Source organism: Rattus rattus, chromosome 2 (genome assembly GCF_011064425.1).
Source record: "Rattus rattus isolate New Zealand chromosome 2, Rrattus_CSIRO_v1, whole genome shotgun sequence".
Classification (NCBI taxonomy): Eukaryota; Metazoa; Chordata; class Mammalia; order Rodentia; family Muridae; genus Rattus; species Rattus rattus.
Window position 1 is genome coordinate 173,697,223 of NC_046155.1, and position 144,179 is coordinate 173,841,401.

Here is a 144,179-nt window from a genome sequence, read left to right on the forward strand (position 1 = left end):
AAGCCTCCCTGTGCTCCTAACCACCACCACCAAGCCTGCAGCCTGCCACTGCCTTCAAGCCAAGGGCTCTCCTAGTGAGACCAGCAGCAGCTGCTTGTTTTCCCCCTCAGCCCCAGGCTAGATCCAGCCCTGTGGGCCCCCACTCTGTTAGGGGAAATGAGAGGAACAAGGTCAAATTATATCATACGATAGAATAAAAATCTTTATGGCTTTTCAGTACAGTGCTCAATGAATATATACCAATATAATAAAGTACCAGCAAGATGGCTCTGTGGATCAGGGTGCTTGTTGTCAAGCCTAATGACCTAGGTTCATTCCCTGAGACCCAAATGGTAGAAAGCAAGAACTAACTCCCTCAAATTGTCCTCTGATTTCCTCATGTATGCTATGTCATACATACAAATAAACGAATACAGTGAAAATGAATTTTCTGCTTTCCAATGGGGAATAAACGAATAAAAAAACAAAACTTAAACTTAGGGCAGAACATTGAAGTACTGCTTTCAAAGAATTGCTTTAAAAGCTATCCCAACTCAGTTAGTGTTGACCTAGCAACAATGACTTTCTAAAAGCTGGATAATGGCAGAGTATAATGACACATACCTGTCATCCCAACACAGGGTATGTGAGACAGAAGAGTCATGAGTTAAGAGGACAACATGGGCTACACAGCAAGCCCAACGAAACAAAACAAAACCAGGCAATGGGCCAGCATCTTGTCAGTACACACCTAAAAGTCTACTAGCCAGTAATACTGCGGGGACCCCATTTCTTCCAGACTCCAGGAAGCTTCTGAAACACAGGTTGGAGGCAGCAAGAATGAAGACACTAACCACCAGCTGTTATTCAAGCAAGTATCCCCAATAGCTCAAGCCACCTTTATTTACACAAGTTCTAAAGCATTCAAGCATGAATAGTTTCAATTTGTTTCTTTTTAATCATTTTCCAAAAATCACAATACGTACCCATTTTAGTTTCTCTTCCCCACTCTCACCATTGACCTTTACCCATATCTAAGTATTAACCATTATCTCATATCTAAGCATGAAATTTATATTGCAAGCCAAAATGATTATTAGCCAGGCACATCTAAGTCATACTGTATCCAAGCTAACAGACACAAACCCTAAGGTTAATCTTTATTAACATTATGCCATTATATTTTTGGACTCAGCAGACAGTAAGATACTATACCTAGAATATTTTCCAGATGTAAGTCTAATAATTTCTAAATGGTTTACATACCACTTTTACGTTAGCAGTAGTTTTTTGATATAGTTCTGATCTTTTTTTATACATTCCCAGAATGGTAATGATTGATGCCTTATTTTAACTGTTGGGATCAAGTTACTTTTCTTCCTGGTAGTTTCTACTTTCACTATTATCTCCAAAGGGACTGGGAGATTTAGAATCCTTTATTAATTTTTTTGGCACCGAAGAGATATTTCCCACCCTTCAATTTTTCATTATGTGTTCCCATAATTTTTTAATACCATCTCTTAAGAAACCATCTCCTCGATCTCCACCTATGCCTTCAGACCCAAAACCTGCCCACAGAGAGCTAGTCTTTCAGGAGCACTCCCACTCCTAAGCCTACACATATGGGACCACACTTTCTCTCCATTGCTTATTCAAAGAGAAACCCATCAGGAGCCTGCAGGACATGGGAGCTACAGGTGAGCCTGCTATAGGACACGTTAGGTCTCCATCTGCACCCAGACATAAGGCTGTCGCACAGCGCTGCAGACCCAAAACCTGCCCTGAGAGAGCTGGTCTCCCAGGAGTGCTCTCACACCTAAGATCACAGGCTCACAGGCTACAGGCCCAAAGGAGGGACAAGATCCAGTCAGAGACAGCAAGACCAACTAACATCAAAGATAAACAGATATAGAGAGACAAGCACAAGAACCTCAGCAACAGAAACCAAGACTACTTGGCATCATCAAAACATAGTTCTCCCACCACAGCAAATACTGGTTATCCCAAAACACCAGAAAAGAAATATTTGGATCTGAAATCATATCTCATGCTGATGGCAGAGGACTTTTAAAAGGACATAAATAACTCCCTTAAAGAAATACAGTAGCTTCTGGTTTCTGCCTAGGCGCACAACTGACCTGATCCTACAGCTCTCTGTACCCAAATCCCATGTGGGAGAGAGCTGGACTCTGAAAAGTACAATCCTGAGAGGTCAGGCAAGAACACCACTTCTGCTTACATTCCTGTCCCAAGAGAAATGCACCTAGAGCCCCCTGGACTCAGAAACCTAGGTGCAGTCAGAAACAGGATCCTTCCAGTCTCTGCCTGTGCCCAGAGCTGAAAGACAACCAACAGGAGTGCTGACACACCTGACAGTAGAGAAAAGACCACCACTTCTACTCCCAGGGAACCACCTGGAGCCCTCAGGACACAGGAACACAGGAGCATTCTGGGACAGGACACTTCCAGTTTCTGCCTGTGATGACCCAGTCCCACAGCTCTCTGTACCTAGATCCCACTGGGAGAATCCCATTATTCAGGAGGTTTTACACAAGCTTACAGAAGGGTCAAGCCACTGTCAGAGGCAGCTAGAAAATGTAACACCAGAGAAACCAGATGGTGAGAGGCAAGCCCAAGAACCTCAGCAACAGAAACCAAGACTACTTGGCATCATCAGAACCTAGTTTTCCCACTAAAGCAAATACTGGATATCCCAACATACTGTAAAAGCAAGATTTGAATTTAAAAATCACATCTCATGATGATGATAGAGGCATTTAAGAAGGACATAAGAAACTCCCTTAAAGAAATAGATGACAACACAGGTAAACAAGTAGAAGCACTTAAAGAGGAAACACAAAAATCCCTGAAAGAATTACAGGAAAACACAACCAAACAGGTGAAGGAAGTGGACAAAACCATCCAGGATCTAAAAATGGAAACAGAAACAAAAAGAAATCACAAAGGGAGATAACCCTGAAAATAGAAACCCTAGGAAAGGGATCAGGAGTCATCAACACAAGCACTACCAACAGATTACAAGAGAATAGAAGAAAGAATATCAGGGGCAGAAGAAAACATAGAAAACATTGACACAAAATGTAAAACGCAACAAGGTCCTAGTCCAAAACATCCAGGAAATCCAGGACACAATGAAAAGAGCAAACCTAAGAATAATAGGTATAAAAGAAAACAAAGATTCCCAACTTAAAGGGCCAGAAAATATCTTCAAAAAAATTATAGAAGAAAACATTCCTAACATGGAGATAGAGATGCCCATAAACATACGAGAAGCCTACAGAACTCCAAATAGATTGGACCAGAAATTGTTCTGGTAACATAATAGTCAAAACACCAAATGAACAAAACAAAGAAAGAATATTGAAAGCAGTAAGGCAAAAAGGTCAAGTAACATATAAAGGCAGACCTATTAGAATTACACCAGACTTCTCAACAGAGACTATGAAAACTAGAAGACCCTGTGCAGATGTCATACAGACCCTAAGAGAACACAAATGCCAGCCCAGGTTACTGTATCCAGCAAAACTCTCAATTAACATAGATGGAGAAACCAAGACATTCCATGACAAAACCAAATTTACACAAAATCTTTCCACAAAATCAGCCCAACGAAGGATGATAGATGGAAATTCCAACACAAGGAGGGAAACTACACCCTAAAAAAGGCAAGAAAGTAATCTAATTGCAACAAACCCAAAAGAAGATAGCCAAACAAATATAATTCCATCTCTAAGAACAACAACAACAACAACAAAAAGAAAACAGGAAACAACAATCACTATTGCTTAATGTTTCATAACATCAATGGATTCAACTCCCCAATAAAAAGACATAGACTAACAGACTGGATACATAAAGAGGACCCAGCATTTTGCTGCATACAGGAAACACATCTCAGTGACAAAGACAGACAACACCTCAGAATAAAAGGCTGCAAAACAATTTTCCAAGCAAATGGTGTGAAGAAACAAGCTGAAGTAGCCATTCTATTAATAGCAAATAAAAGCAACGTACATCCAAAAGTAATCAAACAGACATGGTGGGACACTTCATATTCATGAAAGGAAAAAATCCACCAAGATGAACTCTCAGTCCTAGATATCTATGCTCAAATACAAGGGCACCTACATTCACATAAGAATCCTTCTTATTGCTCAAAGAACACATGGTACCTCACACAATAAGAGTGGGAAACTTCAACACACCTCTCTCATCAATGGACAGATCATGGAAACAGAAACTAAACAGAGACATAGAGAAACTAACAGAAGTATGAACCAAATAGATTTAACAGATATTTATAGAACATTTCATCCTAAAACAAAAGAATATACCTTCTTCTTAGCACCTCATGGTACCTTCTCCATAACTGACCATATAATCAGTCACAAAACAGGCTTCAACAGATAAAAGAAGATTCAAATAATCCCATGTGTCCTATTAGATCAACACAGACTAAGGCTGGTCTTCAATAACAAAATAATAATAATAATAATAATAATAATAATAATAATAATAATAATAACAACAACAGAAAGCCCACATACACATAGAAGTTTAACATTGTTCTACTCAATGATAACTTGTTAAGGAAGAAATAAAGAAAGAAATTAAAGACTTTTTAGAATTTAATGACAATGAAGGCACAACATAAAACTAAACTTATGGGACACAATGAAAGCAGTACTAAGAAGAAAACTTATACCTCCAAGTGCCTCCAAAAAGAAACTGGAGAGAGCATACACTAGCAGCTTGACAGCACACGTCAAACTTCTAGAACAAAAGGAAGCAAATATACCCAAGAGACTCCTTGAAACAAGAGACAAGAGAAAATAATCAAACTCAGGTATGAAATCAACCAAGCAGAAACAAAAAGAACTATACAAAGAATCAACAAAACCAGGAGATGGTTCTTTGAGAAAAATGACAAGATAGATAAACCCTTAGCCAGACTAACCACAGAGCACAGAGAGAGTATCCAAATTAACAAAATCAGAAATAAAAAGGGAGACATAACTACAAAAACAGAGGAAATTCAAAATATCAACTACTAGTACAAAAGCCTATATTCAACAAAACTGGAAAATCTGAAGGAAATGGACAATTTTCTAGATAGATATGAGATACCAAAGTTAAATCAGGATCAGAAAAACCACCTAAACAGTCCCATAACTCCTAAGAAGAGAGAAACAGTTATTAAAAGTCTCCCAAACAAAAAAGCCCAGGACCAGATGGCTTTAGCACAGAATTCTCTTAGACCTTCATGAAAGACCTACTACCAGAACTGTACAAACTATTTCACAAATAAAAACAGAATGAACACTACCCAATTCCTTCTATAAAGCCACAATTATACTTAAACCTAAAACACACAAAGACCCAACAGAGAAAGAGAACTTCAGACCAATTTCCCTTATGAATATTGATGTGAAAATATTCAATATAATTCTCTCAAACCAAACCCAAGAAGATTTCAAAATGATCATCCATCATGATCAAATAGGCTTCATCCCAGAAATGCAGGGATGGTTCAATATACAGAAATCTATCAATATATTCCACTATATAAACAAACTCAAAGAAAAAAAACACATGATCATCTCATTGGATGCTGAGAAAGTATTTGACAAAATTCAACATGCCTTCACGTTAAAAGTCTTAGAGAGATCAGGAATTCAAGGCCCATATCTAAATATACTAAAAGAAATATACAGCAAGCCAGTAGTCAACATCAAACTAAAGAGAGAAAAACTTGAAGCAATCCCACTAAAATCAAGGACAAGGCTGCTCACTCTTTCCCTACTTATTCAATATAGTACTTGAAGTCCTAGCCAGAGCAATAAAACAACAAAATGAGGTCAAACAAATACAAATTGAAAAGTAAGAAGTCAAAATATCACTATTTGCAAATATGATAGTATATTTTAGTGAACTCAAAAGTTCAACCAAAGAACTACTAAGCCTGATAAACAACTTCAGCAAAGTGGGAAGTTATAAAATTAACTCAAATTGATAGCCTTTATCTACTCAAAGAATTAAGAGGCTGAGAAAGAAATTAGGGAAACAATACCATTCACAAGAGTCACAAATAACATAAAATATGTCAGTGTGACTCTAACTAAGCAAGGGAAAGATCTATATAAAAAGAACTTCAAGTCTTTGAAGAAGATCTCAGAAGATGGAAAGATCTCACATGCTCATGAATTGGCAGGGTTAATAAAAATATACCCCCTAGTTTTTCTGAAATAAAAACTTACACTAAAAGTGGAAATGTTATCTTGCATGCAGAACTGAAACTATATTTTTATTAATTAAATTTATTCTTACACATGACAGAGAAACTACACCTATGAATCCTCCATGTAATAATGGTTTTCCAACAAAGATCTACATGAGAAAATCTCTGGTTGAAATGAAAATGTAGATGGGAGAAATTTCATATGACTTAACCCCTAGGCAAGCTACAGCCAATTCACTGGTAGTGAGAGAAGGAGAGTCAGTTTTCTCAAAGGATGAACCAAGTACATTATTAAATCCCAAGTGGTCAGCCCTATGAACATGTACATATAAGCATCTGCTCCCATCAGCTTCTAGATGAAGACTCTTGGATTATGATTGAGATAGGGACCAATCTATGACTATTGTAGAAATATTTTGAATCATTTCATTGACTTTTATTCCCTCACCGTGTTTAGTTCTGCCATAGGTCTCTAGAATAGATCCTTTCCCCTTTGGTCTTCTTAATGCCTTGCTCCTCACAGCCGTTCACTTGGGAGCACTCTATCTGCGCTTTTCCTCTTTTTGTCCTTCTTTCTCTAATCGTTTTTCTGTAGTCAGCAGAACCCCTGAGGAAAAACGAGGCCAGAGACCAACTGTTGGCCCAGTGACCCAGAGGTCAACCAACACAGCCCCTGCCTTTTAGGATTTATACAAAATGTTGGCCACTTTTTAAGAGAGACTGTGACAGTTTTAGGTACAGGACCTAACTTGAGGATGAGACCACCAGAGTAGGCCTTTCCACATTAGGGCCAGCATCCTCTTAATCTAGCTCTATGTTCATGGGACAATTAGTGAACTGCACAGTCAATTCCCACCCACTATGAGAGGGTCCCAGTCCCAAGCCTTCCCTACCAGGATGGGTTTATATCCTTAAACAATGGTTCAAAGGAAGTCCTCTCCTCAAGTTGAATGTGTAAGGTGTTCTGTCACAGCTATGTGAAATACAGTCTTGAGTTCAGATCCCCACCTGAAGTAGTGAAAGTAAATGTGATGTTCAATGGCAAATGTGAGCCTGCCCTAGACTCAGCCTCACACTAAACTTGCTTCTCATCCCATTGCGCCAATCTCTCCTGTTCACTTCCTCTCCTGTATTCTCTCCTTCCCTCCTCCTTAGTCAAACACACAGCCCCTATATAGGTGAGTTGTAATGTCTTGTGTTACTCTTTGTTAATTTCTCAGGAAAAAAATATTTACTTAACTCACCAGTGTCACGGCCCATCACCTATAAACAAGAACTTTACTCTGTCAGGTTCTACAGAAAAGGAACGTGCCATGGCAGAAAACAAACTTCCCCAGGTCTCAAATAGAATGGGTATTATGTTACTTCCTGCTAATTTCTCCAGAAAATACTTAACTAGCCAAGGTCTCAAGGCTAACATCTGCAAATTGCAGATAAAGCATCTGACTCATGGCATACTTACATTGTAAAGGGATGCAATCACTAACAACCTACCTTATACTCAGCAAGCAACACCTTGGTGTAAATCATTAGCCTTATTAGTTATTATCAGGTGGTAATAAAAGTCAAACTCAATAAGGAATTGATATGAAGTCTTCCTTCTATTCTATTGGCTTAGTTTTTGTTGTTGTTGTTGTTGTTATTGTTGTTGTTGTTTTGGTTTTGTTGTTGTTTTGTTTTGTTTTGTTTTTTGTTTTCTGAGATAAGGTTTCTCTATATAGTCCTGGCTATCCTGGAACTCTACTGTAGACCCGATCAGGCTGGCTTCAAACTCAGGTCCATCTGTTTTTGTCTCCCAAGTACTGGGGATTAAAGTCATGTACCACAACCACATGGGCTCTCTCCTATTTTTAAAGAATCTACATTTTCTCAACCTTCAGTGTTTCATATACTTCCAGAATAAACAATTACAAATAGTCAATGTACCCAGTATATACATATACAATAATATACATACATATATATTACACAGACAAATGTATACACATTACATATACACTCCATAGGCACACACTATATACACATTTACTCACTACATATACAGTATACACACGAAGCATACACATACCATACACACTACATAAACATATTACATATATACTCATACAAACGATAAACATGCACACACTATAAATACTAGTATATTATTTACATATATACTACATACATACATGCCATATACACATGTATACACATAAGTATAAATGTTATATATATATACATATAACTGTATATTTACAACAACATTAATGGACATATAACCTATCTACTCAAATTATTTATATATATACTATATGTACACACATATACTAGACATTTACATGTATCTAAAATCCACACATCTGCATGCAATATATATCAGTACATGCACTCTGCATAGTGATATATGTGTACACACACCTATAACATATATACTACATACCTAAATATATACATACATATCACATATATGTTAGGTGGTGTTCTAGTATACATTTACCACCTATCTTTCTGCAGTGGGAAGCCATTACCTAACTTGACTTTTGGGAATTAATACATACCATGAGCCCCAGTTTGATAGCAGAGACCCTGACTTGCAGCACCTAGTAGTTCCTGTGGTAAACCACAGGTGATTTCAAGCTACGCAAGGGGGCCAGGCAAAGAAGAGGAAGGAGATCAGCAGGTCAAGTAGAGAAACAGGGGTGAGAGTGTGGGAGTTAGGACAGAAGGGAGCAACAAAAAACTTTGAATAGAAACGTCACAATGAAACATACTTCTTTGAATGCCAAATTTAAAAATTAAGTTTTAAAAAGATAAACAGCTTCATTTTCAATAGCTGAGTACTATGCCATTGCGTAAATGAATCACATTTTCTATATCCATTCTTCAGCTGAGGGACATCTAGGCTGTTTCCAGCTTCCGTCTATAACAAAGAAGGCTGCTATGAACATAGTGCAGCATGTGTCCTGTGGTATGGTAGAGCATCTTTTGGGTATATGCCCGGGATTGGTACAGCTGGGTCTTCAGGTAGAACTATTTCCAATTTTCTTAAGAACCTCCAGATTCATTTCCAGAGTAGTTGGATGGAACTAGAAAATATCATCCTAAGTAAGGTAACCCAGACTCAAAAGAACACACATGGTATACACTCACTGATAAGTGGATATTAGACAAAAAGTTCAGAATATCTATGATACAATTCACAGACCATATGAAGTTTAACAAGAAGGAAGGCCCAACTGTGTCTACTTCAATCCCACTTAGAAGGGAGAACAAAATAATCACTAGAGGCAAAGAGCAAAGGGACGGAGGGACCAGGATGGGAAGAGGGGATGGGGAGGGAAAAAGAGAGGCAGGGAAATATATGGGGTAGGGGAGAGAAGCCCAAGCAGGCAAGAGAATGAATAAAAAAGTGCAGCATGTAGCGTTGGGGTGGTGGGAAGCTCGAGAAAGTCCCAGACACCAGGGATGTAAGAGGCTCCCAGGACCCAATGGGAATGACCTTAGCTGAAACGCCAACAGTGGGAAGATGGAACCTAAAGAGACCACCTTCAGTAGATATGGACCCCATTTGTGACATGGGACCACCCACCCATCTTCAAAATGCTTGACACAAAGTTATTCCTGTCTAGAGGAAATACTATACATAGAATATTTAGCAGATGTAAACCTAATAATTTCTAAATGGTTTATATACCACTTTTATATTAGTAGCAGTTTTTTGATAGGTCCTGTTCTTTTTTTATACATTCCCAGAATGGTAATGACTAATGCCTCATTCTTAATTGTTGGGATCGAGTTTCTTTTCTTCATGGCAGTTTCTACTTTCACTATTATCTCCAAGGAACTGAGCGATTTAAAATCCTTTGTTAATTTCTTTGGCACTGAAGAGATCTTTACTACCGTTCAATTTTTCATTATGTGTTCCCATACTTTTTAATACAATCTCTTAAAAAACCATTTCGTCGGGCTGACACACTGGCTTACAAGACGATCTAGTCACTGTCAGAGATAGCAAGACCACCTAACACCAGAGATAAGCAGATGGGGAGGGGCAAGGGCAAAAACCTAAGCAACAGAACCCATGACTACTGGGCATCATCACAACACAATTCACCCACCACAGCAAGCCCTCAAAACCCCAACACAGCAGAAAAGGATTTTTTTTTTCAAAACACAACTCATGATGATGTTAGAGGACTTTAAGAAGATCATAAATGACTCCCTTAAAGAAATACAGGACAAGACAGGTGAACATGTTCCCTTAAAGAGGAAAAATCTCTTAAAGAATTACAGGAAAACAAAACCAAACAGGTGAAGGAATTGAACAAAACCATCGAAGAATCTAAAAATGGAAACAGAAACAGTAAAGAAATCACAAAGGGAGACACAACCCTGGAGATAGGAAACCTAGGAATAAGATCAGGAGTCATAGAAGCAAGCATTACTAACAGAATACAAGAGATAGAAGAGAGAATCTCAGGGGCAGAAGATACCATAGACAACATTGACAAAACCATGTTAGAAAATGCAAAAGGCAAGAAGCTTCTAACCCAAAACATCCAGGAAATCCAGGACACAAGGGGAAGACCAAACCTAAGGATAATAGGTATAGAAGAAAACAAAGATTCCCAACTTAAAGGACCAGTAAATATCTTCATCAAAATTATAGATAAGAAAATGTCCCTAACATAAAGGAAAGGATGTCCCAAAACATACAAGAAGCCTACAGAACTGCAAAAATATTGAACCCGAAAAGAATATAATAGTCGAGACTCCAAATGCAGAAAACAAAGAATATTAAAAGCATTAAAAAAAAAAAAGGTCAAGTAATATATAAAGGCAGACCAATGAGAATTATACCAGATTTCTCAACAGAGACTACTGAAAACCAGAAGGTCCTGGGCAGATGTCATACAGACCCTAAGAGAACACAAATGCCAGCCCAGGATACTATATCCAGCAAAACTCTCAATTAACATAGATGCAGAAACCTAGATATTCCATGACAGAACCAAATTTACACAATATCTTTCTACAAATCCTGCCAAACACAAGGACATTTTACACGCTAGAGAAAACAAGAAAGTAATCTTGCAACAAAACCAAAGAACAGAAGCACACAAACATAATCCCACCTCTAACTATGAAAGTAACAGGAAACAACAATCACTATTCCTTAATATCTCTCAATATCAATGGACTCAATTCCCCAATAAAAAGACACAGAATAACAGACTGGATATGTAGAGAGGACCCAATATTTTGCAGCATACAGAAACACACTTCTGAGAAAAAGACAGACATTACCTCAGAGTAAAAGGCTGGAAAACCACTTTCAAATCAAATGGTCCAAAGAAGCAAGCTGAGTAGCCATTCTAATATGGAATAAATCAACTTTCAACCAAAAGTCATCCAAAAAGATAAGGAAGGACTTCACATTCATCAAAGGAAAAATCCACCAATGTGAACTTTAAATCCTAAATATCTATGCTCCAAATACAAGGGCACCTACATACATAAAAGAACCCTTGCTAAAGCTCAAAGCACACATTGCACTTCACACAATAATAGTAGGAGATTTCAACACCCCACTCTCATCAGTGGACAGATCATGGAAACAGAAATTAAACAGAGACATAAAGAAACTAATAGAAGTTAAAAACCAAATGGACTTAAGGGATATTTATAGAAAATTCTATCCTGAAATAAAAGGATATACCTTCTTCTCACCACCTCCTGATACCTTCTCCAAAACTGACCATAAAATCGGTCACAAAACAGGCATCAACAGATACAGAAAGACAGAAATAATTCCATGCATCCTATCAGGTCACCACGGACTAAGACTGGTCTTCAATAACAACAATAAGGACAAAACGCCGACATATAAATAAAACTTGAGGGGTTGGGGATTTGGCTCAGTGGTAGAGCGCTTGCCTAGCAAGTGCAAGGCCCTGGGTTCGGTCCCAGGCTCCGAAAAAAAAGAAAAGAAAAAAAAAAAAAAAAGAAAGAAAAGAAAACTTGAACAATGCTCTACACAATGATAACTTGGTGAAGGAAGAAATAAAGAAATTAAAGACTTCTTAGAATTTAATGAAAATGAAGGTACAACATACCCAAACTTATGGGACACAATGAAAGCTGTGCTAAGAGGAAAGCTCATAGCTCTGAGTGCCTGCAGAAATGAACAGGAAAGAGCATATGTCACCAGCTTGACAGCACACCTAAAAGCTCTAAAAAAAAAAAAAAAAAGCAAATACACCAAAGAGGAGTAGAAGGCAAGAAATAATCAAACTCAGGGCTGAAATCAACCAAGTAGAAAACCAAAAAGAACTATAGAAAGAATCAACTGAACCAAAGGCTGGTTCTTTCAGAAAAAAACCAACAAGATAGATAAACCCTTAGCCAGATTAAGCAGAGGCAAAGAGAGTATGTCCAAATTAACAAAATCAGAAATGAAAAGGGAGACATAATAACAGAATCAAAGGAAATTCAAGGAGTCATCAGATCCTATTACAAAAACCTATGTTCAACAAAACTTGAAAATCTGCAGGAAATGGAAAATTTTCTAGACAAATAGCAGGTACCGAAGTTAAATCAGGAACAGATAAACCAGTTAAACAACCCCATAACTCCTAAGGAAATAGAAGCAGTCATTAAAGGTCTCCCAACCAAAAAGAGCCCAGGACCAGATGGGTTTAGTGCAGAATTTATCAGACCTTCATAGAAGACCTCATACCAATACTGTCCAAACTATTCCACAAAATAGAAACAGATGGAGCACTACCAAATTCCTTCTATGAAGCCACAATTACTCTTGTACCTAAATCACACAAAAACCCAACAAAGAAAGAGGACTTTAGACCAATTTCCCTTATGAATATTGACGTACAAACACTCAATAAAATTCTTACAAGCCAAATTCAAGAACACATCAAAATGATCATCCAACATGATCAAGTAGGCTTCATTCCAGGGATGCACGCGTGGTTCAATATAACCATCAATGTAATCCACCATATAAACAAACTCAAAGATAAAAACCGCATGATGATTTCATTAGATGCTGAGAAATCATTTGACAAAATTCAACACCCCTTCATGATAAAAGTCCTAAAAAGGTCAGGAATTCAAGGCACATACTGAAACATAGTAAAAGCCATATACAGCAAACCAGTAGCTAACATTAAACTAAATGGAGAGAAACTTGAAGCAATCCCACTAAAATCAGGGACTTCCCACTCTCTCCCTACTTATTCAATATAGTACTCGTAGTCCTAGCCAGAGGAATCAGACAACAAAAAGAGGTCAAAGGGATACAAATTGGAAAGGAAGAAGTCAAAATATCACTATTTGCAGATGATATCATAGTATACTTGTGACCCCAAAAGTTCCACCAGAGAACTACTAAGCCTGATAAACAACTTCAGCAAAGTGCTGGGTATAAAATTAACTCAAACAAATCAGTATTGTTCCTCTACACAAAAGATAAACAGGCTAAGAAAGAAATTAGGGAAAAAACACCCTTCAGAATAGTCCCAAATAATATAAAATACCTAGGTGTGACTTTAACGAAGCAAGTCAAAGATCTGTATGATAAGAACTTCAAGTCTCTGAACAAAGAAACTGAAGAAGACCTCAGAAAACAGAAAGATCTCCCATGCTCATGCATTGGCAGGATTAATATAGTAAAAATGGCCATTTTACCAAAAGCAATCTACAGATTCAATGCAATCCCCATCAAAATTTCCAATTCAATTCTTCATAGATTTAGAAAGACAATTTGCAAATTCATTTAGAATAACAAAACATCCAGGATAGCTAAAACTGTCCTCAACAATAAAAGGACTTCTGGGGGAATCACCATCCCTGACTTCAAGCAATATTACAGAGCAATAGTGATAAAAACTGTATGGTATTGGTACAGAGACAGGCAGATAAACCAGTGGAACAGAATTGAAGACCCAGAAATGAACCCGCACACCTATGATCACTTGATTTTTGACAAAGGAACCAAAACCATCCAACGGAAAAAAGATGTCATTTTTAACAAATGGTATTGGTTCAACTGGAGGTCAGTATGTAGAACAATGAAAATCGATCCATTCTTATTCCCTGTACAAAGCTTCAGTCCAAGTGGATCAAGGACCTCCACATCAAACCAGATAAATTCAAAACAGAAGAAAAAGTGGGGAAGAGTCGTGAATACATGGGCACTGGGGAAAATTTCCTGAACAGAACACCAATGGCTTATGCTGTAAGATCAAGAATCAACAATTGGGACCTCATAAAGCTGCAAAGCTTCTGTAAGGCAAAGGACACTGTCATTAGGACAAAACGGCAACCAACAGATTGGGAAAAGATCTTTACCAATCCTACATCCAATAGAGGGCTAATATCCAAACTTTACAAAGAATTTGTGAAGTTAGAATCTAGAGAGCTAAATAACCCTATTAAAAAATGGGGTACAACTACCTAAAGACTATACATGGATTGACCTTGGACTCTGACCTCATAGGTAGCAATGAATATCCTAGGAAGAGCACGAGGGGAAGGGGAAGCCCTGGGCCCTCCTAAGACGGAAACCCCAGGGAACTAGAGTGTTGAGGGGAGGGGGGGAAGGGGGGAAGGGTGGGGAGGGGAACACCCATAAGGGAGGGGAGGGGGGAGGGGGATATTTGCCTGGAAACCGGGAAAGGGAATAACACTCGAAATGTATATAAGAAATACTCAAGTTAATAAAAAAAAAAGAAAGAAAAAGAAAAAGAAAAAAAATGGGGTACAGAGCTAAATAAAGAATTCATAGCTGAGGAATATTGAATGGCTAAGAAGCACCTAAAAAAATGTTCAACATCCTTAGTCATCAGAACAATCCAAATCAAAACAACCCTCAGATTCCAACTCATACCAGTCAGAATGGCTAAGATCAAAAACTTAGGTAACAGCAGATGCTGGCGAGGATGTGGAAAAAGAGAAACACTCCTCCATTGTTGGTACAACACCTCTGGAAATCAGTCTAGAGGTTCCTCAGAATATAGACATTGCACTACCTAAGGTCCCAGCTATACCATTCCTGGGCATATACCCAAAAGATGCTCCAACATGCAACAAAGACATGTGCTCCACTATGTTCATAGCAGCCTTATTTATAATAGCCAGAAGCTAGAAAGATCCCAGATGCCCTTCAACAGAGGAATGGATTCAAAAAATGTGGTACATCTACACAATAGAGTACTACTCAGTTATCAAAAACAATGACTTCATGAAATTTATAGGCAATTTGATGGAACTAGAAAATATCATCCTGGGTAAGGTAACCCAATCACAGAAAAACACACACGTATGCACTCATTGATATGTGGATATTAACCCAAATGCTCAAATTACCCAATATGCAATGTACAGATCACATAAAACTCAAGAAGGATGACCAAAATGTGGATGCTTCACACCTTCTTTATAAGGGGAACAAAAATAACCATAGGAAGTGATATGGAGGCAAAGTTTAGAGTAGAGACTGAAGGAACCCCCATTCAGTGCCTGCCCCACATGTGGCCCATATATATACAGCCACCAAAACTAGATAAAATGCATGAAGCAGGCTGACAGGAATCGGATATATATCTCTCCGGAGAGACACAACCAGAACATGTCAAATACAGAGGAGAATGCTAGCAGCAAACCACTGAACTGAGAACAGGACCCCTGTTGGAGGAACTAGAGAAAGGACTGAAAGAACTGAATGGACTTGCGACCCCATTAGAACAACAATGCCAACCAACCAGAGCTTCCAGGGACTAAACCACTACCCAAAGACTCCAGGGACTGACCCTGGGCTCCAACTACATATGCAGCACTGATTAGCCTTGTTGGGGCACCAGTGGAAGGGGAAATACAGAAAATGTCGTGTATCTACACAATTGAGTACTACTCAGCTATTAAAAACAATGACTTCATGAAATTCATAGGCAAATAGATGGATCTAGAAAACATCACCCTGAGTGAGATAACCCAGTTACAGAAGAACACACATGGTATGCACTCACTGATAAATGGATATTAGTCCAAAAGCTTGGAATACCCAAGATAAAATTCACAGACCATATGAAACTCAAGAAGAAGGAAGACCAAAATGTGGATGCTTCCGTCCTTCTTAGAAGGGAAAACAAAATACTCACAGGAGGAAATACAGGGACAAAGAGTGGAGTAGTGAGTGAAGAAAAGGTCATCGTGAAACTGCCCCACCTGGGGATCCATCACACAGGCTGCCACCTAAACGAGTCACTATTGCTGATACTAAGAAGTGCTTGCTGACAGGAGCCTGATATGGATTTCTCCTGAGAGGCTCTGCCATATACTTACTGACACAGATGAGGATGCTTGCAGCTAATCATTGGACTGAGCATTGGGAACCCAAAGGAGGAGTTAGAGAAAAGACAGGAGCTGAAGGGGTTTGCAACAGCATAGGAAGAACAACAATATCAACCAACCAGACCCCACTACAGCTCCCAGGGACTAAACCATCAACCAATGAGTACACATGGAGAGACCCATAGCTCCAGCCACATATGTAGCAGAGGATGGCACTGTCCAGCATTAATAGGAGGAACAGCCTTTGGTCCTGTGAAGGCTTGTTTCCCCAATGTAGGTGATGCCAGTGCATTTATATGGGATTGGGTGGGTGGGAGTGAGAGCATCCTCATAGAAGCAGGTGGTGGGGAAGGATATGGGAGAGGGTGAAAAGGGGATAACATTTGCAATGTAAATACATAAAATAGCCAAGAAAAATAAAATTTAAAAAAATGCCAAAATCACCAAAAAAAAAAAAAATGTCATCTTCTAAATTCTAATCTCTTCTGTTAAACAGTTAAGTAAGCAAGAATAATTAACCTTAGTGACTTTCTCCAGCTTTAGAAACAGGCAGGAATAGTAGGAAGAACCAGTTTCTATGTTCCTGAATGAATGAATGAATGAATGAATGAATGAATGAATGAAAAGAAAAAATAGGCTCAATAAACCTCAAAAAAAATTTAATTCCTGCATAGAAACTTTTACAACGACTCTTCAGAGAAAGAGGCTTTTGTTCCTACTAAACTCAAATGCAATCATGACTGACAAAGGAAAGCTAAAAATTACCCTAAGAGTAAGCAGAGCCAAAGCTGGAGGGCCTGAGGCACAGGCATATTGATACCATTTCCAGGAGTCCTTGCCAAGTGGGCATGAATCTCCAAAGGTCTTGTTCTGAGGAGCTCCATTTGCAAAACAGGGTTACATCATGGCTTTTCACATTTCCACAACACTGTTAATCCCTAAGCTCTTGGCTTCCCTGAACCAAAATGAGATCAGTGCTATTAAGCTCACGGCGCCACTGCCTCTAAAGCTATATTTCCCCTTGCTGAATAGCCTGTTCCTCGGTTTCATAAGGTAGTTCTTCTTTCAGCTTCTGGTAAGTAAGTCTGGAAGCCAGGACTGTCTGCTGTCTGCCAGCCCTTAGGGAGGACATAGCTTGCTTGGGAGAAAACTGGCTAGAGAACAATCACCATATACCCCTAACTTGTCAAGAACTAGGTGTTCCTGGTAGCAACCTGTGCAGTGCCTTGATTTTGTTGCCCAGATGGCAAAGAACTTGCAAGCATGGCGGTGGGCAGTGTGCCCAGAACAACTGTCTCTTCATAACAAGCTGTGATAAGGGACAGTGAGGAACAAGCTCCAGATAATGGAATGGCACTCAGAAGCAGGTACTACTCCCAAAGACCAGTTTTGTTACCTCTTAGCCTCTTTGGCAGCTGGCACGCTCACTTTTATCATTAGAAGGCTGAGGGGTGGGTCCATGAAGAATGTAAGCTTAAAGAGAGAGGCCTCTTTATATCATAGTACATGTGCAGTTCAAAGAGTTTGAGGGCACAAGCCAAATCTATTCCACTACTTGCTAGATAAAATTTGTTGCAAGCAACAGCATACTGATAAGGGTTAAAGTTTTCTTTTCTTAAAAGACATAAACAATAATTGTACCAATAATTGTACTCTTCATGGGAAGAGTTGGATGAAGTCACACATAAGACATTTAAGGCTAAGTCTGGTTCATTACACCCACATGGGAAAATGTGGGGTGTGCCATTCAGTTAGATTAACAATGCCTTCCCAGCATAAAACACTTCCCAGCAAGCTTTGCTGCAGGTTATGGTCATGTGACTGAGATCTGGTCTTTTTGATTCACCATGAATTGGAACTGCTCCTTCCTATGTGCATTCAACCTCCCATGATGCCCTCACATATATACCTAGACAGACTTATGTCAACTTTTAAACTGAGCTGGATTACACCCTGGGGAAGATTCATACACCCACTGCTCACCTGACTTGACTTGTCTCTTCAATGTCTACATTCTCTAGCCAACAGCTTGATACCTTCAGCTGCAGACTTGATCATGGCAGGTTTCAAGATCTCATGGGTGCATAGGAGGCTCTCATGGCATACCTACTGTGAATATGTGGCCTAAAGCAGATAGCCAAGACCAAATCCTGTCTTGACCCTCACCCATCACCCAAATGATAGAGCACAGTGCCTCCCTGTTAAATGAAGATCATTAATAAACTCCAGGGGCTCATTGGTAAGAGTATGAAAGGGAATACAGGAAGTCAGAAAGCCACTTGGTTCAGGCTCAGGCTTGTACAACTGTATCCCATGAGGGCTACGCTGGCCAGGGACCATTCTAATACCTGTGTTTTAAGCTTTCTCTGTAGCTCACCTTATTAACTTTTATACCAGGCAGGATGTCAACTGCAGGCAACAGAATACCCAAAGGACACGTTTCTGTGTATATGTACATGTTCCTGTCGGTACATTCATGTAGGTATGCATAGGTATGCTCAGTGTCAAGTATCTTCCTTAATCATGCACTCACCATTATTTTTTTGAAGTAAGTCTGTCTGGTCTTTCACTTAATCTGGAGGCTATCAACTCAGCTAAACTGTCTTGCCAGTGAATCCCAGGGATCCTGCTGTCTCTACTGCCTCAACTATTATACCTGGATTGGGGTGGGGTAGGGGTTGGTGGGGCAGATTACACTTAGCTCTTCATACTTACAAAGCAAAACACTTTACTGAGCCGTCTCCCAGGCCCAGCACAACTGCTTTTAAAGGGGCTTTGTGGGAGCTGGTTTCTATGTCAACTTGGCACAAGGTTAGGATTCACCTGGGAAAACAGAACCATGATAACATGTTTCCATTAGGTTGCCTGTAGGGCATTTTCTTGATTGTGAGAAGGCCCAGCTCACTTTGGGCAGTGCCACTCTTGGGCTGGTAGTTCTGCATGTTATAAGAAAACAGGCCAAGCAAGCTTCTGTGGCCTCTGTATTAGTTCCTGCCTCCAGGTCCAACAATGACTTCCCTCAATGATAGTGATGTAGACCTCTAAGCAGAAATAAACCCTTTCCTCAAGTTGCTTTGGGTCATGGTGTTTTATCACGGCAATAGAAAACCTAACTAAGGCAGGCTTCAATGTGTCCCACAAGAATGGCTCTAGCTGTCCAGATCTGGGACTTTGCCTGGTTATCCACTCTACCCTCCTGGTTCATGTCTCCTCTAGCTGGTAGCCAGAAAGCTGCTTCAAATTCCTAGAAAGCTACCAGGGCCTGATTCTTTCAGGGACCATCTCAGGAAAGCAGGGCTTTCTATAAGATTCTCCCCATCATCCTACAAGCCTTTCTCTTACATCTGCTGAAGTTCTCCAACTTGTCTGTGTCTTCTCCAACCTTAGGTGACCTTCACAGGAGCAGACTGACTAGGGCTATCTGCACCCCCTGTGAAGACTGAAGCACACAAAAAGAAAGGAGATGCTAGGGTTAGACTAGCAGTTGATGCCTAGTCTCTGGTCATCATGTGCCTAAGGAGGCTAAAACTCAGCTAGTACTTTAGAGCACCTCCCACACACCAGACATTATGTTCAGGGCACAGTCATAAACAAAGCAGCTACTGTCACTTCCTCATCTTGTGGTGACTGAAATGCTATCCTGAAGATTGAGGTGATGTCTGGTAACAAGATAGTAGGTAGCACAAATGTTAACCACACACCTGGGTACTGCACCACTGTCTCCCAAGAGCATGGGGACCTTATTAGAAAGATGTGGGAGTGACTGCCAGCAGGGCTACTGGATTGGAGTACTAAGTGCTAATGCTCCTGGCAAGAGCATTAGCAGTTTATGTCCTCATCTATATCTGCAAAAGAGAGTTAACAATGTCGACCTGACAGAGTGCTGGGAGTTCAAAGAAGCTGAAACATGAAAGCTCTTGATTGTTGATATCCACGGACTAGCACTGACAACATGTGGCTATGTAAAATAAAATAAACTGTTCTAGTCGTAAGTGGCAATGGTCATGTGTTGAGAGTTCCACAGCACAAGTGGCTGGAGGCTGACAGACGGCAGGCAATTTGACCAATACCTGGCATGGTCATATGCTATACCTGTGTGAGCTCAGAGTGACACCATAGAGTTTAATGCAGACCTCCTCACCAAGTAGTCAAATGATAGTCATTTATTGAATAAAATGAAGCATCCCAGCCCCAGGATCTCATCCTGTAAGCACCTGCACGCCAGTCAACACAACCAGTCCAATAGTAACCATGTTCTCTCAATCTCCACCCCAGGTCCAGGAGAGCAGGAGGTTAATAATCTTCAACATCAGAGTCCAAGTCTGAGCTTTGCTGGTTCTGAATCTGACTCTGCTTCCGGTACAAAGAGGCCACCTGAGGAGAGTGGGGGAAGGAGGTATCAGCAGCTCCCCAATTACTCCCATCTCTATAGCTCCTAACCAGAAGCAACCCTTTACCTAGGGCCTCACCTGGTCACTGGTAGTGGCCTGCTCTGGCTGCTTATCTTCACGGACACGAATGAACCGAGGGAAACGAAGAGAGATCCCTTTCTCTTTGTCCACCTGTGGGAGAGAATAGTGGTAGGGGAGGGGCTCTGCTGGGCTGCAACTGCAGTAAGCTGACAAATTACTCCCTATTTGGTCTCTTCTTCTTTCATGACCTGGGCCTTAGATCAATGGGGCTGAGCAATGGGCCGTGAGGCTTAAAGAAGGTGTTTGAAGTCTTGGTACCTGATGTACTGTAATACTCAAAAAATGTAAGATCCTACAGTTACATATGTTGTTAGCATCCTAATAGCCTTGAGTGTTAAAAAGCAGTCAGGGATTTAACGTCATCTAGCAGTTCTCAGGGGCCAAGCAGCAGTTACCACAGCTCTCTGTGAAGCTATCTCTTTCTCACCTATGAACACAGGCGCACAATTGGCATTTCTGTGAGGATTACATGGGTGATATGCCAGTTATTAAACTATGGGTGAGTCATAGTAAAGTAGGACAAAGGTAGCTCCTTGCACTTGGTGCCAAGGGCCCTGGCTCTCTACTGTATAGTAAGTATATAAATAATAATAATAATAATAATAATAATAATAATAATAATAATAATAATAATGAGATATACCAAGCCTGGTAGAACTTGTTTGTAATCCCAGGTGCTTAGGAAGATGAGGCAGAAGAATCAAGTTCCAGGCTTATGTGGGTTAATAAGAACTTGTCTCTAAATATACAAAGGTAACAAAAATACACAAAACAAAAACACAGGAGAAAAAAGAGGGGTCTGGTGAAGCAACAATACCTCAGGGAAGGGACTTGGCTCAAAGGTAAAGCCCCTGCCTAGAATTCCCCAGTGAGGGGCTGGGGGCATGGCTCAGTGGTAGAGACACTGCCTAGAATTCTCCCACTGAGGCACTAAGGTCATAGTTTAGTGGTAGAACACCTGCTTAGACTCCCCCAGTGAGGGCCTAAGGGTATATATAGCTCAGTGGTAGAGCCCCTGCCTAGAATCCCCCAGTGAGGGCATTTAATAGTCAAGCAGTTATCCTAAGCACCAAGAAAACCCTAAAAACCAACAACAGCAAAAATCTAGGAGGTCCACTTTGCAAAATACAAGTCTGCTTCTACTCAGAAAGTACAAACCAGTCAAGCTTCAGAACAGCAATTAAGGTCAAAGAAGGAGCCCTTTAAGTTGAGTTGCACCGTCTCCTGGGTGCTGCTCACTGACGGCTACCACGTCTGCATCATTGATCTGCTCTCACATATGGACGTTAGCCATGGAATTACAAAACTTGGTACCAAGACAACTAATTCTGAGTGACTTCAGTAATGAAGGAAACACTGGTGAGGCATGCTGAACTTTCCTGTAAGTCTGGGTTCTCAAGTTACTTTGAAGATGAAGGTGAGATGCTACCAAAGGGAGTAATGGCACTGTCTTCTTTTATAGCTGAGAATGATATCTGACATCCAGATATATTGAAGGCTTTTTGATTAGTATAAGAACACCACATCCCAAGATCTTTCCCCATCAACTCTGCCTTCCTTCCCTCCAAGGGCCCTTCCCAGACCCCAGCACTCACCAGGCCCCGTGCAGCAGGGTAGATGGGAGACAGGGAGAGATCAGCACATTTCACCTCCCACACAACACTCGGGTCTAGCCAGTGGTCTGGGGCCACTGCCCCATCAATCCTCACATAGGGGCGTGGGGTAGGCAATACAAGGGCCTGCAGTAAGCAGAGAAAATAGAGATGAGTTTAAATCTCAAAGCAAGGGCCAAGAGCAAGGGATGGAGATTAGGAATGAGAAAAGGGGCCAGAAAAAAAAAAAAGGAATGAGAGAAGGAAAAAAGAAAATGGAGCAGTCCTTCAAGCTAAAAAGCTAAACAAGGAATATCAAAGGGAAATGGGGAAAAAAAGAATGGAGACACATTGAGACTGAGATGGATACTAAAAATAGAGGCAGAAGCCCAGAGACAGAGATAGAGACATAAGACAAAGACACAACACACAAGGGGAAGAGAAGTTTTTGAGAGGGGAAGCACAAGCCTGGGGAACAGCAGAAAGATACCCAAAAATGGGACAGAGATGGGGTCTAACCACCACATAGGGCAGAGCTTCACACCCTAAAATGTCTGAGCCCACGAAGAAAAATCATCCTTCTCTAGAGGCTCATGGCACTTTTCAGGAAAAACAATCAGAACCCAAGGGCCACATGTGTGCTGGGCTGGGACATGCAGTCCCTTGGACAGCATCACCAGGAAATTTCTGGTAGATCTGGGACTTGAACCTGGGTGTTCTGGGATCACATGCAGCCAGAGCTCTGCACAGAGTAAATGTGGTAAGAGGTACGGGGTGGTCACAGGGCCCACCTGCATGCTCTGATGATGTTCTTCCAGCTCCTCATCGCTGAATCCGGTTCCCAGCTGCAGGAGAAAATGGGAGATTAGAAGTTCAATTAGCCAGCACCTAACACCGTTCCTACCACCTGAGATGAAGTGGAATGATGCTACTGAGCTATCAGCCACAATTCTCTGCCCTGAAAGGCTGTGCTTTTCATCCCTTGTCATTTGTTTTCTAAAAAACAATCCACTCTCCTCTGTTGACTCTCTCCAATGTCTAGGCAAGATCTCTACCACTGAGTCATAGACCTAGCCCCTCATTGGGGGATTCCAGGTAAGGGCTCTACCACTGAGCCACACCCCAACCTTTCACTGGGGATTCTAGGCAAGGGCTCTACCACTGAGCCATGCCCCAGCCCCTCACTGGGAGATCCTATGCAGTAGCTGTACTGCTGAGCTACACTCCCAGCTTCATATATAGGATGGCACTGGCCTTGTGACTTCTTACCTCCCAAGTGGCTGGGATCACAAGTTTGCACCGCCACTTACCCCTCCTACTCTTAACATTACCAAGGCAATGCAAAAATGGTAGTAGTAATAGTCTGTGCTGGCGGCTACCTATAACTGCTTATGTAAGTTTCTAACTAGACAGGTGCTGTCTGTATTAATAGCCTTATTATTTCTTGCCTTCTAACATAACAAGTGTTTTTAAAACTCCATAAATATTGTAAAATAACATACTAGTATCCAAAATTATGACAAATTTCAAGCTACTTGATCACGTGGGTAAACATGCAAAATATCACTCATTTACTCCAAGTTGACTGAACCTGCATATGCATGATCCCAGGTACATCTCAGAGTAGAACTACATCCCTCCCAATTCTGTGACAGCACCCAGTCCCCAGGACCTTGCATATGGCCTGCAGCTCTTCACTCTCCTCATCGTAGGCAGCCAACAGGAAGCCCCCATACCGGCCAGCCCGCTTCCCCCGGCCCAGGTAGGCACCAATCACCACAAGGTCCAGAGTGTCGCCCACACCTTCAAGGTAGTCCTTCTTCAGCTGGGGGGAGAAGTAAGGGATGAGAGGAGCAGAAGAGCAGGTGGGAACTTGCTATTTGAAGTTTGTACTCGAGAGCTTTGAGGAAGAAAAGCAAGACTCATGGGAAGCTACAGGTAAAAGTGCTTTTCAGCTTGAAGCAAAGCAAATGAGCTAGAGGTATATGAGGGCAATCAATCATCTTTGATCTTCCCAGGCTGAGCTAGAATCTGGATCCTCCTGTCTCAGCCTCCAGAATGTTGGAGTTACAGTATGCACTACACACCCAGCTTGGGGGTCATCTTGTTTTCCTCTTTGCTTGCTTCAGTCCCCAAATAGTCAATGTTAATTCACTCAACTCATTCCTTCACACTTACCTACCCATTCAGGAAACACTTATGAAGCACCAGTTCAGAGTGTCATGCAGGCACTTAAGATTATGGAAACAAGAGTGAACTATTGCTAGCAGGGAAGGTTTGTCTACAATGACCTGATTCTAGACAGGAGAAACAGACCAAAACAAAGAAAAAAAAAAATGTACAGCAGGACTGGCTTGCATAGCTCCCAAGAGCCTCCATTTTGTGGCAGAAAATATTGCTGCATTCTCCAGATTTTTGCCCAATCCTACATCCACTGACTTATTCTCTAAAAAAAACAGCCAGAGGACACAGGATCACATGACTTTCACCAGGATCCTGCTGGCTTCCTTAAACTTTTAGAAAAGAACCTAGTTTCATCTCATAAGGTCCAAAGTGCTACAGTCTTACAGCCTGCTCCCTTGACCGCCCTTGCTCACTATGTCCTACAATACTGAGCCTACGCCACCTCTGGGCCATTGCAGCTACGGCTCTCCTACCCACTCTACTCACATAACCCATCCCTTCCTGCTGTCCACTGCTGGGCCTAGATGTCACTTGCAGAGAACTCTTCTAAATGACCCAATGCCCTCTGAAGACCCTCCCTAACCAAGCTGATTCTTTCCATGAGCTCTTCAGAGACAGGTTTCCCTGGACACAACCCAGAAACCTCTCCTTTGTACACCTCATGCAACAAGGACACAAGGAAAGGGGACATAAAGACCAGGCTTGACTTCCTCACAATGATATCCCTAAGGCTTAGGCTAGGAAGTTGACAGTGACTTCCTAGAAAAGCCATTAGCCACACTTTACTAAGGGAGGATATCTAACTGGGGTAGAATCATATAATGGTATCCCATGCTCAATTAAGGAATGGATGGAGACTCTGTGCACAATAGGGAAAGACATCCACACTGGGAACACCAAGAAGAGGCCAGAATCACCTTGAGCCAGTTGTGTGACCTCTTGGCGATCTCATAGGTAGCATCAACATCCAGGGTCTTCACCATCAGGCCCTCACAGGAGTCTGTAGGAAACATGGAAGCCTGACTATGGAAGCAGTGGCTCACAAGACATAAGCAGGCAGGATTTCAGGCAAATCTCAGGGTTTGAGAGATGGGAACATGGTCAGTACAAGTACAGCAAACTTCAAACCCTGGGAGAGAAAAGTTGTTATACTCACCCTTCACTGACTGCTCTAAGAACTCAGCAATCTGCTCGATGTCCTTGGTGTCCAAGGAGGTGGCAAAGACAAACTCACCCTCTGTCTCCACAAAGTTCTCACGGAGTAGCTGCCGGCGTCGAGACAGGGGCTGGCGGGCCAGGGACTATGAGGAAAGAAAGTGGACAACATAGAGGAAACGAAAACTACATGTCTGATCTTAACAGCATACACAAGGGTCATACATAATGATGTATTTATGAACGCCTTGGGGAAGGAGGAAGGAAGAGCCATCAGGACTGCTGTACTAGAGCTATAACTGTAACTGAAGGAATCAGAGAAAGGCAGACCCCACTAGCATGCTGAACTCAAAATTACCTAGTGGGGAACCATCTTCCTGGTAAAAGATAAATACTTTGTGGAGTTATAATTTATTTTTTACTTATTACTAGTTTATTTATGTAGGTATGGGTATGCTATGCCATGCATGCATATGGAATTCAGATGATAATTCTGTGGGGTCAGTTCTTTCCATTCATCTTCTATGTATTTCAGGGACTGAAGTCATGTCATGAAACTTGCCTGTCAAGCATGCTGAATAGTATCCCATAGGCCCCAATTCTTATGTTTTTAACCACACCCAACAAGGGTTAGGATAATGAAGTTCACATACATGTCCAAGAGGATCTTCCCTATGCTAATGAAGAATCGCCTTCTAAGTGAGAAACACATTAGTCAATGCAATGGTCCCTCAAAATCTATGGAAGCCCTGCCTCATAAACAAGGGTTCAGTAAGCTAGGCAGGGGTGGTGCCTGCTTACTAACTTAGGAGGCTGAGGCAGGATCACACACAGACACAAACTTTATACCTACAGACAAGACAGATATAATCTGAATGAGATGTCATCTACCCATGGGAAGGCTAGCCTCTGTTCACCTTACTTCTCTAAGGTAAACTCATCTGTCTGGTAGAAACAATCTTCATTCTGTGGCTCAGTTAGCCAGGACCATTATAGACTGTCAGTTTTCTTGATGGCCCAGTAACATAATCAGATCTGGACCAGTACAAAGATTTCACTGGCACTGGCCAGACAGAAGACATTAAGCAGAAAGAAGAGGCAGGAAAAGAATGAGAGATTTCACCACTCAGCCCAACCCTATAAGCACATAGGACAATTTCTCACCAGGCTGTGGTGAAAATGAGTTCTAGTATCCTCAGCGACCATTTTCAAACTTTTCTGTCTCAAGACCCTTAACAGTCTTTTTTCTTTTCTTTCCTTTCCCTTTCTTTTCTTTTCTTTTTTTAAAAGCAGATACTAGAAACTAGAGATATTTATGAGACACCAGGTCTCATAAATACAGGCACATACTTTACTTCTGAGCTCCATCCCCTCATTGGAGAATTCTAGGCAGGAACTTTACCATTGAGAAATACCCCCAGCTTGTTAAAACATACTTGAGGATTCTGTTTTAAGAGCTTCTATTTAGGGGATGTTAGCATTTTAAGCTCCACCCTCAACAGTTACCTAGCAACAGCCAGGTACGCCTGACATTATAAAAAGGGCTGCTTGTACCCCCTCACGCTCTTGCTCCCTCTTGCTCCTCTCTTGCTCTCTCGCTCTTACCCTCTTCTCCATTTGTCCCCTCTTCCCACTTCCCTCCCCACTTCTCTCCATGTGCACATGGCCACCCTCAACTCTTCTATTTCTCTACTCTTTCTCTTTCTCTATCCTACCACCCTCTTAACTCACCTCCCCATGTCATGAATAAAATTGATGGGGGAAGGTTTGTTTCAGCATGGGTCCCGCTGAGGCACCCCCTTTCCTCAGACCTCCATAGAACATAATCCCTCCTCCCTTTATCTTTTTAACAATGCAACATTGGTGCTGAAACCTGGGACATATCCTCTCTTTGTCTTTTTATAAACACATCAGGGGGAACAGAGAGGGGGTCATACTTGATATTTGTGACACAGAAATTTGAAATTTAAAGACTTGTTAATTCATTAAAAAACAGTGCATCCAATATACCCAAATAGCATTTATAGTTCCCTTTTTTGTATTCTACAAATGAAGCTTGTGACCTTGGGATCAAGCTAGACAAGTAGTCTACTCCTGTGCTACCCTACATATCTCCAAACTGCATGTTTCATAAAACACACCTCTATCTAAAACTGAATAGTGAGAAGAGGGGCTACAGCTGAATGTGCAGTGTGCAGATCATTTTGTTCAAGAGAATAGAAGCTGGTTTTTCCATAGTTTCCGCAGTCATGGGGACAAAAACCTACTTCATACAAATGTGATAGGAAGAAAAATCATAGAAATGTAAAACCACAAAAGAAGTCCTCAAAAACACCCTGCAAGGGAGTCTGGGAGCCTCTGTCCTCCAGAACCCACACTTATGAGAGCCACTGCCTGAGCATGACATCCCAACTCAATGCTGGGGTAGAATCAGAAACAGAAGCCAGAGAGACAGCTCCAAGCTCACTCCAACCTGCCACCCCACGGCCACCTGTCACAAAGTAGAACTCACCTCTCCGTTGAGGTAGATGAGGTCAAAAGCATACAGACACACTTGTACCTGTATCTCCGATGCATCAACCTCCTGGTTGGAGCAGAATAAAAGACCAGGCATGAGGGGAGGGGAGGTGGCATTCTGTGCCCTCTCTCATCATGCCTCAGGCTGATTCCTACCATTCCTCACTCCTACCCCTGGCTAAGGTCACACTGCCTAGAAGGCAGCATTGCTGCAGGTATATGCTCTAAATGAGGGTGGCTCTTGGGAAATCCTCACTTCATTCTCCTTCACAGGATTTGCTTTCCAGCCTCCCTTGTAGCTAATGATGATAAAATGCTACAATTCTAGAAATATAAATAAGTATAAATATAAAAGGAAATATAAAAGCAAAGTCATCTGAAGTACAATATATGTGACTTCCCCAATAGAGCTTTCATAGTGAAATTATAGATATAGGAAAAGGACTCTTTTATATTCCCTAACTGGGATGCTGGGATAAGAATGTGATAGCTTGGACAATGGCTTAGCCAAAGCTAAGAGATGCACATCCAGATTCATTCTGCCCCTTAGAGAACCAAGTAGGATGCCTAAGTCAGGACTGGGAGGAAAGAACAGAGTGTGCCACTGCTCCAGAACTGTATGGGTTGATGCTACCTTGCGCTTGCGTGTGGTGAGCACTTGGAATGGCTGGATCTGCTTCTTTTCCCGGTCCCAGGCCACAGCCTCAGTGTCCAGAATGAAAGATGTGACTGAGGGGTGTTTAATCTACGAAAGGAAGAGGTCAAAAGACAGAAGCAATCCAATGAATCCCTCTACCCTCCCATTGCTCTCACAATCCACAGCTGACCTCAGCAAGACACAAGAAGCTAAATCTTCCTGAGTTCTCACCAAGGTACACTAGCTTTCCTGATGATTTGCCACTTGGTACCAAAGACCAGATACAGCAGCAGCAGCAGCCAGAGAAACTTCCCTCTTCTCTTAACCACATTCAACTTTCTGTGAACCCAGTACTTCCACTCTGAGGTCTCTGACTAAGCCAGACTGTCCCCACCTCACCACACCCTGCTTCAACCACCCCAGCTGCTGGTCTCCCGTCCTGCACTAACCAAGACTGCAATAGTCTCTGGCCAGCAGCCAGGGTATCTGTCACAAACCCTGATTATTACTGCTGTACTTCATGATAAAAATGGTATGCCACTTCCCTGAGTTGTGGAGAACTCTTCTTCAGACCCTGATCCTCTCCTTGCCTGGTCCCCTCAGCCTCTCTTCACTTCAGTACAGGAACAGGTGGTCTGTGTCTCTAAGGGACAGGTGACTCACAGCACTGGGCCTTTGCACTGCTTGCCTTCCTCCCTAACCCTTTCCTGTGGTTTGCCTTCCCTGGAAATGGAAAGCCTTCTTTTCCCAGGTACACTGTCAGGAACAGTCTTTCACATTGTATCCCAGAGCTAGCTGTATGGTTTAACAGCTCTGCTTTCTTGACAATTCACAAGGTCCAATTCAAATCTACTTTTCCCTCACTCAGTGCTAGGGACTGAACATAGGGTCTTGGGTAGTAGATGCCAGGCAAGCATTCTACCACTGAGCCATGCTACCAATCCCTCACTGGTGTTTTCAAGGCAATGGCTCTATCACAGAGCCACGCCTTCAGCTCCTCACTGGTGCACTCAAGATATGTGCACTACTACTAAGCCAGACTTCCAGTTTCTCATTATTAAGACTCTACACTAGTGTTCTAACCACTGAGCAGTATCTCAGCCACAGTTATGGTTCTTATTCAGCCACAGACATAGGACCTTTTCTTCAGAGTCCACAATGCCATCTCTAATGAAGGTAGCAAGCCCTGGCTATGGTACCACAGGCCATGGCACACAGCATAATGTGCTAAATAAGAATGGGCATAGAAGACAACATACTGCATAAGGCCACTTCTGGGATACAGCAAAACTAAGATGCGCTCAGTGGTTAAGAGTGATATTCTTGCAGTGGATCTGAGTTCAATTCTCAATATCCACAAGGAGCAAAGAAACCCATGGCCTAAGACCCGGCCCTGCTTTGCCTCTGAGCTTGTAAAGCTCCAGATGCTCACAGGCCAGTATCTTTGAGGTCCTCTCAGCCTCATCACTGGACAAACTCAAGCCTGATCCAGGATTCTACTAAAGTCGTTCACAGGAACCTGTGTTAGACAGTATCCACAAGCTGAAGCTAGTGGGGGTGGTGGGCTGAGTGGGACATAAGCCTAAAACCCTTTTTCCCTTTGTTTCTGTCTGGAATGTGGTGGCTATGGGGAGACAAGAAATGGCATGAAAAGCTGGCCAACCAAAGATAGTGGAGTCAGAACAGCCTACACTACATCCATATTGAAGAAATAAGCAACATCTGCTTAGGCCACACGGAAGTCAAGTTTGTTATATGCAGATATCTATTTTCCAGACTTCCTAGTGAGCCCTACCCCCACTGCACCAGGATGGTCCAGAGGGGTCTGTACTACAGCCCAGGACGCAGATGGCTCACCTTGGGGATGCGGCTGATGATGTCAGGATACTTTCCTGTGTTGTCTTCCTGGTTCCTGCTGAAGATCTTCACTTCTCCACCTTCCAGAACGTGTATCTACCATCACAGGAGAAGGAAGAGGAAACCAAACAAGTCCTTCCTATATGACACTGTCTTCAGATCTCACCTTCACTGTCACCTTCAGGTTGGGAAGTTCAAAGAGCTGCTACACAGATCTGAGCAAATCACCTCAAATTTCCTGATACCTGTAACCTGTGTCTGACATCCACCATCTTTTCTTTTTTTTTTTTTTTTGCTGTGTTTGTGTGTGTGTGTGTGTGTGTGTGTGTGTGTGTGTGTGTGTGTGTGTGTGTGTGTGTGTGTGTGTGTGTGCTGTGTGTGCATGCTACTTAGGACCTATACTGAGTACCTTCCTCATACAGGAAGGGCTGTGCTTGCCCATACCTGTGCCCGCTGCCCATCGTATTTATACTCGCAGGTGAAGTCGACCTCCTCAAAGCGTTTCAGGACCTCACTGACACCCCGAGTGGGATGGGCCAGCATTGGTTTAAGAGGAACCCCTGGGAGGGAAGAAACCAAGTTAGGGGGGGTGGGGGGGCGGGGAAAGGGAACAGATAAAAAAAATTAGAGAAAGAGACATAAGCTACCAATATGCCTTTGGACCTACTACTCACTTCTCCTGACATCATATAAGGGAGAGGACCACCACATTTCAGATGAGAAACTTAGGTCCCCATACCAGCCTCCCTGGAAGCTATTAATGGCCATAAATGGACACAGAAGTAACAAGTAACAGAAGAACAAATAATATGGTCACATCAGTCACATCCTTTACAAGCAACATTACTCCCCCCTTTTCCCTGATCATCAGCCTTTAAAGTGAAAGGAAGCAGAGAGAAGGATAAGATAGAAGGAACCCAGGTCTCTAGATGAACACTGGAGCACAGCCATATGGTACCATGGCTGCCTGTCTTGCTTTGAATATGTATGTACATAACAAATTCTCTACAGCCAAGCCACTGCCTTCTGGACATTTTTTGCTGCTGCACCCTATGCCCTGCTCAGTTCATAAGGGAGACCTGAGGGGAAAAGATAAGGGCCTCACCAAAGGGAACAAGTACTCAAAAACTGTCTGGGGGTAGCTGTTTACACCTGCTCCATGGAAGATAGCTGCCCCAGCCTTGAGGGCCCATAGAGGGATACCTGGGCTCAGCTTGCAGTGCTCTGGGAGACTTTCCAAGCCATGTTCCAGCAGCACAGGGATGATGCGATCCAGATCAGGCACCTCACTAGGGATAGGTTGGAGAGAAGAGAGCAAGATGACAAGGTCTTTTGTTTTCTTCCATGGTGCTGGGAGAAGCGGTAGAACCTAGGCCTTGGGCATATGAAGAAAATGATCTGCTGCTGGACTATACCATACTCACAACCCAGATAGGACAGACCTAGGCAGGCAGTGGCAAGGTCCAGGAAGTGGATTCTAGGCAAGCATGCTCTTAGCCCCTCACTGGTGGATTCTAGGGAAGCAGTCAACTCCCTGATTTTATAAGACAGGATCTTGCAATATATCCCAAGTTGGCAGAGAACTAGATCCCAAGGGTATACTAGGATTTCATGGGTGTACCTCCACACCCAGCCCATGAAGAAAGGTTCTTTCTACAAACTCCTAACTTGAAAACTCTACTGTCTACAGACAAGTGCAAGTATAGAGCTCCCTTAGCCCATGCCAGACCTGGGCTCTACTTATCTCTGTGACCATGTCCCCACTCCTGCCACCAGGTGTTCTACTCTCAGTCATCACACATCATGCTGACTGCATCCTCCACTACCCCTTGCTCATATTCCAGTGACTGTGTCCCACTCAAGGATATTGCTGACTTATTCAGCTAATCTGAGACCAGGCAGAATGGATTGGACAGAGCTGGGCAGATGGTGGATACTCCAGAGGCTGAGCCACTGAAAGATGTGAGAAACTCATCACCCAGGGCAGTCAGGTGCAGATCAGGTGTGTTGGGGACATTTATGGAACTGCTCCCTGTCCTTCTTTCCTCTGGCACGGTCACCAGGTCAGTAATGATCCTAGGTCACCTGCTGGCCAAAGTCCCTCCATGTGGCTCACTATAAAGCCCTAATTCTCTCTGTGCTGGTAATATCTATTATGAGTACCTTAGGGCTTTGGCTAAAACTCTGAGCATCTTGTGCCTGCAGCCCTCAAATGCTATCTCCACCTTTCACTGCTCACAACCCAGAATCATCCTTGTCTAGACCACAATCCCTTGTTATTATGAGCCCTGTGTCAATCACTCACGTGTTGGTCATCATTCTGCCCAACCCTGCATCTCACCAGAAGGTTTGCTTCAAGATCATGCCTTGTTCTTCCAACCACATCTTTCTGGCCTCTGCTGTCTTGCCCTTCCCAGCATCCACCACGGCTGTGGGAAATTCTATGAAAAGACCCACCAGCAGCTTAGTAATGAGCAAGACCTCTTAGTTATTCAAGGGTCCAGGGTCACGGAGGGTGGTGTATGGCATGTGACAGGGAAAGGAATAAGGTAGGCTGTCTAAGTGCATTCTCAGAGGAGAATGGGGCAACAGATGGAAAAGAGAGGCCCCAGTAACAGGGTGGTGGGACGAAAATGGGCCAGGGCTACTCACCTTGGCCAGGGGGTGTGAGACTCACAGCCTGGGCAAGAGCAGCCAGCACTGACTGCTCAGCCAGCCCAAGGCGCAGCCGCCCACTTAGGGACCTGAGGATAGAGTAGCAGGTGTGAGCTGACTGGCCACTCTCATCTTGCCCTCCACACTTTGCCTGTTCCTGTCTCCCCAGCCTCCACCCTTTGTGGAACCTCTTCAATATTCAGACAGTCTTCAAAGCCTCAAAGGGACCCAAGATATCACACAACCCCTAAAAGATGAAGAAACCAGGGCTAGCCAGAGATGGTCATGACCGATGGTCAATGGGAGACAGAAGCAGGAATCTCACAGTCAAAGGGGTAGAGGCTTGAGAAGGGCAAGTCACAGGCCAAAGCTGAAATAGAACCTGACTTATGGGTGTGACAGTCAAAAACCTGACCCCGCCCATGCTGGCTATTTACACTGCCTCCACCTCCACCTCTGTCAGCTCCAGTGAGGATAATAGGATCTACTTCACAGAGTGGCTGGGAGACTAGATGGCATCAAACAGTAGATACAGGGCAGAACACCTAAAAAATTGCTTCAAGATATGCTTCAAGAGAGATCAGTAACTTTCCTCCCACTGTCATGATAGCTTTATGCTATACTCAGACCAAGGCAGACATCAGTAATCAACCACCAAAATTTACCCTTAGCTCCAGAATCCTTCTCTAGGCGGCATTACCAATGGAGGAGCGTTAACCCATGAAAGGTGGTAATTATGGTTTGATATGAAATGTTCCCCACAGACTCATACTTTAAATGGTTGTCTACAGCTTAGTGATATTTTGGGAGGCTGTAGAAACTTCAAGAAATGGGCCCTACCTAAAGACGCAGGTCACTAGGTCACTATGTAAGAGGTTATACAGACCTTGGTTCTGGTCTTACTCTGCTTCCTCATCTGCTGTGATGTGAGGAGCCTCCCACACACTCTGGTTGCCACAAACCCTACTGTGCCTTCCCCACCAAGATGGACCCAAACCGTCCATCCAAGTCATGAACTAAAATATTCCTTTCCTCCACTAAGTGCTCTAACCACAGTAATACAAAGGTAACTAAAATGGACTTCCAATGCAAAGTCAGAACAAATAAACTGGGTCATGTTGGTACTTTTCTCATGAGAAGGCAGTCAGGGTGTTAGCAATGTCTGCAGTTGCCAAATGCTCACCAACAGCCCCATATGCCTCCCCAGTCTCATGAGTCCCATGTTTACCTGGCAATAAACCGGGCTTCTGAGTAGCGGCAGGCAACAAAAAGGCCCTTGATAATGTCCATTTTCTTGGCCATGGACTGAACAAAGTAAAGAACAGGCAAGGAGTCATCAGAGAACACTTTTCAGCTTTAGAAAAGCTGCCACTGCCATAACCACCACCACCACCACCACCACCACCACCACCACCACCACCACCACCACCACCACCACCACCTGTTGTAATGTCTTAATCTGAGGCAATGACAATGAAGCTAGCGCTCTTTGCCTCTCTTCCTCTGTCCAACAAGCATTAACAAGTGTCCCGCCACCAGGAGACATGGCATTAGATGCTATGTTCTCCAGAGAAAATGGAAAGAGACATTGTAAACCACATAAGCACAAATGAACACTAAGGTCCCCACCATGCTTTGGGTCCTGGGATATCTGGGTTTTGGGATAGGCCACGCTGCTCTACTTACAGCACTGCCAGTGAGCCGGGCAATGTCACAGAATTTGGTAAAGACTCCAGAAACAGTAAGTGGAGGTGGAGGCAGCATGAGCCTCTGAGTGCTTCGGCTGTTCTCCGCCACTAGCCCCACATCCCCCTTCTCAGCTACCTCAGCCCGGATGGACTCCAGCTGACGACCTTGATAGAGGAGGCAGTGGGGAAGAAAGTAGGAGAGGACACTGTAGCAACCTGTCTCTCTTCACTGGCTATATGTCTCGCTAGTTATCTGGGTTTATAGGGCTTCCCCTTGTCTACAGATTGCTTCTTCCATGCAACTAGTTAAGTGCCTATCCCCATTAGGTCAGTGTAAAAAGCCTAAGCAACGGTCTATGACAAGCAGCTGGGTAAGCACACTCAGACTGGGAGTCATGTGTAGATGGAACTAAAACTTATGGGATGGGGCCAGTGGAGGTGGAGAGGGCTGCCTGTTCGATCCTCAGTTGGTCTCTAACAGTCTCCAGCCTGTTTATTGTGTTTCTACTGTTCTGCCTTTCAAAAAGTATGAGGTGTGCCTTGACCTTGCTTATGGTTGAAAACAGAGTCCTAATATGGCACACTTGAGGTAAGAGCAGGAGGCTGGCAAGATGGACAAGCAGGTAGTCAAGTCAACTGAATAGCTTTCATCACCCCTCCTCTCCATCCCACAGCTCCTCCCAACATAGGCTGTACATCCCCACCCTATACTGCCCAGACCTTGAAACTCTGGCCTTGTCAAGTACTCTTCCATTGGCCTCTTCCTTCATCCCCCAGTCCCAACTCTTTCACAAACTTCAAGTGCCACCTCTTGTTGGATCCCTCCTACCTGTGGCCTGGGCAACTGCCTTGAGGAGGACACCATCACCAACACCCAGTTCTAGACCTTGCTGAGGCGGCCCAAGGCGGTTGAGGCTGAGATAGAGAACAGGGAGCAGGTCTGTTGGGGACAGGGCCACCACGGAGCGCAGCAGGTTGCTCAGTGTCTCCACCATCTTAAGCCTGGAAGAAAGGGCCAGGGTGTGTCCGCCTATGTCAAGGTCAGTGGGATGTGGTGTCCCAGGAAGTTAGAAGGAAAAATAAAAAGAACAAGAGAAAGGAGAAAGATGAAGAGCCAAGGGAACAATGACAGCTTGTCTGTGGAAGGGTGGCAATGAAAATGGTGGTAATCACTGACAGAGAACAGCAGCCCATGCACAGACACTTCCTCAAGAAGGCATCGGTTTTAAACCCTTTCATCATTTAACTGATGGATTCATGCCCACTCTGAGAAAGGTGACATTATTATCCCCACTTTATAGGTCAGGAAACAGGCACAGAAAGACTTGCCCAAGGTCAGGAAGCTTAATCAGGCTGAAGTTCTGGCCAAGGCTGTCTACTCTGGGACACTCAAGCCACTGAAAATGATGGCCATGCCTCCTGTAAAATGCTAGTTGTGTAACTGTGACACAGATGGTAACTGTGTGCTTGCTGTCTGCCCAACTTACGTGGTGTAGCTAAAGAGCCATGTAAGCTGGGGATATGGTTAATTTGATGGAATGCTTGGACAGCACATACAAATCCCCACATAAACTGGGGTGTGAAGACCCACATGCAATCCTAGTACTCAAGAGGTGGAAGCAGAAAGAGCAGTTCAGGGCCAGCATGATCTACATGACACCTGTCTCCAATAATAATAATAATATACAAAATAAAGTGAGGCTGTGTTATTCTTAGAACAAGCCTAAAGAACAATTCTTTTAGAAAGGCAAGAGGAAAGAGAAACACAGCATCACCTTATCACCCCTGTGCAAAAACCACAAGAATGGATGGCTGATACAGAAAAAAAATCAACTGCTAGATGTTGGGATATACAGACACCTTCCTCCCCAAACCTATGTATGCTCAGCTCCAGAATGAGACATATCTGGAAGCAGGAACTTTGTAGCAAGCTGAATAAGGGTGAGCCCTAAACCCAGGGCCTCTCCGAAGAGAACATGGTAATGCGTATAAGCCTAGAAATGCCAAGGCTGGCTGGAGTCCCAAAAGCTGGAAGAAGTTGGGTCAAGTTCTCCCTCCAAGCCTCAAGAGGAGTTAACCTGCCTGCCAACAACCAAACTGTTACCACCATCTTAGCTTTAGACTTCAGGCTTCCTGCACTGTGGGGAAATAACTTTCTATTGTGTTAATTCACATAGTGGCAATCTGTTTCTGCTGTCCTGGGACAGCAACAGAAGTGAAACAAAGGTTAGGAAAGAAACAGGAAGACTCCACAAGGTTGCCAAGAGTGAGGCTGCACAGTGAAGCAGCCAGGCACTCAGCCTCGGGGCCGGGTGGATGATGGAGGACCAGACCAGCAACGTCGTATGCAGTGAGAAAACATTCCATCTGAAACATTCTGAGGAATCAGACTACAAATCCAAACTCAGAACCTCCAAAACCTTCAGTAGTAGCAAAGTCACAAAGAACACAGATAGACGGAAGGGATAGGCCAGCTAAACACCATGAGTAAAAATCCCAGACAAGAAACCAGGACAGAAAAGGGAAAGTGTCACAATGCAAATGAACGTGGGAATCCCTGTCACTAACAGCTGGTGTCAACTTCTTGATTCTGGTCATCTTCTGACCACATCTCTAAACCAGAATAAGATAACAACAACGCAAAGAAAGGCAGTCCAGAAACATGGGGACACTCTATTGTTTTGAAAGTTCTCTTTTAAAGAAAAAAATGCTTTTAAGAAAAATCTGTACCCCAAGATGTTGGATTATAGGTCAGACAGAACAGAACAGCCATCCTACAATTCCCTACAGGTAGAGAATGTATGAGATTCCCCAAAAGCTGTCTCTCCCTATGTTATTTAGATAAACTCAATCTTCATAAAAACAGAGATATATGTTCTTCCCTTTACTCATGGGGGAACTGAAGCTTAGAAAGGGAGGCCAAGCCACCTGCCACAGGCATACAACCAGCAAGCAGAGCAATGCTAACTGTCCCCTTGGCTGCCTCACCTAGCTGCTGCTATGAGCCACTTTCTGAGCTACATATCCTTGTACTGAAAGTCCTTCCCATGTCCTCCATCACCTCGCTTTGAGGTTATATCCCATGGGAAGTTCTTAAATATTCCCAAGGAAACATTTCTAAGGACAAAACACTGAGGGCAGCCTAAAGATGTATTAAAATGAAGGAATATTATAGGGATGTTTATGTATGGCAGGAAAGCTTAAACTAACATAGAGAACTAAAAAGATTGAGGCTGAATGAGGTATACCCCATAATACTTATATCATACTAGACACATAGAAGCCCTAGGTATAAGAGGCCAGGAAAGGAAAGGATTTGGGAGAGAGCAAAGGAGCCAGCATGGACAACTGATGCTGACACAGAGCATCACCAGGAGGAAAGGCTCGGATCTGCAAGAGAAATTCAGCAAGCAAGGTCATCCTCACTCTACCCAAGACTAGACTTCATTCATTTGAGATGGAGAAACAAGACTCAAGTCACTCTGTGTACTACATCCCCTATAATTCCTAGAATCTGTTTCATAACCTTGCAAACAGACCTAGCTGATCCTGTGTCTCGCCCAAGCATGCTCAACCTTTGACACTGACAAGGGAGGTCATTTGTAAAGTTTCAGAATGGCAGAATCAAGTTACAATCAAAAAAGACTTCTCACACTGCATTAAGTGTTAAGACATCTGTGTTCAGCTGCATTCATAACTATTTTGGCTGCATGCAGCCTCTGAGCACAGGCTGGACCCACTTAAACTAAGAGACTACACCATCAAAAATGATGCTGTAGCCAGGCCTAAGGGCCCAGACCTTTAACAGTAACACTTGGGAGGCAGATAAGGTGGATCTCTTTGAGTTCAAGGCCAGCCTGGCCAACATACTGAGTTCCAGGACAGCCAGTGTTACATAGAAAGACCCCATCTCAAAAGCCAAAAGAAAAGGAAAGAGATGCTAAGGATCTTCTCAGGCAGGGACTCAAAATTAGTCAGCCATTTTTGTGAATAAACAGTGACCATGATGAGAAGTGAGGAAAGACTGCAAAGCAGGATGCAGCACACAATGCCGTGCTGAGAACAGTCACAAAGAACCCGCCCCCATGAGACTGAGTAATTAATTACCGAGCAGACACCTCCTCAATCTTCTCAAATGTCCGGGCCACAGCAAGAAAAGGAACCCTGAGAAAGGAAAAGAGCTGTATTAGAAACACTTGAATAGGCCATAACACCCTGTATCAATCCTGCCCTTTACATCCTCCTGGGTGATAAATGGTGATAAATGCAGAGACAACTATCCACTATCCCTTCCCATAATTTTGTGTTCCCAAAACAGGGATGGGAGAAATGTACAGCTCTTCCAATAGAGGCCAAAACGACAGACTCTCATAGTCACAAGGACAGAACTTAATACAGCTTGGGAAGGTTAACTCCTTACTTTTGGCCATGTTTCCAGCAGGCATCTTCAATGGGATGGTAGTTACTCTTGGAAGGATTATAATTGGTTGGATCCGGGGCTCTATGGAGGCAAAGGGAAGTTAAAATTGGGTAACTCTGAGTCTAAGAAGTTACTTTTCAAAGAAATGTTTCTACTCTGTGTTGGGCCTGGCTCACAAAGTCAAAGGTTAACACATTCCTGTCTCTTCACTGGTAGATTCTAAGCAAGAATTCTAGCACTAAGCCATGCATCTACCCCCTCATTGAGGGATTCTAAGCAGGAACTCTACCACTGAACCACTCCCCCCATCCCATCACTTGGTGATTCTAGACAAGTCTACCACTGAGCCACAACTCTAGGACACATATGGTTTTCAATAAAGCATGGATAGGGTCTGATTCCATTATACTATAGGATGTGTATCCACCTATCCACCTGATTGTCCATTTAATAAATCTTGTGTTCATAACCAGTGGTATAAGAATGACCCAATCACAATAAAACCATCATTTAGCAGCCTATTCAGTCCCATGACTATAATCTACAATGGTTACCAGTAAAGAGAAGTGGCTCTTGATCCATACCCATTAGCCACCCAGTGCTGGCAGAGAGGCCCTCAGGAGATTCCAATGCAATGTCTGCTGCTTCCAGAGCATGCGCTCAACCTGGTAAGCTCAGGATGGGGGAATCAGTGTTCTAAAAACTGAGGGTAGAGTGCTGAATGGTACCAGTAGGCAAAGAGGCTTAAGATTTTGTCCTGGGAAGAATGCAGAACCACTCTAGGCAGGTAAGCAGGAGTGAGGGCAAGAATTACTACAATGATTACCTTGTTGTATGCCCTTAGCTCTTTGGGGCTCATACTGGAAGCTGGAGGTCAGACAAGACGCCAAGCAATCAGTGGGTAGTGGGTATGTAAACCCCCTAAACAGTTCTTACTCTGCCTGTATCCTAAGGCTTTGCAGTAGGGTCCAATAGTGTCTAAAACACTGACTAATGACAAGCCCCGCAAGAGGAAAAAACCCAAGCTAGGGCTGAGTAATGGACATGAAGAAGAGAATGTGCCAGGAGATGTTTCTCAGACCTGGGCACTGACTCACCCCTTGGTCTCTTCCTTCCTTGGAGTGTCTGACTCTTCTTGTTTGACTTCAGTTTTCACTGCTGGTTTTCGGGGTGCTGCATGGAAAGACAGGAAGTAGAGGGTCCCTACTCCTCATAGGCCCAAGTCCCGTGCCTTGTTCAGCCAGCACTGCCTAAACAGAGTCCCAACATCCGCTGCCTACACAACCCAGATGGATAAAGATGAGAAAGGTGCTCACTGAAGAAACTGCTCAGTGGCTTGGCACCCCTGGCAGGAGGCTTGCTCTGTTCTTCTTCCTGAGGCTTCTGTTTCACACCTGCCTTACACATTGGAATGTTCTCTGTCTTTGTGAGGGTTACTGACTCTGAAATGAGAAAGGGTAATGGTGATACGAACAGCAGTTGGGGTTAGTCAGTCTTGTGCACTGTGTATTCAGATGCTGAGTTCTGTGCCCCAAGATCAGGTTGCAGTCTGGACATGGGCACTGTACTGACTGATGTGCTGTGAAGAATGTTCCCCAATAATCCCTGATTGGTAAATAAAAACTTGAGCCTGTAACTGGGCAGCACAGAGAGGAAGGTGGGACTTTGGGTAGAGTGAGGTGATCTCAGGTAGGGACCATGAAGGAGAGTAGGAAAAGGGCGAGCAGAAAACAGTTGCCATAAGGCAAGATGGAAGATGAGGATGGATGACAAGCAAATAACCAAGAGAAGCTTGCCCTGAGGATACACATGAAAATAGCAATACTCAATTGGCAAGTAACAGGGTACTTATCTGGTTATTAATAGACTAATCAGGTTAGAATAGCTCAGAATCTGCTCAGCATAGTACCAGCAGTTTGTTAATAAAACCTGATGTCTCTGTATCATTTACTATGGATCAAAACAGAAACCCCCAGTAAAATTAACACTATAAAAAGTTTCTACCTCTAAACGTTAAGATCCCAAAGTTATTGCATCTTATGAGTATAAAACTGAGCAATTCTGACCTTTCATTCTGACCTTTCTCCATCTACTGTGTAAATGCAGGGACTCTCTGGCCTAATGTTCATTCCTCAGTACTAATGAAAGCACAGCTGACACTGGACTGAAAATGGAAAACTTAGGAATGGTAGTGAAAAGAAACCTCATCACCCAGCTGGGAGGCCATCAGCATGAAATACCAGCTACTCGGGACACAGACGTAGGGGAATTACAAAATTACAAAGCCACCATATACCTCATAGTAAGATCTTGTCTCAGACAAAAACAAAAGACAAACAAACAAACAAGAGCTGGGGTGTGACTCAGTGGTAGAGTACCTGCTTAGAATTCCCCAATGAGGCCTTAAAAACTGGTTCAGCATTTAGAGCACTGACTGCTCTTCCAGAGGTTCTGAATTCAATTCCCAACAACCATCTGTAATGAGATCTGATGCTCTCTTCTGGTGTGTCTAAAGATAGTAATAGTGTACTCATACACATAAAATAAATAAAAATTAAAAAAAAATATAATAATCCCCTAGTGAGGGGCTGGAGCCATAGCTCAGTAGCAGAGGACCTGCCTCTCCCACTAGTGAGAAGACTGAGGTGTGGCTCAGAATTAAACATTTGCCTAGCATATATCAGGCCCTGGGTTCCACCACCAGCATTACAAACAAACAAACAAAAAACAAAAAAACCTAAAAATCTCAGCAAGATTCAAACAGTACCATTTATTTGTCTCATAGAAAATAGATATGTGTGTATGCCTAAAATTGTCATTGCAAACATCACCTATGACACAGGGGTCTCAAAGACAGCAAGGAACTGAAGCTGCAAGAACACTCCCATTTCTGAATCCTGTAACTAAGCTTAGATAGTGCACTTAATAAACACCTACTCAGTTCGTTGTATCTGACTGACACCTATGATATCTAAAAGCATTTTATTTGAGGGCTCTTTCCTCTCTTCCCACATTCATGGGATAAAATAAGCAATAAATCCAATAATAAAAGCAAAACTTCTATTATCTTGGAGTTCACACTGAACCCAAGTTGGAGAGTCTGTCTTGTTTCAGTGAACCACTCTCCACAGACAAGTGATGCCCCAAGCAGGACCATGAAGCTGGAGAGTAAGCAACTCACCAGGGGACTCTGTGGGCTCAGGGGGTACTGTGGGCTGGTCCTCCACCTGTTCTTCCTTCTGTTTTACTTCTTCAGCCTCTCTGAGGCTTTCTGTTGGGGTCTGTGTATCTGATAACAGACAGAAAAGTTAAATGGAAATGAGGCCTAAAGGCACTGCCAAACAGTAGATAATCTGAAGCAGGAAGGTCACAAGTCCAAAGCCTGCCTGGACTACAGAGTAAATTCCATTTTTAGTTTGGGTAACTTTGTGAGAAACTGTTTCAAAAACAAGATACTGACATTTAACTCAGTAGTGGAGCACCTGCCTACCCTGCATATTTTTATTTATAAACATATTAAAAAGTCATGCTACCAGGGTAATTGTAAAATCACAGACACTAACCTGGAGGAAGTTTGCCTTAGAACAAAGATAATCCTTTTACTAGGAAATACTTAGAATTGCTAAAATCTCCAACTTACCATGAAACTTTTTTACTGACTACAAACTGCCAATTGGAAAACAAGCCTACACTAAATAACTAAAACCTGTCATGGGAAACTGAGCCATCTGAAGATTTTGATTCTTACCACATGAACAAGAACCTAGCTGGGTCAACAACTGCAACTGATGGAATGACACACAGTGCCCAAGATCAACAGATCCATCTCCAGGGCTGTTTCCCTGCATTGTTCCCAAGATAAAGGAACTCTCTCAAGAGTGTGACAGTCTACAGCCTCCACGGGAACACTGTGACACCTGCTGGACACTACATGAAAAGCTAGCTAAGGGAATTCTGTTAGTTTCTAGTTGTCTAGTTGTCTATCCTTAGATGAACTCACCACCAATGAAAAATAATTTCCATTAAATAAAACAAGATAAAAATGAAATTATACATAAATAACAATGAATTAAGACAAAAATGTTTCAAAAAACTTTCACAATGAGCTCCTATATACTGGGGTCTAGAAAATTTATTCATTTTACTATTTAATGAAAACTGTCTTACTACACAGACCAGGCTGACCTCAAACTACAGTGATCCTCCTGCCCAAGCTGCCCAAATGCTATCATTACAAGAATAGTCAATCATGTGTGGTCCCAAGTCTGAAATGTTGACTTACAGGACTGTATATCAGATTTTAAAGTCTAATCATAAGTGTCCTCTGGATACAGAAACAAAGGAGCAGTCAGTAGCAGGAACCTTCTGGTTTCTGCCTGTGCCCAGAACTGAACTCCCACAGCTCTCTCCACCCAAATCCCATGGGGGAAAGAGCTGGACTCTAAGAAGTACAGACAATCCTGAGAGCTCAGAAGAGACAACCACTCCCATTCACATTCCTGGCCGAGGAAGAACCTGTCTGGTGCCCTCTGGATACAGGAACCCAGGAGCAGTCAGGGGTAGGACCATTCCAGTTTCTGCCTGAGCCCAGAGCTGAAATCCAGTCGCCTGGAGGGCTGACACACCTGAGAGCAGAGGTAAGACCAAGTCTTCTGCTCCAAGCCACCAACCTGGAGGGTTCAGGACACATAAAAACACGAGCAGCTTTCTGTTCCCAGATCTGGCTGAAAACAAACAGGTCTGTAGGAGTGCTGACACACAGGCTTAAAGAAGGGTCAAGCCACTGTCAGAAACAGCAACACAAGCCAACACCAGAGACAATCTGATGGCAAGGCAAGCGCAGCAACCTAAGCAACAAAAACTAAAGACTACTTGGCATGATCAGAGCCCAGTACACCCAACAAAGCAAATACTCGATATCCAAACACACCAGAAAAGCAAGATTTGGATTTAAAATCATATCTCATGATGATGACAGAAGACTGTAAGAATGACATAAATAACTCCCTGAAAGAAATACAGAACACAGGAAAACAAGTAGAAGCCCTTAAAGAGGAAACACAAAAATCCCTTAAAGAATTACAGGAAAATATAACCAAACAGATGAAGGAATTGAACAAAACCGTTCAGGATTTAAAAATAGAAATAGAAGCAATAAAGAAATCACAAAGGGAGCAAACGGGAGATAAAAAACCTAGGCAAGAGATCAAGAGTCATAGATGCAAGCATCACCAACAGAATACAAGAAATAGAAGAGAGAATCGAAGGGGCAGAAATTACCATAGAAAACATTGATATAATAATAAAAAAAAAAATGTAAAACGCAAAAAGCTCCTAACACAAAACATCCAGAAAATCCAGGACACAATGAGATCAAACCTAAGGATAATAGGTGTAGAAGATAGCGAAGACTCCCAACTTAAAGGGCCAGTAAACATCTTCACCAAAATTATAGAAGAAAACTTCCCTAATCTAAAGAAAAAGATGCCCATAAACATACAAAAAGCCTACTGAGTTCCAAATAGATTGGACCAGAACAGAAATTCCTCCCATCACATAATAGTCAAAACAGCAAATGCACAAAACAAAGAAAGAATATTAAAAGAAGTAAGGTGAAAAGGTCAAGTAACATATAAAGGCAGACCTATCAAAATTATACCAGATTTCTCACCAGAGACTATGAAAGCCAGAAGATCCTAGACAGATGTCATACAGACCCTAAGAGAACACAAATGCCAGCCAAGGCTACCATATACAGAAATACTCTCAATTAACATAGTTGGAGAAACCAAGATATTCCATGACAAAACCAAATTTACACAGTATCTTTCCACAAATCCAGCCCTACAAAGGATAATAGACGGAAAACTCCAAGACAAGGAGAGAAACTACAGCCTAGAAAAAGCAAGAAAGTAATCTAATTGTAATTAACCCAAAAGAAGATAGCCACACAAACATAACAAAGAGAATCTGAGGAAATTCAAAAATCATCAGATACTACAAAAGCCTATATTCTACAAAACTGGAAAATCTGGATGAAATGGAAAAGTTTCTAGACAGATAGGTACCAAAGTTAAATCAGGATCAGATAAACCATCTAAACAGTCACAACTCCTAATGAAATAGAGGCAGTTATTAAAAATCTCCCAGCCAAAAAAGGCTCAAGACCAGATAGGTTTAGTGCAGAATTCTATCAGACCTTCATAGAAGACCTCATACCAATACTATCCAAACTATTCCACAAAATAGGAACAGAAGGAGGACTACCCAATTCCTTCTATGAAGCCACAATTATTATGTTCATACCTAAACCACACAAAGACTCAACAAAGAAAGAGAACTTCAGACCAATTTCCTTTATGAATATTGATGTAAAAATACTCAATAAAATTCTCGCAAACTGAATCCAAGAACACATCAAAATGACCATCCATCATGATCAAGTAGGCTTCATTCCAGGGATACTGGAATGGTTCAATATACAGAAATCCATGAACGTAATCCACTATGTAACCAAAGTCAAACAAAAAAACCACATGATGCTCTCATTTTTAATGCTGAGAAAGCATTCACAAAATTCAACACCCCTTCATGTTAAAAGTCTTGGCAAAAGCAGGAATTCAAGGCCCATACCTAAGCATTGTAAAAGCCATATACAGCAAACCAGTAGCCAACACCAAACGAAATGGAGAGAAACTTGAAGAACTCCTACTTTTAAAATCAGGGACTAGACAGGGCTGTTCACTCTCTCCCTACTTATTCAATATAGTTCTTGAAGTTCTAGCCAGAGCAATCAGACAACAAAAGGAGATCAAAGAGATACAGACTGGAAAAGAAGAAGTCAAAATGTCACTATTTGCAGATGATATGATTGTATACTTAAGTGACCCCAAAAGTTCCACCAGAGAACTACTAAGCCTAATAAACAACTTCAGCAAAGTGGCTGGATATAAAATTAACTCAAACAAACCAGCAGCCTTCCTCTACTCAAAGGATAATCAGGCTGAGAAAGAAATTAGGGAAATGACACCCTTCACAATAGTCCCAAATAACATAAAATATCTTGGAATAACTTTAACCAAGCAAGTGAAAGAAAGAGCTGCATGACAAGAAACTTTGAGCATCTGATGAAAGAAATTGAAGAAGATCTCTGAAGACGGAAAGACGTCCCATGCTGATAAACTGAAGTAAAAATGGCCATTTTGCCAAAAGCAATCTACAGATTCAATGCAATCCCCAGCGAACTTCCAACTCAATTCTTCATAGAGTTAGAAAGAACAATTTGCAAATTCATTTGGAATAACAAAATACCCAGGATAGTAAAAACTATACTCAACAATAAAAGAATTTCTAGGGGAATCACCATCCCTGACCTCAAGCTGTATTACAGAGCAATAGTGATATAAACTGTGTGGTACTGGTACAGAGACAGACAAGCAGATCAATGGAATAGAATTGAAAACCCCGAAATACACACACACACTTATGGTCACTTGATCTTTGACAAAGGAGCTAAAACCATCCATTGGAAAAAGGATAGCATTTTCAACAAGTGGTAGTGGTTCAACTAGAGGTCAGCATGTAGAAGAATGCAAATTGACTCATTCTTATTGCCCTGTACAAAGCTTAAGTCTAAATGGATCAAGGACTTCCACATTAAACCAGATACATTCAAACTAATAGAAGAAAAAGTGGAGGAGCTTCAAACACATGGACTCTGGGGAACTTTCCTGAACAAAACACCAATGGCTTATGCTCTAAAATCAAATGGGACCTCTTAAAATTGCAAAGCTTCTGTAAGGCAAAAGACACTGTCATTAGGAAAAAACGGCAACCAACAGATTGTGAAAAGATCTTTACCAATCTTCCATCTCATAGAGGGCTAATAGCCAAAATATACAAAAGAAACTCAAGAATTTAAGACTCCAGGGAGACAAATAACCCTATTTTTAAAAAAAAGAGGTACAGAGCTAAACAAAGAATTCTCAGTTGAGGAATATCAAATGGCTGAGAAATGCCTAAAGAAATGTTCAACATCCTTAGTCATCAGGAAAATGCAAATCAAAACAACCCTGAGATTTCACCTCACACCAGTCAGAATGGCTAAGATCAAAAACTCAGGTGACAACAGATGCTGCTGAGGATGTGGAGAAAGAGGAACACTCTTCCATTGTTGGTGAGAGTGCAAACTGGTATAACCACTCTGGAAATCAGTCTGGAGGTTCCTCAGAAAATTGGACATTGAACTGCCTGAGGGTCCAGCTATACCTCTTCTGGGCATATACCCAAAAGATGCTCCAACATACAACAAAGACACATGCTCCACTATGTTCATAGCGGCCTTATTTATAATAGCCAGAAGCTGGAAAGAACCCAAATGTCCTTCAACAGGTATGGATACAGAAAATGTAGTACATCTACACAATGGAGTACTACTCAGCTATTAAAAACAATGACATCATGAAATTCATAAGCAAATAGGTGGAACTAGAAAATATCATCCTAAGTGAGGTAATCCAATCACCAAAAAACACACATGATATGCACTCACTGGTATGTGGATATTAGCCCAAAAGCTTGAATTACCCAAGACACAATCCACAGACCACATGAAGCTCAAGAAGGACAACCAAAGTTCGGATGTTTCACTCCTTCTTAAAAGGAGGAAGAAAAATATTCAAAGGAGGGGATATGGAGACAAGGTTTGGAACAGAGACTGAAGGAATGGCCATTCAGAGCCTGCCTCACCTGGGGATCCAGCCCATATATATAAAGCTACCTAAGCTATACAATATTGATGAAGGCAATAAGTGCATGCTGACAAGAGCCTGATAATAGCTGTCTCCTGAAAGGTTCTGCCAGGGTATGACAAATACAGAAGCCAATGCTAGCAGCAAACCACTGAACTGAGAACGGGGTCCCTGTTGGAGGAGTTAGAGAAAGGACTGAAGGAGCTGAAGGGGCTTGCTACCCCATAAGAACAATACCAACCAACGAGAGCTCGTAGGAACTAAACCACTACCCAAAGACTACACATGGACTGACCCATGGCTCTAGCTGAATATGTAGCAAAGGATGGCCTTTTTGGGCACCAATGGAAGGAGAAGCCCTTGGTCCTGCCAAAGCTGGACCAGCCAGTGTAGGGGAATGTCAGGGTGGAGAGGCAGGAAGAAGGGTTGTTGCGGAGGGGGAACACCCTTATAGAAGAAGGAGAGGGGAATGGCACAGGGAGCTTATGGACAAGAAACCGGGAAAGGAAATAACATTTGAAATATAAATAAAAAAATGGAATTAAAACACAACAAAAAAAGAAATCTAATCATCTTGTACTACGCATACCTCCCCTCCCCTTACAGATTCCCGTTCGGTGTCCCTTGAAGCCATACGCACACAAACATGCCCCTCTTATCCTACTCCCTCACCTTCTTCTTTTTTCCTTTTCTTAGCTGCTTTGTCTTTGTCTTCATTGTGCTCCTCAAGAGTGTCTTGAATTGTCCGTTTTGGGAGCTGCTTCCGTGCTGGAAAGGTAAAGGGAGTTTGTCTGTGCCTGCCCCAGTGATCAGACATACTGCCTGGTGAAAGGGGCAACTCAGAAGGTTCTAGATCCCCTCTCTCTTCCTAAGCACCATAGCCACTACCCCAATGTACGCCTCATCTTTCCAGCTCAGATTCTGTAATCTTGGTTGAGTTATTTATTCTCTTTCTGTCCCTCCCTTTCTTGCATTTTGAAAACAGAAACAAGTTCCATTAAATATAACAGGATGTACTCAGCACCCTCAGCCTGGGGTCTGAGAACCCTGAGGATCCAGCCACTACACTCTTCTCTAGCTCTTGCCATACACTATCCTCAAGCTGCCTCTTCAATCTACATTGTATTCTCTAGAAACACCATAGTGTCAGAATTCCCACGTGTCCAGTTTTTCCTACCTCTCAGTCTTTGCACACATGACACCTATCTGGGAAAGCCTCCACTTGCCTTTTCTGAACCTTCCCTAGGCACCACGGACAACTGACTTCTGAGTTCCCAGAGCAGTCCTGTGACTAGTTCTGCCCCGTGGAAGCATTCAGGAAGCTATGTATGTGATACTAAACTTGAGCACTTAAAGGAGAGAAAAGCCAAACTGGAGAACCTAGTTTTAACAACACCTCATGATCTGAATACAATTTCAGTTCTAAATTATGAGCAGACATTTTTTAATGCTGATTGTGGGTTCATATTGATTGTAACTTGGACTTCATCTGGAATTCCTAGGAGATGCACCTGTGTCTGTGAGGGTGTTCCTATTGAGTTTTAACTGCAGAAGTTCACCCTGAATTTGGGTGACACCATACCATGGGCTGGGAACTGGGAATATATAAAAACCAAGAGGGAAAAGTCAGCTGAACACTAGTATTATTTGCTTCTGCTTCCTGACAGGATTCCGCTGCCATGCCCTCCCAATCATTATGGACTGCGCTGTCAAACTGTTAAACGAAATAAATGTTCCTATCTTTTACATGCTTCTAGAAGGTATGTATGCTTTTGTCACAGTGTGAGAAGGGGAACAAAAGAAAATAAATAAGTTTTACTACACTAAGTTTTCAAAATCTCACATGCTGTATTATGTACCAGTCAATTCACACATCATGTTTAGGGTTTTGAAAATAAACAGCGTTCTATAAGAATAGCAGATGCCCACACCCAAGTTGCTCAGGGGAGACTGGAAAGACTTCCCTTGCTGAGGCCTGCTGTGGTGGAGCACTCTGTATGAAATGCTTGGGTCCAGAGGTGTTGTAGAGTTTAGGATTTTCAATTTCAGTCTGTAGACTGCACTGGCTGAAGTGAACGAGTATTCTGATCTTACAGCATGCACCAGCTTCCCCATGTCCCCTAGTTAACACACTGAAACTTTACAAGTACCCATCTCAGTCACCACACTACAAACAGAGCAGGCTCAGCCCTCAGGTCACATATGGCCCTCACCTAAATCTTTCCCATACCAACTGTTCTTCTTCCATCTAGGCTTCCTGTCTCAGGCTGATTTTCTAGAATGTTCTCTAATCTCTCCATTCAGTAGTATCCCCTACATTCTGTGGTCTCTGTAACAGAATTCCAAACTTAAGTGAACCAGATGTTCCCAATTCACTCACACTACCTGGAATTCTCTTCCTTTCTCCTATCCCAGCTGGCTCCCTTTGCCTTTTAGGGCTCAACTTAGTTACCAGTTCTTCCAGAAATCTCCATATTTGCACTCTTGTGTTCCTACTCAGAATCTTGTACAGCAAGTATCACTCCCCATGACAATCACAATTTCCCACATATACCAAGCTCTGACTGTGGGCCAAGTCAGACCCATACACTTCACAGGAATCAGCTTTTAATCCTGGCACTTCTGGGCAGTTGGTACTGTACTTCAGACCACTTGTTCTACAAGTGAAGTAACCACACCTCTGCAAAAGTGAGGTGGTTTGCCACAGGTCACACAGCTCAGGGACAGTTAACCATGCTCACTACCACGGTTCTATCATCAGAGCCACTGAAAGGATGATCACCAGGGGTAGTATGGATGGAAGGGATGGAGCTGGCCTGTCCTTACCAGTTCGGCGCTTTGGGAATCCTGATGGGGAGATGTCCATGGAGGGGCTGCTGTTCTCAGGACAGGAGTCAGGGCTGGGAGGAGAGCTCTGTTTGGAGTCTGACACAGGCTTCTGAAAACAGACAGAAAGAACAGTTTTAGAATAAAGATGTATGCCACCACCTGGCAGCTTCAACTACCACATGCTTCAGAGTAGGACGGACTCAGCCTCTCACATCCAATGTCACTTCTGGTTCCTCAGTCCCATCCCCACCCAGACCACCTTCTCTCTCCTAGCTATCATTAGACCCATGAATACAACTTTTAGTGTCCCAGATTCACTCCATTATGAAACTCAATCTTCCTTTTTACACTTATACGTATGGTGGCCTAACTAAAGATCCCTTAGAGTTAATACAATCATGGGCCTGAGGACTCTATTTCTCTGCCTCCTTTGCAACTAGTATGGTCATAAGACTAAGGACCACATTTTCAGTCTCCCTTGTACTTCCAAGGTCCTAGGAGAGGACTAATTCTTGCACATTATCCTGTGATACCACACCACATGGCATGTGCTTGCATGTCACACACACAGTGACTCACACACAAGTTACAAAAAAAAAAAAATTAAGTAGAAGAAGAGTCACAAGGAAATGTGACCACAGAAATCACAGACAGAGAACATAAGACTGTCTCAGTTAATGGAAAAAACAGGCTTCTAGAAAAAAAGAAACGACATAAAAGTAATCTTTCCCTAGAAGTTCCAGAAACAAAAGGCCCTGCCCACACCCTAAGATAATCCACTCCAGGTACCTGACCTACCTAATTGCAGGATAACTGTGAAATAGCCAGCACCACAGGTATGTTCTCCATGAGGTACCTGAAGTATGATGATGTCAAGGGGCCAAATGAGCCCCACCTCCTAGAGAAGAGGTAGACTGGAACCCTGTGCCCTCCTGCTTCAAAGAACAATGGCAGAGATTGCCACTCTCCTAAACAAGTCCCCAGAGTCTTCCTGTACTGCCACTATACTCAGCTTCATGGGTGAGTAGGAAATTGGCAAGCTCGAGGTCTGAAAGGTGGCTCAATAGGTAAAGGTGCTTGCTGCACATGCCTAGAGACCAGAATTCAATTTCTAAAACTCATGTCAAAGTGGAAGAAGAGAATACCACAAATGTGTCCTCTGACCTCCATGAGCAGGGCAAGGATATACACACATACATACAAAAATCAATTTTTGAAAAGAAACCAGCAGGCAGCTGGAACCTACTTGGACTTGGGGGGTACCAGGGGCTTCATCTTCGTCCTCCCCTTCACTGCTCAGAACCTGGGCCACCTTCCTTCCTGGTCTCTTCACTGGAGAATCATTCTCAGGCACCGCTCGATTCCTCTCCTTCAATGCCACCCTGGAAGTCAGGAGGGAGATGGTGGAGCACGTGGCAGGCAGCATAAGGAAACCACCCACAAAACTCTGCATTCCCTTCTCTTCCATTTCAGTGAGCAGTGAGCATCTACTAGGTATCTCCATGGCATTCACTTTTTTTTATTTTCCCTTTTGAGATGGTCTCACGTAGCTAGGCCTAGCCTCAAACCCAGTAAGTAGCAAAGGCTGACTTTGAACTTCTGATCTCCTGCCTACACCTCACTAGCACAGGGAATGTGAGCTACATATCTGACTTCATTATATGTACTTAAGTATCCTTCCCTCCCTCCCTTTCTCTCTCCCATGCCTGAGGCATCTGTGAGGACTTGTCACGAAGACTAGGTGGATTTCTCAGCAGGGACCGGCTTCACACTAATATCCATTTGAAGACCTTCTCTCTTAAGTCACAAGAGTTTGAGCAGAAGACACTGTCACCCAGGCAACAGCATAATAGCCTGAAGTCTTACATGAGCAAAGGGATACATATTCTAAGTCAGTGTCCCCTTGATGCCAGCTCCAATCTCCCAGCTTATGAGGACACAGGCATGGTGTCATGCACGCTGGTGGCAGTCACTCAAGTGCTAAGTGTCCTCAGAAAGTTCACAGTCTGAACAGAGGCCATCATGAGTATCAGCAACTCCTTATTCCTTACTTATGTGACAGGCACTTATCCTACACAACTTCTTACAAAGAGGGAAGCAGGTTCGTGCTCAGCACCACAGAGTCCCACAAGCTTTATGGAGAGTAGAGGAATAGCAATCCATTTGGTTCACCTCAAAGCCCAGTGCCCTGAGCTATAGCTGACACATAGAAAATACTTGAGAGCTGTTTTCTAAGTAAATGTATATGTACAATACCATGAACATACCACCTATACAGGCGATTTACATATATAATAGTAGCCTCCCTTTTGTTATTTAAAAGTAAGCTAAAGGTGTTTATGAATGTGTATGGATTACATGTCAGGCATTGTGCCAGCCACTTGAGTTCTAACAGTGTCAAACAGGCAGACCCTGTGCTCTAGTATGATAGACACCCATCCCCAAGTATATTAAGCATCTAATGCATCAATAAATGTGTTTGCTAGAGCACTGCACACTGGTCGCAGTACTTCCTCTGGGAAGAATTTGTGGAAAGAGTTCAAGAAATCTCAAATTAAAATATATATATATCCATTTATTTTCATGTGTATGGGTGCTTTGCTTACATGTATTATCTATGTACCATATGAATGCCTAGTGCCTATAGAAGCCAGAAGGTATCAGATCCCCCTGAGTACTTGGAAATTGAACCCAGGTCCTCCAGAAGAGAAGCAAATGCTCTTAACTGCTGAGCCATCTCCAAAGCCCCTAGATTTATGACTATTATTGTTACTGTGCATGTCTATGTGCAAATAGGTGCGAATGGGCACAGGTGTTCCAAGAAGCCAGAGGCATCAGATACCCTGGAACTAGAGTTACAGGTAACTGTGAGCCACCTGACATGGGTGCTGAGAAGCAAATTGTCCTCTGCAAGAGCAGTTTGTACACTTAACTACTATACCATCTCTCTAGCCCCAAGGTCAAATTTCTCCTTAGTTATCTGAGTGAATGTTTTTATGATTACCATGTATAATTCCTCATATGGAGACCTATGTCAGACAAAAACACACACATATTACACTTACATATAATTAAAAATAAAAGCAAATCTATTAGTATAGAGCTGTAACACCTACAAAAAGGAAACAACCTAAACACTTGCCATAAATGAAACACTAAATAATTTCTTTAGGATAGCCATAGATGGGAACACAACATAAAAAGTAAAAGAACTGAGTTCCTGTGTTCCTTAAAGAAAAAAAAAAGCAAACTGATGAACAGTAACATATAACATACATAGCTTGACCTAAGTAAATCACAGAAAAGAAAGGTTCTTATGCATTTGCACAGAGCAATGTATATGACACAGTGACCTACTTCAACATTTATAGCTTGACTCCATATGCACAGAGTGCCTTTCTGCAGTAAGTAATGTTACAAATGGCACATCTGGTTGGGCAGTGGTGGCACAGGCCTTTAATCCCAGCATAGGGAGGCAAAGGCACGTGAATCTCTATGAGTTTGAGGCCAGCCTCTCTACAGATTGAGTTAAAAAACAGCCGGTTACACAAAGAAACCCTGTCTTAAAGAATGAAAACAAAAAGGCACATATATTTACTCACTGACCCCACACAGAAAAGCCCATCAGCTCTTAGGTACCTTTTTACTCCTGCTCAGCATCTCAATCTGGAGATTATGAACCACCCAGCATCTTTCCTGAGAATGTATGAATCAAAGTGTGGTCAACATCACTTCCCCGTGGAGAGAGAGTCTGGTCTAAAATGAATGCAAAGCATGTGCAAACAGAGCCCTAACAAGAATTCTGTTGGCTGTCAGCTACCTAAACTAAATTATCATTTTGAGGCCTGATATACATCTGAACTAGGTTTCTAACACATGCAGACAAAAGAATCTTGACTGGTAAAGGCATATGCTGTCCCAGCTCCTTACATACTTTGGAGGGGGTTCCTTCTCTCTGATGCTGCTGGGTATCTCCTTCTCTGGCTTCTTCGCTTTACCTTCTGTTGTGGGTTGGAAAAATGACCTGAAGGAGTACAAGGGGTGAGTCGTTAATAGTACTGATGCTCTGTATACCTGGACATCATCCCCAGCCATGCAGATTCCTCTACTTTTGTATAACTTTAAGGAGTGTTGGGGGATGTGAGAGAGGAACAACGGTAAGAATTTAATAGTACAATGGTAGAAGGCTTCCCTAGCATGGGCAAAGACCCTGGGTTTTATTCTACTCTGGACTCTTGGGGGAAGGGAGGGAGTGTAAAAGGCAAGAAAAGAACAAAAAGCATATAAACAAAGAGTTATTATCTCAGGACAGGCCATACCGGGTTTCCCATCACATGAGTGCCTGGGGATTTCCCAGGAATCCAGGGTGAATAATCAGTTCTGAGTCTACTAGTATCTGATACACCCTTCTACCTCTTATGAGTGACTAACACTTACATCTATAATACACGGACATATAACCCAGGCCTTAAAAATTAGTATAGTATACTACACACCTATAGCCACCATGATTGTCACAAGCCAAAATTTGACTATAAATAGCCCTGGGTCAGAAAGGAGAAAAGAGGATGATGAGGAACCAGAGGCTGGACAGCCCAGAGACTCAGGATTGAACCAAACATGACTGGCAGGGAGAAAAAAAGTCAATGAAATGATTCCTAATGATATTCTGCTATACTCACAGATTAGTGCCTAGGCCAACTGTCATCAGAGGGGCTTAATCCAATAGGATCAGATGCAGAGACCCACAGCCAAACACCACAGGGAACCCCACAGAAGGGGAATAGGAAGAATTGTAGGAACAACAAGGGTAAATGACACCAGAACACAGACCACAGAATCAACCAAGCAGAGCTCATAGGAGCTCACAGAGACTAAATCAGCCATCACAGACACTATATGGGTCTGAGCTAGGTCCTCTGTATATAGGTTATGGTTGTGTAGCTTGGTATTCTTGTGGGACTCCTATAAGTAGGAGGGGGTATCTCTCTTTTGCCTGCTCTTGGAACCCTTTTCCTCCTAGTGGGTTACTTCATCCAGTCTTGATATGAGTATTTGTGCCTAGACTTATTGTAAATTGTTATGCCAATTTGGCTAATGACCTGGGAGGCTTGCTCATTTTTTGAAGGGAAATGGAAGAGGAGTGAATTGGGGGGCGGGGTAGGAGGAGAAAATTGTCAGAATATAATATATGTGAGAATATGAGAGAAAAATATAAATAAATTAAAAATATAAAGAAGATTGCTGGGATTGCTAATCTTAGGAAAGTCAGCCTAAGAGTAACAGCAAAAGTAACAGAGCTGACCACAGAAAGATAAGACCATGACGATGTTTTGATAGTCTGCAACTGTGGAAACCAAGTGCAGGTTTCCTCTCTCATGTTCCTAAAGCTATCTTGCATTAATACACAGATTCTGAACTAGCACTGAGGCTGTCCTGTGCACTGAGGGAGGTTTAGTCCATGCCTAACTTTTGTCCACTAGCTATCAAAAGCAGATTGCAGACCCCCTAAACTGTCAGGACCAAAAATGTCTCTAGTCATTGCCACATGTTCCCAGGGAGCAAAACAGATGACTGAAAACTATTGCATTAGGGATCCATACCCTGAAACTAAAATTTAATGAATTAACTGAGTCATTACCCTTCTCCCATGTCCCACTTCCCATTTTCCAGACTACTGAACTCTAGGAAATTTCAACTTCAGGGCTCCCTCAAGGTCTTCTCAGAGAAGGCAGAGATGAAGCAGAAAGCCCAGAGTTTTAGAGAATGTATTATGTGGACACTCCCTCTTGCAAGGAGGAGGGAGCTCAAGAATCAGGAAGCACAAGACACTGAAGAGACTCAGAAAGTTACAAGACTCACTAGCCCCTCCCCAAGGGTAGTCCAGCAATTGCTGAGGGTGAGGGGACTCTTCAGTGGAGCTGCCTACAGGTTAAGCAGAGAGCTCCAGGGATGTAGCTTTCAGGAGCCATTGCCCATGCTCGAGTGGGCTTTGGAGTGATGAGGTTGCCTCTGAGGCATCAGTTTTCCTGTAAATAACACCATAACTCACTGTTTTACTAAGCTAAATTTGAGTAGAATCGTTTCTTTGGCTTGTGTCATCAGTGCCCTATCTGGGATGAATGTTAGTTCTCATTTTCCCAGGAAACATGACCACACAAAGAGCCTTGAGCATGGCAAGGACCTTACATAATACTTCTCTGCATGTTGGCAGAATTCTCTCCCTTCCTCTCTTGCTCTTTTTTTTTCATCAGTTGTACCTGAAAAAAGAAATCCAAAGACCAGCTAAGACTTGGGGAGGTGTAGGGGGGGGGGGTGGTGGGGGAGAACTCTTCTTAAGGAAATAAAAGAAGTATAATCAGGAGCTGCAGAGATGGCTCAGTGGGTGAGAGCACTTGCTGTAAAAGAAAGAGAACATAAATGTGAATCCCCAGCACCCAAGTTAAAAAAAAAAAAATTAATGTCAAGCATGGTCATAAATGCCTATATAAACCCAGCATTATGGGGTGGATACAGGTGGATAAAGGCAGATCCCAGAAGCTCACTGGCCGGTCAACCAAACTAGCCAGAACAATGACTAAGCTTCAAGGTCAGTGAAACCCTATTTGAAGACAATAAGGCAGAGAGTGGTATCTGCACACATGAACCTGTATTCCCACGTGCATTACCAAATACATTACACACACAATTCCTAGTGTACACACCCACACACAAATGGCTTTACAATCTGAAGCATGTGTTTTTTGTTCAGGAAAAACACCCAATTTTAAAAACCAATATGGAACTTTGATTTAAGATTTATTATTAAGGCATAAAATTTCCAGATCAGAAAGTGGAAAAACCTATCTTACTGCTTTCCACCTAATATAAAAATTTTACTGAGGACATGTAATTTTTGTACACATTTTTATTCTTTGAGAGTTGGCTCGTTATCTGCCCCCTCCCCCTTTATATTACTGAAGAGAGAAACCAGGCAGGGTTTGTTGCTGCTCGTCCAGCACTCTGTCACTACCTATATTTCAAGCTCTCCTTGGCTGCCAAATGCCAGCTTCCCTTTCCAAATGTCCGTCCTCACCCTGACAACTTCCTTCTGTTCTCCCTGTCTAAGTTTCTCTGCCTCCTCAACCACACACACAATAAGCAACAAGACCTGACCCTCCCTAAGTGTTTTCCGGCCTCACTTCCAGATGTCCAGTCTTATCCCACTCGTGCCCCTTCTGACAGCAGGCGTCCAGGGTTAAACAGGAAACTCACAAACCTTCCCTCCAGCCGCAGGTCGCCCCTCCTCTCCTGGCACCACCAATTCCGATGGCCACGCCCACCACCAGCCTTTCTCCCGAGACCCGCCCTTCCAGGCCTCCACCAGTCCTCCACAAACACTGAGGCTTCCAGCCTGCTGCGGCCTTCGTCAACCAGTCAGCCAGTGGCTCTCCCAGTACGCCTCTCCTTGCTGCCCTCTCTCCTGCGCCCTCGGCCGCCGCGACGTCCCCATGCCCAGTCTGCTGCCGGCACCCAGAACCAGCGAAGCTCACCAGCTACAAACGCTCGACACTCTCGCCGACCCCAGCCTCAGTCCCAGCCACATGCCCACGGCCCCACTTGCCTCTCCAAATCACTTTGCGGGACACCACACTCGCTCGCTCGGAGACGCAAACTCGAAAGCCCCAAATTCGCGCCACACAGATTTCGCGCGCAGACCTTGGCGGGATGAGACGGAGACGGACGAGGGCGGGGCCTGCGAGTAAAGCGCGCCGCAACTATCGCCCAGAGGCTGCTGGGAGTTGTAGTCTCTAGAGCGTGAGGCAGCCTGGAAATGGGACAGAGTAAGGAGAGGAGGGGCGCTGTCCCGCACAGCATGCTGGGAAGCGGCCCGGAGCCTATCCTCCCCGTGGATGAGCCGGTGAGGCTGCGAGGTCGTAAAGGTGACAGTCGGGGAGAGGAGAAGGGCTGGTGGAAAGCCACTTTGTCAGGCACTGGGGGAAGAAAGGCGGGATACCGCGCGGGGCATCCCGGGAGCAAGGGCCGGGCCGGGTTTGGGCGCGGGGCATTGTGGGAGGTGGACGCCGCTTTGGGTTGGGTAGGTGAGTTGAGGGGGGAGGGGGCCGGAAGGGTGCACAGCTTTGGGAGTGGAGAAGCACCGCTGTGTGGGATGGTCAGGCCGGGAGGAGCGGAGGAGAGACGGGTTGGGAGAGTCTCTAGAGGTGGGAACTGGATAAAAGGGGCTGTACAAGGGAAAAGAGGCTTAGCCGGACGTGGGGGATACAGGGAGAACATTAGAAGTGAAGAAGCCCATGTGAAGACAAGGGGCCATGTCCAGTACGAAGATACACATTGAAAATAATAGATAAGCTACTGCTGGGAAGAGGGGGCTGCAACTTGACCCAATAGGAGAGTAAGTCTTAGGAGAAGTGTGGACCAAAGATGACTATTGGTGACAACTTCTGAGTTGAATTTGCCACAAGTGGGCCACACCCCTGTAGGCGAAGGATCCATGACTGGAGTCACATCTGGAGATAAGAGCTTCTCTAGGAAGCATAAGCCACAGATCAAAGTAGCAACTCAAGGCGGTCATATCTGAGGAGCAACAGCTGCATATCTGACACACCTAGGGAGAAGAAAGCCAAGGTGTATGAGGATTATGCCTGGGATGAGAGATTCATGCCTAGCTAGAGAGTAGATATGAGTTACAGTCAAATGTAGGCTTGTGGAAAAGGGAGTTCCAGATGATAAGACCACTAGATGTTATCACCAGGCGTAGGAGACATATCTGGAAGGAGAAATCTTAGCCAGAACCTAAGATATCCACAGCTGAGCTGAAGGTAAAATATTTAGAAGAACTGATTGTACTTGTACCTAGAGGTCACATCGAAGGCAATTGGAACTAGAATTAAAATTAATTAAATGCCAACTGAACCATACAGGTGAACCATAAAAATGGGATGGAGATTCCTATCTGGAAAGCAAACAATAAAACCGCTTTGATTTGTATGGGATATACCTGAGGTACCAATAGCTGATAAGACAGTTCGTGATAAGGAAATTGGGGTAACCCAGGTGGAGATGGGTCTGATGTCCAGCTCTTCTCCCCACTTCCACTCAAGGTCCCAAGATGGAGCTGACAGAGCCCTCACCAAGCCCAGCAGTGAAGAAGGAGGAACAGGAATTGTTGGATCGAACCTTCTTCTCTTGGGCTGAGTTCAGCCGATTCTTCGACAAGTGGTGCCAGCAGCGGCTGGTAGTCTTCTCGGTGAAGAGCTCCACACGTGTGGCACGAAGCCCCTGGGCCAACACACCCCCACTCTACAGGCTTATCCACGTGCTCAAGTATAGCTACGTGCTGCTGGTGTGCAAGGATGTACGCATGCCCAACAAGTCCACAGCGTGGTGCGTGAGCCTGAGCTGTGACCCTGCAGGGGGAGGGGAGCAAGGGTGAAGCAGACAGAGCTTCCTACCCACAGATTCAATACCTGGGAGAGAAGCTCACTGACTCTGCCAAGTACAGAGAAGCCAGGCAGGACAGATTCAAGGAAGGACACTTACTGAGAGAGACAGAGAGACTGAGCCTGGAAATAAGTACTCTCACTACAAAACAACCCAGGCTTGATATATTTAGTAGAGGCCATTGTAATGAGTGAGAAGGAGGGAGGCCAAAAGAAAGGAGAGAATTGGTTTCCCCCAAAATACCAGAGGCAGCTAGAGAAGTAGGAGGGCAGATTTTTCACATCTACAAAAAGCAGTCTGGAAGACTGAACTGTGAGGAAAGCCACAAGACAGGAAAATATTTCCATTCAATGTAGAACCAGATCCTGTCCAGGGAGCTGGGGATATTTTAGACTAAAATCTACCCATCTGGAACTTTCCAACTGACCACAAATGGGTAGTGCCACCAAAGGGTTGGTAAATAGTCAAAGAAAGCCATTTGGGACTAGGGAAGTCTTCCCTGAATATAGGACAAAACAAAGCTATGCTTCTATATAGCAAATGGTCAGCTGATGAGATGGGCCTTTAAGAGTTCCTGTGTGCCCCTTATTCTACTTCTGTTTACTGCATCATGCTCAGAGCTGCCACCATTCTGTCCTGCCTCTCTGGTAGTCTCTGTGTGTATCTGAGAAGAGTTTGAGAATATTAGTTTGAAGCCATGGATAAGAGCAGAGTATTTAAGAATACAGGCTGTGCCTTTGGGCTGCCAGACTCCAGTCCTACCACTTACTGCAGTAAGGTACCATTGGGCAATGGGTTTCACACTTCCAAACCTCAGTTTTCACATCCCTGAAATGGGGCTGTCACATGTATACTTGCTTCTGAGGACCACTGTGAGGATATATGAGCATACATAAGAAGGCATTTTACCCATGTCTGTCATCCAAGGCAGCCAATTAAGTGATAGTTGTTACCAAAGTAGGGGTACAGACTCAGGACTGGTGTCTACCTATGATTATGGTCATGGAGGAGACAACTTCACCTTCTTGGGCCTCAGTTTGCTCATTTGGGAAACGAGGAACACAGAAGTGTCTGTGTCATAGGTTTTTAATAAATGAATCAATTATTTGGCAGGGCATCCCACGTGGAATAAGCACTCCACCACTGCTCTTACCTAAAATGTTTCAGCATTTGTTGTGGAAGTATGCTCTGGTTTGTTCTTTATTGTAGAAGTGGAGCTTCAGAGGTCTAACACCAGAGCAACAACTTCAAGCACGTGTCCTCACACAACTGTCTAGAGAGTGAGCACTTGCAGAAGAGACAGGCCTAGTCCAGAATTTGCCTTTGCTATCAGGACCCAATTCAACATTTAACAACCATTTATTGAGTGCCTCTTGTGTGCATTCGTGGTGTTTTGAGACCAAAGTTGATTATCCTAGCCCTTGAACCACTCAGAATCTAATCGAAAAGACAATGACTAAAAGAATGGAAGGAAGGGAGGAGAAAGCATAACACAAACAAAGGAAGAAAGAAATTTCAAACAGCCACCTATAGTAGTGAGAATCAAGTTGAGAGTGGAGATGGGAGGTGGAGTAAAGGGAAGTGGTCCACTCTACTTAAAATCTTTTTTTTTTTTTACATGTATTTACTTTGTGGAAAAAGAGTAGCATGCCACAGTCTAGGTGTGGAGGTCAGAGAACAACTCGAGGGAGTCCACTCTCTCCTTCCTCCATGTGGGTACCAGGGATCCACCTCAGACCCTTATGCTTGGCTTGACAGCAAGCATCTTTACCTACTGAGCTATCTTGTACTTGGAATCTTAGGAGTGGTTCTAGAAATGACCAGTAGACAGGTCCTTGGAAAGTTTTATTTTATATATTGGTGCATGTACAGTTTTGGGTTTTTTTTAACACATGGTGTTTACCTCTGTAGTTACTATCCCAGGTGTTCTACAAATGCCAGGAAGAGCCATTCGGTAGGGGGTCTGTGAAGGGAGAACAGTGCTGTAAATTTGAGTCTGATGACCCAGTGGACAGAAAAATTGGTTAGTTGGTAGAAATCTCTGTGGTAGTGGGGTTGGTGACTCATTTGGGGACAGTGACTTGAACTCATTATTTCTAATCTCTTGCACCTGCCCTACCCAGTTGCACAAAGCAGAGTCTCTCTGATGCCACAGTCCAGGGACAGGCCATGGCTTAAAGTCTGCAGCAGGGAATGTGTCAAAGCCAGGACCTGGCAAGGCTGAGTCCAAGGACTGGGTCTTCATCCTTGGATACTGCAGAGTTCCCAAAGGCCGTGAGCAGAGTCAGAGCAGAGTCAGGAAAGTCTCAACCATGCTGGCATGGTCTAGAGAACAGGATTGAGAGGCATGGAGGAAGCTGAGTATCTGGGGAGTATTTGAGTAACCCACTTTCCAGAGATTCAGTGGCCTCGAGTTGCTCTCCATACACCTCCAACTCTACAACACCAGTGTCATTTCCCCTAATATTTTTCTCTGTAGGACAGAATTCCTTAACCCTTCCCAATATACCCCAGCCTTCAAAAACACAAAGTCTTTAAAATCTGCAAGATGAAGAACAATTCTGTCAGGCCAGTGAAATGTCTGTGAGTAAACATGCTTGTCACCAAGCCTGACCGCCTAAGGGATCCAAAGGGTAGAAAGGAAAGAAATGAGTCACACAAATTGCCTTCTAAGTTCCACACCCACTCTAACACAATATTTTTATTTTTTAATTTAACAATAAACATGAAGGAAACACCAAACAGATGAAAACCACATCCTTTTAGAAGAACGTTTTGGGAATGTTGACTACTGTTTGTTAAATCTTTGCTCATCCCTCTAACCACTGTACATCATTTAACTCTGTTCATCAAACCTGGAAGAATAGCAGTATTTCAGCCCCAGTTTCCGGGTGAGAAAACCAAGGCATGGGTAGTTAAGCAACCCACATACAGAGTTGCCCAGCTGATGCAGGAAAGCCAAGACTTGAACCCCACAGTCTTGATTACAAAGATCATGCTTCTAATTTTTGATCTACCTTGTCCCACACATCTAAATTTAAGTCATGGGTTGTCAGTAGAAGAGTCAAGTGTTCAGGACCTGACAGTTCAAGGGATCAGCCCATTGGTCCAGTCAAGAAGGATGTCAAGTGTATGTCTTGAAATGGAATGGGAACCATAGGATACATGCAGGCATTCTTCACACTCTTACCTTAGTATGTGTTAGAATCTACCCTAGCCTGGAATTCATCAGAAAGGACTGTCTTACTTGAAGAAGGCGATGCTGGTGATATGGTCTAAAGGAAGAATAAGTCAAGTGAGTGTAAAAGAAAGACAAAAGATGTTTCATGACAGATGAAAGAATGGTGGTGGCTGTAAAGATGGAAAAAAACATGGATGGTCCTGAGACATTTCAAAAACATGACAGGCAAGGCATGGTGATGGATGGGTAGTTTTGATGAGATGAGAAGGGATGCTGAACATGTTGCCAGGTGTTTAGGTGGGATCCAATGATTCACTCAGTATACACTTATCTTTGCATTGATTCCAGAACACCAGAGTCTACAGGTACTCAAAGTATACAGCATTTGCATATAGCCCATAAATATCTTCCTTTGAAGTGTTTTAAGTACCTCTACCTGACTTGTAATACCTACTGCCTGCAAATGCTTAACCCTATTGTACTGCTGGAGAACATGACAAAGAGAGTGTGTACATAATGTAGTCAGTATAAATGGTTTGGGTTTTTGGTTGGTTGGTTGGTTGTTTTTGTTTTTCCTAAATAATTTTGGTTCCCGGTGGGATGATTTGCAGATAGAACCAGTGGGTATGGAGAACTACTGTATATTATTGTTGAGCCTCTTTGAGGGTCAGGTGCTGCTATAAGTAATGGGTAAAATGGATAATTCCTGTCCACACGGAGTTTGCATTTAAGGGTGCTGGCATTACCCACCTCTATGTGCAGGGAAGCAACTGCTAAAAATGACAGGACCCCACAGAGGACATGTGTTTTCTGACAAGATGGATGACTTCACAGACATGATGGCTTCCCTTGAATTAAGGTCTGACCTAGGGGCAGAAACCAACTAGTATCAAGGGACCAGATAAGACTCCAACAAATGACTATGATCTCTCCTTAGAAAATAGACTGTATGGAATTTCGGGAATGTGCCATTTTTGGTGGCTACATGTTGCTTTCACCTGATGGCCACTGTGGGCCTGCATATTTTTTACTTGTTACAATTTATATATGTAAGAATTTTCTGATCTAGCACTGAGTCAGGGAGATTATAAACTCAAGGCCAACCTGGGTTATAGTGCATGATTCTGTCTCAAACACCAAAATAGATTACTTTCCTATCTTTATTTTTTACTATTTTTAAATAAATTATTTAGATTTTTTTCTTTTTAATCTGTGGGGTTCTTGAGGGTGCATGTAGAAGAAAAGAGATATTTCATGGAAATTTTTCATCATGCTCTTTATCCTGAGACAATAACCTTTCTCAGGAGTGATTTGGAGACAGTAGAAGATCATTTGTGGGAGAACCCACTACTGACATTACTAGACCACTAAAGAATGAACCATGACTTCCTAACTACATAGTAGACTCTGTAGGTTTCAAACAAGGGCCATCAAGCTAAGAAGCTTTTGGACTCCATCCAACCTGAAATTTATTTTTATAATGTTTTATTGAAACATAGCTACACCATGCATTTGTATATACTTGTGAATATTTGCATATACCTGTTTGCAATATATCTATTTTCTCACCCTTAACAGAAAATGTTTGCTAACCACTATTCTATACGTAAAACTTCCTTTCCAGGGAAGAAGAAATGATGTTATCACACCACTCCATAGAGAAATACCACTAAACCCTATTTCAAGATATCGATTTAAATATTATTTTATGAAAATACTCATTTTTTTAAGATACTGGGATCAAACCTAAATACTGATTTGTATTTTCATCTCTCATTGATTCTTTACAATAATGATTATAACTCCTGAAATTGATTTCATGCAATGGGCTGTGCTCTGCAGTTTGGAACTCTATGTGAGTTCCAAACTCACTCACACAGGGTGTTATCTAAGAGAGGGCTGAGGTAAACAACAGGGAAATCACTTAATAGATGTCAGAGTCATGAGATGCAGCAATAACTAGAGAAAGGCCTGGGGAAAATTCTAACAATCTTCAAAGGAAGTACAGGGGTGCCCATTGTTATTGTCTCCTGTTTTGTAACCAACTACCTCAAAGATGGTAGCTTAAGCCTTTTTTTTTTTTTGAGACAGGGTCTCATGTAGACCAGAACAATTTTGAGGATGACCTTGAATTTCTGATCCTCCTGGAGGTACAGAAACAAGTATATTCTACCCTTTTAGCTTCTAGAGCCTACACAAGCCACACAAGTGCTTTGCTTCCTTCTCTGAATCTTTTACTTCTCTCCCATATAAAGATCCTGGTAATGATACCAGCCCCCTTGCCACCACTATAATGCAGAATTGTCCCATCTCAAGGTAATTAATTTAACCATATCTGAAAAGTCTGTTGAACAACTGTAAATGACACATATGACTAGGATGTGGATAGTTGCGAGGGCGCATCAATTTTCCTACTGTACAACCACTATAAAACAAAGGAGTATTTTTCCAGAGTATAACACACATAAAGAGAAATATATACACTATGCATGTTAAACATAATAATGTTGCCCAAAATAAAATACACGTGTAAAAAAACCTAAAACATAGCCTGGTCTAGAGAGAAAGTTCCAGGACAGCCAAGGCTACCCAGAGAAACCCTGCCTCAAAACACAAACAAAAACAAGTTCTCAACCCCACATCTTCCCTTCTAGAGTTAACCACTCCATGGCCACTACTATCTAGTTTAGTAGTAAAGGGGAACTTAGTCTACCATTGAACTTAATGTAGATAGGAATCCCACAATGGATTGCTCTTCTGTTTCTGGCTTTGTTCAGGTACATTGGAAATGGTAGTTGGTTCTTCGTGTTGTTTGCTGTCACATTTCTTTAGAGTATATCAAAGCCTGTTTTCTCAACCTGTGGCTTGGTTTCAGGTTCTGGCTGGTGCACAGTCCTGTTGTGTACATGCCAATCAGTGTCTTTCAGTACCCATGTACAGGCAGTCACATTGATGAGGTTCATATGGTATAGGGCTCCATTGGTAGGTACCACCCTGGTTCTCCAAAGTGCCTTTGACATATCCATGACAGGTACTACATATCCTGATGGGCATTATTCTCAGTCTCTATTCTTGGACTTTTTTTTTTCTTTTTTTGACTTAAGAAGTCTATCTGTGTTGCCCAGTCTAGTTTGGAATTCCGGGACTCAGGTGACCTTTCTATCTACCTCTAGCCAGAGTAGAGTATCTGGATATACAAAGTTTGGAAGCAGAAATATATTATCCATTGCTTGTGGTTTTGAAAATATACCAAGGCAAGATACATAATTACAGGTTGTGGTTGTCTCTGAGGGCAAAGGGAAGGGAGAAATCACTAAGACCTCATCTGTGGAGATGATATTGTGAAAAGCAGATACAAGACAATCTGAAGTGTTTATATGATTCTATTACATTTATTTACTTACTGCATTATGTCTGCATATGTGTGGGTGCTCACATGTATGTGTAGCAGTCAGAGAACAGTTTGCATTAGTCTTGTCCTCTCCTTCCAACATGTGGGTTCCAGGGATGCAACTCATGTTATCAGGCCTGGTGGCAAGTGTCTACTTTTTCACCCAAGCCACTTTTTCAGCCCCTGAAGTATTTTATTGCTAAATATTTCTGGCAATGATATAACAAGGTATGTGGTCGTTTGGGGATAGAGTTGGGTGTATGGGTGAAGACATTACCAATGTGTAGTGTTTGCTATGTTAGATGTTTCGGTCTTGAGGGTTTTAAGCATACCAATTCTTTTTCATCTTCACAAGGATCCTATGAGACAAGTTATTAATTCCCTTTGACCATATAGAGATGAAACGTACAAACTTGTACAAATTCATCCAGCTGGTGTATTCTTAAGCCTCTCCATTCCTCTATCCTTGAAACTTAATGAGAAGAGAGGGAGTGGGAAGGGAGAGAGAAAACAGAAAAAGAGATTACACAAAGGATTGTGACATAGGCGCTGGTGGTTCCCCTGCAGGCCTCCCCAGCCCAGCTGCCCGGCCTTCATCACTGTCAAGCTGAGCCCTTTGCGAGATCGACTTGTGGTGACTGAGTGCCAGCTGACCCACTCACACCCAGCCTGCCCACGCGAGTTTGCCTACCACTTCCGCCCAGGCCACTTGCTAGCCAATTCCTGCCTGCCGGTCCGCATCACCAACCAGATCTCCAAGCAGTTTGTGGCCCCTGCTGACGTGCACCGCCTGCTGACCCATTGCAAGGGCCCAGACCACGGGGTCCTAGATGCCCTGCAAGTGCTTGAGGGGCTCTTCCGCACAGATCCAGAGGCTAAGGTAGGGTCTCACAGGAGGTAGCATTGGGTGGGAGAACCACATTGATCGACTTCTTGGTTTATTCATTCATTCTTTTGCTACATTTATCATTCATTTATTTAGTAAGCACCTACTAGGGTGCTCAAGATGTAGCCACAGAACATCCTCTAGTGTGGACTAGAGTCCAACAGTAACTTTCTATCCTTTACAGACTCTTTGATTCTACACTGCATTGTATGGGAGCTCCCGACATGCATGGCTGATTAGCGCTTGAAATGTAATCGTTGCCATAAGAGTCTGAGTTTTAATGGACTGAAAGTTAAATAAGCACGAATGGCTGTTGGCTGCCTTGCAGAAGTTCTAGTGGCAGAAACAAAAACGCCCAGATAGTATGTCAGTTGAGTACTAGGAGAAAGAGGACCCAAGCCAGGGAAAATGAAATCTAATTTTTTTCAACTTGGATTATACAAACAGAAAGTACGTAAGTCCATTGTTCAGTGAATGTTCCCAGGATATGCCCCTGAACTCACCACATAGGAAACTGTGTTATATAATGTGATAGAGTGCAAAGTATTGTAAAGCAGAAGCTGGGGACATGCAGAGATTGTAATGTACTATTAACTATCTGTTGTTTATTTTTACACTCCAGGGGATAGAACTCAAGGCCTCCTACATGCTGGGCAAGGGAGCCATGCTCCCAACCCTCATTGGGGGACTCTATTCAGGTGTTCTCCCACTGAGCAATGTTCCCAGCCCCTTAATGAGGGATTCTAGTTCTGCTATCCAATATAGTGGCCATTTGCCTCATATACTCTTGATCATTTGAAATGACTAGCTAGGTTTTGTGGTTGGTTGGCTGTTTAGCTGGTTGATTGGTTTGGGGTTTTTGTTTGTTTTTATTATTGTTCTTTAGTTGTGGGAAATGAGGCACACATAGGCACCTGAGGTTGACCCTGATTACTTTCCAATGATTTTTAAATATATGTATTTATTTGTGGGGGATAGATCTGCAGGTATACCCATGCCACAGTTTGCATGCAGAGGTCAGAAGACAAATTGCAAATGTCAATTCTTTCCCTCTGCCATATAGGTCCTGAAGATTGAACTCTGGTCGATTGGCTTGGTTGTAAGCACTTTACCTTCTGAGGCACCTCACTGTCCCACCCCACCTTCCCTAATTTTTAAGACAAAGACTCTCACTGAACCTGAAGTTCATTAGTTTGACTAGGCTGGCTACCTGGCCAGTGAGCTTGAGGGATCTACCGGTCTCTGCCACCACCTTCCACTAGCTTTTTAAGTGGGTTCTAGGCATCTAAGCTTAGGTCCCTATACTTGCGTGACTGGCAGGTTCTTTACCAACTATGCCATTTCCCCAGCCCAGAGCTGGAGTTTTTAAGTAATTAAATTTAAACAGACATCATCACTAGTGTGGCTTTTGTATCAGGTAACACAAAGCTGTACATGAACAGGGTAGGTTTGCATTTCTGTATTTAAAATAAATGGTTTTTATATATCTAGTGCACAAAGCTATACATTCATGAAATTTCCATTCAAGTGTACTATGTACTTGAACCTTAGTCATCAACCTCCTCCCTCCTTCTCCTGCTATCTTCTACATCCTCTTTCCTAATAACCCTCCTTGACTTTCATTATGTATACTTGTTGGCTGTATGTATAAAAGAAAACTGCAGTAGTTTTCTATTTCAGTCTGACTTGCTTAATATGATCTCCAGGCCCATTCATGTCCCTGTAAATGACAAATGACCCAATATTCTTCTTCTTTATGACTGATTGAAATTCCGTTAACCATAACCTGACCCAGCGTGCACACACATGGATGAGTTTACTGTCGAATGTACATACACACACACACACACACACACACACACACACACACACACACACACACACCACTCAACAATGTTGTCTATTCTACACATCATTTGCATCTTCTTTTTGGTTGGTTGACTGGTTGAGATAAGGGCCCACTGTAGCCCAGGCTGGCCTGGAACTGGCTGTGTACCTAAGGATGACCTTGAACTCTTAGTCATTTAGTCTCTGCCTCCTGAATGCTTGCAGTAGTGTGCTACCATGCCTAGCACACAATAGTTTGTCTTACATTGCATGCTGAAGAATGTTAAATATCAACATCTTTCCTTCTTTCTCTGGGGCTTGGTCAGGTCCCCTGAGAAAAGTCTTCTCACTTCCTGATTGGGGGTGAAGGCCAGGCTGCCAGAGTCTAGCAGCCATGTGGGGAAGAAACTGGATCTGGCAGTCAGCATGATGCATGCCGACCCCTGCATGGAGCTTGGAATCTCCCTCCTTCATTCTCAGGTGGGCCCACTGTCCCCAAGGGCAGCAAATCTTTCCATTTACCCTGTTTACAGAATAAACCTCCAGCCACTTGGAAGAGTGACAGCCTAGAGGGAGAGGAGAATCACAGGGTTTCCATCAGCCCTAACCTGGTCTTATGAGAAAACCCTGTATTGCCTGGTCCTAATGGGGATTCTCCTATTGGTTATCAATCTGCGCACTTAGGTTTCACAGTTTTTGTGGGTGGGATAACCATCAGTTTCCACACCTGCTTTCCAGTTCCCAAGGTAAGTGTTGCACCTGTCATCCTTTCTCTCATCCCCATCTTTAGAGGTTGAAAAGAGAGTGGGATGCTCAGTTCATCCCCTTGTGTAGTCTCACCCAAGCTCTTTCACTTCTTTTGAAAGATTTCTATATTATAAAGCATATTAGAATCTGAAAGGGAGTTCTTTATTGTCATCCCAAGACTAGATAAACAGCATTCATATATTCCTTTCATATTGCAGCGGTTTTCTGAGGAAGGGTGTATTAGCTTTACATCACCATACTGAAATACCCAAGGCCATAAACTTTATAGAGTAAATAAGTTCATTTATTTCACAATTCTAAAGATTCAGGTCAAGAATCAGCAACCGCGTTGCTTTGGGCCTCTGGCATAATGGCATGTCATGTAGGGAACACATGTCAGAGCAAGCTGCTCAAAGCCCTGGCAAGACAAGAAGCACAGAAGCTTCAAGGACCAGTGGGAGTCATAGTCTTTCAGATGCATACCTAATGAACTAAAGACTTTCCATAAGGCTCTAAGGAGCACCACATGATCATGAGCCTGTAACACAATATACCATCGCAGGACACTACTGGGACTAAAAAGCATAGCAGAGATTTCTTTCAGAAAGCTTAGCACCTGGCCCATCTCTTTATATTTCATTGACCAAAGCAAGTCATGATGCTGCCCACTTGCAGAGCATATGAAGTACAAAATACTAAGTGCCCAGGATGGAGAAAACCCCAGTCACTTGTCATGTTTTGCATGTGAAATGTTTCTTACAGGCTCATGTGCTTGAACATGTGGTCTGTAGTTTGTGACACAATTTTGGAATGTTGTAGAGCCTTCACAAGTTGCTAGAGGAAGTAGATCACTGAAGGAGTGTCTGGAATCTTTACAGCTTGGCCCAACTTCCTGTCAGAGCTCTGCTTCCTAGCTGTAGCCACAGGTTACCAGCCACTTCACACTCCTCCGTACCCTCCACCCCTTCCATGACAGACTATTGACTCAAACTGTAAGCCAAAATAAACTCTCCTTACTTCAGTTGTTTCTTAGCAAATATTTGGTCACAGTGACTAGAGAAATAACCAGGACATTTGGCAAAGGATAAAATCAGAGTTCACATCATCAAGACCTTTCCTAAGTTTTCCCAGTGTTTATACCATGTCAGCCATCTTGGGGGTGAGGGTGAATATAGTCAAAGCTGGCAACTTGATTTATTACTATTGATATGTTCTTGAAGCTTCCCATATATTGTGACTGTGCTGTTTACTAGCTGTAGGACAATGAACACGTTATGAACAGGTAACTTAGGTTCTTGGAACCTCAGTTTGTTCATCTGTAAATGGGGATGATAATAACAGACACTACTTTGTAGGGTATCAGGGTTGTGGATTAAGTATCTGTGTCAGGGAACATGTGAACTTTTCCTCAGATGAACAAATTTCTGTTCACCGCAGATGGGGCATCAACAACTTACCCAACATGCAGTTCCATCCAAGTCTAGCTTGGTAAACTGATGGTTTTATTTAGGGTTACAGAAGCATGGGCAGTTTACAAGGAGCTACACTGCTAAAGAAAATGTCTTTGTCCTATCAACTAGTAACAGCCTACACATCCTTGGGGAGGGTTGAATCCTCATGAGCCACTCCCCACCATTACAGTGTAACTTAAATAGGCCCAATCTTGTACAGGTCTCAGACAGAGAGACAGAGAGACAGAGAACCTCTGCTAAAATCTCAAGAGAGCATCTATCATGTCATGCCTAGATGACAGTGTCCCACAACAGTGAAACAGGGACAGAAAGAAAAAGAATCCAGAAAGTAAGAAACCCTGTATATTTTAATTTAGCTATTGTTGTCCCTCCCTCATTTTTGCTCCTTCAGGACAAAGTGGTGAGTACTGTCACTCTGATGTGGAAGGGAAAGGACATACTTGCATATAGGGAGGTGTGAGTGGTAATGGAAAGTTCTGTGGTTGGTCTCTACCCACTACCTGCACACACCTGAAGCAATGCTCCTTAAACGTTTCCATCTCTGCAGATGCACCACTGTGCACAAAGCCAAAGCCTATGAGTCTGGCTTTGTGCCCAAGCTGCATGGACTCAAAGCCTTATTCTACCAGTTATCCCTGGATAAGCTGTGTCTGTTTTCCCCTATGAAGGGGGGTGGTGGTAATTACAGTGCATGCTTTGTGTGGTTATTAAAGAGTTTGGAGGAATGTCTTGTAGAGAAGCTGCTTTGTGCATGACTAATATTCCTCAGCACTCACCCAGAGTCACCAACTTGAGATGTATTTCTCTTTGATTTTCTGCCTGTTACACGTACACACCCCACAGTGCACCTTATTTACACTTTTCTATGCCTAGAGCAGTGGTCTGTATATCATGCTTGCTCCAAAACAATTTGGAAGAAAGCTAAACTTGTTTACATAAGAGCTCTACCTTCATCAGATGGCAGCACACCCATTGTCACCCACACTACCTTGCCTTCTGCCCCACCACTCCTAAAGGCGTAAGCCTTTTCTAGCCTGAAAACATGGGCAAGTCACTCCCCTGTTGCCATTAGAGACCTTTCTGGCCACTCTGGGGTTCAGTGATTCACTAGGAATCACAGAACACAGAAAACATGTTATTCTCACACTTAAGTTTATTACAACAATATGACACAGCTTAAATTGAACAGCTCCATGTGACTACCCTATTGGATACAGCAGATGTGGGTTGCACATCTTCTAAGTAAATTCAAATGACAGTGTAAATGATGGAGACCGGAGGGATGAATAAGAACTTAAAAGCACTGGCTGCTGGGAGATGCTGAGCTTGACTCCAGGGATATGCTGCAACTTTCTTTTTCTTTCTTTCTTTCTTCATTCATTCATTCCTTCATTCATTTGTCAAGCGAGCATTTCTCTGTATGGCCCTGGTTGTCATGGAATCCACTCTGTAGACCAGGCTTGCCTCAAACTCAGGGCTCTGCTACACATTTTCATAAAGACTGCCTGGTTACTTAAACAGCAGGTAGGGAATGGAACTTGTTTTGTGTTTGGTTTGGACAGGTTTGAGTACAGCCTACCTCTGCTACTAGCTCTGTGACTTCTAAAGCATGGCTCATCTCAGCCATTTTCCTCCTCGTAAATGAGATGTCACAGCATTGTCCTTAAGGGTTAATATACATAAAATGCTTTTGACAGCATCTCAGTTTTGTTTTTCTGTCATCCTTTTTTTTTTTTTCCAGAGCTGGGGACCGAACCCAGGGCCTTGCGCTTGCTAGGCAAGCGCTCTACCACTGAGCTAAATCCCCAACCCCTTTTTCTGTCATTCTTAAAGAGACCTTTAAAATGCTGGTCCATCTGTGATATAAAGCTTGAGAGTAACTTACCAGTCTCTGGACACAAGGCCTACTCCATGAACTAGAACCTATGGTGATTTGAATGAAAATGACCCCCAAAATTCATAGAGAGGGGTACTATGCAGAAGTGTGGCCTGTTGGAATAGGTCTGGCCTTGTTGAAGGAAATGTGTCACTGGGCACAAGTTTTAGGGTCTCAGTGTCTTACTCTGTCTTCCTCCTGCCTCTGGATCCAGATGTAGAATTCTTGGCTTCTTCTCCAATGCTGTGTCTGCCTATACTTCCCGCCATGATGATAATAGACTAAACATCTGAACCTGTAAGCCCCCAATTAAATGCTCTCTTTTATAAGAGTTGCCATGTTCGTGGTGACTCTTCAAAGCATAGAACTTTGACCAAGACAGAACCCATGCCTGACACGGCTCAGATGGATCAGAATCTGAGACGAGAGAGGACAGAAATTAGAGGAAACCCAAATACTGTTCTGCTAAAGGAATGTAGCAATAAAATGACTCCTAATGACATCCTGCTGCACTCACAGATCAACGTCTTGCTCAACCAGCATCAGAGAAGCTTCCTCCTGCAGTGGAGGAAAACAAAAGCAGGGACCCACAATGGGACAGTATGCAGAAAGTGAGATACCTTGGAACACTCAGCCCTAGTTGGAAGGTCTCCATCAATCCCTCCCCTCGGAGTTCAGAGACCCCAGTGAAAGGAAAGGTGGAAAGATTATAAGACATGGAGGACACCAACAAAACAAGGCCTTCCAAACACAAGAACTGATGTCCATATGAACTCTCAGAGACTGTGATAGCATGCACATAGCCTGTGTGGTGGTCTGAATATGCTTGACACAGGGAGTGGCACTATTGGCTTAGTTGGAAGAAGTGTGTCACTGTGCAGTGGGCTTTGAGACCCTCCTCCTAGCTCCTTGGAAGGCAGTCTTCTTCTGTTTGCCTTCAGAACAAGATGTAGAACTCTCAGCTCCTCCAGCACCATGCCTATCTGGGCGCTGCTATGCGTCCTGCTATGATGACGATGACTACACCTCCAAACCTATAGTCCAACCCCAATTAAATGTTTACATATAAGAGATGCTTTGGCCCTTGGTCCTGCCAAGACTGAACCCCAGTGAACATGATTGTTGGGGGAGAGCGGTAATGGGGAGGATGGGGAGGGGAACACCATTTAGAAGGGAAGGGGAGGGGCTAGGGGATGTTGGCCTGGAAACCGGAAAGGGAATAACAATCAAAATGTAAATAAGAAATACTCAAGTTAATAAAGATTTAAAAAAAAAAAAAAAAAAAAAGCACTGGCTGCTCTTCCAGAGAATTCATTCAGCATCCACATAGAGGCTCACAACTGTAACTCCAATTCCAGGGGATCCAGCATCCTCTTCTGGCCTCCGAGGACCTCAGCCATACACATGATATAAGATATGTATGCAGTGTCAAAAAACATACATGTAAAATAATATAAAATTAAGTAATATCTGAAAATGTTATAGAACTATAATTAACTCAACGATAAAACTTGTTTGCTTTCTTAAAACAATGAATTTCAGAACCCTTTTGGGTGCTAAGTGTATGATTTTAGGGTTAGGTAAGCAAAGCCTTTCTTCTCTTTGGACCCTACCAAACCTATTATTTAGCAAATATCTATGTATTTCAGTCACCTGAATGTGTGTGTGTGTGTGTGTGTGTGTGTGTGTGTGTGTGTGTGTGTGTTTTGCCTGTACCTGAACAAAATAATACATGTTCCATGAAGAAGTCAGAGCAGAATATCACTGTTATTGCCTTGATCTTCATGCTGAACTAAAAATTGCTATTTTCAGCTAGGCTGTCTGTCTCTAAACTCTCAGGATCTGGCTGTCTTTGCTTCCCAGTGATGGAGTTACAATCACACAGCTGTGGCCAATATTTTATGTGGGTGCTGTGGATTTGAATCAGGTCCTTGTGCTCACTCTGCCCATTGAGCCATCTGCTCAGTTTGTCCATAGACTATTTAGTAGATTTTGTGAAGGCTAGACATTATTCGGTGTTTCGTTTTTGCTTTCTTAAGTCTTGCAGGATGAGGTTGGATTATGGCAGAATGGCTGTGGAGAGGTCTCTGATTAAATGGGATTCAAACTCTGTTTCCACCACTATTAGTTATTTCTTACATAAACTGGCTCAAGGATCTCCAACCACTGGCCCAGTACTTAAAGAGATCTGGCTCAGTTGGTAGAGTGCTTGCTCAGTTGACTCCCTTTGTTCCATGCCCAGCACCTCATATAAGCCAAGTGGAGTGGCACATGCCTGTAGTCCCACAACTGAGAAGGTAGACAAAAAGGACCACAAGTTCAAGGTAATCCTTAGCTACATAGTTTGAGACCAATGTAGGTGACAGGAAACTGTCTTGGGGGAGGGGGAGTCTTTGAGCAAATAATGAATATGGTCATTATGAACCTGGACTCTTAAGAGAGTATGTGTATACCTTAATAATAAGGATGTTGCTTACATCAGGGAATGTACAAGACTGATTTATACATTTCATCTCTCTAGTCTCAGGACTTGCTGTTGCCGTTTTAGAGATGAGCTGGAGATGAGGCAAGCTGCCAGAAGCCACTTAGCCAGGAAGAAGTAGGTGTAAACCTCAGGTGATGCAGTCTGGTCTAGAAAGCTTTGTTTTTAACTGCTGTTCCCTCTCTCAGGACTGGGAGGAATGAACAGTCAGTTCCTAGAAGAGGAAACCGGCAGGAATGGAGGTTAAAGAGGAAACTGAGGCAGAAAGGTAAAATCAAGCCATGAGGCGGGTAGGGAGGCTCAAATCCAGACCATCTGATCTGCCTCCACAATCTGCTGCTTACCAGTGGCCCTCAAACTAAAGCAGTGGAGACCCTATTGGAAGCTTGTCTAAGTAAATTCACAGTCCCTGCTCCAGCAGGCACAGAGGAGCTCCAGATGGCTGCTTGTCTCTTGCAGTTCTTGCTGTCTGTTGTAGTCCACGGCCCTTGCATATACTGTTGCTGGGTGCAGGAAAGAGTAACAAATACCTGGCTTCCAGCAGCAGCAAATAGGACACATGCAAATGTCCAGTATTATCAGGTCAGATCAGGATGTCCTGGTCACAAACTGTGGAGAGCTACGTGGTTACAAGAACTCCTGATTTTGATTTTCTTATATGTCTCTTGCCAATCAAAAGAATCTGTGCAGATCCGTGAACGAATGGATTTGCTTCACACACACACACACACACACACACACACACACACACACACACACACACACACACACACACGGTGTGCCCTAACCTCTTTTCTTGACTTCCTGCCCCTGTCCGCAGGTGAAGCTGGTGTTCGTGGAGGACCAAGCAATGGTAGAGAGTGTGTTCCTTCTGACATCGCGCACCAGGGCACTGCTGCGACGCTTCCCGCGCATCCTATTGGTGGACCGGCTGCCTGGGTTGCAGGGCGCGCTGGACCTGATGGCAGTGCTGTGTGTGGACAGCGCTGGACGTGCACGCCAGGCTGCCTGTTGCGTGGCGCGTCCTGGCACCCCTAGCCTGCTGCGATTCATGCTGGTCTCCCTGCTGCAAAGTGCTCCTGACGTCAAAGGGCGAGTGCGCTGCCTCACAGCTGGACCAGAGGTGGCTGGACAACTGCGTGCAGTTCGGCAACTGTTGCCATGTGCTCGTGTTCAGATCTGTCGTGCTCAGGGTCTGGAGACGCTCTTCAGTAAGGCACAGGAGTTAGGTGGTGCCAGCCAGGAGGATCCGGACCTGTGGCCACTCCTCTGCCGCCTAGCAGATTCAAAATCCTATACAGCTTACAGTGAGGCACTGGCTGAGTTGCGTTCCCAGGCACCAACTGCCTTCATCAGATATTTTGAGCACAACTGGGCGCCCCGCCATGACATGTGGGTACGTTTCCGTGCCTACGAAGCAACCCGAGACCTTGATGCCTGTGCTCTAGTTCGAGGCCATCGCAGGCGACTCTTGCGACGCCTCAACCCCTCCCATAGTGTAGCTCAGTGCCTTCGTGACCTAGTGGCCATGCAATGGGCTGATGCAACTGGAGAGGCAGCTTCAGAAGGTGTTAATGGTGACAGAGTGTTGTTGGAAAGTGAACCCAGGAATAGGGCACAGATGGAGAAAGAGAAGGTGAGGGGCACAGAGACCAGCAACTGGGGAAGGCCTGATCGAGAGAGTGAGAAAGGGAGGAGATTGCACTTGAGAGATAGTCAAGGAGTCTGGTTAGAGAATCAGAAGGTGAGAGGGCCTGAAGGGACAGGAGCCCAGCTGGAAAAAGAGCATCTGAGAGAGCCAGAAGTCAGGAACTGGAAGGGAACCCAGACAGAGAATAGAAGGGTTAAGGTACTGGGGCCCACAGATCAGAGAGGCAACCAGGTTGAGTCTGAGAAGGCCAAGAGTCTTGAAGGAAGGCCCTGGAGGGAGGTACAATTACAGGGTGAGAGGGCACGTGCACTGAAACCTCAAGACTGGAAAGAGCCTCGTTTTGAAATAGAGAAAGGGATCGATGTTAGAAAGTGGAGAGAGGTCTATGTGGAGAAGCCCTTAGAGTTAGTCCCTGAGAATGGAGATCAGAGGGGACCACACTTGGGAGCTGATGGGCAGAAAGGGCCAGATATTGCAGAGAGAAGTGAAAGGTTTCTAGTCAAAAGGAGACGGGGCCTGGAGGACATTGTTGTTGTTCATTTAGAGGATGCGAGAGCTACAGGCATAGTGAATGGAAACGGCAGAGGACCCCAACCTGTAGGTTTCAAGAATGGAGGACAGCAGATAGAGTTTGGGGATCCTGGGGGGAGGCTTCCAGGAATAGGGAATGGTGTACCATGCAGTACCCCTGTGCAGACTGTGCTGAAGGGCAGTCCAGAATGGGCAGTGAACAGGGTTAAGTCCCTGGCTGCGGGGGATGCAGTTCAGGGAGGAGATGAAGAAGGCCCCAGGGAACCAAAGAGGCTCTGCCGCCCCTGTAGGGATGAGGGAGTGGACTGTGAGCCACTAGCCAAGTTCCGAGCAGCGTGTGGGCCAGAGTTGGCTGATCTAGTGGCAGAGGAGCTGGCCTTCGCCAGGCAGCACGGGACCCGAGGTTTCCACTGGACTGGAGCTGGCTTTGCCCTTAAGGACGGCATCTCAGACTTCTTCCTGGATGGGGCCCTGACACACTGTAGCTGCTCCATCTATGCTGCCAGACACCTGCCCTGCAGACACCTTTTTGCAGCACGTCTCCTCACAGGGGCAGCCTTGTTCCACGTGGACCTACTTAGAGATTGCTGGGGGAGATCTCAGGAACCCTGACCCTGTGTACTCCTGCCTACTGCCCTCCACATGGAGGGGAAGAACATATTCTTTGATCCCAAAGATAATAGGGCTCATGCCCAGTGGGCCACCCCAGCCCTTCTAATCACCTCCTGAGACATCTAAGGACCTCTCTACATCCTAGGGGATGCTGGCTATTATTTCTGAGATCCTGGAGCCACACCTATGAGTGTGCTAATGGCCAGGGCACATTGAAAGGACATTACCCTGGAGAAGAAATACATGAGAAGAGATCATGAGAGACAGGGTCAGCCAAGACAAGACAAGAAAGGGATAGAGCTGAGGCAGAGGGAGGCACAGTGGAGGCCATGGAAAGGAGCTAAGGTATAGGGACACTGACAGGAGTAAAGACCGAGAGCCCTAGGGACTATAAGGTTGAAATGGCAAAAGCCAGGAAGGATGAGCAAAACTGAAGAGGAGAAAATATAGGAAGGAGGCAAGAGATGGCTGGGGAAGTAAGCACGAAAGGAGAGAGGGTGATAAGGGGTAAGGATAGTTTTTAAAAGGAGATGACAAAGCATAGGAAGACAAAAGATGATAGGATGACCTGGGGAGTTGGCCATTTCTCAGGGTGGGGCAGAGGAGATGGCTCTCTGGTGGAACAACCTACGTACTGCCTCAGAGGAAAGGGAACTAAGTGAGCAGCTGTGCTTTGAGATTGAAATAAACAGCATTATTTTGTTCTCCAGGCTGAGTTTTTGGCTTCTGGGAGAGTGTAAGGGAAACAACCAGAGGGAAAGTGAAATTGTCAAAGAATTTCTTCTGGGGCCACATGAATGGAGGGTACACAGTTAATTCATTGCAAGGACAGCTGATGTCTCATCCTTCTTATGAACCATTTCAGAACCATGGCAATTTCCAGAGATCTGACCATGTTAAAATTGTCTCACCAATTAGTTTGAAAATGGGTTTTTGGCCAAATTCTGGCCGGTGGAGTCTTCTCAAGTGGAAACAGGACTCTTAGGAAAGATTGTCTTACTCCTAAGATGTTCCAAAATGAGATGATTGTAGGCCTGCTCACTGTCGACCACCTCAGGGCAGTGTGGGGATGAAACCTATACTGAGGAGCAGAGAACTGGGAGCTGAAGTACATATGCCAGACAGCTCAGCAGGTTGAAATTTCTAAATGGTTGCCTTGCAAACCTGATGATATGAATTCAAACCCCAGAACCCATGGTGGAAGGAAACAAGAGACTCCCAAAAATTGTTCTCTCACCTCCACATGCATATGTTCACACACAGAGAGACAAAAGGTAGGATCAAAAATGCCTAGATTCTTGCTGGATTCTGGATCCAGATCTTAGGCTTTGTTCTAGTGTGGTACTTTGAAGTAAAGGTTCTTAATGATAAAGCATGGATTGACTTTGAGGTTCTGTGTGCACAACTAATACAGGGGACCTAAGTAGTACCCTACAAAATCCAGCTTGAGGTCAATTTTGTTCAAACCAACCTCCATGTAGACATGAAAAGGGGAACTTGTTGAAGCACAGAATTGAATTTGACAGGTCTGGAGAAGGTTGGAACTTCTAGAAAGATGATGCTTTTGTTTCTAGTGGATTACAAGGCACACTTAGAAAAGCAATAGATTAATTTTAAGGCAGAAGACAACTCAGTGGCTTAGACAAGGAGTCAAAAGCTCTATACCTGAATGTTGGAATTCCAATGACAGGTTTCTCCTCTTTTATCTTGCTCTTTGTGTGATAGGACACACACATACACACCCACACAGCCCTCTTTTGTGGCAAAAAAAAAAAAAAAAAAAAAAAAACTGTTTGAAGTCCTAGTATCACATGTTCATATTTACATCCCAGAAGACCTTTGTATTCTCATCCATAAATCTCGTTTGACTGGACTTACTGAACGTCAACTGTCTGTGGCTACAGTGATGCTATGCTAACAACTGAAACACACCCTGGATATGCATCAATAAGCATCTACTTCTGATGTGTCCTGGGTCACCCAAGAGGACTGCCTATATACCCTTGCTTCCCACAATCCACAAAACAAAATTGATATGGGAGCACATAAGAAATAGGAATGCAAGGTGTTAGAGAGATGGCTTAGTGGTTAAAAACCACTTGCTGCTCTTGCAGAAGACCTAAGTACAATCCCCCCAGTATGACATGAGTAGACTTGCAACCATTTATAACTCTAACTCCAGGAAATCTGATGCCCTCTTCTGTCCTTCATGGATACACACATACACACAAACACATGCACACACACACACATGTGGGTAAGGCAAAAAATAAATTTAGAAACAAATAGAGCATAGAGATTTAGTGAAATGGGTATGGTTCTTCTTTTGAAGCACTTCACCTTGAAAGAAATGTTTGCCAAGACAAAACAAACAAGAAACAGGGTGATGTGTGTTTTTGGCACAGGGACAGTATATATGAAAAGATTTTGCTTCAGGGAAGGCAAAACAGAAACTCAAAATTAATTGCTCTCATAGTTTTTGTCAACTTGACAAATCTAACTTACCTGGGAAAAGGGATTATCAGCTTTTAAAAAAAAATGCCTCTGTCCTGGTTAGGTTAGAGTTTTGTTTTGTCTTGTCAGTTTGACACAAACTAGAGTCAAATATAAAGTGGAACCTCAATTGAGAAAATGCTATTAGACTGTGTGTAGGGACATTTTCTTGATTGCTCCCTGATACAGGTGGTGCCACCCCTCAGCAATGGTCCTGGGTAAAAACAAGCTGAACAAGTCATGCAGAGCACACCAGGATGCAGCAGTCATCCATGACTTCTGCTTCAGTTCCTGCCTCTAGCTTCCTGCCTTGAGTTCTTGGCTTGGCTTCCCTTAGTGGACTTTACATAAGCTGGGATATGTAAGTCAAATAAATCTTTCCTTCCCAAGTTGCTTTTGGTCATGCTGTTTTGTTGCAGTGACAGAAAGCAAATTAAGGTAGCCTCCGAGGTTGCCCTGTGGACATGTCTGAGAATCATTTTTCTTAGTTGCTAACTGATGTAGAGGGACCCAACCCACTGTACATAGTGCCATCTTTAGACAAGTTGGCCTGGGCTATTTAAGAAAGGTAACTAAGCAAGCCAGTAACAAGCATACCTCCATGTTCTCTGCTTCAGTTCCTGCTTCAGGTTCCTGTGCTGCCTGACCTGGATGAAGAACTGTTACCAGTAAAGCAAATAACTCTTTCTTTTTCTTCCCCAGATTGCTTTTGGTCATGGTGTTTATTACAACAACAAAAAGCAACCTAGGACGGTGACCCCCCTGGAGTACACTCCAAGTGCTCAAGTCATGAGTAAAATCAGTCCCTTTAGGCCAGTACAAAGCTCATCTCCTCCCGAAGACCAACCCTGAGTAGTTTCTCCACAATCACCTCATCTTGTCCTCCCACTTTCTCTGCCTCATTCCTTTGACACACACCGTCATCTGGAAGTCTATCACTCATTTTCCAGCTTAGCACTGCAGCTAATTTCTTTAAGTACAAAAACCCATTGCCTGTGCCTACATCCATGGCACCAGCCATGTAGCTTTCAGTTGGTTAAACTCTTTAGATGTTACATTTTTTGTTTATTAGTTAGTTTTGAGTAGAGGATAGAGTAGGACCTTGCTTCCATGTGTGTCCCTGGGATTCGATCCTGGTTGTCAGGGTAGGCAGCAACCTGGTGAGCCATCTTTCTAGCCCCTTTTATGTTATAGTTTGGGAATAATGATAGCGCTTACTTCATAGGACTCTGTGGGGATAAATGAGTATATGTACAAAGATTCTAACATTTCCTGAATTTCTTTATTCAAAGCATCCTATTTATCCATTAACATACTGTTTTCGGTCACTGACCCATATTTGTAGTTGTTATCAGTCTATGAGCAATACTCTACACTCACAAAAAAAAAAAAAAAAAAAAAAATCGAATTAATTCTCCATCCTATCCCGGATTCCTGGTGCAAAGTAAGCAGTAAGATGAAAAAGTAAGATGAAAAAGAACTGGCCAACTAGCCAGGACTCACTCTGTTGTTTCTGTGGCTGTGGCGACAATTCTGCCTACCCTTAAGATCCCAGTTTGAGAAACCTGTCCCCATCCAATTCACCCATTGGTCACCAGCTGTAGAACTTAGAAAACTACAACTTCCATGAGGCTGAGCGTCGCTCGGCTGCCTGAGCGCATGCTCTTTGTGGTAAGCTAGAGCTCGTGCCGAGTGCCCAAACCTTGTTGCTAAGAATTCAAGCCCATGTCCATTCTTAACTGGTGGAAAGTAGGAGCTTTTAGGCACCTAGTCAAAGGGAAAGTAGAGTGGGTCTTTTACTACCCAAACAATAGGGGATCCCCCATGGCTCTTACTCGGGTCAAGAGAATTCCTGGGCCCAGATCCTGGCTTGGGGTAGAGGAGAGATTCCATGGCAACAGGCACATCTCATTGTGATGGGGATCTCATTGTAATGGGAAAATCCAAAGGTTGCTGTTGCCATAGTGATCCTGGTGCAGAAGGGGGTGAGATAAAATAAGGGGGATTAGGAATGTCAGTGGGGGGACTCAATGACCAAAGCAAACTGGGATGAACATGAAGGAATGCAGTGTGATGGGAAGATTGACTGGAAACAAAAGGGATTGGGCTAATATTAGAAAAGCTGGGATGTTTCAAAAGAGTGGAAATGTGAATGTATTTGTAATAAGAAGATTGGAGGGGTTCTGAAGATACCGCTCAGTAGTTAAAAGCACTGACTGCTTTTGCAAAGGATCAGGTGGGACTCCTAGCATCCACATGACAATTCACAACCATCTGTAAGTTAAGTCCCAGAGGATCCAATGTCCTCCTCTGGCCCCTACAATACACTTACACACATGCAGGCAAAACATCCATACACATGAAATAAATAATATATTTTTTTAATAAAGAGATGTAGGGAGGTCCCTGAGAAACCAGGATGTGAGGAGATAGGCAGGGCTTTAGGGGAAGTGGGAGTGCCCTTGGGGAAATTCCAGTCAGTTATTATCAGTTATGTGTTGCTCTGGTCTATTATTCTGCACAGTTATTTATAGGGTCCCTAATAGCTCAGGCACTGACAACCATAAAGAATACCACAGTTAGCAGGGCAGAATGTGACTAGAGGAAGAAATTCAGGTCTTTGTGTGGTACAGATATAGGGTACTCTTGTCCCTGTGGGTGTGACTTGGGGGGCAACCTGAATGAATGAATGAATGAATGAATGAATGAATGAATGAATGAGGGAAACAGGAACCCAGTGCAGGAAGATGAGCATGAGTACTACTGAATAAACAGGTTCTTTTTGGGGTTCTCATAAATAAAAGCACTTGAGACTATTAATTTCATTAGTATTTGAGGGGATAAAAAAACACAAGACAGGGCAGGCAACCTGTAACCTATAGAGATGCTGGGATGATAAATTAGAATAAAAGAGAAAGCCTTCCTTTCTAGGTCAGGGTTCAAGAAAACTGGCATGTTCAGCAACTAAAGTCTGCAAGCATCTGCATGGCAGAAAAGGGATGGAATGGGGACTTCAGAAAAAGACCGAAAATTTCCAGACCACCAGGCAAAAAGTCAGTTCCTTAAGAAAGGAAAAACAAAGTGATTCATACCTTTAATCCCAGCGCTCACTTAGGAGTCAGGAACAGGTAGGTTGCTGTGGGTTCAAGGCTGACCTGGTGCACATTGTGAGTTCAGGGTCAGTCAGAGTTACATGCTGAGACCCTGTCTCAAAAGAAAGAACTGAAAGTGGGAACTACTTCCAAGAATAAGAGTGGGCTAGGGAGATGAAAGAAAAAGCCCCAAATGACCAGGTCATCAGGCATATGACCCCCTTATATGACATTTACACTTGCAGTATACCCCCCCAACACACACACACACACACACACACACACACACACACACACACACACACACACAGTTTGCAAAGCAAGGATTCTCTGTACCTTAGATGCAGTCCAGGTAATAACCTTCCAGTCCTCTTGTACACATTAGTGAATGTATGTTATTTCATGTATGACAATCAGGTTGGGAAGGGCTTCCAGTCTGAAACAGGCCTGTACATGCTCTCTTTGTTGTATGAAGCCTAGGCTGCATGGACTTTCAGTTTCTCTGGCAACTGGCTTCTTATGTTAATCTTGATGTGGCTATCTCCAGCCCAGGTTCCCACCATATTCCTTCATAACCTCCTGTAACAAATGAGGACAAATACAGAGACCCATAGCCAGACATGCAGAAATGAGAGACCTTGGAACACTCAGCCACAATGGGATATCTAGATCAAATCTTTCCCCTCAGGGCTAAGGGAACCTTGTGGAAGAAAAAAAAAAGCCAGTGAGGTGGAGGACACCAAGAAATCAAGGCTCTCTAAATGAACTCACAGAGACTGAGGCAGCATGCATGGAGCCTGCACAGTTCTGCACCAGCTGTTTCATATATGTTACGTTTTCCAGGTTACTGTTTTCATGGGATTCCTGAGTGTGTGAGCAAGTAAGCTTCTGTTTCTTGTGTTCCTCCTTGGGATCTTTTCCTTTTGTTTGTGAGTTGTATCCAATTCCAATTTGGTTTTGTTTTATCTAATTTTTTTATTAGAAGAAGAGAGAAACACAGTGAAGTAATTCAGTGCATGTGAACCAGATTCAAGTTCCAATTTTTATACACTAGGTGACCTTAGTCAAACAATTGACAATTACTGCCTATAATAACAACTTGACAACCTAGAGTCAATGAATGATTGACTAGATTAAGTACACATGTGTACTGTATACATGACTCTGGATATTTTCTTGATTCTTAACTGGTGTTAGAAGCCATAGACTATGGGCGGTACCATTCCCTAGGAAGGTGACATGGACTATATAAGTATAGTGAGAGTGATAAGCCAGGAGGAGGCATGTACACATTCATTTCTCTCAGCTCTCCATTGTGGAGGGCATGTGACTAGCTGATTTAAAGTCCTCCATAATAATGAGCTATAACCTGGAATTAAGAGCTAAGATAAAACCTATCTCCCTTGAGTTGCTTCTCTTCAGATATTTTATCACAGTAACAGAAATGAACCTATGACACTATACTTCTGTCTCATCTGTAAAATAGGAATAATGTTTTAGTTACAGTTCTATTGCTCTGATAAGATACCATGACCAACTTATAAAAGAAAATGTTTATTTGGGGCTCATTGCTTCAAAAGGTTAGAGTCCATGACCAGCATAGAAGGGAGCATGGCAGCAGATAGGCAGATATGGCATTGGAGCAGTAGCTGAGAACTTACTTCTCAATTCACAGCCATGACACAGAAAAAGACATCTAACTGGGAATGGTATGGTCTCTTGCAACTTCCAAGTACATGCATGTAGAAGTCCATGGTTGACATCAGGAATCATCTCCCATCCTTCTTCCACCTTTATCCATTGAGGGGAACTATCCATTCCAATCAGGCCCAGAACTCACTGACATATCTAGTCTTCCCAGCTAGATTCCTCTGGGGATCCCTGTCAGCATCTTCTGAGTCTGAAATAGGCAGGCCTCCACAGACACTTGGCATTTAATAGGCTCCAGGGTTCTGAGCTCTGGTCCTCATACTAGCATGGCAAGTGTTTTATCCACAGAACCATCTACTCAGCAAAGATATACTTTTTCTACATGCTAAATATGGTACACAGTCTTCTTATTCTGAATTATTTATTTGCTGTCACTAATAAAGTACCAGAACATTATGGGTATGATTAACAAATATATAAATAAAAATAGCTCAGGGAAGAATAATTTCATAAAAGATCAACCATACATGCAACAGTAAACTTTCTACTTGCTGTATTTTTCTTAGAATTAAAGTCACCTTTCTTTTACACCACAATAATCAATGATTAGGATGGAGAAGCACAAATTTAAGATGATGAAGATTGAGATGCCAACTTGCCTGAAGTTGCTGCTGATGGCAATTCAAAATGCTTGGAAGTAAAAGCCCATAAAATCCTTGGCAGACCTCAAGAGAAAAAACTCAAGACATTTGCACTGAGCAAATGGGAAAACCAAGGCAGGTCGTAGGTCACTTAGGGAAAAATGTGATTTTGTGCTATAAAATGACACCAGATTTCATTGCACTTAAAATTTAGGAGCATTATCTATTGGACACTCTATGTAATTATTAAAAGAGTTCACATGTACACATGTACATATAAAGTAAATTATAATACTATTTCATATTGGATTTGTTCAGTGTAAAAGTTAAACACGAAGTCATATAAAACTGTTAATTTCTTAATATATGTTTGTTCCTATGAAATCTTCCAAGTCTCATATTAAAAACATACCACCTCTTTAAAAATTAGATGGGTCAAGAAGAACAGGAGTCTAAGGTCATCTCCAGTACAAAATGACTTTTAGGCCAGCACAGCTTATGTGAAGCCCTGTCCTTTAAAAATGGAGTGGTTAGCCAGGATAATCCCAGCACTCCAAAGGCAAAGACAAGTAAATCTTTGAGTTTGAATCCAGCCTGGTCTATGAAGAGAATTCAAGGACAGCCAGAGCCACACAGAGAAATCTTGTCTCAAGCAACCAAAAACAAACAAACAAACAAACAAACAAACAAAGCAGTATCTGTCAATTCTTAACCATGGTTATTTTTGTCAGATTGATAAAGAATCTGCTAAGGAAGAAGTGAGTTTAGGATGTCAAATTAGCCATAGCATCCTCTTGTAGAAAAGATACATTCAGAGTTTGATAGGGAGAAAATGAATTTGGAAATAATTTTCCTATTGTTCATCAGAACATAAGGGCAGATGATTGGGTAGGCTGAAGATAAAACTCTAGTAATCATATCCAATAGTGGGCTGTTCTTAGGTCTATAAAACAAATAGAAGGTGACAAAAGTATTTGAGCAATAGAAAAATATGAAGAAACCCACAAGCAGAAGGATGCTGTGGGTGGCTTTCTTTTCAGAAGATGCATGGAGGGAGACACTGAAACTGTGGACATGCCGTGTTCTCCTGTTGTGTCTGAACAGGACACTCACCAGGTAGAGGCTGGACCACATCATGAGAAGCACAAACAGGATGTCTCTAATCATTAGTGAAGTGACAATTGACATGGTGGAGTGATAGCGAACCTGGCTACTTTGGCAGTATATCTGCGAATACCTAGAAGCCACAACAGTGAAGTTGATTTGTCCCTTTATGTTTTGAACCATGGGAAAATAGATAAATGTGTTGATGATCCAGATGAAGAGGAGTGATGGAAAAATGTATGACTCAAGCTTGGATTTAAGCCATGCCCACTTGGAATGGTTAGAACGAATAGTCATGGCTTGAAATAAACTCAGTAGAGAAGTAGTGCAAATGGAAAGGCCCCTAGTAACACTGTATGCATATAAAACTGCCTTACATGCAACGTCGTGGAAAGGGAGCCTGACTGCAAAGGAGGCCATGACATCTGGTATCAGCCTAAAGACAATGCTCAAAACATTGACAAGCATTAGATGTGTGAAGATCATATCTACGGGCTTCTTCATACGAGGCTGAATTAAGAAGATGTACATGTATAATATTAAAAGCAGCAAGTTACCCATGAGTCCAATGAAAGTTTCTAACAGGAGGAGGAACCCAGTAATTAGATCTCTTGGAATCATCTTAATGAAGTCTTCAGTAATCTTCTGCTAGGATAAGGCAAATCAAGAAAATATAAATGCATGGCGTAGTGATATTAAAATCAATGGAGGCACTCAAGCGGCAGGTCCCCTGCAGTCCAGACACCCTTCATAATAGTCCCAAATAATATATAATACCTCGGTGTGACTTTAACCAAGCAAGTGAAAGATCTGTATGATGAGAACTTCAAGCCTCTGAAGAAAGAAATTGAAGAAAATCTCAGAAGATGGAAAGATCTCCCATGCTCATGGATTGGCAGGATTAATATAGTAAAAATGGCCGTTTTACCAAAAGCGATCTACAGATTCAATGCAATCCTCATAAAAATATCAATCCAATACTTCAAAGAGTTAGACAGAACAATTTGCAAATTAGTCTGGAATAACAAAAAACCCAGGACAGCTAAAACTATCCTCAACAATAAAAGGACTTCTGGGGGAATCACTATCCCTGAACTGAAGCAGTAGTACAGAGCAATAGTGATAAAAACTACATGTTATTGGTACAGAGACAGACAGATAGACCAATGGAACAGAATTGAAGACCCAGAAATGAACCCACACACCTATGGTCACTTGATTTTTGACAAAGGAGCCAAAACCATCCAATGGAAAAAAGATAGCATTTTCAGCAAATGGTGCTGGTTCAACTGAAGGTCAACATGTAGAAGAATGCAGATCGATCCATGCTTATCACCCTGTACAAAGCTTAAGTCCAAGTGGATCAAGGACCTCCACATCAAACCAGATGCACGCAAACTAATAGAAGAAAAAGTGGGGAAGCATCTTGAACACATGGGCACTGGAGAAAATTTCCTGAACAAAACACGAATGGCTTACACTCTAAGATCAAGCATGGACAAATGGGATCTCATAAAACTGCAAAGCTTCTATAAGGCAAAGGACACTGTTGTTAGGACAAAACAGCAACCAACAGATTGGGAAAAGATCTTTGCCAATCCTACAACTGATAGCAGGCTTATATCCAACATATACGAAGAACTCAAGAAGTTAAACTGCAGGGAGACAAATAACCCTATTAAAATGGGGTTCAGAGCTAAACAAAGAATTCACAGCTGAGGAATGCCGAATGGCTGAGAAACACCTAAAGAAATGTTCAACATCTTTAGTCACAAGGGAAATGCAAATCAAAACAACCCTGAGATTTCACCTCACACCAGTGAAAATGGCTAAGATCAAAAATTCAGGTGACAGCAGATGCTGGCGAGGATGTGGAGAAAGAGGAACACTCCTCCATTGTTGGTGGGATTGCAGCCATTCTGGAAATCAGTCTGCAATTCAGGTTCCTCGGAAAATTGGACATTGAACTACCTGAGGACCCAGCTATACCTCTCCTGAGCATATACCCAAAAGATGCTCCAAAATACAACAAAGACACATGCTCAACTGTGTTCATATCAGCCTTATTTATAATACCCAGAAGCTGGAAATAACACAGATGCCCTTCAACAGAGGCATGGATACAGAAAATGTGGTACATCTACACAATGGTGTGCTACTCGGCAATCAAAAAAAATGATTTCAAGAAATTCATAGACAAGTGTATTGAACTAGAAAATATCATCCTGAGTGAGGTAACCCAATCACAGAAAAACACATGGTATACACTCACTGAAAGTGGATATTGGCCCAAAGGCTCAAATTACCCAAGATGCAGTCCCCAGACCACTGGAAGCTCAAGAAGAAGGACGCCCAAAATGTGCATGTTTCACTCCTTTTGAAAAGTCAGAACAACAATATCTATGAGTTTAGAGCAGAGACTGAAGAAATCCCATTCAGAGGATGCCGTACATGTGGCATACATGTATATATAGCAGCCACCAAAACTAGATAAGATTGATGAACCTAAGAAGTGCATGCTGACAGGAACTGGAAATAGATCTTTCCTGAGAGACACAGCTAGAGCATGTCAAATGCAGAGGTGAATGCTAGCAGCAAACCACTGAACTTACAACAGAACTCTTGATGGTGGAATTCAAGAAAGGATCACAAGGGCTGAAGGGGCTTTCAACCCCATAAGAACAACAATACCAATGAACCAGAGCTTTCTGGTACTAAACTGATACTCAAAGACATGGACAGACCTATGGCTCCAACTGCATATGTAGCAAAGAATGGCCTTGCTGGTCACCAATGGAACGAGAAGCCCTTGGTCCTCCCTAGGTTAGAATCCAAGTGCAAGGTAATGTCAGGGGGCAGTAAGGGGGTTTATAGAAGAAAGGGAGGGGGATCAGATAGGGTGCTTATGGACAGGAAATTGGGAAAGGAAATAACATTTGAAATGTAAATACAGAAATATCCAATTAAAAAAGCAAAAAAATTTGCTAAAGAATAAAATTTTAAAAAATGAAAAAAGAAAAGAAAAGAAAATTGGACATTGAACTACCTGAGGACCCAGCTATACCTCTCTTGGGCATATAACCAAAAGAAGCTCCAACACACAACAAAGACACATGCTCCACTATATTCATAGCAGCCTCATTTATAATAGCCAGAAGCTGGAAAGAACCCAGATGCCCTTCAACAGAGGAATGGATACAGAAAATGTGGTACATCTACAAAATGGAATACTACTCCGCTATCAAAAACAATGACTTTATGAAATTCATAGGCAAATGGATGGATCTGGAAAATATCATCCTGAGTGAGGTAATCCAATCACAGAAAAACACACATGGTATGCACTCATTGATAGGAGGATATTAGCCCAAATGCTCAAATTACCCTAGATGCACAGAACACATGAAAATCAAGAAGGATGACCAAAATTTGAATTTTTCACTCCTTCTTTAAAAGGGGAACAAGAATACCATTGTGAGGGAATAGGGAGGCAAAGTTTAGAACAGAGGCAGAAGGAACAACCATTCAGGCCCACATGTGGCCCATACATATACAGCCACCAAACTAGATAAGATGGATGAAGCAAAGAAACGCAGGCCGACAGGAACTGGATGTAGATCTCTCCTGAGAGACACAGCCAGAATACAGTAAATACATAGGCGAATGCCATCATTAAACCACTGAACTGAGAACGGGACACCCGTTGAAGGAATCTGAGAAAGGACTGAAAGAGCTTCAAGGGGCTCAAGACCCCATATGAACAACAATGCCAACCAACCAGAGCTTCCAGGGACTAAGCCACTACCCAAAGACTATACATGGACTGACCCTGGGCTCCAACCTCATAGGTAGCAATGAATAGCCTAGAAAGGGCACCAGTGGAAGGGGAAGCCCTTGGTCCTGCCAAGACTGAACCCCCAGTGAACATGATTGTTGAGGGGAGGGCAGTAATGGGGGCAGGGAGAGGAGGGGAACACCCATAGAGAACGGGAGGGGGAGGGGTCAGGAGGATGTTTGCCCGGAAACCGGGAAAGGGAATAACAATCGAAATGTAAATAAGAAATACCCAAGTTAATAAAGATGAAAAAAATAACATAAAATAAAATCAGCAGAGTAGGTAGATGAATATAGTGATTGACACATAAGCACAGGGAGAATGTAGTGAAATGTGCACTATGGATTAGGGGTGACTCTTCCAGGAATCAGATTCCATTATTTCTGAGAACCTGAGAGTAGAAAAGTCAGGGTTAAAGAACTCATATGGAAACATCTATCACGTTAGTATATGAACCAGGACATATTTGAAAAATATGTGAAAAATGGATTTCTATTGAACAGAAGTAAAATCCTGAACATCAGAAAAACAAATAATCAAAAGTTTTTAAGGTATAAAATTAAACAGAGAGTTCTCAAAAGACAAATACAAGACAAATGGCTGAGAAACACTTTTTTTTAAATGTCCAACATCATTAGTCATCAAGGAAATGCAAATTAAAAATATTTTGTGATTTCACCTTATCCAAATCAGAAAGGCCAAGATCAATAAAAGAAATGATAGCACATGCTGGGAAGGAAAAAGGAATATGGGTTTCCTCAAACAGCTGAAAATGGATCTACCACAAGATCCCTTACGACCAGAGGACTATACATCTCACTACAGAGACACTTGCTCATTCACGTTACTGCTGCTTTGTTCATAGTAGCCAGAAATTGGGAGCAGACTAGAGCGCGATCATCATCATCATCACCACCATCACCACCACCACCACCACCAGTTTAATGGATAATAAAATGTGAGATCACACACACACACACACACACACACACACACACACACACACACACACAGACAATTACCTATGTAAGCTATCTAGGTATAGACTTTGAGCTCCCTGCCTCTAAAACTATTGCATTCTGAGCCATAATGTCAGTGTATAATCATTCATGAAATCTGCAGGTGAATGGAGGGAGTTACAAACAACCATCCTGAGGGAAGTAACTCTGTCCCAGAAAGATAAATGCTGCATGATCTCTCCATGTGGATGCAGGCTTTGCTATTGTCCTTGTACTTCCTCTCTAAACAAATGTATTCTTAGTTATTTGACATTTCTATAGAACATTATAGCACACAACAAGCATGTATTAGCAGTTCTAACCTTGATTAGGATTCTATTACAAAACTCTGTTAGGATAAGCATCGTTTCAACAATCACCTATGTAAGCTATCCAGGTACAGACTTTGAGCTCCCTGCCTCTAACTTTAGTTTCTGAGCCAAATGTCAGTGTTTGGGATAATGAGGTTCCCACAACTTGTAAAGGTTCCTGAAATAAAGAGGGTAAAACTATACCTAACAATCCAACTGTACAAAACAAAATCTTAAAGAAAGAATTTTCTAGACAAACCAGCATTCATGGCATAATAGAGAAACAAAATCAGATCAGGAATTGAAGTGTCATGCCAAGTAATATAACATGGACATGCAAGGGTAATATTTGATATGCCTTTATGAAAGATCACTTTGGCATTCTCAAGCATAGTGCCAATGAAACTGATACATATTGGGGAGACACAGAGATGAAAATTTGCACTCATCCTGAGAGATAAAAGCATTGAGATGTGGTCACAGAGTGACACCTCTTTGCACACAAGAAGCAGCACTACAGACCTAGGTCTTGGCTGGGGACATTGAGCATCTCAGTGACTCTGTTCTAGTCCAGCTGAGCTATGTGCTGGAGCTAATCAAGGTCAGCCAGCATTCAAGTGCAACCTTAACCACCCTGGCTCAGTTACATGATCCTCATATGCAGGATGAAATCTACACCCTTAAGCAGATCCTTATTCCAAAGTCTAGCTTTTCAGATCAAGATCCTAAACAGGGACCAGGATGGACCCAAATATGTTGAAATGTCAGGCCACAAGACAGGCAAGATAGGTTGTTTGTACAAACCATGTCACATCGATGAGACCCAGGTCCACTGTCATTCAGCTATGAATGGGAAGGGAACTAACCCACCCAGAATACTTTCCTGAAAAGTTTAGAAAGCTGGAAATGGCCTTGGCCTCTTCTATGCACAGATCTCAACACAAGGCAATATATACAATTCATATTCAGGTAAACAGAAGGGAAACTGGGCAAGCTGCATGGATGTGCCTAGGGTCTGGATGCATCATAGGTGCAAATGTCGAAGCACCACAGGCTGTGGAGACAAAGTAGAAACGGAACCCCAAAGCCTGAGGTTGAGTCTCCATGAATCCCCTGAATAAACAGACTGAGAAGTAACTCCCTACCATCCACTGGCTGGGAATGTAGAGTCAAAGGAACATGAAACCTATGCCTTTAAGCTGGGTAAGCAGTCTGGATGAAAGGCTTGCTGAGACAAGGCTCTCTACTTCCAATGCCCCTGAACCTTACTGGGATCACAGGTGAAGCACAATTGTTCTGCTTCAGGTTAAGCTGGGCTGACTGTCAATTACTACTGTAGCTCTCCCTCCCCACCCCACACACTGGGATAGAAAACATAAATTCAGCTGAAGGCAACACACTGAACAGACATAATAAAAGAGGCAAAATGAACAGGGAAAATGAGAATTAAAAACTAGAGAGAAACATCCACCACAACAATGTGTGTGTGCATGTGTGTGTGTGTGTGTGTGTGTGTGTGTGTGTGTGTGTATTCATGCATGTGTGCATGAGAAAACATTCACTGCCATCACACCTTCAAATAGAACAATACAATAAAAAGAACCAGAATTAAGGAAAAGGGGGAGGGGTTAAAATTTCCAAAAACCATTTCAGATTCTTAATGTACAGAAAATCCACAGCCTTGTACAGGATGCAAATTGGTGAAAGAAGTGGGCGAATTGTTTCAGGCCCTAGATGAGAAAGTTGGCAGAGTGGATGAAAGGCCCAGCAATTGAGAGGGTAATTAAAGACACAAAAGAGAAACTTGGTAAGATAATTAGAACTCTGGGAGCAAACAGAAACTTGGCAGATGACAGAGACACTCAATCAAGTCAAAAGCATGTCTGAAATCTGAAATAGATGAGACCAAGCTGAGAAGAATTTCTAGGCTGGAGGATGCCATCAAGAACATCATACATTGAGGTGTATGTAAAGAAAGGAATGAGTGTGTCCAGATCTGCAGGATATACTCAACCAAACTAAGGTGAGGTAGAGCATGGTGAGAGAAAGTCTACAGGCACTGACAGATTAACCAATAGAACTAGAGTTGATGCTTTCCAAACTTACAAAAGAAATGAAAGTCCAAACCCACCATGAAGAGACACGACCAGAAAGGAGCCATATCATAGTCAAGATATATAAAGAGCATGAACCGAAGAACAAGTCTTACATGTTATAAGGGTAGATTGCTGACCCTCCCTTCCAACACATCCCTGTGAGAATGACATCAGTTCACAAGTCGGCAACTTCAAAAGCCAGGAGGACTTGAAATGACAGATTCAGAACTGTGACAGTAACTGGCCTTTCGACCACAACTGCTATGCCCAGCACAGTACTCTTCCATTTGATGGTGATGTAAGTGCCTATCAAGACAAGCATAGAGTAAGGCAGTCTGCAAGCTAAGGTGGCAGCTCAGAACTTACTTGCAACATCCTGACCACACTGGAAAGAGGATGCGCTTTAAGAGGGATGACTGGAGAAAGGAGCTTGAAAGTCGTCAGTACCTTGTGAAGAATAAGCCCCTGTGAGACTGTGCACTGCCCTGGGCAGGGGAGACTGTATCTGCAATTAAATGTAGATGGCAGATGGCCAATGCAAATACTTGTGAAAAGATGAGAAGATGGGGTCCTAGAGCAGCACATCTAGAACACGTGCTAGAACACATGCTAAGATAAAGAATAGAAAATGGTAAATGTGTGTGAAGGTAAAGAGATGTAGAGAAAATAAGAATAAGGAAATATTTTTCATAGGAGACATGAGACAAAATATCTGCTAAAATTATGGTCTGCACAAGTAGGCTGGGAAATGGGGACACTGACAGGGTGTTCATACCTCCCTCTGAGTCTCAGGCAAGGGTGTTTTGGCATCCTCACTTCAGCGACTCCAACCCACAGACCAATGTGCTGGGAAGGCTTCCTAAACACACCCACAGCTAAACTGCACACAGAATGGCAGCATGCCTACTTCCCAAGGGTGTGGCCCTCTATTGTACCTGAGGTGTTAATGGCCTCCTTTTAGTACATCCTTTTGGGGTACCCAGAGAATTAATATGTCAGTCTTCTTCCTTTAAAATGAGTCTCCTGGTGACCTTATTAAGTGGACTAAGACAGGTGCCTTTGAGGACATACCTTTCCCCAAGTTGAGCTACATCAGAGAGTCCACTCTGGGAGCTGGAAAGTCATTAAAAGTTAGTTCTTCTGTAGTGGTGGTTGTCACCACAGCCATTCAAACATCTGAGCACTGAACAGGCTCCAGAGAACACACTCTCTGTTCCACCTGAGACCATTGTCTCTTACTCCCACAATGTGCTTTGGACTCCTCCATGCTCCATATAAGGGCATGATGCCCAACCTTGAATTTTACTTTTACCCAACATACAGGGATTAGTCGTGGCTATAAGACATTTTGTTTCCCCTAGACTCTTATTTGAAATTCCTTCCTATGATAATAAGGTATTCCTCTAATTATTGTGTTAAATATTTCTGATAATCACTTGCTGCAACATGAAATTATACATATCCCATGTGGCAAGTAACTTTGTGTACACAAATATGTACTTATGTCAAAGTAACCCTTTCCTTTTTCCTGGAGCAACCATTGTTATCATTCCATATAGCCTTTGTTTTTAGGTTTAATGGCTCTAATTAAGAATTAAAAGCAAAAACTAAGCAGACATAGTGGCACACGTGGAAGGCAGAGATGACTGTATCTCCATGAATCCTATGCCAACCTGTTCTTCACAGTGAGTATCCAGACAGGTAGGGTTACATAACCTGGCCTGTGGCAAGCAAGCAAGCATACAAATAAATGAACAATAGTATACAATTTAGAAATTAGAGACTTTTATTCTAAGTGGATGTAATTGAAGTTCTATTTTTTAAGATATCACTTTGTGGTGGTAAGAACTTAGTTTTGAAGTTGTAGTTAACTCATTTTTGTTACTATGTTACGTTTAATTCCATAAAAGTATCAAATTTTTCTTCTGTGACTCAGTTTAAATATGAGACCATGGGATCCTATGTCAACAAACCTTGAAAATTTAATTGATTGAAGGTCCCACAGCTTAGCAAGCAGACAAACAAATTGTCTTTTAAAATAATCTTTATACCTATTTGGAATTTCATGCATCGCAATTTGATCAGATTTACCCCCCTCAGCTTCTCAGCTTCTCCTTAGCCTCATTAACCATACAACCCATTGTCATATTCTCTCTCTCTCATGTGTGTGTGTGTGTGTGTGTGTGTCTTTCTTTTTAGTTTCTCTTACTAGATATAATTTAAGACATCCGTTTATTCTTGTCTACACTCTGCCACATGAATGGTACCTGTACTCAGGTACCATGCATTTATCCGCTCACATCTTCCTCCTAAATGCCCTGCCTCATTCGATTCCCAGAATCTTTCCTGCCTCTTGGATGCCCCACCTCTATTTCCTGCCTAAGTCATAGGGTGTTAAATTGACAGGTGATGCATCCATAAAATACACAAGATATTTTCTCTACAATTCCCCATTTTAGTTCAAAGAGACTCGTATTCTTTTAAATATAAGTTGAATGCAATTATAATAATTAGGAAACCATTATGAAAACTATAAGGTGTGCTATACTTTTACAATGTCCAATCTAATGTATTTTGGAACTTTAGAACATAGTCTATAATCTACCGTATTTTGGTATATTCAAAGTTTTATTTTTAACACAATTTCAATCCTAATTTGCATTACCATTGTAAAACCAACTTCTTAGATCTAGAACATTTTTTCACATTTAAACTCACATATTATATATCAGATACTTATCTTTATATATGGTTAAAAAGTTGAGAAAACATAATGAAAAAATAAAAGAAATATATTTTAGAAAAAATGCTCTTAATCAGAATTGACCATGCATAATACTCTTATATATATCTTAAGCATCTGGTTCATGACAAAACAGAGTATACTATCCTAGGGACATCTGAATTTTCTATTTTAGTAGTGCATTTAAAAATTATCTTTTTTTCTCCATCTTTATTAACTTGGGTATTTCTTATTACATTTCAATTGTATTTCCCTTTCCCAGTTTCCGGGCCATCATCCCCATAACCCATCGCCCTCCCCTTCTACATGGGTGTTCCTCTCCCCATCCTCCCCCCCATTATTGCCTTGCCCCCAACAACCACGTTCACTGGGGGTTCAGTCTTGCCAGGACCAAAGGCTTCCCCTTCCACTGGTGCTTTTACTAGGCTATTCATTGCTACCTATGCAGTTGGTGCTCAGGGTAAGTTCATGTACATTCTTTGGGTAGTGGCTTAGTCCCTATAAGCTGTAGTTAGTTGGCATTATTGTTCATATGGGGTCTCAAGTCTCTTCAAGCTCTTTCAGTCCTTTCTCTGATTCCTTCAACGGGAGTCTCGTTCTCAGTTCAGTGGTTTGTTGCTGGCATTCGCCTGTGTATTTGCCATATTATGGCTGTGTCTCTCAGGAGAGATCTACATCCGCTTCCTGTCAGATTGCACTACTTTGCTTCATCCATCTTATCTAGTTTGGTGGCTGTCTATGTATGGGCCACATGTGGGGCAGGCTCTGAATGGGTGTTCCTTCTGTGTCTGTTTTAATCTTTGCCTCTCTATTCCCTGCAAAGGGTATTCTTGTTCCCCCTTTTAAAGAAGGAGTGATACATATACAGCCATCCAATTAGACAAGATGGATGAAGCAAAGAAGTGCAGGCCGACAGGAGCTGGATGTAGATCGCTCCTGAGAAACACAGCCAGAATACAGCAAATACAGAGGCGAATGCCAGCAGCAAACCACTGAACTGAGAATAGGATCCCCGTTGAAGGAATCAGAGAAAGAACTGAAGAGTTTGAAGGCCTGAGACCCCATATGTACAACAATGCCAAGCAACCTGAGCTTCCAGGGACTAAGCCACTACCTAAAGACTATACATGGACTGACCCTGGACTCTGACCTCATAGGTAGCAATGAATATCCTAGTAAGAGCACCAGTGGAAGGGGAAGCCCTGGGTCCTGCTAAGACTGAACCCCCAGTGAACTAGATTGTTGGGGTGAAGGCGGCAATGGGGGGAAGATGGGGAGCGGAACACCCATAAAGAAGGGGAGGGGGAGGGATTAGGGGGATGTTTGCCCTGAAACCGGGAAAGGGAATAACACTCGAAATGTATATAAGAAATACTCAAGTTAATAAAAAAAAATAAAGAAGGAGTGAAGCACTCACATTTTGATCATCCGTCTTGAGTTTCATTTGTTCTATGCATCTAGGGTAATTCAAGCATTTGGGCTAACAGCCACTTATCAATGAGTGCATACCATGTGTGTTTTTCTATGATTGGGTTACTTCATTCAGGATGATATTTTTCACTTCTGATCATTTGCCTACGAATTTCATAAAGTCATTGTTTTTGATAGCTGAGTAATATTCCATTGTGTAGATGTACCACATTTTCTGTATCCATTCCTCTGTTGAAGGGCATCTGGGTTCTTTCCAGCTTCTGGCTATTATAAATAAGGCTGCGATGAACATAGTGGAGCACGTGTCTTTTTTTATATGTTGGGGCATCTTTTGGGTATATGCCCAAGAGAGGTATACCTGGATCCTCAGGCAGTTCAATGTCCAATTTTCTGAGGAACCTCCAGACTGATTTCCAGAATGGTTGTACCAGTCTGCAACCCACCAACAATGGAGGAGTGTTCCTCTTTCTCCGCATCCTCGCCAGCATCTGCTGTCACCTGAGTTTTAGATCTTAGCCATTCTCACTGGTGTGAGGTGACACCTCACGATTGTTGTTTTTTTTTTCCACCCCTCAAGGTTGTTTTGATTTGCATTTCCCTTATGACTACAGATGTTGAACATTTCTTTTTTTATGTTCATAACAGTTTTATTTTTTTTATTTATTTATTTTTATTAATGATGATTCTTATATACATTTCCGGTGTTATTCCTTTCATTTCTCACCCTTCCTCCCCTTCTTTATGGGTGTTCCCCTCCCCCAAAGCCGCCCTCCCCAAACCAATCCATAGTTCACTGGGTTCAGTCTTTTTCACTGGTTCTTACTAGGATATTCATTGCTACCTTTACCTCAGTCCATGATAGTCTTTTAGGTCAAGTCCCTGGAAGCTGTTGATTGTTGTACATTCTCGAGCCCTTTCTTCAGGGTTTCTCTGATTCCTTCAATGGTTCTGGTTTTGCTGCTGGAGCAGCCATTCTTGTGTATATGTAGAGATTCTGGCAGTCTCTCCAATTTTCTCTCTTGTAGCTGTGGAGTGTTCCTTTTTGTTTATCTTGCCAAGGGTCTGTGTCACCTGAGTTTAGATTCAGGATGGTAACTCTGAACCCACATTTTTGAATTTAGCCTTGAGGGTTATTTTGTCTCTATTCCCTGCCAAAGATGATATTTTCTAACATTCTTGAGTTTGAGTTTTCATTTTTCTAGTCTATATTTTGGAATATAAGGCATACCATCTTATCTGTTTTTAGGATATGAGTAAAGATTGTTTTGATGTTTCCCAATCTGTTGGCTGGGTTCTTTTCCAGCTTTGTCCTAACCACGTGTCTTTTTTATATGTTGTCTTTTGGTATATGCCCAAAGAGGTATAGCTGGATCCTCAGCAGTTCAATGTCACAGGAACCTCCAGCCAGAATGGTTGTACCAATCTGTCCCACCAACAATGGAGGAGAGTGTTCCTCTTTCTCCATCCTTAGATCCCATTTTTTGATCAATTCTCACTGGTGTGGAGTCTTTGTTTTGATTACATTTACCTTATGACTAAAGATGTTGGAACATTTCTTTTTAGCCCATTGGTTCCTCAATATGTTTTGTTTAGCTCTGAACCCCATTTTTAATAGGGTTAAATTTTTTCCAGTGCCCATGTTGGTTGCCGTTGTCCAGATTTGCAGTTTATGAGATCCCATTTGTCAATTCTTGATCTTGGAGCATAAGCCATTGGTTTTTTCAGAAATTTTTTTCCAGTATTAGTTTGAGTTTGAGGCATCTGGTTTGATGTGGAGGGTCCTTGATCCACTTGGACTTAAGCTTTGTACAGGGTGATAAGCATGGATCAATCTGCATTCTTCTACATGTTGACCTCCAGTTGAACCAGCACCATTTGTTGAAAATGCTATCTTTTTTCCATTGGATGGCTTTGGCTCCTTTGTCAAAAATCAAGTACCCATAGATGTGTGGGTTCATTTCTGCGACTTCAATTCTGTTCCATTGGTCTATCTGTCTGTCTCTGTACCAATACCATGCAGTTTTTACCACTATTGCTCTGTAATACTGCTTGAGTTCAGAGATAGTGATTCCCCCTGAAGTCCTTTTATTGTTGAGGATAGTTTTAGCTATCCTGGGTTTTTTGTTATTCCAGATGAATTTGCAAATTGTTCTGTCTAACTCTTTGAAGAATTGGATTGGTATTTAGATGGGGATTGCATTGAATCTGTAGATCGCTTTTGGTAGAATGGCCATTTTACTATATTAATCCTGCCAATCCATGAGCATGGGAGATCTTTCCATCTTCTGGAGATCTTCTTCAATTTCTTTCTTCAGAGTCTTGAAGTTCTTATTGTACAGATCTTTTTTACTTGCTTGGTTAAAAGTCACACCGAAGTTACTTTATATTATTTGGATCTATTATGAAGGGTGTCATTTCCCTAATTTCTTTCTCGGCTTGTTTCTCTTTTGTGTAGAGGAAGGCTACTGATTTATTTGAGTTGATTTTATACCCACCCACTTTGCTGAAGTTGTTTATCAGCTTTAGTAGTTCTCTGGTGGAACTTTTGGGATCACTTAAATATACTATCATATCATCTGCAAATAGTGATATTTTGACTTCTTCTTTTCTGATCTGTATCCCCTTGACCTCCTTTTGTTGTCTCATTGCTCTGGCTAGAACTTCAAGAACTATATTGAATAAGTAGGGAGAGAGTGGGCAGCCTTGTCTAGTCCCTGATTTTAGTGGGATTGCTTCAAGTTTCTCTCCATTTAGTTTAATGTTAGCAACTGGTTTGCTGTATATGGCTTTTACTATGTTTAGGTATGGGCTTGAATTCCTATTCTTTCCAGGACTTTTTATCATGAAGGGGTGTTGAATTTTGTCAAATGCTTTCTCAGCATCTAATGAAATGATCATGTGGTTTTGTTCTTTCAGTTTGTTTATATAATGGATCACGTTGATGGTTTTCGATATTCAACCATCCCTGCATGCCTGGGATGAAGCGTTTACTTGATCATGGTGGATGATTGTTTTGATGTGCTCTTGGATTCCGCTTGACAGAATTTTGTTGAGTATTTTTGCGTCGATGTTCAGAAGGGAAATTGGTCTGAAGTTCTCTTTCTTTGTTGGGTCTTTGTGTGGTTTAGGTATAAGAGTAATTGTGGCTTCATACAAGGAATTCTGTAGTGCTCCATCTGTTTCAATTTTGTGGAATAGTTTGGATAATATTGGTATGAGGTCTTCTATGAAGGTCTGATAGAATTGTGCACTAAACCCGGCTGGACCTGGGCTCTTTTGGTTGGGAGACCTTTAATGACTGCTTCTATTTCCTTAGGAGTTATGGGGTTGTTTAACTGGTTTATCTGTTCCTGATTTAACTTGCGTACCTGGTATCTGTCTAGGAAATTGTCCATTTCCTGCAGATTTTCAAGTTTTGTTGAATATAGGCTTTTATAGTAAGATCTGATGATTTTTTGAATTTCTCTGTATCTGTAGTTATGTCTCCCTTTTCATTACTGATTTTGTTAATTTGGAAACACTCTCTGTGTCCTCTCATTAGTCTGGCTAAGGGTTTATCTATCTTGTTGATTTTCTCAAAGAACCAACTTTTGGTTCTGTTGATTCTTTCTATGGTCCTTTTTGTTTCTACTTGGTTGATTTCGGCTCTGAGTTTGATTATTTCCTGCCTTCTACTCCTCCTGGGTGTATTTGCTTCTTTTTGTTCTAGAGCTTTTAGGTGTGCTGTCAGGCTGCTGACATATGCTCTTTCCTGTTTCTTTCTGCAGGCACTCAGCACTATGAGTTTTCCTCTTAGCGTAGCTTTCATTGTGTCCCATAAGTTTGGGTATGTTGTACCTTCATTTTCATTAAATTCTAAAAAGTCTTTAATTTCTTTCTTTATTTCTTCCTTGACCAGGTTATCATTGAGTAGAGCATTGTTCAATTTCCACATATATGTGGGCATTCTTCCCTTATTGTTATTGAAGACCAGTTTTAGGCCGTGGTGGTCTGATAGCACGCGTGGGATTATTTCTATCTTTCTGTACCTGTTGAGGCCCGTTTTTTGACCAATTATATGGTCAATTTTGGAGAAAGTACCATGAGGAGCTGAGAAGAAGGTATATCCTTTTGCTTTAGGATAGAATGTTCTGTACATATCTGTTAAGTCCATTTGGCTCATGACTTCTCTTAGTCTGTCTACGTCTCTGTTTAATTTCTGTTTCCATGATCTGTCCATTGATGAGAGTGGGGTGTTGAAATCTCCTACTATTATTGTGTGAGGTGCAATGTGTGTTTTGAGCTTTAGTAAGGTTTCTTTTTACGTGCATGTAGGTGCCCTTGTATTTGGGGGCATAGATATTTAGGATTGAGAGTTCATCTTGGTGGATTTTTCCTTGATGAATATGAAGTGTCCTTCCTTACCTTTTTTGATGACTATTAGTTGAAAATTGATTTTATTTGATATTACAATGGCTACTCCAGCTTGCTTCTTCTGACCATTTGCTTGGAAAGTTGTTTTCCAGCCTTTCACTCTGAGGTAGTGTCTGTCTTTGTCTCTGAGGTCTGTTTCCTGTAGGCAGCAGAATGCAGGGTCCTCGTTGTGTGTCCAGTTTGTTAATCTATGTGTTTTTATTGGGGAGTTGAGGCCATTGATGTTGAGATGTATTAAGGAATAGTGATTATTGCTTCCTGTTATATTCATATTTGGATATGAGGTTATGTTTGTGTGCTTTTCTTCTCTTTGTTTTGTTGCCAAGACGATTAGTTTCTTGCTTCTTCTAGGGTATAGCTTGCCTCCTTATGTTGGGCTTTACCATTTATTATCCTTTGTAGTGCTGGATTTGTAGAAAGATATTGTGTAAATTTGGTTTTGTCATGGAATATCTTGGTTTCTCCATCTATGTTAATTGAGAGTTTTGCAGGATACAGTATCCTGGGCTGGCATTTGTGTTCTCTTAGGGTCTGTATGACAGCAGTCCAGGATCTTCTGGCCTTCATAGTTTCTGACGAAAAGTCTGGTGTGATTCTGATAGGTCTGCCTTTATATGTTACTTGACCTTTTTCCCTTACTGCTTTTAATATTCTTTCTTTATTTTGTGCATTTGGTGTTTTGACTATTATGTGACGGGAGGTGTTTCTTTTCTGGTCCATTCTATTTGGAGTTCTGTAGGCTTCTTGTATGCCTATGGGTATCTCTATTTTTAGGTTAGGGAAGTTTTCTTCTATGATTTTGTTGAAGATATTTACTGGTCCTTTGAGCTGGGAGTCTTCACTCTCTTCTATACCTATTATCCTTAGGTTTGGTCTTCTCATTGAATCCTGGATTTCCTGTATGTTTTGGACCAGTAGCTTTTTCTGCTTTACATTATCTTTGACAGTTGAGTCAATGATTTCTATGGAATCTTCTGCTCCTGAGATTCTCTCTTCCATCTCTTGTATTCTGTTGGTGAAGCTCGTATCTACAGTTCCTTGTCTCTTCTTTTGGTTTTCTATATCCAGGGTTGTTTCCATGTGTTCTTTCTTGATTGCTTCTATTTCCATTTTTTAATTCCTTCAACTGTTTGATTGTGTTTTCCTGGAATTCTTTCAGGGATTTTTGTGACTCCTCTCTATGGGCTTCTACTTGTTTATTTATGTTTTCCTGGAATTCTTTCAGGCATTTTTGTGATTACTCTCTGTAGGCTTCTACTTGTTTATTTACGTTTTCCTGTGTTTCTCTAAGGGAGTTCTTCATGTCTTTCTTGAAGTCCTCCAGCATCTTGATCAAATATGATTTTGAAACTAGATCTTGCTTTTCTGGTGTATTTGGATATTCAGTGTTTGCTTTGGTGGGAGAATTGGGCTCTGATGATGCTATGTAGTCTTGGTTTCTGTTGCTTAGGTTCCTGAGCTTGCCTCTCGCCATCAGATTATCTTTAGTGTTACTTTGTTCTGCTATTTCTGACAGTGGGTAGACTGTCCTATAAGCCTGTGTGTCAGGAGTGCTGTAGACCTGTTTTCCTGTTTTCTTTCAGCCAGTTATGGGGACAGAGTGTTCTGCTTTCGAGCTTGTAGTTTTTCCTATCTACATGTCTTCACCTGTTCCTGTGGGCCTGTGTCTTGAGTTCACCGGGCAGGTCCCTTGGAGCTGGAAGGTTTGTCTTACCTGTGGTCCCAAGCCTCAAGTTTGCTCGTGGGGTGTTGCTTATGAGCTCTCCGAGGCGGCAGCAACCAGGATGATCTGTGCCGCCCTTTCCGGGAGCTTCCGTGCCCAGGGTTCCAGATGGCGTTTGGTGTTTTCCTCTGGAGTCAGAGATGTGGGCAGAGTATAGTCTCTTCTGGTTTCCCAGGCATGTCTGCCTCTCTGAAGGTTTAGCTCTCCCTCCCACGGGATTTGGGTGCAGAGAACTGTTTATCAAGTCGGTCCCTTCAGGTTCTGGCGGTGTCTCAGTTGCAGCGGATTTCCTGCTCCTGTGCCCTTATCCAAGGGAACCCATAGGCGGTATACAGTTTCCTCTTGGGCCAGGGATGTGGGCAGGGGTGGGCAGTGTTGGTGGTCTCTTCCGCTCTGCAGTCTCAGGAGTGCCCACCTGTCTCGGCGGTGAGCTCTCTCTCCCACGGGGTTCGCTTCGGTCCTTCTTAAAATGGGGAACAAAATACTTATGCAAATAAATACAGGGACAGAGAGTGGAGCAGAGACTCAAGGAAAGGCCATACAGAGACTGCCCCACCTGGGGATCAATCCCACATGCAGCCACCAAACCCAGTAACTAGTGCTGATGCCAACTAGTGCTAACTGACAAGAGCCAGATATGTGTATCTCCTGAGAGGCTTTGCCAGAGCCCTACTGATACTGATGAGGAGGCCTGCAGCAAACCATTGGACTGAACAAGGGAAGCCCAATGGAGGAGTTAGAGAAAAGACTGAAGGAGCCAAAGGGGTTTGCAACCCCATAGGAAGAACAACAATATCAACCAACCATACCCCACCAGAGCTCCCAGGGCCTAAACTACAAACCAATGAGTACATAGAGGGACCCATGACTCCAGCCACATATGTAGCAAAGAATAACATTGTCCATCATCAATAAAAGAAAAAGCCCTTGGTCCTGTGAAGGCTAGTTTCCCCAATGTAGGTTAATGCCAGGGCACTGAGGTGGGAGTGGGTGGCAGGAGTGGGAGCATCCTCATAGAAGAAGGGGGTGGAGGGACTGGGTATGGGAGAGTGGGAAGGGTGATAACATTTGAAGTGTAAATACATAAAATATCCAAGAAAATAAAAGTATAAAAAAACATAAAGATGCAAACAGCAAAAAGAAAAGAAAGAAAATACCATCCTGAGTGAGGTAACCCAGTCACAAAAGAACACACATGATATGCAGTCACTGATAAGTGGATATTAGTCCCAAAGCTCAGAATTTCCAAGATACAATTTTCAGACCACATGAAGCTCAAGAAGAAGGAAAACAAAAGTGTGGATGCTTCAGTCCTTCTTAGAAGGGTGAACATATTACTCACAGGAAGAAACACGGAGACAAATTGTAGATCAGAGACTGAAGGAAAGGCCATCTAGAGCCTGCCCCACCTGGGGATCCATCCCACATATAGTCACCAAACCCAGAAACTATTGCAGATGTCAAGAAGTGCACACTGACAGGAGCCTTATGTAGCTGTCTTCTGAAGGCCTGACAAATACAGAGGTGGATACTAGCAGCCAATCACTTGAGTTGAGAACAAGGTCCCCAGTGGTGGAGTTAGAGAAAAGACTGAAGTAACTGAAGGAATTTGCAACCCCATAGGACGAAAAACAATATCAATGAACCAGAAACCTCCAGAGCTCCCAAGGAATAAACCACCATCCAAAGAGTACACATGGAGGAACCCATGGCTCCAGCTACATATGCAGCAGAGGATGGCCTTATCTAGCACCAATGGGAGGAGAGGCCCTTGGTCCTCTGAAGATTCGATGCCCCCATGTAGGGGGATGCCAGAGCAGGGAGGCAGGAGAGAGTGGATGTGTGGGTAGGGGACCTCCCTCATTGTAGCAAGGTAAGGGAAGACTGGGATACAGGTTTCCAGGGGGAAAATGGGGAAGTGGACAATATTTGAAATGTAAATAAAGAAAATATCCAATAAAAAATGCATTCTCAAAAGAGTTTTAAGTTTCATTTACATGGTGGCTAAGGAATGAATGGAAATCTGCAGCTACCAGGGGTAGGTGGAGTGGGGTGGAGTGGGTGGAATCTCTAAAAAGTCACAGAGACCAGGGATAGGGGAGGCTCCCAGGAATCACTGTGAGTGACCTTAGCCATGAAGCATAACAGTGGAGACATGGAACCTGAAGAGGTTATCACCTGAAGCCAGACAGGACCCCCAATGGAGGGATAAGGACATCAACCCACCAACAAAACTTTCCACCCAAAATTTGTCCTTTCTAAAAGAAAATGCAGTGACAAAGATAGAACAGAGACTGAAGGAATGATCAACCAATAAGTGGCCCAACATGAGACCCATCCCATGGGAAAGTACCAACCCCTTATACTATTAATGGTAACTCTGTTATGCTGCAGACAGGCGCCTATTATTACTGTCTCCTGAGAAGCTCTACCTAGCAACTGACTGAAACAGACACAGTTACCCACAGCCAAGCACTGGACAGAGTTTGGGGACTCGTAAGGAAAATTTGTGGGAAGGGTTGAAGGCCTTGGAGGGGATGGGAACCCTACCAGAGAATCTATAGTCAAATAACCTGGACCCCTTGGAGCTCTCTGAGAGTAAGCCACCAATGAAAGAACATGCAAATGGCTAAATTAGGCCCCTGGCACAAACATAGATGTGCAGTTTGTTCCCCAACAACTGGAGCAGATGCTCTCCCTACAACTGTAGCCCGACTATGATATTTGTTCACCAACAGGGCTGCCTTGTCTGAGCTGAGTGGTCAAGGGTGTGCTTAATTTGTCAGGGACCTGATGGGTGTGGGGACACCCACAGGGAGTACCCTCTCAAAGGGGAAGGGAGTGGGGGATAAGGGGAGAAACTCTGTGAGGTGAGGGACTAGAAGGATGGGCAGCCTTTGGAATATAAATTTTAAAAAGATTTCAAGAGCCGTTGCTAGTTGCAGTTAGCTCTCTCCTCCTTCTGCATGTGTTTAAAGATATAATGTGTAAGTTGTTGCTTGAAATCCACACCTACCTACCTGCTGCCATGTCTGGCTATGATAATCATGGATTCTAACCCTTTTAAATTGTAAGCCACAAAATAAATGCTTTCTTTTATAAGTTACATTGGTCATGGTGTTTTGTCATAGCAATAGAAAAGTAGTTAAGACAATACCTAAAGGACTCTGTATCCTACCACACAGACTCCTGCTCGCCCATATTGATTGCTGCTCTATTCACAGATACCTGGAAATGAAAACAATCTAGATGTCCATCAATTGTGAATAGCTAATAATGCTATAATATATATATATATATATATTTAAATTAAAATATATATACATGTTCTTCTTGCACATATATTTGTGTGTCTGTTCCTCCTGGAAGTCAGAAGAGGATGTGGGATCCCTAGAATTAGAGTTACAGATTGTTGAAGCCACAGTGTGGGTGTTGGGAACCTGACCTGGGTCATGTGGTAGAGCCAATGAGTGCTCTTAACTGCTGGGTCATCTCTCAAGTCCTGCTTATCCCTTTTTACAAAACTGGTCTAAGAATAACACACAAATAATGGCTTCTTTTCATTTAAAATGGCCAACATTTAATTTGGGAAAATTTATTTGTTGAATAGTTATAACACATTCTTTAGAAGAGGACAGTTCAAGTTGATAATGGGGCACACACCTTTTTTTCCCATCACTTGTGCAGAGGCAGGCAGATCTTTGTGATTTTCAGACTAACATGGTTTACATAGTAAGTTCCAGGACAACCATGTTTACACATTTTGGTTTTGAGATTCTTTCTCAAAACCAAAAATATTAAAAAATGAAAGTGCCCAGTTAAAAGAAATTTTATCGGATCCCACCCACAGCTCCCTGCTCCTAAACCCCATGAGAGAGAGAGCTGATCGCCCAGAAGTGTGGGCAATCCTCAGACTGCAGGGAAGGACCACCTTTGCCCACATCTTTGCCCAAGAGGAAACTGTATAGTGCCTCTGGGCACGGGGTGAGTGGCACAGTCAAGCTGCAAGAGCCCTGCAGTATAGACTGCGCCCGGCTCTGAAAGGACCCGATCAAACAGCTCCCTGCCCCCAAGTCCCATGGGAGGGAGAGCTAGACCTTCAGAGGGGCAGACACACCTGGGAAACCAGAGGAGACTACTCTCTGCCCACATTTCTAAATCTAGAGGAAAACACCTAGCGTAATCTGGGCCACCTGTCACAGGCACCTAGTAAAAGTAGGGGCAGCCCCTTCTGTTTCCTACCCCCAGGGACAGCTGAAAGCCAGTGGACAGGAATGACTACACCCTGAGGCAGAACACTCTGTTCCCAGAACTGGCTGAAAGGAAACCAGGTATACAGCACTCCCAACACACAGCACTATAGGAAGGTCAAGCCACTATCAGAAATAGCAAAACAAGGTACCACCAGGGACAACCTGATCGTGAGAGGCAAGCGCAGGAATTCAAGCAACAGAAACCAAGCCTACATGGCATCATTGGAGCCCAATTCTCCCACCAAAGCAAACACCGAATATCCAAACACACCAGAAAACTAAGATCTAGATTTAAAATCACATTTGATCAAGATGATGGAGGACTTTAAGAAAGACATACAGAACTCCCTTAGAAAAATACAGGAAAACACAAGTAAATAGGTGAAGGAATTGGAAATGGAAATACAAACAATAAAGAAAGCACAAAGGGTGACAACTTTGGATATAGAAAACAAAATGAAGAGACAAGGAACTGTAGAAACAAGCATCACCAACAGAATACAAGAGATAGAAGAGAGAATTTCAGGAAAAAAAGATTCGATAAAATCATCAACACAACAGTCAAAGATGATGTAAAACAGAAAAAGATACTGGTCCAAAACATACAGGAAATCCAGGACACAATGAGAAGATCAAACCTAAGGATAATAGGTATAGAAGAGAGTGAAGACTCCCAACTCAAAGACCATAAATATCTTCAACAAAATCATAGAAGAAAACTTCCCTAACCTAAAGAAAGAGATGCCCATAAACATACAAGAAGCCTACAAAACTCCAAATAGATTGGACCACAAAAGAAACTCCTCCTGTCACATAATAGTCAAAATGCCAAAGAAAGAATATTAAAAGAAGTAAGGGAAAAAGGTTAAGTAACATACAAACGCAGACCTATCACATTTACATCAGACTTCTCACCAAAGACTATGAAAGCCAGAAGATCCTGGAAAGATATCATACAGAACCTAAGAGAATGCAAATGCCAGCCCAGGTTACTGTATCCAGCAAAACACTCAATTAACATAGATAGAGAAACCAAGATATTCCATGACAAAACTTTTTCTACAAATCCTACATTACAAAGCATAATAAATGGTAAAGCCCAACACAAGGAAGCAATCTACACCCTAGAAAAAGGAAGAAATTAACCTTTTTGCAACATAACAAAGAGAAGCGCACAAACATAATCTGTCCTCCAAATATGAAAATAACATGAAGCTACAATCACTATTCATTAATATCTCTCAACATCAATGGACTCAATTCTCCAATAAAAAGACACAGATTAACAAACTGGATATACAATGAGGACCATGCATTCTGCTGCCTAGCGGCAAAGACAAACACTACCTCAGAGTGAAAGGCTGGAAAAGAACTTTCCAAGCAAACAGTCTAAAGAAGCAAGCTGGAGTAGCCAGTCTAATACCGAATAAAATCGATTTTCACCCAAAAGTCATCAAAAAGATAAAGAAGGTCACTTCATATTCATCAAAGGAAAGGAAGAATTCACTAAGATGAACTCTCAATCCTAAATACCTATGATCCAAATACAAGGGCACCTACATACATAAAAGCAACCTTACTAAAGCTCAAAGCACACATTGAACCTCGCACAATAATAGTAGGAGATTTCATCACCCCACTCTCATCAAAGGACAGATCATGGAAACAGAAATTAAACAGAGAAATAGACAGACTAAGAGAAGTCATGAGCCAAATGGACTTAACAGATATTTATACAACACTGTATCCTTAAAAAAAAGGATATGCCTTCTTCTCACCTCTTCACAGTACTTTCTCCAAAGCTGACCGTATAATGGGTCACAAAACAGGCCTCAACAGATACAGAAAGATAGAAATAATAATGTATGTCCTATCAGACCACCAACGGGCTGAAGCTGGTCTTCAATAACAATAAGGGAAGAATGCCAAAATATACATGGAGATAGAACAACGATCTCCTCAATGATAACCTGGTCAAGGAAGTAATAAAGAAACAAATTAAAGACTTCTTAAAATTTAAAAAAAATCAAGGTACAACATACCGAAACTTATGGGACACAATGAAAGCTGTCCTAAGAGGAAAACTCAAAGCTCTGAGTGCCTGCAGAAAGAAATAAGAGAAAGCATAAATCAGCAGCTTAAGAGCACACCTAAAAGCTCTTAAAAAGAAGGAAACACCCCCCAGGAGGAGTAGAAAGGAGGAAATAATCAAACTCAGAGCTGAAATCAACCAAGTAGAAACAAAAAAGACTATACAAAGAATCAACAGAACCAAAAGCTGGATCTTTGAGAAAATCAACAAGATAGATAAACCCTTAGCCAGACTAACGAGAGGACACAGAGAGTGTGTACAAATTAACAAAATCAGAAAAGGGAGACATAACTACAGAATCAGAGGAAATTCAAAATATCATCATATCCTACTACAAAAGCCTATATTCAACAAAACATAAAGATCTGGAAGAAATGGACAATTTCCTAGACAGGTACAAGGTACCCAAGTTAAATCAGGAACAGATAAACCTTTTAAACAAGCCCACATCTCCTAAAGAAATAAAAGAAGTCATTAAAAGTCTCCCAAATATGAAGAGCCAAGGTCCAGATGGGTTCAGTGCAGAATTCTATCAGATCTTCATAGAAGACCTCATACCAATACTATCCAAACTATTCCACAAAATTGAAACAGATGGAGCACTACTGGATTCCTTCTATGAAGCCATAATTACTCTTATACCTAAACCACACAAAGATCCAACAAAGAAAGAGAACTTCACACTAATTTCCCTTATGAATATTGACACAAAAATACTCGATAAAATTCTTGCAAACTGAATCCAAGAACATATCAAAACAATCATCAAACCATGATCAAGTAGGCTTCATCACAGGCATGCAGAGATGGTTGAATATACAAATATTCATTTCATTAGATGCTGAGAAAGCTCTTTCCAAATTCAACAGCCCATCATGATCAAAGTCCTGGAAAGAACAGGAATTCAAGGCCCATACCTAAACATAGTAAAAGCCATATACAGCAAACCAGTAGCTAATATTAAAATAAATCAAGAGATACTTGAAGCAATCTCACTAAAATCAGGGACTAGACAAGCCTGCCCACTCTCTCCCTACTTATTCAATATAGTTCTTAAAGTCCTAGCCAGAGCAATCAGACAAGAAAAGGAGATCAAAGGGATACAGATTAGAAAGGAAGAAGTCAAAATATCACTATTTGCAGAAGATATGATAGTATATTTACGTGACCCCAAAAGTACCACCACAGAACTATGGATAAACACCTGATAAACACTTCAGCAAAGGGGCTGGGTATAAAATTAACTCAAAAAATCAGTAGCCTTCTTCTACACAAAAGAGAAACAAGCTGAGAAAGAAATTAGGGAAACGACACCCTTCATAATAGTCCCAAATAGTATAAAATACCTCGGTGTGACTTTAACCAAGTAAGTGAAAGATCTGTATGATAAGAACTTCAAGCCTCTGAAGAAAGAAATTGAAGAAGATCTCAGGAGATGGAAAGATCTCCCATGCTCATGGATTGGCAGGATTAATATCGTAAAAATGGCCATTCTACCAAAAGCAATCTGCAGATTCAATGCAATCCACATTAAAATTCCAATCCAATTCTTCATAGAGTTAGACAGAACAATTTGCAAATTCATCTGGAATAACAAAAAACCCAGGATAGCTAAAACTATCCTCAACAATAAAAAGACTTCCGGGAAAAGCACTATCCCTGAACTCAAGCAGTATTACAGAGCAATAGTGATAAAAAACTGTATGGTATTGGTACAGGGACAGGCAGATGGACCAGTGGAAAAGAATTGAAGACTCAGAAATGAACCCACACACCTATAGTCACTTGATTTTTGACATGGGGCCAAAACCATCCAATGGAAAAAAGGTAGCATTTTCAGCAAATGGTGCTGGTTCAACTGGAGGTCAGCATGGAGAAGAATGCAGATCGATCCATGCTTATCACCCTGTACAAAGCTTAAATCCAAGTGGATCAAGAACCTCCACATTAAACCAGATACACTCAAACTAATACAGGAAAAAGTTGGGAAGCATCTGGAACACATGGGCACTGGAGAAAATTTCCTGAACAAAACACCAATGGCTTATGCTCTAAGATCAATAATCCACAAATGGGATCTCATAAAACTGCAAAGCTTCTTTAAGGCAAAGGACACTGTTGTTAGGACAAAAACGACAACCAACAGATTGGGAAAAGATCTTTACCAATTCTACAACAGATAGAGCGCTTATATCCAAAATATACAAAGAACTCAAGAAGTTAGACCTCAGGGAGACAAATAACCCTATTAAAATGGGTTTCAGAGCTAAACAAAGAATTCACAGCTGAGGAATATCGAATGACTGAGAAGCACCTAAAGAAATGTTCAACTTCTTTAGTCATTAGGGAAATACAAATCCAAACAACCCTGAGATTCCAACTCATACCAGTCAGAATGACTATAATCAAAACTCCGACGACAGCAGATGCTGGCGAGGATTTGGAGAAAGAGGAATACTCCGCCATTGTTGGTGGGATTGCAGACTTGTACAACCATTCTGGAAATCATTCTGGAGTTTCCTCAGAAAATTGGACATTCCACTACCTGAAGACCCAGCTGTACCTCTCTTGGGCATATACCCAAAAGATGCTCCAACATACAGCAAAGACACATGCTTCACTATGTTCCTAGCAGCCTTACTTATAATAGCCAGAAGCTGGAAAGAATCCAAATGCCCTTCAACAGAGGAATATATACAGGAAATATGGTACATCTACACAATGGATTACTACTCAGCTATCAAAAACAATGACTTTATGAAAATAATAGGCAAATGGATGGAACTGGAAACTATCTTCCTGAGTGAGGTAACCCAATCACAGAAAAACACACAGGTATGCACTCATAGATAAGTAGATATTAGCCCCAATGCTCGAGTTACCCAAGATGCACAGAACACATGAAACTCAAGAAGGATGACCAAACTGCCGATGCTTTACTCCTTTACAACTGGAACAAGAAGACCCTTTGGAGGGGATAGGCAGGCAAAGTTTAGAACAGAGACTGAAGGAACACCCATTCAGAGCCTGCCCCACATGTGACCCATACATAGACAGCCACCAAACTAGATAAGAGGGATGAAGCAAAGAGGTGCAGGCTGACAGGAACTGGATGTATATATCTCCTGAGAGACACAGCCAGAATATGGCAAATACATAGGTGAATGCCAGCAGCAAACCACTGAACTGAGAACGGGACCCCTGTTGAAGGAATCAGAGAAAGGACTGAAAGAGCTGAAGGTGCTTGAGACCCCATATGAACAACAATGCCAACCAACCAGAGCTTCCAGGGAATAAACCACTACCCAAAGTTTATACAAGGACTGACTCTGAGCTCCAAAACATAGGTAGCAATGAATAACCTAGTAGGGGCACCAGTGGAAAGGGAAGCCCTTGGCCCTGCCAAGGCTAGACCCCGAGTGATTGGGTTGTTATGGGGAGGGCAGTAATGGTAAGAGGATGGGGAGGGGAGTACCCACAAAGAAGGAGAGTCAGAGGGGTCATGTGGATATTGGCCTGGAAAATGGGAAAGGGAATAACATTTGAAATGTAAATAAGAAATACACAATTTAATAAAGATAAAAAAAGAGAGATCAAAAGATTTTTGTCTCTATTTAAAAGGTTCATCACTTACCTCATGTGGTATCTTTCATTCAGGACGTCTCTTCTAAATTCAAACTGCTCTAATAAAAACCTTTTATGTTTCAAAAAAAGAGAAATTTTATCAGAGACCCAAATAACTTTTTAAGTCTCCTAATTACCAATTTTAAGCAGAAAAAAGTCACAGAATAGAATGAAAACATTTCTAAAATAGTCTGCTGTAGTGGGGCATGACTTTATTCCCAGCTTTCAGGATGCAGAGGCACTAATATCTCTTGAGTTCAAGGCTATTGTGGTCTACATAATGAGTTCCAAGAAAAGCCTGGGCTATCTACAGAAATCCTGACTCAAAAAGCAAAACAAAAAAAAGCAAAATAAGACAAAAAATATATACGACTTTATTTTTTAAAAATAAAGACTTTTCAAAGTGTCAAAAAAAAAACTTTGAAAAAAATCTATCCTACATCTATTGTCTATTGATGTACCTAGCTACCTACCTATCTGCTTTATCTATTTATCTTTGTGTGTGTAAGTATATCTGTATGGTCATGTGTACAAAATGGGAGTGTGTTTATCATGGCACTTATGTGGAGATTAAGAAGACAAGTTTTTATTGTATAAACTCCAAAGTATTAAAATTTCAATAGACAATAAATATGAAATTGTGCAGATGCATTTTTATTGATCCAGAATATTAAAAACCTAAAACCTGAAAAATGTACAACTTGTGGGAATTCCAATTACGACCATAGCAAGGACTCAAGAGCCACACAGCTTCCAACATATCACAAAAATCCCTAGATAGACTTGTTTGATGATGAGAACACCTGGACTTCATATCAGTCACCAACTGCTCTTTGATAACAAGTAATTCTCAGTATTGGTAGGGAAGAAATATACTGTGAAATAATTTTATGAGTGTACATCAGTAAAAATGGGCAGAGAGTGGGGTACAATGATACCACAATGGCGATAAATGCCCCCAAACTTGGCGTTATTTCATGTGTACAAAACTTGTTATAAATGGTGGCAAAGTTGTTCAACAAATAAAAGAACACAAAACAGTTTACAAGCAACAGGATTGTGTGAGTGGCTTTGTGTTCAGGAGAAGATTGGGAGGAGAGGTTTGGGTTGCGGAGATGTTTGGCTCTCTTGTGGTGCCTGCAGAGGAGGGTCACCATGTAGAGGCTGGTCCATACCAGGATGGCCATAAAGAACAAATCTCTTATTATGATAACACTCAGGAATAATTCTACATTGGGATACTCACGTGGAACATTTCCACAGTAAACATGAGAATATGCATATTCAATCTCAGTGTAATTGATTTTCGCTATCACAGTCTCAATGAGGAGCACATATATGACCAGGTTGATGAACCAGGAAAACAGGAAGGAGTCAAATGTCCATATAGAGAGTTTAGGCTTAAGCCTTGCCCACTTAGAATTACTGGGAGTGATGGTGATGGCTTGGAATATGCTTAGAATAGAAGTGGTAGAGATGGACATAGCCCGGGTGACTCTGTAGGCATACACAATGGCCTTACAGCCACCATCATCCAGAAAATTGGGTACTCCAAAGGATGAAGTGATATATGGTATCAGAGCAAATATGATTGTCAACATATTGACTATCACCAGGTGCATGAAAATGGGATCGATTGGTCTGCTAATGTAAGCTTTGACCAAGAAGTTGTGCATATACAGCATGAAGAGCAATGAGTTCCCTATGACACCCACACAGAGCTCAGATATAAAGAAAACCCCCAAGAGGGTGTTGCTTGGAAATATCATCTCAGGCAGGCCTTCAGTGAAAACAGATCCAACTCAAGAATAAAGCTCATTACATACTGATGTTGTGGGGAAAATATACTGACTGACACATCGGGAGGAGGGAAGTTTAAGAAATGTCGAGCTCCCTGGTATTGCAGGTCTAGGTGTGGTACCTCTGGGAACTTCATTCCAGGGATTCTTGAGAACCTCAGAGGATAGAAAGGATTGAAGTAGGTGGGTTGAAAGTAAAAATCTTCTGACTGCAGTTATATTAAGAAGCAGAATGTTAATGACCTAAAAGGCAAATATGCATGTTATAAAGAGTTTTATTCAGTAGATCACACTGTATAATTTTTAAAGAAATATATTTTTCTTTTTTGTATATGAGTACACTGTAGCTGTCTTCAGACACACCAGAAGAGGGGATTAGATCCTATTGCAGATAGTTGTGACCCACCGAGTGGTTTCTGGGAATTGAACTTAGGACCTCTGGAAGAACAGCCAGTGCTCTTAACTGCTGAACCATCTCTCTAGCCCATACTGTATATTTTTAAAACTCCATTTGAAAGTTCTAATCTTACCCAAGTAGACAGTAGCATACATAGCTGAACACTTTTGGAGGTTCAGTTGTACTCTTAAACTATTCCAAGGTATTTATTAAGAGCAGCAGCTGCTTCTTCTAGAGAACCCAGATCAGAGTCCAGCACTTTACAACTTTAAATCCAGTTCCTAAGGATCTGAAAACTTCTTCCTGCCTCTGTGGCACCAGACATAAACAAACTTCACAAACATACATTCAAGAAAGAACTGTACATGTAAAAGAAAGAATAAATTAAAAGCAATTCTCAATGAAAGATATTTCATTTGTGATTTGTTTCTGAATCCAACCCTTGGGTCATTTTGGAGGCTCAAACACAGTGTAGAGCTTCTGTTAATCAGAACACAAAAAGACAGTTGCTAATACATGGCCCAGGGTTGCGTGCATTCTCAGAGAATTATATTTTTCTGTCACTGTTTTTGTTATTTGTAGGAAATTGAATAGAACTGCAGATCATTATATTATGTGAAATAAGGCAGTCTCACACAGATAAACATGACAGACATTCTCATATATGCAATCTGGTGAAGAAATTAAAAAACACAATGGGGAGACTCTTAGTCATATGTGAGAAATGGAAACTGTAGCATGATACAGTAGGAAATAATGGGCAAATGTCATGAAAATCATGCTTGCACATGTAATCAAATTCATAATACAATATACAAATATGATGTGTATCTGTCAATAAGACCTCATATGACTTCAATGAATCAACAACAACAAACCCCAAATTGGACTGAATATGATAAACATATAATGTTTTTATTATATTTATATTTAAAATCACTAAATATTACATTCCAATTCATAATCATCACTCTGCCCACATCCCTGGTTCAAAAATATTACATTCCAATTGGGATGAAAGAAACACACACACACACAGGTTATTCAAGCCAGGAGAGGGGGAGAGAGAGAGAGAGAGAGAGAGAGAGAGAGAGAGAGAGAGAGAGAGAGAGAGAGAGAGAGAGAATGGAGAGAGAGAGAGGAGATGGAGAGAGGAAGAATATACCCAAAGAGTGAGAGGTAAATAGATTCAGATTCACCACTTATATACCCAAGTTAAACCCTGGCAACTACCTGGCTCGTGACTTCGAAAAAAAGACCCAGGACCTGAATTAATTAGGGAGAAATTCCCAGCCTAAATCTCCAGGATAAAGGCAGGACATCCACCCAGACCAGAGGTCGGTTCCACAGACTGCCAGACACTCTACACATGGGAGAGGCCTCTGTCCAACAATCCCATGACTTTTACTTGGCCATGCAGTTACAAAGCAGCCAGGCCCAAATCCAATATGGCACTACAAAACTGCACAGTGCCTCTGGACACAGGGATATGGAACAGACAACCGCCTGTACCTGAGGTTCTGGTCTGTGCCCAGGACCGAACTGAACTGGACAAAAAGCTCCCTGCACCCAAATTCCGGGGAGAGAGAGAGCTGGACCTTCAGAAGTGTGGATACTCCTGAGAAATCAGAGGAGACTACCCTCTGCCCACAGCCCAGACCCAAGAGGGAATCGCATAGTGCCAACTGTGCCTGCTGGGTGCAAGGAACTAGGAGAAATCAGGGGCATGACCCTTTGATTCCTGCCCTAACCTAGAGCTGCAAGACAGTCTCCAGAAGAGTCAACACACCTGAGAACAGAGGTAAGACCACTTTTCTGCTACCAAGTGACCTGAGTGGTGGACTCAGGATACACAGAGGCAGAAGTCCTCTGGGTCAGGGCACTTCCTGTTTCTGGCTCTGCCTGAAAGTGAACTGATACCATCCCACAGTTCCCTGCACCGAAATCCCGTGGGGAAGAAAGCTGAACCCCAAGGAATGCAGACAACCTAAGACCACAGGGCAGACTGCCACCTCTGCACACCTCTGACCACATCCCCAGTCAAAGTGGAAAGTGCCTTTGGACACAGGGATATCAGAACGGATAGCCGCCTGTACCCATGGTTCTGGTCTGCTCCCAGGACCGAACTGAATCAGCCAAACAGCTCCCTGCACCCAAATCCCCTGGGGGGAAGAGCTGGACCCTTAGAAGTGTGGATACTCCTGAGAAGTCGGAGGAGACTACCCTCTACCCACAGATAGAAATAATCCCATGCATTCTATCAGATAACCAGGACTAACGCTGGTCTTCAATAAAAACAATAACAACAGAAAGCCCACATAAACATGAAAGTTGAACAATGCTCTACTCAATGACAATTTGGTGAAGGAAGAAATAAGGAAAGAAATAAAGGCTTCTTAGAATTTAATGAAAATGAAGATACATTACCAAACTTGTGGAACACAATGAAAGTGGCATTAAGAGGAAAACTCATAGCACTGAGTGCCTGCAAAAAGAAACAGGAGAAACATATGTAAGCAGCTTGACAGCACACCTAAAAGCTCTAGAACAAAAAGAAATAAATAAACACAAGAGGAGTAGAAAGCATGAAATAAACCCAGGGCTAAAATAAACCAAGTAGAAATGAAAAGGATTATACAAAGCATCAACAAAGCCAGGAGCTGGTTCTTTGAGAAATCAACAAGATAGATAAACCCTTAGCCAGACTAACCAGAGGTTGCAGAGAGTGTATCCAAATTAACAAAATCAGAAATGAAAAGGGAGACATAAGAACAGGATCTGAAGAAATTATAAAAAATCATCAGATCCTACTACAAAAGCCTATATTCAACAAAACTGGAAAAACTGGAAGTAATGGAAAATTTCCTAGACAGATACAAGGTACCAAAGTTAAATCAGGAACAGATAAACCATCTAAACAACCCCATAACTGCTAAAGATATAGAAGCAGTCATTAAATGTCTCCCAACCAAAAAGAGCCCAGGACCAGGCAGGTTTGGTGCAGAATTCTATCAGACCTCCATACAAAACCTCAAACCAACACTGTCCAAAGTATTCTACAAATTAGAAACAGATGGAGCACTACCAAACTCCTTCTATGAAGCCACAATTACTCTTATACCTAAACCACACAAAGACCAAACAAAGAAAGAGAACTTCAGACCAATTTCCCTTAAGAATATTGATGCAGGCAGTCCAGACACCGCCCAGACCTGAAGGGAACTGGTCAACAGTTCTCTGCACCCAAATCCCATGGGAGGGAGAGCTGAACCTTCAGAGGGGCAGACATGTCTGGGAAGCCAGAAGAGACTACACTCTGCCCACATTTCTGATGCCAGAGGAAAACACCTAATGCCATCTGGGACCCCAGTGCACAGGGACTCCAGGAAAAGGCAGAGCAGGCCCTCCTGGTTGCCACCCTCACTGAGAGCTCAAAAGCAGCCCCCCATGAGCAACTTGAGCTGCAGGATCACAGATAAGACAAACTTTTCTGCTCCAAGCGACCTGCCTGGTGGATGAAGGACACAGGCCCACAGGAACAGCTGAAGACCAGTAGACAGGAAAGGCTACACTCCCGAAAGCAGAACACTCTGTTCCCATAACTGGCTGAAAGAAAACAGGAAAACAGGTCTACAGCACTCCTGACACACAGGCCTATAGGACAGTCTAGCAACTGTCAGAAATAGCAGGACAAAGTAACACCAGAGATAATCTGATGGTGAGAGGTAAGCACAGGAACCCAAGCAACAGAAACCAAGAACTTGAAGGGGCTCAAGACCCCATATGAACAACAATGCCAAGTAACCAGAGCTTCCAGGGACTAAGCCACTACCCAAAGACTATACATGGACTGACTCTGGGCTCCAACTGCATAGGTAGCAATGAATAGCCTAGTAAGAGCACCAGTAGAAGGGGAAGTCCATGGTCCTACCAAGACTGAAACCCCAGTGAACATGAGAGTTTGGGGGAGGGCGGTAATGGGGGGAGGATGGGGAGGGGAACACCCATAAAGTAGGGGAGGGGGAGGGGTTAGGGGAAGTTGGACCGGAAACCGGGAAGGGGAATAACAATCAAATGTAAATAAGAAATACTCAAGTTAATAAAGATAAAAACAATAAAAAAAATTATTCTCAAAGGTCCAGCCTACAAACTCAGATAAAAATAATGGTGCAAGAAGAACATTTGAAATGCTCTGAAACAAGAAAGTTAATACGTACTGTCATTTTTTAGAGGTCAATGTTGATTATATTTTATTCATTCTACGAATGAATATTAAAGTTATTTGCTCTGTTACATATTGCTTTCTTCTGGTGAAGAGCTCTGCAGGTGTACTACCACGTAGAATAAGAGATTTTTTTTTGATAAATAGGGTTCACTCTCATTTGTCTAGGTTGTGCAGATATGGGAAATTTTATTTACTAGCATGCTTTGCAGAGACATCTCCATGATCAACCATTATGTTTGTCAACAGTACAGTGTGTATGTCATTATGTGATTAATTATTGTTACTATTAGTGATAACTAGAGTAGTAATGAAGAGAGAGGTTTCTTGGGTTTCTATGCAGTCCTTCTTTTCAGGTTACCTCTAGATATAGTAAAAGAAGAGTAAGCCTTCAATTTAAAAAAAAGAACATTGATTCCAACATTTTTTACTTTCTCCTAGAGAAAATAGTACATTGGGGTTGGAATAGCTTCTTTGAAACCTAAAACAATTTTATTATTTTTATTATTATTATTATTATTATTATTATTACTATTATCATTATTATTGCCTTAATCATCATAACACTGTGTTAGCTTTGTCCTTTTACTGAGACGTGACATGGTTTTTTTTGTTCCTGGTATCAGAATCAGCACAGGGCTTCAATCACACATTTAATTGAGTACCTTGGTGTTTATACACTTTTTCTGGTGTATAAATGTGAAAATATTATTTGAAATGGTTCCTATTTAGAACTTCAAATGATAGAATTTAGAATTATGTTTTAAACACTGAAAGAAATGAGACTGTGTAGCCAACAATTCAGATATAAAAAATATTTAAAAAAAAAAAAACACTGCGGCTCTACCACAGCATTTGTGTCTCTCCTGTGGGGAAGAGATGTGAAGACACTAAGGAAACTGTAGTTGTGCCTTGCATGCTGTTTCTTCTGATTAAGTATGGTGTTAGGAATGCATGGTGATACTAAGGAAACTGCAGATATTATTTATATACTTTTTCTCATGATTAAGTGTGATGTTAGGTACAAGGATACGGAAGAAAATTCAACTATACTTTTGACAATCATAACTTACTTTTAGTTGCTAAATATTCTGGAAGTTTCACTCACATTCTCCTTACTGTATCAGAAACTAAGGCGCTAGAGCTGCTTCCTCAGAAATAATCCGGATTCATTTTATCATTAGTGGTGTTGACATTGCACCCCATTCCCACCAGCAATGTCTTCAGGGTAGTCATTGGAAAGGTACCTGAAAAGGACAACCTGCCACATCAGGCTTTACAAGGGAAAAGAAATCGTCACATCCCAGTGACTACGAACATTTAAAAAACTATAAAACACAGGTTTAAGGACTTTTAAGCTAGAAATATGGCTAGCAATGTAATAGTTCTGATCATTTCTGAAGAAAATGTGATATAATAAAAAAGAAATACTCAAGTTAATAAAGATGAAAAAACAAAAGCACTTCAATTTGTAAAAAAAAAAAAAAAGAAAGAAAGAAAAGAAAATACACCAGTCTGTTTTTTCTCTGAGAAAAGTTCATTTACTTTGAACAAAATGTAATCTATAAAAAATAGATCTCAAAATCAGTCAAAGCACAATCAAACAGCTTTTGTTTAAAAACTTTAAAAGTAGACATTCTAGTCTCTTGTAATTAATAGGAATAATTTGGATTGTATAATAAATGAAGGTATTTTCTCAATAAAAACATAAAATTACTAGTAAAGTAACTATGTTAACAAGATATCCATATAGAATTAAAGAAAACATTGGTTCAGGATAAATTGAAATATGTTGGTAGGTATCTTTAAATTCCCTCATTAAAATATTCTTATGTGTATAAGTTTATCAATTTTCACAGTTCTCCTTTATGGACTAATAATTTTCTTTATGCTTAAATATTAAATTTTATCATTTTTCTTAATATTATTAACACTTATAATTTTTAATATTTGTAATTTTACCAATGTGATTTTAATTTTGGAATTAAAACAATTATGTATTGTCACTAGAGTGTTATGAGTATAATATTTCTTATAAATAAAATTGGAGTAGCTTAATTTACCCAAAAACAAACCACAAACATATCAGAGGTAATTGATGGGTAAAGTGTAAATACTAATGAGCACATACATAGCTCCAGTGTTCGAAGGAACATTACAAATGTACTCTTTACTACACTGCATATGCTGCCTGATATTTAACTCTAATGAAAGTGTAGATAGTTTAGGTGGAAACAGAAGGACAAAGGGCAAGGGGAGAGGATTTGAACAGATACAATTAAATATATATATATATATGCAAACAAGTGTAAGAAAATAGTCAAAGTATAATGAACTACAGACAAGGATTATCAAGAAAAACAAGACAGGTACAATTTAGTTACCTGGAAAAAATAGGAGTAAAAGAAATCTGAAGGAAAAACATCCAAAGTCTAAGACAGGATAGACTGGGGAAGAGGATCAGTGTGAAGCACAGTATATCTTCCTCTGGCTCTGATCTCTGAGCAGTGGGAGCCCTTCAGGGCAGTGTGAATCCCATGGATAGGATGTGTCCTGGAAAGGCTGTCTAGTGTCTAGCAGGAGGCATGGCTAAATCAAGGCTGGGATGACAGGACTCTTCCTCCCAGTGGACATAGACCAGCTTGTCATCCATGGCGCCAATGAACTTGTTTACTGGGCATTACTTAGATGTACCCAAAGGAAAACATTGCTCTCCCAGATAACTTTAGCATGCTAAGAGTGTAAAAGCTATTTCTGAAGATGTGCATTTTCCCAAGATGAACCATATCAGGAAGTAAACTTGAGGATTGAAAAAGTCATTAAAAGTTTTAAGACACAGTGGTGGGAATTATCACAGCTGTTAAAACAAAAGTTGAACTCCAACCAGGGCTTCAGAGAACACTCAAACTGCTCCAATGGAGACCATTGTGCCTTCTTCTCTTACAGTATATTTAAGGTTCCATAGAGATATGACAGCACACTTGGAGTTTTATCTTGACCACGTAGCACATGGATTAGTCATGGTTGTATTAAGTTTTTGCTCAACAATAGAGTTTGGCGCTAAGATTGCTCAGTTTTGTAAAACACACACTAATCAATCTGCCTTCCAAACATTTATTCCTACACCCACAGACAAGTTTTAGTTCAGCCCAGATCAGAGAAACTTATCAGAGGGCAATCTTTAATACAGAGATTCACAAGTGTTCAAAGTGCTTAGAATATTTGAGTCTGGATACCTATACATGACATGTATTATATCTTCCTCAAGACCCAGGAACATTGGGAGGAGAGGGCAAAGTTTCTAAGGTCCAGAGGAGCAATGTCATGAAATGCTGTCTCCTGGTTATGACACGGTCATGACAATCATGAACAGCCTGCAGCGGTGTTCACCTACTCAGGACCTCAATACAAAAAGAATAAAGCAAAAAAGGAGAGGTGGCTGAGTGTACTGGGTTCCTCATTCCCAGTATTTGAGGGGCAAAGGTATACCAGAGAGTTAAGTGCAAAGCCAGGCTGCTCTACATAGCAAATTGAAGGTCAGCCAATGCTGTAGTGAGACTGCTGCAGAAAACAAGCATGGAAATAGGGGTCAATGGGGATGAGAGTGAATCAGAGAAGGTAGTAGGAGGTAGACAAACTCGATGGTATACATGAAACAAAGACAGGAAAACTCCAAAATTAAAACAGGGTGGTGGTGTCTCACACCTTTAATCCCAGCCCTCCGAAGGCAGAGGCAGGCAGATCTCTAAAGTCAGTCTGGTCTACCGAGTGAGTTCCAGGATTTCCAGGCCTACACAGAGAAACCCAGTCTTGAACAGACAAAACAAACAACAACCGCCAAATTATTATTTTTTTTATTATTAACTTGAGTATTTCTTATATACATTTCGAGTGTTATTCCCTTTCCCGGTTTCCGGGCAAACATCCCCCTCCCCCTCCCCTTCCTTATGGGTGTTCCCCTCCCAACCCTCCCCCCCTTGCTGCCCTCTCCCCAACAGTCTAGTTCACTGGGGGTTCAGTCTTAGCAGGACCCAGGGCTTCCCCTTCCACTGGTGCTCTTACTAGGATATTCATTGCTACCTATGAGGTCAAAGTCCAGGGTCAGTCCATGTATAGCCTTTGGGTCGTGGCTTAGTCCCTGGAAGCTCTGGTTGCTTGGTATTGTTGTACATATGGGGTCTCGAGCCCCTTCAAGCTCTTCCAGTTCTTTCTCTGATTCCTTCAACGGGGGTCCTGTTCTCAGTTCAGTGGTTTCCTGCTGGCATACGCCTCTGTATTTGCTGTATTCTGGATGTGTCTCTCAGGAGCGATCTGCATTCACATTTTGATCATCCGTCTTGAGTTTCATTTGTTCTAGGCATCTAGGGTAATTCAAGCATTTGGGCTAATAGTCACTTATCAATGAGTGCATACCATGTATGTCTTTCTGTGATTGGGTTAGCTCACTCAGGATGATATTTTCCAGATCCAACCATTTGCCTACGAATTTCATGAAGTCATTGTTTTTGATAGCTGAGTACTATTCCATTGTGTAGATATACCACATTTTCTGTATGCATTCCTCTGTTGAAGGGCATCTGGGTTCTTTCCAGCTTCTGGCTATTATAAATAAGGCTGCGATGAATATAGTGGAGCACGTGTCTTTTTTATATGTTGGGGCATCTTTTGGGTATATGCCCAGGAGAGGTATAGCTGGATCCTCAGGCAGTTCAATGTCCAATTTTCTGAGGAACCTCCAGACTGATTTCCAGAATGGTTGTACCAGTCTGCAATCCCACCAACAATGGAGGAGTGTTCCTCTTTCTCCACATCCTCATAGCATCTGCTGTCACCTGAGTTTTGATCTTAGCCATTCTCACTGGTGTGAGGTGAAATCTCAGGGATGTTTTGATTTGCATTTCCCTTATGACTAAAGATGTTGAACATTTCTTTAGGTGTTTCTCGGCCATTCGGCATTCCTCATCTGTGAATTCTTTGTTTAGCTCTGAACCCCATTTTTTAATAGGGTTATTTGTCTCCCTGCGGTCTAACTTCATGAGTTCTTTGTATATTTTGGATATAAGGCCTCTATCTGTTGTAGGATTGGTAAAGATCTTTTCCCAATCTGTTGGTTGCCGTTTTGTCCTAACCACAGTGTCCTTTGCCTTACAGAAGCTTTGCAGTTTTATGAGATCCCATTTGTCGATTCTTGATCTTAGAGCATAAGCCATGGGTGTTTTATTCAGGAAATTTTTTCCAGTGCCCATGTGTTCCAAATGCTTCCCTACTTTTTCTTCTATTAGTTTGAGTGTATCTGGTTTGATGTGGAGATCCTTGATCCACTTGGACTTAAGCTTTGTACAGGGTGATAAGCATGGATCGATCTGCATTCTTCTACATGTTGACCTCCAGTTGAACCAGCACCATTTGCTGAAAATGCTATCTTTTTTCCATTGGATGGTTTTGGCTCCTTTGTCAAAAATCAAGTGCCCATAGGTGTGTGGGTTCATTTCTGGGTCTTCAATTCTGTTCCACTGGTCTATCTGTCTATCTCTGTACCAATACCATGCAGTTTTTATCACTATTGCTCTGTAATACTGCTTGAGTTCAGGGATAGTGATTCCCCCTGAAGTCCTTTTATTGTTGAGAATAGTTTTAGCTATCCTGGGTTTTTTGTTATTCCAGATGAATTTGCAAATTGTTCTGTCTAACTCTCTGAAGAATTTTATTGGTATTTTGATGGAGATTGCATTGAATCTGTAGATTGCTTTTGGTAGAATGGCCATTTTTACTATATTAATCCTGCCAATCCATGAGCATGGGAGATCTTTCCATCTTCTGAGATCTTCTTCAATTTCTTTCTCCAGAGTCTTGAAGTTCTTATTGTACAGATCGTTTACTTGCTTGGTTAAAGTCACACCGAGTTACTTTATATTATTTGGATCTATTATGAAGGGTGTCATTTCCCTAATTTCTTACTCGGCTTGTTTTCTTTTGTGTAGAGGAAGGCTACTGATTTATTTGAGTTAATTTTATACCCAGCCACTTTGCTGAAGTTGTTTATCAGCTTTAGTAGTTCTCTGGTGGAACTTTTGGGATCACTTAAATATACTATCATATCATCTGCAAATAGTGATATTTTGACTTCTTCTTTTTCCGATCTGTATCCCCTTGACCTCCTTTTGTTGTCTGATTGCTCTGGCTAGAACTTCAAGAACTATATTGAATAAGTAGGAGAGAGGGCAGCCTTGTCTAGTCCCTGATTTTAGTGGGATTGCTTCAAGTTTCTCTCATTTAGTTTAATGTTAGCAACTGGTTTGCTGTATATGGCTTTTACTATGTTTAGGTATGGGCCTTGAATTCCTATTCTTTCCAGGACTTTTATCATGAAGGGGTGTTGAATTTTGTCAAATGCTTTCTCAGCATCTAATGAAATGATCATGTGGTTTTGTTCTTTCAGTTTGTTTATATAATGGATCATGTTGATGGTTTTCCGTATATTAAACCATCCCTGCATGCCTGGGATGAAGCCTACTTGATCATGGTGGATGATTGTTTTGATGTGCTCTTGGATTCGGTTTGCCAGAATTTTATTGAGTATTTTTGCGTCGATATTCATAAGGAAATTGGTCTGAAGTTCTCTTTCTTTGTTGGGTCTTTGTGGTTTAGGTATAAAGTAATTGTGGCTTCATAGAAGGAATTCGGTAGTGCTCCATCTGTTTCAATTTTGTGGAATAGTTTGGATAATATTGGTATGAGGTCTTCTATGAAGGTCTGATAGAATTCTGCACTAAACCCCGTCTGGACCTGGGCTCTTTTTGGTTGGGAGACCTTTAATGACTGCTTCTATTTCCTTAGGAGTTATGGGGTTGTTTAACTGGTTTATCTGTTCCTGATTTAACTTCGGTACCTGGTATCTGTCTAGGAAATTGTCCATTTCCTGAAGATTTTCAAGTTTTGTTGAATATAGGTTTTTATGGTAAGATCTGATGATTTTTTGAATTTCCTCTGAATCTGTAGTTATGTCTCCCTTTTCATTTCTGATTTTGTTAATTTGGACACACTCTCTGTGTCCTCTCGTTAGTCTGGCTAAGGGTTTATCTATCTTGTTGATTTTCTCAAAGAACCAACTTTTGGTTCTGTTGATTCTTTCTATGGTCCTTTTTGTTTCTACTTGGTTGATTTCGGCTCTGAGTTTGATTATTTCCTGCCTTCTACTCCTCCTGGGTGTATTTGCTTCTTTTTGTTCTAGAGCTTTTAGGTGTGCTGTCAGGCTGCTGACATATGCTCTTTCCTGTTTCTTTCTGCAGGCACTCAGCGCTATGAGTTTTCCTCTTAGCACAGCTTTCATTGTGTCCCATAAGTTTGGGTATGTTGTACCTTCATTTTCATTAAATTCTAAAAAGTTTTTAATTTCTTTCTTTATTTCTTCCTTGACCAGGTTATCATTAAGTAGAGCATTGTTCAATTTCCACGTATATGTGGGCATTCTTCTCTTATTGTTATTGAAGACCAGTTTTAGGCCGTGGTGGTCTGATAGCACGCATGGGATTATTTCTATCTTTCTGTACCTGTTGAGGCCCGTTTTTTGACCAATTATATGGTCAATTTTGGAAAAAGTACCATGAGGAGCTGAGAAGAAGGTATATCCTTTTGCTTTAGGATAGAATGTTCTATATATATCTGTTAAGTCCATTTGGCTCATGACTTCTCTTAGTCTGTCTACGTCTCTGTTTAATTTCTGTTTCCATGATCTGTCCATTGATGAGAGTGGGGTGTTGAAATCTCCTACTATTATTGTGTGAGGTGTAATGTGTTTTTGAGCTTTAGTAAGGTTTCTTTTTTGTATGTAGGTGCCCTTGTATTTGGGGCATAGATATTTAGGATTGAGAGTTCATCTTGGTGGATTTTTCCTTTGATGAATATAAAGTGTCCTTCCTTATCTTTTTTGATGACTTTTAGTTGAAAATTGATTTTATCTGATATTAGAATGGCTACTTCAGCTTGCTTCTTCCGACCATTTGCTTGGAAAGTTGTTTTCCAGCCTTTCACTCTGAGGTAGTGTCTGTCTTTGTCTCTGAGGTGTGTTTCCTGTAGGCAGCAGAATGCAGGGTCCTCGTTGCGTATCCAGTTTGTTAATCTATGTCTTTTTATTGGGGAGTTGAGGCCATTGATGTTGAGAGATATTAAGGAATACTGATTATTGCTTTCTGTTATATTCATATTTGGATATGAGGTTATGTTTGTGTGCTTTTCTTCTCTTTGTTTTGTTGCCAAGACGATTAGTTTCTTGCTTCTTCTAGGGTATAGCTTGCCTCCTTATGTTGGGCTTTACCTTTTATTATCCTTTGTAGTGCTGGATTTGTAGAAAGATATTGTGTAAATTTGGTTTTGTCATGGAATATCTTGGTTTCTCCATCTATGTTGATTGAGAGTTTTGCAGGATACAGTAACCTGGGCTGGCATTTGTGTTCTCTTAGGGTCTGTATGACATCTGTCCAGGATCTTCTGGCTTTCATAGTTTCTGGCGAAAAGTCTGGTGTAATTCTGATAGGTCTGCCTTTATATGTTACTTGACCTTTTTCCCTTACTGCTTTTAATATTCTTTCTTTATTTTGTGCGTTTGGTGTTTTGACTATTATGTGACGGGAGGTGTTTCTTTTCTGGTCCAATCTATTTGGAGTTCTGTAGGCTTCTTGTATGCCTATGGGTATCTCTTTTTTTAGGTTAGGGAAGTTTTCTTCTATGATTTTGTTGAAGATATTTACTGGTCCTTTGAGCTGGGAGTCTTCACTCTCTTCTATACCTATTATCCTTAGGTTTGATCTTCTCATTGAGTCCTGGATTTCTTGTATGTTTTGGACCAGTAGCTTTTTCCGCTTTACATTATCTTTGACAGTTGAGTCAATGATTTCTATGGAATCTTCTGCTCCTGAGATTCTCTCTTCCATCTCTTTGTATTCTGTTGGTGAAGCTTGTATCTACAGCTCCTTGTCTCTTCTTTTTGGTTTTCTATATCCAGGGTTGTTTCCGTGTTTCTTTTTCTTGATTGCTTCTATTTCCATTTTTTAATTCCTTCAACTGTTTGATTGTGTTTCCTGGAATTCTTTCAGGGATTTTGTGACTCCTCTCTGGGGCTACACTTTATTTATGTTTTCCTGAATTCTTTTTGGGATTTTTTTTCTACTTGTTTATTTATATTTTCCTGGAATTCTTTTAGGAATTTTTGCGATTCCTCTCTGTAGGCTTCTACTTGTTTATTAATGTTTTCCTGTGTTTCTCTAAGGGAGTTCTTCATGTCTTTCTTGAAGTCCTCCAACATCATGATCAAATATGATTTTGAAACTAGATCTTGCTTTTCTGGTGTGTTTGGATATTCCGTGTTTGCTTTGGTGGGAGAATTGGGCTCCGATGATGCCATGTAGTCTTGGTTTCTGTTGCTTGGGTTCCTGCGCTTGCCTCTCGCCATCAGATTATCTCTAGTGTTACTTTGTTCTGCTATTTCTGACAGTGGCTAGACTGTCTTATAAGCCTGTGTTTCAGGAGTGCTGTAGACCTGTTTTCCTGTTTTCTTTCAGCCAGTTATGGGGACAGAGTGTTCTGCTTTCGGGCGTGTAGTTTTTCCTCTCTACAGGTCTTCAGCTGTTCCTGTGGGCCTGTGTCTTGAGTTCACCAGGCACAACTGCCAAATTATAAAGGCTTACCTGCTTCAGGTGCATCACTAGGCTTCTGTTAGAAACAGAGTTTCTCTATGGAGTCCTGGAATCTGTCTTTGATCTCACTCTGTAGACCATGTTGGACTCCAACTCACAGGGATCTTCCTGCCTCTCTGCCTCTGCCTCCAAAGTGCTGGAATTAAGGTTGTGCTGGCTGCGTCATTAAATTATTAATTTGATATTTCTCAAAATATTTTTTGAACAAAGCAAGCCCTTTATTTCAGACACATTCACAAGCAACGGTAGAAAAGGACCACTCAGGCAGATGTAGTGAAGACCACTCTGCTCCCCTACCCATTTTCTCTTGATTAATCACCTAGGCCAGATTTTCCCACCTCACACAGGAGGTTCTCTAAGTAACCACACCCCATCAAGGATAGTTTGATAATTTTACAGCAAGGACAGTTTTTACTCTCAGCAGGATCCCAGCCTCCATCATGATTTATACGGATCTGCTGAGTTTCACAGATCACAGAAATGCTTCTCTGGGTAAGGGAGAGGCTGTGGTCACTGGAGAACTAGATAAGGATTCTTGAACCTGGTGCACCACAGCTCCATACAATCCTCCACTCTGTTGACTGTGGTTCGTTTTTTTGCTTTTTTCCTTTGGATGTCCAGGCGCTGCTGCACACCAATCAGGGAAGGACGGAGTGGAGCTGAGATCCGGGGTCTGATTCTTTTTTACATACAGGGCAGGAAAGGATGAAAGTCTAGAATGAATGCCAGGGTGAGGTGGAGGGATGGAAGGTAGGGGACATATGTGTGTGTGTTAGGGAACTATGGGGGTCAATGTTACAGCTCTTTTAGGAAGCAGCTCTCTTAGACCATAGTCAGCAAAACAGCTCTTTGTTTTAGGTGAAGAAAGACTATATAATCCTTGGAAAGTGGTTAGGGTTCTTTTTTTTTCTTCAAAAACTGGAATATTTGATTGGGTATGGATTTTCTATACTGATAAATATTTAAATTTTTATTTTGTTACAATGTATTATGTATACATGTTTAAACACTTTTTGCCCATTTTTATTGGATATTTTATGTATTTACATTTCAGATGTTGTCCTCTTTCCCAGTTCCCCCTTCTCCCATCCTTGGAAAGTAGGAAGGGGTTTTTCTTCTGGTTTTTCATTCCTTTTCTGTTTTTACTTTTTCTTTTAATGGTTATTTTTTTTATTTACATTTCAAATGTTATCCCCTTTCCTGGTTTCCCCTCCAGAAACCTGCTATCTCATCTCCCCTCTCCCTGCTTCTATGAGGGTGCTCTCCCAACCACCCACCCCTCTCCCTCCTACCCATCCCATCTCTCCCACCTCCCCGCCCTGACATTTCCCTACACTATGGCATCTTTAACAGGACCAAGGGCGACTCCTCCCATTGATGCCTGAGAAGGCTATTCTCTGCTACATATGCAGCTGGAGCCATGGATCCATCCATATGTACTCTTTGCATGGTAGTTTAGTCCCTGGGAGATCTGGAGCGTCTGGTTGGTTGATATTGTTGCTCTTATGGTATTGCAAACCACTTCGGATCATTCAGTCCTTTCTCTAACTCCTCCCTTGGGGACCCTGTTCTCAGTTCAATGGTGGGCTGTAACATTCCTCTCTGTATTTGTCATGCTCTGGCTGAGCCTCTCAGGAGACAGCAATATCAGGCTCCTTTCAGCATGTACATCTTGGGATCCTCAAAATTGTCTGGATTTCATGGCTTTAATGGTAACATAAAGACCTCTAATCAGTATTTTAAAAGATAATCCTCGTGATGGGACAAGTGGCTCAGCATTTAAGAGCACCTGTTACTTGTGCATTAGCCCTGGTTCAATACCTAGCACTCACAAGGTGGTTCAAAATCATCTGTAATTCCAGTTACTGGGGGAATCTGGCACCCTCTTCTGGCCTCTGCAGGCACAGCACACAAGTGGTAGAGGTCAAACTACAAGTCTAAGAGAGAGATCCTGGATTGCTGTGACACCGCACTTCCTGGTTTCACAAAAAAAATGAGAATGTCCATGACCAGCATCAGTGGAATTGGTTTTGGGTCTGTGTGTTCGTGTGCACATTCACGCCTGGCCATGTGAAAGTCAGAGGCCAATCTTGGTATCTTTCGTTATAATATCAGGTTTTTTTTTAAATTAATATTTGTTGATTTATAAAAATAACATTTTAGGATGGGTAGTAGTGACAGCCACCTTTAATCTCAGCACTTGGATGGCAGAGGCAGGTGGATTTCTGTGAGTTCGAGGCAGGCCTGATCTACATAGTGAGTTCCAGGACAGCAAAGCTACATACATAGTGAAACCCTACTTCAAACACTGCCCCCCACAAAAGAAACAAACCAAAAATTAAAACAAAAACCAAACAAACCAAACTACCACTACAACAACAAAATAGCAAAGCATATAAAACCAAAAGCATGAAAAACCATTTTATTTTATTTATTTTTTTTATTAATTTGGTATTTCTTATATACATTTCAGTGTTATTCCCTTTTCCAGTTTCAGGCAAACATCCCCTAATCCCTCCCCTCCCCTTCTTTGTAGATTGTTCCCCCTCCCCATCCTTCCCTTTGCCCCCCCCCCCCCAACAATCCCAGTTCACTGGGGTTCAGTCTTAGCAGGACCCAGGGCTTCCCCTTCCATTGGTGATCTTACTCGCCTTGAGTTTCATTTGTTCTAGGCAACTAGGGTAATTCAAGCATTTGGGCTAATAGCCACTTATCAGTGAGTGCATACCATGTATGTCTTTCTGTGATTGGGTTAGCTCACTCAGGATGATATTTTCCAGTTCCAACCATTTGCCTACGAATTTCATAAACTCGTTGTTTTTGATAGCTGAGTAATATTCCATTGTGTAGATGTACCACATTTTCTGTATCCATTCCTCTGTTGAAGGGCATCTGGGTTCTTTCCAGCTTCTGGCTATTATAAATAAGGCTGCGATGAACATAGTGGAGCACGTGTCTTTTTTATATGTTGGGGCATCTTTTGGGTATATGCCCAAGAGAGGCATAGCTGGATCCTCAGGCAGTTCAATGTCCAATTTTCTGAGAAACCTCCAGACTGATTTCCAGAATGGTTGTACCAGTCTGCAACCCCACCAACAATGGAGGAGTGTTCCCCTTTCTCCACATCCTCGCCAGCATTTGCTGTCACCTGAGTTTTTGATCTTAGCCATTCTCACTGGTGTGAGGTGAAATCTCAGGGTTGTTTTGATTTGCATTTTCCCTGATGACTAAAGATGTTGAACATTTCACTTTAGGTGTTTCTCAGCCATTCGGCATTCCTCAGCTGTGAATTCTTTGTTTAGCTCTGAACTCATTTTTTTAATAGGCTTATTTGTCTCCCTCGTGGTCTAACTTTTTTTGAGTTCTTTTGTATATTTTGGATATAAGGCCTCTATCTTGTTGTAGGATTGGTAAAGATCTTTTCCCAATCTGTTGGTTGCTGCTTTGTCCTTGGGACCACAGTGTCCTTTTGCCTTACAGAAGCTTTGTAGTTTTATGAGATCCCATTTGTCGATTCTTGATCTTAGAGCATAAGCCATGGGTGTTTTGTTCAGGAAATTTTTTCCAGTGCCCATGTGTTCCAGATGCTTCCCTAGTTTTTCTTCTATTAGTTTGAGTGTATCTGGTTTGATGTGGAGGTCCTTGATCCACTTGGACTTAAGCTTTGTACAGGGTGATAAGCATGGATCGATCTGCATTCTTCTACATGTTGATCTCCAGTTGAACCAGCACCATTTGCTGAAAATGCTATCTTTTTTCCATTGGATGGTTTGGGCTCCTTTGTCAAAAATCAAGTGACCATAGGTGTGTGGGTTCATTTCTGGGTCTTCATGAATCTGTGGGCTTCTTTTATGTTCTTGGGCATCTCTTTCTTTAAGTTAGGGAAGTTTACTTCAGGAAAAAATTGAAGATATTTGCTTTTTAAGTTTGGCATCTTTATTATCCTCTATAACTACTAACCTTAAGTTTGCTCTTCTCACAACATTGTTCTGTTCTGGATTTCCTGGATGTTTTGACTTAGAAGTTTTGTGGGGGTTTTCTGCATTCTCTTTGACTGTTGTGTCAATGTTTTCTATGGTATCTTCTGCCCCTGAGATTCTCTCTCAATCCCTTATATTTTGTTGGTGATGCTTACGTATTACTCCTGATCTCTTTCCTATGTTTCCTATCTTCAGGTTTGTCTCTCCTTGTGGTTTCCTTATTGTTCCTATTTACAATTTTAGATCCTAGATGACTTTGTTCAATTTCTTCCCCTCTTTCTTAGTTTTTTTTTTATGTAAATCTTTAGGGGATTTTATTGTTTCCTCCCTAAGGCAACTACTTATTTACATGTGTTCTGTATTGCTTTAAAGGAGGTAATTATGTCCTGCTTAAAATCCTCTATCATGACCATGAGATGTGATTTTCAATCCAAATCTTGCTTTGCTGGTATGTTGATATACCCATTACTTGTTGTGGTGAGAGAACTGCGTTGTGATGATGACAATTAGTGTTGGTTTTTGATGCTTCGCTTCATATGCTTGCCTACTGCCATCCAGTTATTGCTAATGATAGTTGATCTTGCTGTTTCTGACTATAGCTTGTTCCTCCTGCAGACTCATATGCCTCTGATCTTAGGAATGAGAATGCTCCTGGGAGACCAGTACTCTCTGGCCTTGTTTTGGGTCTGGAGGGCTATGACACACCCTTAGCACTGGGCACAGATAGAGACCAGGTCTGTCCTCTCCCAGGCCTCCCCACCACTCCATTGCCAAGAATGTTCCAAGCTCGTCTCTCCTTTAACAACTGTGGAGCAAATGTGTGTTCCAACCTGTGTGATTGGCAATGAGAGCACTCCTAAGAGACCATCTCAATGTGGCGAGGGTTTTGGTCTAGAGAGCAATAGGACAGCCTCAGCTCTGGGACCAGATGCAGACCATAAGTGTACCATCCCAGGTTGCTCTATAGGTCCTGGGCCTTGGGATGTCGAGGTATTTCTCCCTTTGGACAGTAAGTGGAGAGAAAGTGGGGTTTCACCTGTGGGCTTAGGAGTGAGAGTGCTCCTGATAGACCACCCCTGAAGACCAGTTTTGAATATTCAGTTCCTTGGGACAGCTCCAGCTGTGGGCACAAATGGAGACTGGAAGGCGGTATCATGCTGTATCATGTACACATGTATTGTATCTTTTAGGATGTACTGACCTATGATGATGTGCATGTGAACTTCACTCAGGAAGAGTGGGCATTGCTGAATCCTTCTCAGAAGAGTCTCTACCACGGTGTAATGCTGGAGACCTGTAGGAACCTCAGTGCTATAGGTAATTCAATGAACTTATCATTCACTTTGTAAAATATAGGCACAGCTGGTTTTGTTTAATATTTGATCTGCTTTTGTTTGTTTGTTTGTTTTTTGTTTTGTTTTGTTTTGTTTTGAGAGCTGGGGACCGAACCCAGGGCCTTGTGCTTGATAGGCAAGTGCTCTAGCACTGAGCTAAATCCCCAACCCTGATTAGTTTTTTTTTTGTTTGTTTGTTTTGTTTTGTTTTTTCTTTCACTTAAAAATGCAGAAGAATGAAGTGAGTAAATCAGTCATGGTTCTAAAGTTCACTACAGATAGTAATTTAAATGTTGCCTAATTCCAATAATTTAACATAATTTCTGTGATACCATTTTTAGGCTACATTTGGGAAGACAATACTACTGAAGAATATTGTAAAAGTTCTAGAAGACATGAAGGTAATTTTCACGTGGAAGATGATAAGATAATACCTCCCAAGAAAGTTTCATGTGTGCAGCAAGTTTTAAAGAAAAGCAACAGGGTAAAATACACACTGCATCAAATATTGATTAGGTCATCATTATATGTCTACACCCTTTTAATAAGCAAATAGTCCATAGTAAATTGTGGTGAACCTTATTCTGTAACAGCATGGCTAAATTTAATGATATGGACAGTTTTTGAGATTCAAGAATGGTTTTGTGGAGAAACCTGAAACCCTGTACCACATCTCTGTGAGGAAAACAAATTGAAATTTTGTAAATGTAATGTAGAAATTTTCTTTTGTAATGTGTTGAATGTAATGTGTTATCCTTCTTTTGCTATGGATGTCATATGTCCCTATGAATGCAAGGCAGGAGAGCATAGTGATACTGAAAGAAGCAACATAACTCTCTCTTTTCCAGAACAGTTAGAAGATGTACAATAGATATCAGTTTGAGGAGAGTTTCTTAATGTGGGAAAAGTTGATAAATATTTAGTTTTTGACCATAACTGTCAACATGTACACATTCAAAGTGCTGAATCACTTTATGAGATTAGGGTTATAGAAATACTCCTCTTTGTATTGGCTCATGTTGTAAATGTAGTATTCCTCAAAGATAGCAAAATTTATGTTCATAGCCAGACTACAAATGCTCTGAGTTCATAGAGTTTTCTTCAAATATGTTAACAATCTTAATAGAAAAATTATGGAATAAATATGAGTCATGTAATCAATTCTTTTCCTATTCCATGTGTCTTCAAACGTTCAAGACAACCCATAATATAAGGCAACACTTTTGAATATAAACAAACTGATATTATGTTAATATCATTTTGCTCTTTACACTTAAACAAAATTTCAAATGAATTCATAGATATAAAAAGATTCATGAGGGGGTTGGGGATTTAGCTCAGCGTTAGAGCACTTGCCTAGGGAATGCAAGGCCCTGAGTTCGGTCCCCAGCTCTGAAAAAAAAAAAAGATTCATGAATATAATCAATGTGAGAAAAAATTTACATGTGCCAATTGTATTTGCAGGTATGAAAGAAGTTTTACTGGAAAGCAGACCTTTGATTTTATTCAGAATGGTAATGGCTTTGCAGTTCAGAGTCATACCCAAAGGCATAATGGAGAGAAGCCCTATGAAGGTAACCTATGTGGTAAAGCTTTTGTACAGAGGAATAATCTCAAAAGACATAAAAGGACACATAATGGAGAAGAACCTGCTGAATGTAACCAATGTTGTAAAGACTTTGTAAGAAGCAGTGCTCTCCAAAATCATAAAGAAACACACACAGGAGAGAAACTCTATGAATGTAATCAATGCGGTAAAGCCTTTGCACAAAGGAGTAGTCTCAAAGACAAAAAAGGACTTGTAATGGAGAAAAACGTTATAAATATAACCAATGTGGTAAAGCCTTTGTCCAAAACCATGGTCTCCAAAAACATAAAAGAACCCATACAGTACAGAACCCCTATGAGTGTAACCAATGTTTTAAAGCCTTTGAATGAAGAAATCATCTCCAAAGTTATATAAGAACTCATACAGAAGGGAAACCCTGTGAATGTAAGCAATGTGGGAAAGCCTTTGCACACAGCAGTAGTCTCCAAATACATATAAGAACACATACAGGAGAGAAACCCTATGAATGTAACCAGTGTGGCCAAACCTTTGCACACAGCAGTGGTCTCCAACAACATAAAGGAACACACACAGGAGAGAAACCCTATGAATGTAACCAATGTTGCAAAGCCTTTGCATGAAGAAATAATCTCCAAATACATATAAGAACTCATACAGGAGACAAACCCTATGAACGTAACCAATGTGGCAAAGCCTTTGCACACAGCAGTACTCTCTATAAACATAAAAGAACACACACAGGAGAGAAACCCTATGAATGTAACCAATGTGGTAAAGCCTTTACAGACAGCAGTACTCTCCAAAACATAAAAGAACACACACAGGAGAGAAACCCTATGAATGTAATCAATGTTGTAAAGCCTTTGCAGGAAGCAGTCATCTCCAAAGCCATATAAGAACACATACAGGAGAGAAACCCTATGAATGTAACCAATGTGGCAAAGCCTTTGCATGCAGCAGTACTCTCCAAAGCCATATAAGAACACATACAGGAGAGAAGCCCTATGAGTGTAACTAATGTGGCAAAGCCTTTGCACAAAGGAGTAATCTCAAAAGACATTAAAGAACATATAATTGAGAAAAACCTTATGAATTAACCAATGTTGTAAACCCTTTGTAAAAAGTGGTGATCACCAAAAATATAAAAGAATGCATACAGGAGAGAAACCCTATGAATGTAACCAATGTGGGAAAGCCTTTGCAGGAAGTAGTAATCTCTAAGAACAAAAATGAAGACATACTGGAGAGAAACCCTGTGAATGGAACAAATATGCTACAGCCTTTGCACAAAAGAGTCATCTACAAAGACAACAGAAACCATGCAGGAAAGAAACCCTTTAACTGTAACCAATGTGCCAGAGCTTTTTCACAAAGCAGTGGTCTCTAAAATTTTAAAAGTACACATACAGGAGAGAAACTTTTTTGAACGCATCCAGTGTGGTTTTATAACATTCTCACAAAGCAGTGACCTCCAAATACATAAACAATCACAGCAGAGAAACCCAATGAATGTCTTAAATGTTCCTAAGCCTTAGACATTCCAAGCATCTTCAATTGTATAACTGAATATGTACTAGAGAAAAATGCTTGGACTGAAACTACTGTGGTAAAACCTTTCCCAAAACAGTCATTTCCTAGCCCATAACATAATACACACTGCATAGGAACCCTATGAATGTAAGAAATGTGGCACACCTTTTGCAAATCATAGTACTTTGCAAGTAAATTAAAGAAGACATACTCAATAGAATCCCAATAATATAATCAGTGTTATTATGCCTCTCTGTTTGAATGAGCAATCATCTTTCAAATACATAAAAGAAGACAAACAAGTGGGACACCCTATGAATGTAAGCAAAGTGGTAACACCTTCGCATATCAGTCATATTCAAAGGCACAAAATAAACCATAATTTAGAAAAATCCTTTGAGTGTATTTAATAAAACCTTGTGAGTGCATTTAGCCAGGTGAAAAAATCATGTATTTCTATACACTTCACCAACATGAAATGATCCATACCAGATAGTAACTATGTGAATAGATTTAATATGGGGAAGTCTTTTCAATTCTCATATATCATCATCAGGGCAAAAAAAAAAAGCTATGAAGGCATTGAATATGGTAAAGCCTTTGCACATTTCTCAAGTCTTTATCATCATGAAAATAATCATGCTGTACAGATATGAGTGTAAACAATGTGGAAAAGCCTTTGTGCAATAGGGTTCTCTCAAATACAGCACAACGCAAACCCAGGTGATGAAAATGGCAGGGATTTATTGTAATAAGGCTGCTCCTGGATCATGGAAAGAAAATGAACTCAAAGCCTAAACTGTGACAAGTAAGACATCCCCTAATCACTGTGACGCAGAATGTCATAGAGCTGCCATCCCACAATCAAAATCTCTGACCAGAATGGTCCCTGTGTAAAAGAACTGGAAGAACAAAAATGGAGAAGAGCCTGAGCAAAAGGAGGTCCAAATTGGGTTCCAGCTCAGTGGGAGACACCAAGATCTGACACTATGATTCAGGCTATGGTATGCTTACACACAGGGGCCTATCATGACAACCTTCTGAAAGACCCTAGAAGCAGCTGAAAGAATCAGATGGAGACATTTACACCCAACCAATGAGCAGAAACTGGGGCCCCTGTGGTTGAATTAGGAAAAGCCTGGAAGAACCTGAAGAGTGATCCTATATGAATACCAGCAGTGTCAATTAACCTGAGCCCCTGGGATGTCTCAGACACTGAGCAACCAGCCAGGCAGCATATACATGAGCATAGGAGCCCCCAACACATATAATAGAGGACATTTAGGTCTGGACCCGTTCAGAGAAGATACACATATCTTCAAGAGACTTAGAGCAACACAATGTGGGATGGTGCGATGGGGACATCCTCTTGGGTCTGGTAGGGACGAGATGTGGGATGTCAGGGTAGACCGGAAGGGGGATAACACTGGAATGAAAAAAATTGAACAATCAATTAAAAAATAACGAGGAAACAGATCTGGGCTGATTTCAGATATATTTTCCCACTGTCCAGAATTTAGGGGTAGATGCTTATGTAGATTAAAATGTCAACTGTTTTCAGATGTGGGTGTTACAGTTTAGTCAATGATATTCGTTTGTTCTTTGGTGTTAGAGTACAAGTGTTGTGTTTTGAGGAGCATGAAATAAATAGCCGGGGCATTATTAGAGACCGTCATTATGTTTTCAAAAACAAAAAGATGAGTAACGGAAGGTGGTCACCAATGGGAAGTCCACAACTCCTGTCTGCCTGGGAACTTGAACTTAGTTTCACCAGATGATTAAAGGAGGGTGACTAAAAAAGGGGAGTATTCTTGGGGCTGGGGCTTGTTTCTTTGTTGCTTCTTCCTAATTGGTGTGGATTGGTTGTAATGTCCTCTAGTGCTAAATTGGTTCCCAAATTACATGAGAATCCTGCATTTGAGACCTGAGACTCCCTATCCCCAGCACGTTCTTATTGGTGAAATTACAAGAGCCCAATGTCTAGGCAGAGGCAGAGGAATCACTTTTGGATTCAAGAGCAAGGAGGATCACCAAACCAGGAAACGAATTGGATGCAGGCTTGAGAGCTGAGAAAGACAGAGTACCCTCCATGTAAGTGCCACAGAAGAGAAGCCTCAGCGGTGTCGCCCCAAGTTGGTTTTGAGTAGCAAAGATGTGATAAAGATTTTACTAAGCAATCAATCAGAACTTTCACAGGGGGAGAAGGGGTGCGTTAGCAATGTGGAAGTTTTGGAGTGGCCAAGGCAATGAGATGATTTATGCATATTAAATACAGATCTGTGTGTGTATGTGTGCATGTCGAGGGTGGTTTGTGTGTGTGTGTGTGTGTGTGTGTGTGTGTGTGTGTGTGTGTGTGTGCGTTTATCCTTCATTTGAAAATCCATACCATTGATTGTTGTGGATATGTCCATATTTTTTAAAGTTCTATGGTTCTTCAGGTACCAAATACGTACCATTTGGTACTTCCACTTCAAGTATGTCATCAAAAGAGATTATCTAAAGATGCCAAATAATGTAAAAGGAATGAGATGTATTTTTAATAAAATATTTAGTGTGTGTTTGTGTGTGTGTGTTTACTGTGATATGGGTTATTAAGGCATGTAAGATATGGAGATTGGGAGACAAAATTTTAAATCCTATTTATAGAGTTTTCGAACTTACGTTGTGAGTATTACATACTGTAGACATTTCCTATTTCAAAGATATGCAAATAAAATTAGCTAAAGCATTATAGTCGTAAAACTTGTCTTCTGTACATATTGTAAAATAACAAGTGTTTTTTCATTATTGCCATGTCCACGAGAATAGGCAGCAAAGTTAAGAGAACAGACAGGACAAGCAGCCAACAGGCTGAGGGACCATCTCTCTTTCAGTTGTTTGGGAACACATATAAATAACAACCTTCAAGCTGCTCATAGAGTATACATGTTTTCGGGTCTGGGCACACGTCCATGCCATGAATGCTCTTTGGTTTTTGGATAATTCTCTGGGATCCCTTAAGTACTGAAGTCAATGAACTCTTGTTCTACTTGTGAAGTTCTTATTACTTCCAGATTCCTCAATTCCTCCTTGAAAATATTCCACTAGTTCCTGTAGCTCCCTCCAGTATTTGGCCATTTTGGACAGCTACTACCTGGAGCCTCTGAGAGGACAGATATGCTAGGCTCCTGTCTGTAAGGATACAGAGTATCGTTAATGCTGTCAGGGATTGGTTCTTATCCATGAGATGGGTCTGAAGTTGGACCAGTCATTGGTAGCCCATTCCCTCAGACCCCACTCCTTCTTTGTCCCTGCACCTCCTGTAGGCAGGAAGGTTTTGTAGATGGGTTAGTATGATGATTCCTTCACTGGGACTCCAGGGAGGTTACAGAAGGTGGTCACTTCAGGTTCTACCTCACACGCTCCTTGGAGTGAGTCTCAGCTACCATCACACTAAATACATTCCATGGAGAATCCCCCAACCAGATCTCTGGCACATCCTAGACAATCATGTCCCAATCATATTATTCCTTCTGGAATTGCCCCCTACCTCCTCATATCTGTCATCATCTAGTGTGTTGGGGTCCCTTGGTAGGGTCACAGCAATCAGGAGAGTGAGCAGGCAGAGAAACTGTGCAACACTACATACAATTTGTTATTTCTCAGTACCATTTATAGGAAAGCAATATAAAAATTTCTCACAGCTTCTAAATCGAAACAGCCTTTACTACAC

The 144,179-nt window shown here is 42.0% G+C and overlaps 4 protein-coding genes and 1 pseudogene across 5 annotated transcripts; 2 read left to right on the forward strand and 3 right to left on the reverse strand.

Moving 5' to 3' along the window:
* Window positions 1-20,736: 20,736 nt before the first annotated feature.
* Window positions 20,737-59,093, reverse strand: Lig1 (DNA ligase 1). The gene is made up of 28 exons (XM_032894420.1): window positions 58,951-59,093; window positions 57,537-57,607; window positions 55,282-55,371; window positions 52,594-52,729; window positions 51,345-51,456; window positions 49,196-49,286; window positions 42,950-43,059; window positions 41,085-41,210; window positions 40,866-40,941; window positions 39,769-39,849; window positions 39,456-39,512; window positions 36,178-36,350; window positions 35,347-35,513; window positions 34,889-34,965; window positions 33,658-33,749; window positions 33,347-33,446; window positions 32,209-32,294; window positions 31,450-31,565; window positions 31,006-31,101; window positions 29,146-29,256; window positions 28,507-28,578; window positions 25,996-26,140; window positions 25,757-25,839; window positions 24,328-24,480; window positions 23,447-23,500; window positions 22,659-22,802; window positions 21,061-21,153; window positions 20,737-20,965 (listed from the first exon to the last, which is right to left on the reverse strand). Exons 2-28 carry the CDS (start codon window positions 57,596-57,598, stop codon window positions 20,885-20,887), a joined length of 2,784 nt encoding a protein of 927 aa, XP_032750311.1. The 5' UTR covers window positions 57,599-57,607; window positions 58,951-59,093; the 3' UTR covers window positions 20,737-20,884.
* A 75-nt stretch (window positions 59,094-59,168) lies between these two features.
* Window positions 59,169-80,149, forward strand: Zswim9 (zinc finger SWIM-type containing 9). Of its 2 annotated transcripts, none has more exons than XM_032894418.1 (4): window positions 59,169-59,247; window positions 60,448-60,731; window positions 67,928-68,240; window positions 77,471-80,149. In XM_032894418.1, exons 1-4 carry the CDS (start codon window positions 59,203-59,205, stop codon window positions 79,442-79,444), a joined length of 2,616 nt encoding a protein of 871 aa, XP_032750309.1. In that variant the 5' UTR covers window positions 59,169-59,202; the 3' UTR covers window positions 79,445-80,149. The 2 variants fall into 2 exon arrangements, with proteins under 2 accessions (XP_032750309.1, XP_032750310.1); XM_032894419.1 differs by having other exon boundaries at window positions 59,170-59,269.
* A 7,948-nt stretch (window positions 80,150-88,097) lies between these two features.
* On the reverse strand, window positions 88,098-89,045 carry LOC116894511 (vomeronasal type-1 receptor 4-like). The gene has a single exon (XM_032896213.1). It carries the CDS (start codon window positions 89,043-89,045, stop codon window positions 88,098-88,100), a length of 948 nt encoding a protein of 315 aa, XP_032752104.1.
* A 27,713-nt stretch (window positions 89,046-116,758) lies between these two features.
* Window positions 116,759-117,712, reverse strand: LOC116894513 (vomeronasal type-1 receptor 90-like). The gene has a single exon (XM_032896214.1). It carries the CDS (start codon window positions 117,710-117,712, stop codon window positions 116,759-116,761), a length of 954 nt encoding a protein of 317 aa, XP_032752105.1.
* Window positions 117,713-125,937: 8,225 nt separating this feature from the next.
* LOC116893412 lies at window positions 125,938-140,158 on the forward strand (annotated as a pseudogene).
* The last annotated feature ends 4,021 nt before the right edge of the window (window positions 140,159-144,179 follow it).

Excerpts from the sequence above, each read along its gene's own strand:
- Lig1 (XM_032894420.1), bottom strand. The coding sequence starts at position 57,598 with ATGAAAAAAAAAGAGCAAGAGAGGAAGGGAGAGAATTCTGCCAACATG. Across the intron at positions 55,372-57,536 it reads AACATGCAGAGAAGTATTAT|GTCATTTTTCCAACCCACAA; the intron begins GTAAGGTCCTTG and ends GTACTCCTTCAG. Across the intron at positions 41,211-42,949 it reads TGAGCCCACAGAGTCCCCTG|AGTCAGTAACCCTCACAAAG; the intron begins GTGAGTTGCTTA and ends TTCTCATTTCAG.
- Zswim9 (XM_032894418.1), top strand. The coding sequence starts at position 59,203 with ATGCTGGGAAGCGGCCCGGAGCCTATCCTCCCCGTGGATGAGCCG. Across the intron at positions 59,248-60,447 it reads TCCTCCCCGTGGATGAGCCG|GGTCCCAAGATGGAGCTGAC; the intron begins GTGAGGCTGCGA and ends ACTTCCACTCAA. Across the intron at positions 68,241-77,470 it reads GCACAGATCCAGAGGCTAAG|GTGAAGCTGGTGTTCGTGGA; the intron begins GTAGGGTCTCAC and ends CCCTGTCCGCAG.
- LOC116894511 (XM_032896213.1), bottom strand. The coding sequence starts at position 89,045 with ATGATTCCAAGAGATCTAATTACTGGGTTCCTCCTCCTGTTAGAAACT.
- LOC116894513 (XM_032896214.1), bottom strand. The coding sequence starts at position 117,712 with ATGATATTTCCAAGCAACACCCTCTTGGGGGTTTTCTTTATATCTGAG.